The following is a 112789-nucleotide window of genomic DNA, read 5'->3' as shown; positions in this document are numbered from 1 at the left end:
ACCTAAAAGGGAGACGAATCACAGATCTCCCGCATGGCATCTTTGAAAGCCTGGTGCTTTGATGATCAACGACGATAGAAATTCTCCCGTGATGGCTTCTCTTCTGTTAAACCAATTGTGTGTGCCTATTGCCGGGGTGATTTTCTTTCTTTTTTCATTGTTTCTTCCCCCGCCCAAACTCGTCTGATCTTCAGCATGCACCAGCTGTTAAGGAGCATGGATGTCTTTTGGGCTCCAGAACAGACTCTGTCACCGTTCAGCAAACTAATTAGCTGAGCGTTGGTGTTTTGTTTCGTTGGCAGATTCCCTTTTCAGATATTCAGTCTAATTGGAGGGAGATGGTGAAAAAGGAGCCTTGTTCCCACGTTACAGTGAACACATACACATCCTGCACGTATATGTCTGTTTGTAATAAACTGTCAACCTGTGTTCACTTTACAAATTAGAGCAGGGACCTGCGCCTGGATAAATTTGGGGTTTTAATAACAACAACAACCCTTCAGGACAATTTAACACTCACTCAGCGCAGTTTACAAAGTGTGTTGTTATTATCCTCATGACAATCACCTTGTGAGGTGGGTGTTTCTGAGAGAGCTCTGAGAGAGCTGTGACTGACCCAACGTCACCCAGCTGGCTTCAAGTAGAGGAGTGGGGAATCAAACCTGGCTCTCCAGATTAGAGTCCTGCCACTCTTAACCACTAATTATGCACAGGGTAGAAAGAGTGGACAGAGAATTTTTTCCTGTCTCCCAAAATACTAGACCTCACGAGCATCTGGCAAAGTTGATGGGCAGTAATTTCAGGATGGCCAAAAAGAAATACTTCTTGATACAACCTGTGATTAAAATGTGGAATTCGCCACTCGAGGATGTAGCAATGGCCATAGGTATGGGCAGCTTTACAATGGGATGAGACGGTGTTATGGAGGAGAGGTCTAGCAGCGGGGACTAAAGGGAACTTCCACATCCAGAGGCAGTCAACCTGTGACTAATATTGCTAGGAGGCAATATCAGGAGAAAGCCGTGGCTGCTATGTTGTTGGCCTTCTAGAGTAACTGGTTGACCACTGCACGAGGCAGGAAACTGGACTAGATGGGTCACAGGTCTGATCCAGCTGCTCTAGTATGTACCCCAAACTCTATGGTTTTACAATAAAGTTTTGAGTATATGCTAGAGCATCGCCGTGATGCCCTGACATTATTCCCTGTTCTGTTTTTTAGTTCTCTGAAGGCCTTTCACGTGGAAGAGGGTGATACTCTCTTTGTTTGCTGCTTCATATTGCTGGACAACAACCAATAGGTTATAGGAAGGATGTTACAGATAGGACAAACAGAGGTTGGACACCCACCTGCCAGTGATGCTCTAGGTTTGTATCCTCTGCATTGAACAGGGGACTGGACTTGATGGCCTGTGAAGGTCTGAAACAAAATCTCTTGAAAGAAAGAAAGGTTTTCCTGGGTTAGCTTTATTTAGTGTCTATTACCATGAAAACACCAGTTAGGTATGACGGCACTGTCCCTCCCAACAGTGGTCCCTGTGTTTTTTTTCTTCTTTTTCATCGGAAAGCTCAGGATGTATCAATAGCCCTGTGTCCCATCAGGTGTGTTGTCTCCTGGGCAGTAATTCCCTCCCTTTTTTGGTGAGTGGGGACAAATTGAGAATGGCGTGGTTTTCACTGCTAGGCAGGACTGCCCTTGTCTGGATGGAAGGTGCTAGCTCGTAAATGCAAAAGAGAAAGGAAATCTGGGATGTGGTGAGACCGGAAATGTAGATGCCTTGAGACTGAGTCTGGCTGGGGAAGGGGGAAAAGAGAAAGAGAACGAGAGAGAGAAAAACCTAGAATGGCTTGAAAAGTGGGAGCAAAAAGGCTGGTTTTAGTCGTTGGTAATAGAATTTTTGATTTGACCTTCAGAGGGCTCTTTAACAAGATGGCGCTAGGCACGTTGGAGGTCTTGCAGGGCCTTCCCGCTGGGGAGATTCTCTTGGGTCCTCATCCACTTCCGTAGGGGCCTTCTGAACCGCCGAGGCGCAGCTCGCCTTCGTAGTGGGCCGACTGGATGCCGTGGTCTCGGGCAAAGGACCGTTCTTATGATTGGCTTCCATAGATCCTGGGCGGCACGCAACCAAGAGCTCGGGGGTACTGACCCCTTTGGGCTTCCCGTCCAGCGACCTGGGCCGGCTTGAAGGGGGGGTCTCAGCAGAGGTGGCTCTCCTGGGAGTGGGCTCTCGTGAGCTGGGACGGCTGAGGGCTGGTGCTTTGGGGGTTGGGGTGGTGTCTTTGAGACGGACATCCATGGAGCCCGGCTGGCGGGAGAGTGGGATTTCGCTGGCACTTCTGCGCTTCACCTCCTTGGCGTCCTCGATGTCTTGCGAAGAGTCTTCTTTGAGTCGGACATCGATACAGCCAGGTTGGCGTGAGAGGGGCCCTTCGGGGATGGCGGCTCCTCTATACTTGATCTCTCCTTGGGCAGGCATTTTGGCAGCCGAGTCGGGGCGCTGCTCACCTTTTCTGGTGGGGCGGACGGCTTTGACGGAAGTCTCTTTCGGTTCGCTCGGCTGCAGGATGCATAGACAATGGGAATGATCCAGTTTATGTTATGATTTAAGCCGTAGAAAATACTTTGCACAGAATATCTTTTTAAAAACTGCCCTGTACGGCGGCACAGAACGGAAATGTGTCTTCCTTTTCTTAAAGACACAGGCTGCTTTCATACAGCTTAGATAATGCACTTTCAATGCAACTGGATTTTCCCGTTTCACACAGGAAAATTCAGTTCAAAGTGCATTGAAAGAGCATTATGAAATGTGTGTGAAATCGCCCTAAAAAAAGTAATCACAGACCAAAGAAAGGTGGCAAGGAATGCTCCCGTAAGGGAAGCAACAAGGAAATCTAAAAAGATGCAAAGCGTCCCAAACACACGAAAGGCTCTTCCTTGGGCGAGGTGGGGGAAGTGTAATTAACACATAAACCGCCAAACAGTGCATTTTTTATGCAGACTTAGTTCAATCTAAGGCTGTTGCTTTCGATGGACTTAAATTGGAGTATCTGCACACAGAATTGCACTTAGAGTAACAATGAAATCAAACTTATTTCGTCTTCTAAAACACTCTTAAGATCTGTTAAAATCATCAGTCCCTGCCTTATTCAGAAGGGTACCGAGCAATGCTGGTGTGGTGCAGTGGTTAGAGTGCCAGGAAAGACTCTGGGAGGCCCCGGTTCGAATCCCTACTTTGCCATGGAAACTCGCTGGGTGACCTTGGACCTGTCACACACACACAGCCTAACCTACCTCCCAGGGTTGTTGTGAGGGTACAATAGATGAGAGAGGAAGGGGTAAGCTGTGTTGGGTGCCCTCTGGGGAAGAAGCTGGGGTATAAAGGAAATAATAAATGCTTCGGACATGGGAGAGACTCAGCAGCAAATAAACTGTTTTAGAGCAAGCAAATGAGCCTGGATGGTATAGTGGTTATTGTGTTGTGTTGGGCTAGGCTGTGAGAGATCTGGTTCAAATCCATACCCTGCTTCGACTTCGAGCCAGCCATTCTCTCAGCCCCGCTTATGTACTTGTGAGGATAAAAACCGAGACGGAGAGAATGATATTGTAAGCCATTTTCGGTTCCACTGAGAAAAGCAGGGTATAACTAAATAAATAAATGTATAAATAACAGTTAGTTATACAGGGTACAAATAACTAAATAAATGCAGCTCCGTGGCGCAGAGGGGATAGCTGTAGTACGGCAGCCCAAGCTCTGCTCACAACCTGAGTTTGATCCTGGCAGAAGCCGGGTTCAGGTAGCCGGCTCAAGGTTGACTCAGCCTTCCATCCTTCCGAGGTCGGTAAAATGAGTACCCAGTTTCCTGGGGGTAAAGTGTAGATGACTGAGGAAGGCAATGGCAAACCACCCCATAACAAAAAGTCTGCCAAGAAAACGTCGTGATGTGACATCCCCCATGGATCACTAATGACTCGGTGCTTGCTCAGGGGGCTACCTTTACCTTTTTACCTAAATAAATGTGGGAAGAAACCCAGTTTTCTTGTTTAAAAATAGCAGCTCCCACTTAGAAGATAGAAGTTATCTTGTATATTTTATCTTCTGTTGTAGCTTGCCCTGAGCCCGCTTGCAGGGAGGGTGGGATATTAATAATAATAATAATAATAATAATAATAATAATAATAAAGTTCTAGTTTACTCCATGTGTACACCATGAACTGTAATGATCACAGCCAGCAACAGCTTCCTCTTTGTAAGAGAATTAGCTCACTCATTATAAAACAAACACTCCCAATGAACCCATTAAATTGATTCCGTTATGTCTGTTAAGAGCTTCACAGTTTCGTACAGGAGAATTTCATAGCAGATGCCAAATGGGAGCTATGTTAGGTTGTGTATTGTGTTCCTGATGGCCATAACAGATAGCAAGAAAAAGCAAGCGATGCCATATTTGTGCAATGTGAATGTGTCTAGAAGGTGTTTTAGAATGGCTTGGCCCATCCCTTTCTCCTTTACACACATCAAGCTACTGAGTTACCACCTTGGGTTTGGCAAACTGCAGTTTGCTGTTGCAGCCAAACTCACCAACTATAGTTTGTACTTCTGCAAACCTGATTGAAAGCTATGATGTATCCCTGGCGGGGATAGGAAGCAACCCATAGTTTTTGCTTTGGTTAATTTCCTGAAAAACAGGAAGTAAATCACTGGTTCGGGTGTACAAGGACAGGAGGGATTGAGTCAATTCCCCCTCACCAGTCAATACTTGTTCCAGGTTCATGTAACACCAAACTACGGTTTGGCTTTATATCTGAACCATGATATCTCTGGAAAATAGTAAAGAGTCCAGTAGCACTTTTAAGACTAACCAACTTTATTGTAGCATAGGCTTTCGAGAACCACAGCTCTCTTCGTCAGATGCATGGGAAGAAGAGAGCTGTGGTTCTCGAAAGCTTATGCTACAATAAAGTTGGTTAGTCTTAAAGGTGCTATTGGACTCTTTACTATTTTGCAACTACAGGCTAACATGGCTAACTCCTCTGGATCGATGATATCTCTGGGAAATGGAAGTTCTCACTCAGCTAGGCTGCAGAGGGCATGAATGAATGAAGTTGTCGCTCTTTGCTGCTTCCAAATCCCTGACTGTATAATGTTTCTCTTCCCCGGTATATTTTGTTTTTAAAAACTGCGAAGGGATTATACTGCCTCCTCCAAGCACTCTTTGGGATTGCCCCAAAGGTGCCCTTCCCAATATTACTGGAGCCTCTGCGGTAATCTCCAATTTCCTGCGTGCCAGGAGTCTTGCAGAGGGCGAAAGCCTTTCTCCTTCCTACTCCATATAGAATGAGAGCCAAGCTACAAGTGACGCCTGACACAGGTTGGACACTTGTCAGGTTCCCTCAAGTTTTGATGGGAAATGTAGGCATCCTAGTCTTGCAGCTGTAATGGAGAACCAAGCTGCAACCAGGATGCCTACCTTTCCCATCAAAACTTGAGGTAGGCTGACAAGTGTCCAACCTGTGTCAGGCGTCACTTGTAGCTTGGCTCTCAGTCTCAAGTTAGTGCCCGCTTTCCTTCCTGTAGTTCCTGGTTCTTTATTCTCCAGACCAGCCCCAACTATTGACGATATTTAAACAGCACTTCGCTCCAAAATAAGCTTTGGACCACCATACATTTCTAGATGTAGAATCCAGGGCCCTAAAAGGGGACTTCAGAATGATTTGTACAAGAATTAGGCTTTGGATTGAGCGCTGCAGCATTTGAAGAGATCCAAAGAAAGAAACCAAAATAAAGAGGGGATTTTTCAGGCTGAAATAACTGGAGTAAGAAATTCGAAATTCCCGAGAGAGGGAAATGCTGAATAGGGTCAAATTGGAGGGGGGAAATGGTGAGACTTTTAGTTACGCTCCAGCACCGTCAGCAAAGAGCGACTGCTTCTTTGCTCATATTTTTATCATCGGGTCATTTCAGTTGTTTGCTATTGCTCTGAAAGAAAGGTCCTAGATTGTATCATCTGCAGACTGGCCTTCAAGAGGGGCACAGGGTCTTTGGCTGCGCTTGTTAATGTGTTCTCCTGTATGTTTCTAGAGAACGTATGCGCCTTATTGGCAAAGCATCTTGCAGGACATTTGACAGCAACATTCCGTCGGTGCTACTACAAAGTGTTGGTGGTTTTAAGTATATTCTGGTCAGCCTACCACACAATTTATAACATAGACTGACGACATATTGGGGTTTTGTTTCAGAAGATGGTAGAGTATATGCCACCATTCTACCTCCACAGGTGCTCGCAGCAAGATTGCAGCTGAGGAAAAAAATAGAATGAGTTGTTGATGTGGGTGTGGAAGGAGTCTAGGTCAGAACAGAGACTCGCACAGAGATGCAAAAGAGCAGCCTCCTTTAAAGACACAATTCTGCTTGCGATTCTCCTGTGGCCATGTTTGAGTGCACCAATCATAACATTATACAGAGACCAGAGTCACCAGCCCTCCCACTGTCCAGTGGAAGACCATTGGAAGGAGGCAAGCCAAGATCAGTGACTCATGCAGAGATGCGATTTCTCTAGTATTTGTTGTTGCTACCCATCTTGGGACCTAGCTGTGTTGGGAGAAAGGCAGGATGTATAAAGAAGACCTTCAGTAAGCCCCCTCTCAGGCCAGGGGTAGCGCTGCTGCCTCTCTGCATTGAATGCTTCACTCTCTCCCAGTACAGTGACCTGAATATCTTGTTGCGGCGGTGGTTCGACCCCAAATACAACAGTCTTCTGCAAGTGTCTGTAAATGGGTGGCAATTGCCCTGGTATGTTTCACAATTAATGTCTCTGCCCATGATGCCGCTATAGAGACTGGGCCGTGATTCCTGGACTTTGCAAAGATTCAGCGGTTGCATTGCTCTGCAGTTCCAGAGAGGGAAAGCCCTTCCTGCAGGGCTGGTTTTGGGGCCAAGCCACCTGGAAAGGGATTTCGAGGGACGCCGATTCTCCGCAAGGCTCGGCTTGCTTCCCAGTGATACGGAGCTTGATTGGCATCGCCTCCTGGGCCCCTACTGACCACCACGCAGGCCCGGGAGGTGATGGACAGGCGTCCCTTGCTTGGTGCAGCACAAGGTCAAGAACCAGCCATGTCCCCCTTCCCTGTTACCTTGCCAGTGATCTCTGGGATCAGCCCGTTGCAGGCGTCTCCCAAAGCCTTGGACTTATTGATCCACTCGGTGAGGTGATCCGCTGCAGCCACGGAACGGGACGTCAGGCTCACTTTGGCAGGAGGAATTCTCAACGGCATGTCCCAGGTGCTCATGTAAGTGCCCCACGGGGAAGCCTGTTGCAAAGACAGTGGCACACTGAGAGACCCCTCTCTCTCGTCTCTCTCGCGGGTGCTTGATTGGGGAGGGGGTAATCACAGCGGGTCCCTAACCTAGACGGGCCAGTCTAGTGAAATCTCAGAAGCTAAGCAGGGTCTGCCCTGGTTAGTAGTTGGATAGGAGACCTCCAAGGGAGTTACGAGCCGCAATGCAGGCAGTGGTGAAAACCGTCTCTTGCTTTGAGAACCCTACAAGGTCGCGTTAAGTCGGCTACAATTTGACTACAGTTTATACACACACAAAACCATGTTGAGAGGACTCGACTATAATCGGGGGACAAATTGAGTTCCTAGCACACTAACTAGTATGCAGTGTGTTCTGGTTTGGGCTTGCAATAGGAACTTAAGTGCCTGGTCCTTACGGGAGTTGAGAAAAAGCATCATAATGGAGAATCCCAAATTGCCAGAATTAAGAGTGGGAGCACGCCTTCCTATGGCACGAGGTGGATGGACTGTGTTTTAATTTTTAGTATATAATAGTAATAATAACTGCACTTATATACCACTCTTCTAGACAGATAAGTGCCTCACCCAGAACGGTGAACAAGTTAGTGTTAATAATTATCCCCACAATACAGCTGGGGAGCTGGGGCAGAGAGGAGGGGCTGACCCAAGGCCGCCTGCTGAGCTCATGGCAGTAAAAAAAATAGTCGCAAGAAATACTGAGTTGTATGATGCATAAACTGTGTGGGCTATCTTCTACGATATTAGGCGATTGATTTAGTTTATAGGCTGGAGCAATACCGTCAGTGCCTTGGGTTGTGGCTTCTGAGGATTCTTGGGGCATTGCCACAGACTTCCAGGCATATCTTTAGAACCACAGAGGACTAGAAACTTGCTTTAAAAAAAGAATCAAAATGGATTCTCAGAGAGCTGGGCTCATAGTCAAAGCCGCACTTGGTCTTCCTTTTACATTCTGGAGGTAGCGCAGCAAATGCACTCCTTTCCTGAACAGCTCCTATCCAACCCCCACTCGGGTTTAATTGCAAAAATGAAAAGAGAGAAGACTCACCTTTGAGCGTGGGACCAAAGGGAGTAGATGTCCTCTGTCATTGGCTATGAATTGAGAGTAGCCTTCTCTAGCGGAAGGGTGCTGGATGCCGAAGACGGGACCACCAGAGCATTTGGGATGAGGAGGAGAAAAAAGAACTTGAAGATTGCTGTGCCGGATCTGACCCAAGGCCCAGCCAGTTTAGTTGCGATAGTCCAACAGCAACAGGCCTCCCAAAAGCTCCTGAGATGCGTATAGCAGCAACAGGCCTCCCCTGTAGTTTGCTGCCAACATCTGGCAGTTAGTGGTATACTGCCCTTGAACCTGGAGGTTCGATTTAGCTATCATGCCTGACTTATCTTCCGTATCCTTGTATCGTTTTTCCAAGTCCAATAAGAACATACAATAATTTTTTTTAAAATGCAGAATAAAAGAATAAACAGCAGGTCCAGTCTGCCCATACTAGCGTCCCCAAAGGGGATGAGCGCATGCTGGATGCCTTTATGAGAAAAGGGGGAGGAAGGGGAGGGGGCACCCTAGCATCAAAGGGATCCATCCAGAAAAACCCACCTGCTTAAACACTCGGGGACGACTCCAGTTTTGCGAGTTCCGGGCAGCATAGGCATCCTCATACTACAAAACAAGAGAGACGGGGGGGGGGGGGGGGGTAGTGAGAGGCATAAAAATTGAGAGGCATCAGGTATGGGGAGGGGGAGCGTTTGCTAGAGAAGCATAAATTGAGTGTCAGGTGCAGAGTTCAGCTTCTGCATTAGGCAGGAAGAATCTCAACTTTTGCTTTAAAGAAAAATGAAGTTTCCAGTCTTTGTGGTCTGGAGGGAAATGTGTTAGAAGGTTTAACGTCAGGCTATGGATGACAGGCTATGGCAGATAGATCCCTGTACCATTGCTACAAGAAGTTCAGGCTCTTGGTTAAATGGCTTTATTCAGAAATCAGGTCATTTCCACAGATATGTCCACAGAATTACTCAGAAGTAAGGTAAGCATCTAAGCAGTAAGAACAGGTTGACAGGAATAGTGACCTGTGGGGAAATCCTTCCTCTTAACACACACGTTTGCTCCTTCCCCCTCCCAACAATAAAACAGGACTTTGGGCGTGAACTCATCCTGAGCACGTCTCGACATATCAAGTCGAGACACTGAGAAAGCAAGAGATCAAAGTTGAGACATAGCAGTGCATGGGAGTGAGCAGTATACAAGGTCAGAAGCACTGAAAGTTTCTACAGTCTGTTAGATAAGGCACCTGGGGCTTCAATAAGCCTGTGAAGGAAACAGTTATGGCACTGGTAATATGACATCAAGTTATAGCATGAGATAAAGGTTCAGAAACATTGGTTCAGAAATAATAGGTCGGCAAGAAACATTGGTTCAGCAGCAACAGGCCAGCATTAAGTAGTGGCATGGATGGAGCACAGACATGACAGATGTCTGGTGGGTGGGTGAATAAGGTTGCCCCCAGCTACATGGTGGGAGTTCGACTCTTTGTTCGAAAAGTAGAATAATGGTGGTACGGTAGAATAATTAAATTGATTCATTTGAAATGGGGTGCTGGAGGAGAGTTATACGGATATCACGGATGGGTGAAAAAGATAGAGGAGTTCTACAACAAAGCAAGCCTGAATCCTCCCTAGAAGCGAAAATGACAAAACTGAGGCTATGGTACTTTGGTCACGTCATGAGAAGACAAGGCTTACCGGAAAAGACAATAATTCTAGGAAAGATGGAAGGCGGCAGGAAAAGAGGAAGACCCAACATGAGATGGCTTGTCCCAATAAGCCACAGCCTCCACTGTGCAAGATCTGAGCAAGGCTGTTAGTGGTAGGACGTTTGGGAGGTCTTTCATTCATAAGCCACCATAAGTCAACTGAGGGCACAGAACACACACAAAATAATTGTGCAAAAAGAGGGGGGGGATGTGGGTGAATGTGGGTGAATGGAGACGAGAGAAACACCTGTGTGTGTGTTTCCCAGGAGTTTCCTGCCAACAGGAGCTGGTTTGGGAAGGGGGGAGTTTTCTTCCAGGGTGGAGGGGAGAAAAAAGAGGTTTTCGGAAGGCAGGGTTGGAGGTTCAGTGGTCTGGAAGCTGTGCATGACGAAGGGGGCGGGGGGGGGGGGGAGAAGGGTGCCTAACTTAAGGGGGGGGGAGGTTGCAGAATTCTATTAACAAAGGGATTTGGTTGCCCTCCTGGGGGTGGGTTAGGTGTGGGAAGCAGAGGTCTGGAAGGGGTGGGGGTGAAATGGGAAGGGGCTCTTCCTTTGCAGTGGGATACTTTGGGAAGGCGGCTTCTCTAGGGGGGATTCTCGCTCAAGGGGGAGGATTGAAAGGGAGGCTGTCGTTGGGGAACAGAAAAAGAGGTGGGGGTCCTCAAGGGGGGGATCCCTCCAAGTCTTACCTGGCCAGAACTGTAATGCGTTGCCATGCTGGCTTCTTCGATGGTTTGTTTGAGCTGGTCTCCTAGCAACGTTGGGGCGAGGGGAAAGTTCTAGCCAATGGGAGGCGGGGCGCCGAAACCACGCCCACAGCTCGCCCCTTTCTTCCCGCCCGCTTTCTTAACCGGGTTTGCTTCGCTTTTTTTTTTTAACGTAAGAGCAGAGAATCTCCGGGATCGGGATTTTGATCCTGCAGAGACGCGTGGCGCTTTGCGCAGAAGCGAGAGGCGCCCTCGCGGCCCCGATCCTGGCGCAGTGCCGTCTTTGTGTCCCGTCCCAGTTTAAACCTTAGCGGTGTAAGCTCAAGGCAGTGGTCAAGAAGGGGAGGGCGAGGGGGGGGGTCTGCATTCCTCGTGGGACGCAGGAAGAAATCAATAGCGTGTGCCTCTGAGCATGCACCGAGTTCATTAGCCTCATGCAGTCTAGGGTTGTCAACCTCCTGGCGGGGCCTAGCGATCTCCTAGAATTATTATTATTATTAAATATACAATGTTATTGTTAATAAATGAATGACAGTAATAATAATAATAATAATGTGTGCTTATATACCACTCTTCTAGACATATTAGTGCCCCACTCAAGGCAGTGAACAAGGTCAGTGTTTGCCAGTGTACGCCAGTTTGGTGTAGTGGTTAAGAGTGTGGGACTAATCTGGAGAACCGGGTTCGATTCCCCACTCCTCCACTTGAAGCCAGCTGGGTGACCTTGGGCTAGTCACGTCTCTCTGGAGCTCTTTCAGCCCCGCCCACCTCACAGGGTGTTTTGTTGTGGGGATAATAATGACATACTTTGTAAACTGCTCTGAGTAGGCATTAAGTTGTCCTGAAGGGTGGTATAGAAATTGGTTGTTGTTGTTGTTGTTATTCAGTGTTGTTATTATTCCCACAATATAGCTGGGGTTGAAAGGAGTGGTTTACCCAAGGCCACTTGAGGCAGTCGTGGGAACCGAACCTGCAGAGTGCTGATTCGCAGACCAGCCACTTAACCGTTATGCTACAGCAGCATAAGGTGCCTTCTCATTACAGAGGCCAGCTCCCCTGGAGGAAAAGTTCTCACTTATTTATAAGCTATTTATAGTCCACCTTTCTCACCGAGACTCAAGGCGGATTCCACAGCGTGAGGCAGTACAGTCCATTTCAAAGGCATTTCAATAAAGCATGTAATAGGGTTTATAAATGCAAACTTGCTAGGATTCAAACCAGCAGAAATCCAACACAACTGAAGAATGACTGTTTTGTGTGTGTGTGTGGGGGGTCCTCTGGCATTATACCTTACTGGGGTCCCTCCCCTCAACAAGGCCCTCCCCCACCCCCAATCTCCAGGAATTTCCCAACCAGGAGCTGGCAACCAATAGTGCTGCACCAGGGAGAAGAGTTTGGGGGGGGGGTCTGATTTTCTTCCTGGATCGTTATCAAGCCAATATGGGAGCTTGCCCCGACTTTGCTCCGTCTCTTCCCGCAGCTGCTGCGCGCCAGCCGCCCCCATCCGTCTCTCCCGTCGAGGTTCTGCTGGCAGTAATTCAATTGCTCGCAAGACAGATTAATTCTCGAGGATCATTAAAGTGGCCGGGCGGGAGCGGCGCAACAGCTCGGCCTGCTAAGGAGCTGCCGGGCGGCAGGTGCTTGGCGCAGGGAGGTCGCTCGCCCCATCCCTCGAACCGGGGCAGCCCGGCCAGGGCTTTGCTTGGGCCCAGTGATCCACCACTATGCCCCATGCAAACAACCGGGTCTGTAGCCTACTCCCGGAACTGCTAGAAAGCGGGAGAATTCAGGATCTTTTGCTGAAATCCGAGAATCTCCCTCCTCAGATAAACTGCTCCTGCACGGAAGGTGGTGTTCCAGAAAAAAACTTTCCAGTGTCACTCAGATCTAGATATGGTGACCCCCCCCACAGACAGACGACCCCCCCTTCCATGCTCCTTTTGAAACGGGGGGGGGGTTGTAACCACTAGGAAATAGACCTCCAGTTTCTACCCTCTCTGCCCTTTTAAAAACTTTATACCACTTTTTCTCGCCACTGGGGACCCAAAACCCCGTACATCACTCTTCTCCCCTTCATTTAATCCTCACAACATCCCTGTGAGGTAGGTCCAGCCGTGTGTGTTTGTGTGTGAGACTGGCCCAGGGTCCGCCACCAAGCTCCAGTGGCAGCGCAAGGATTTGAATTTGGGGCTCAGTTCCTAGCCCAACACTACCCACTACGTTAACAGGGCCATCTCATACTCCAGTCTAAGCCCATTGACTTCAGCGTGCTTAGACAGGAGTAACTTCGCATAAGAGTTCACTGCTGTCATGTCTGAGCCCCATCCATGCCAATGCTAATACTGAACCAGTGTTTCATACTATAACTTGATGTCCTATTGCTAATGCCATAACTGTTTCTTCCACAGGCTGCTTGCAGGGGCTTATCTAACGGACTGCAGAAACTTTCAGTGTTCATGACCTTGTAGACTTACTCACTCCCGTGCATTGCTACGTCTCGACTTTGATCTCTTGCTTTCTCGGCGTCTCAGCTTGATAGCACAGCTATGCGAGATGTTCTCAGGGCAACCTCGCATCACAAATCCTGTTTGCTTTTGGGAGGGGGGAAGGAGCAACTGTGTGTGTTAAGAGGAAGGTTTTCCCCCAAGAATTACTATTCCTGTCAATCTTACTCTTACTATGGTTGTTGGGGGTTTTCCGGGCTGTATTGCCGTGGTCTTGGCATTGTAGTTCCTGACGTTTCGCCAGCAGCTGTGGCTGGCATCTTCAGAGGTGTAGCACCAAAAGACAGAGATCTCTCAGTGTTACTCTTACTGCTTAGAAGCTTACCTTGCTTCTGAGTAATCCTATGGACATATATATGGAAATGATTTGATTTCTGAATAAAACCATTTAACCAAGAGCCTGGACTTCTTGTTGCAATGGTACAGGGATCTGTCTGCCACATCCTGTCATCCATAGCCTGACAACTGCAAATGTGCTTTGGTATGTCAGGGACAATAAGAAGCTACAACCGTGCTGCCCTGCTGCCCTGGCTAAGCCTCAGAGTGAGCTGACTCCTGGCTTTTCCTTGACCTTCTTGGCGGAAAACTGCTCATTGATTCTTTCAAGGCAATAGAAGTTTTACAGAATTGGATGTTTATTTTAAGAAGCTACCAAGAATATATATATGAGTTTCCAGTGCCCATGTTATACCTTTGTCCAGGTTGTGTATGGGGAAGATTCTACTGTCCCCTCCTCCCCTCCCGCTCACCAAGCCTCCATCGCAAAACCTCAACAGGGTGCCTTTGCGGAATATTACGACTTAACTAAAAAAAGCTACCACCCATTATAAGAAGAAAATGCCATATTTAATATTTCATTTGTCATTTCCTATTACATACCAGTACCAAAATAGCCTCCGGTAATATCCAAGCATGCCCTTAATTCTCACTGATGAAAAAGTGTCTTCTACCCTGAGAACCGGTGTGTTGTAGGGGTGACAGTGCCAAACAGTGCCATGGTATCTGAAGAAGTGAGCTGTGACTCCCGAAAGCTCATACCCTACCACAAATTTTGTTAGTCTTATTGGTGCTACTGGACTCTTTTCTGCTGCTACAGACCAACTAACACGGCTACCCATCTTGATCTAGTGCCAGACTTGGAAGACCTGGGTTCAAAATTCCCAGGTAGCTTGCTGGGAGACCTTGAACCAGTCACTCCTACTTACCTCACAAGGTTGTTGGGAGGGATAAAATGGGAGAATGAGAAGGTTAGAACAGAGATGTGTCAGGTAGATTAATCAACTCAAGTGCAGTTGACTAATCTACGGTTGCATGTAGCAAATTTTTCTGGCCTTTTTTAATGTAAATTACGCATCCTTCTAAGTTCTGTGGCTATGTCGGTGCTTTCTCTGGGGGATGTTGCATACCCAAACACCACCTCTTCAGAATCTGCCCTTCTATTTCACAGCAACTGTAAACTGCAGTCAGTGTTGCCACCAGCCAGCAATGCCCGCTGGAAAAAACACAAGAGTTTGCCATCAAAACCTCTGACAAGATCCCGCCCCCATCGCACCCCACCCTGCAAATCAGAAAAGCCAAAGGGCATGTTAGCTTGCAGCAAGGTGCAGCCAGATCGCTCTGTAGATACAAAGGAAGAGCAAGAGACCTGTAGCACCTATAAGACTAACAAAATTTATTGCAGGGTACGATCTGAAGAAGTGAGCTGTGTCTCACGTAAGCTCATACCCTACCACAAATTTTGTTAGACTTATAGGTGCTACTGGTCTCTTGCTCTTTTCTACTGCTACAGACGGCTACCTACCTTGATCTATCTCCGCAGATACAAGGGAAAGCCTTTTTCTGATGTAGCACAACACTGCCCTCGTGTGGTCAGTTGGGTCCTTACACGCTGTAGCCGATGGAATCTTTTCCCTTCAAGGAAAATAGTAAAGAGTCCAGTAGCACCTTTAAGACTAACCAACTTTACTGTAGCATAACATTTCCAGAACCACCGTTCTCTTCGTCAGTTGGTTAGTCTTAAAGGTGCTACTGGACTCTTTACTATTTTCCTTATTTTCTTTACTATTCTTTCCTTATTTTCTTTACTTTCCTTATTTTCCTTATTTTCCTTATTTTCTTTACTATTTTCCTTGAAGACTAACACGGCTAACTCCTCTGGACCTACAAGGAAAGAGGCTGTAGGTTTTGTGGGGTGGGAGAATGAGATCAGTTCATGGATTACAGATGGATTGATGGCTGTTACCCGTTATGGCTGTATGATACCTCCAACTGAAGCGATGAATACCAGGTATTGGGGGACCTAACCTTTGAGCAGAACATCCGGCACGCATGCCCCTCCGGAAAGAGATGGAGAAACATACAAGAAGTTTCCTTTAATAAGTAAAAGGGTATATCTGCCCTGAAACTGACAAAAGGGCTGGTTCTAACGGCACTTCCCGATGGGAAGAGCAGCTCCATCCCAAGCAATGTAGAAGTCTTCCACAAAGCAAATGGGAGAGGTGTCCCAGATACCCCACTCAATGATTTGTTTGTTTTTTATCAAAAAGAGTCCAGTAGCACCTTTAAGACTAACCAATTTTATTGTAGCATAAGCTTTCGAGAATCATGTTCTCTTCGTCAGATGCATGGAGGGCAGAAGGAAACTGGCCAAATATAGAGGAGGAGAGCGGGGAGAGGAGAGGGGGGATGTAAACAACTCCTTTGATATGGAGATGCAGACAGCTCCTTTTTTTTATCTGGCTTATACCCCGACCTTACTGCAAGCGGACTCAGGGTGGCTTACAACAAAAAAAATTATTAAAACATTCTGACAGTATAAAACCAATTCAACCGCTATAATCCAGGCACCTCTAAACAATACCAAGCTACTGTGAAACTGCTACAAAACCACGGGCGCTGCCATGATATAGGCCCAGGGCCTGGGCGGTTTGTTTGAGATTCCAGGATGGAGGCCAAAGAGGATGGAACAATTTACATCTGAATGAAATTATTTTATTCTGTTGTGTTTATAATCTGTTTTTTTCACTGAGACTACAGGCAGATTGCACAGCGTGAAACGAGGAGAAATCTAATAAGTGATGAATGAGGATTTAGGATTACCGACCTCTGAAACAAGCAAAAAATATTAGACATGGTTCAAAAATGTTCAGGAGGGCATAGAAAGACAGAATGGCCCGTATGGGAGTGGGGAGTGGATATTGCATTGCCTTGGACCTTTTTAACCCCACGTTCTGCATTGCTGGCACTATGCCGGCCTGGGCAGTACGCTGCTCACTGTTAGGGGAATTTTTATAATTACAAAGTCTTTAGCTATAAGTCTCTCTGAGCCTGGTTCTTTTTCTAGACCATTTTGGAAACGAGTCTCAGTTGCCTCCTTCCTAAGTCACCCTTTCCCCTACTTTTACTGTCTCTTTCTAGGTATTGCAGTGAAGATAACAAAGAGGTGTTTGGAGTTACAACAGGACATGGCATCCAAAATGTTTGCATGTTATGGCTTTCATGTGCCAGCATTCTCTTATCAAAGCACAGATGTGCCCCTCTTAAAGATAACAAGAGATGTTGGATGGGTGCTGCTAAATGACACCCTTTAGCTTATATGCCCTACCAGGGGTCATTTCGTAGAAAAAGAGCTGGAGGAACTCATTAGCGTAACTCATTAGTATAACGCATTAGCATATGCCACACCTCCTGCCATCACCGGAAGTGTGTCATTAGTATAACTGACTTGCATATGCCACACCCCCTGGCATCACCTATTCTGGCTGTTTTGGACCCAATCCTGGTCATTCAGGGCCGAAATTGGGCCCAAAATGGCAAAAAGGAGCTGAAAAGGGCCCCAAAATGGTCAGGATCGGGCCGCTGATGAGCGGGAGAGTGGTCCACCACCCGTCAGAGGCCCGATCCAGGCCGTTTCGGCCCTAATCCAGGCCGAAACAGGCCCCAAATGGCCGAGAGTCAGTTGGGCGGGGCCACCTGACATGTGACCTCTTTGGGGAACTGCCGGAACTGCGTTCCGGTGCGTTCCCCCTTGAAATGGGCCCTGTGCCCTACTAACTTTTTATAAATTACTGACTTGTTTATTTTCTGTAAACTATCTTTCTTTTGTAAACAATTTTCTGATGACTTTGTAAGAAGGCATAAGAATGGATGATTTCTTTGTGAGATATGCACTTTGTCAGATTTGCATGAAATGTGCATTGGTTTATCTGAGCCTTTTGCTCTAATAAACTTGTCTTGCTTTTGCCAGTATTGGCTGCCTTGCTTTGCTTGAGATCCAGCCGCTTGGATGGCGGTCCCCCCTCTATTGGGACGTTGGGATCTCCCCTCACACTCACATTATCATTTCATGTTGTAGTCCTAGTCCATCTGCACTGTTTATTCTGTCTTATATCGTATATATCACATTATTTATAGTTTGCCTTTTGCACTGAGACTCAAGATGGATCACACAGTGTAATTCAATATGATCAAAGGCTGGGGCATTCCATAAACAATGCCATAGGATGGGATACAGAAACTGGGAAACGAGTCTGACGTGGAGAAGAATGTTGAAACAAAACGTGAGCATTTTGACACGATGTAGTAAATGAGGGTAACAGCAGAACAATATTAGATGCTGCAACCATCCAGGAAGATATTATGGGTCTTTTTAATAAACATAGACTAACTTTATTTAGGGGAAATGCGTAAATAAACACAAGGCGTAATAGTAGTTTCTCTGACCGGCTTCCCCAGAGACATGAGTAAAATCTGGGCTGGGACTTACCTGGATTCTAGTGCCCTGGAACTAATATAAAACACGAAATGATCTATTGAATATAACACACAGTAGTATATAAGAGCCCCATGGCACAGAGTGGTAGACTGCAGTACTGCAGCCCAAGCTCTGCTCACAATGACCTGAGTTCGATTCTGGTGGAAGCCAGGTTCAGGCAGCTGGCTCAAGGTTGACTCAACCTTCCATCCTTCTGAGGTCGGTAAAATGAGTACCCAGTTTCCAGAGGGTAAAAGGTAGATGAATGGGGAAGGCAATGGCAAACCACCCCATAACAAAAAATCTGCCAAAAAAACATCGTGATGCGATGTCCCTCTATGGGTCAGTAATGACTTGGTGCTTGCCTTTACCTTTAGTATAGTCTGCAGTCCCTACCACTTTATCAAAGCATCTCTTTGAACCAGTTTCTTACAGTCTTATTACTTGTGGAAGAAAGCCTTGCTGGATAATCTGGTTTTGCACAGCTGGAGGAAAGCCAGGAGAGTGGGCGCTTTCCTGACTTCTTCCGGCAGCCCATTCCATAAAGTGGGAGCCGTCACAGAGAATGCACATGTACGGGCAACTGTTGGTTTTGTGCATTCGCAGGGTGGCACCAGCAGAAGGCCTGGTTCAGATGAGCAAAGCAGCTATGGCAAAGCACAGAGAGAGGGGCAGTCCCGCAGCTACGAGGGACCAAGACCCGGAAGGGCTTTGTACGTGATAGCCAAAACCTTGCATTGAGCCCAGAAACTGATGGAGTGACTGCAGAATGGGATAATATGCAGGGCTTTTTTTCACCTTGAACGCAGTGGAACAGAGTTCCGGCACCTCTTGAAAATGGTCACATGGCCAGTGGCCCCGCCTCCTGATCTCCAGGCAGAGGGGAGTTTAGATTGCCCTCCATGCTGCTCAGGGCAATCTAAACTCCCCTCTGCCTGGAGATCAGGAGGCGGGGCCACTGGCCATGTGACCATTTCCGCCAAGTGTGATTTAAACTTTAAAAAACTCCCCCCTTGTTCCAGATGACCCAAAGTGATGTCATTGTGTGGTTCTGTGCTGGCAAACCACTGAGTCTCACGTCCTCTTTTCCCAGAAAAAAACCCCTGATAATATGCATGCTGCATCTAGCTCCTGATAACAGTCAAGCTGCAGCATTCTGCACCAACAGGAGTCTCTAAGCTGACTTTGAGAGAAGGCCCGTGTAGGGTGCCTTACAGCAGTCAAGTCTTGATGTTACCATGCTGTGGATCCAGGTCGCTTGCATTGTTCAATTTTATCCTTATTATCATCCTTTTGCATTATTCATGTGTTGTCCTATACGATAGAATTACATTTCTCTTTCTTTCTTTCAGTACTCTGTAACCTACCTTGAATCTTAGTGAGAAAAGCAGGGTATAAATAAATAATCTAAATAAACAAACAGATTACACCATTATATGCAATGCAGACAAATGGTATTATATCAGTAGAGAACAATACAGCAAGAGCGGGTTAATGCATACAGCAAACAGATAATATGTACTGTACGCAGCGGTGTAGTCTACAGTCCCTTTCCCTTTTTTGTACCGTTCTGTTAACACATTTTATATTTTGGGAAATGGGGACCCAAACTTTATTTTGTTTACAGTTTAAGCATCCTGGGAACCTCTTTTCAGAGTCCGGGGTGATGCTTGGTTGGCAAAGCAAAAAGCAGGTTGGTGTTGCCCTTTCACATAAAACGTGTGCCTGTTGAACGGGCGCGTGGCTGCCTACCTCCACCCACAAGGAAGAAAGGTAAGAGAGCAAAGTCCAAAGGTGTGCATGGGAGAGTCAGGCAGGATGAGCTCCACACGGTATGTGGCAAAATATCTCTTTTTTTCTCTGCATATAGATTCCAGTGAAGGGATTAGGGCAGGTTTGGACAAAACTGGGGGTTCTTCAAGCCAAGGGCAGCTCTTCCCCCAAATACTTTCTCCTTTCATGCACTAAACAGTCTCCCGTCTCCTGTTTTTGCCATTCCTGAAAGGCAGGCCAAATAGGAGATTTATCCACTCCTTAGTAGGTTGCCATAAGTGTTTGGTGAGCTGCGTTTGGGTTGGTTGGGAATCAAATTGCCCAGGCCTGGATTAAGGGGAATGGTTTTAAGTGAAGAAATAAAATGGATCCGATTGAAATCTGGGGGGCAGGGGCCAGAGAAGAAATGCTGTGCTTTGGAACAAGCAGGTTTCATGTTTTCTTATGCAGGGCTTCAGGTACCTTGTCCCTCTCAGGGAGGTGAAATTTGACTCCCAGTAGCACCACCTTGGAGGGTGATGGTTGGCTCCCCATTTAGCCCCTCGGAGTCTATGAACGCACAGTTATTTGCAGCGCAACTGAATCTTCCTTGCGCTTTGCTTGACTGTGTATCCTGGGGCTGCCCCCCACCCCCCAGTGCCACCAGAGGAGTTAAAAAAAATGGCTGTTGCCATATTGTTATAAAGTCATGATGACCTATTGCCACGCTCCGTTCGTTCCCCTGAATTCCCAGTGACCACTTTAAAGTCTCTAGCCCTTGCAGGGCTAATAACGTCGCCATATTGTTAATGTTCCTTCAGCAAAAATTTCTGTTTTTGAAGTCACAGCTTCTCTGAAATATCTGTGTTTTGTATCAGTATTCAGGTCGGGAATGTAGGAAGAGGTGAAATTGCCCCTGAGCAGGTGCAGAGTTTTTTTAACTCACACCTAGGGAACTACAGAGAGGCTCCACATAACAGATGTTGCATGAGGAGGAGGTTGGTGATAACCAGTCTAGTTAAGTGGGCAACCCCCAGCATGCTTGCCAACAGGTGAACACTGGATTGTCTGTCCGTCCGTCCGGTCCGGTCCGTCTGTCCGTCCGTCTCCTGCTGTTGACCTCCCCATACAACTTGGCATTCAGGGGTATACTGCTGAACGTGAAGGTTCTATTTATGGTTTTATAGCTACTGATCATCCTCCCCTCGCCCCCATTAATTTATCTCTCATCCATTTTTAAAGCCATCCAAGCCAGGGACTTGCTTCACACCTTGTGGCCATGAGTTCCAACAGCTAATTATGCATTGCATGTCTGTCCAGAATCTACGCTCATTGCTTTGATTGCTGTGGTCACCCAACATAACAATCTTCATACGGGCAATCATATTTATGCATTATATTTTTATCCCATAGAGCCCCGTGGTGCAGAGTGGTAAGCGGCAGTACTGCAGCCCAAGCTCTGCTCACGACCTGAGTTCGATCCCGACGGAAGCCGGGTTCAGGTAGCCGGCTCAAGGTTGACTCAGCCTTCCGTCCCTCCGAGGTTGGTAAAATGAGTACGAGGTTTCCTGGGGATAAAGTGTAGATGACTGGGGAAGGCAATGGCAAACCACCCCATAACAAAAGTCTGCCAAGAGAACGTTGTGATGTGACATCCCCCCATGGGTCAGTAATGACTCGGTGCTTGCACCTTTACCTTTATTTTTATCCCACCCATTTTACAAGGAGTTCGATGGCTCTCTCTTTCTCCTTTTTTATCTTCACAACAACCTTGTGAGGAAGGCTAGTCTGAGAGAGAGACACTAGCCCACGGTCGTCCAGGAAGCTTTCAAGGCAGAGTTCAGATATCCCTCTAAAGACTGTGCTGCAAACAACGGGCTGCCGTAATCAGTCCTGACCATTTTAAAGAACTGTCCTCATGAATTTCAAACACTGGAGTTGTTTGTTAAATGAATCAAGCTGGTTGTTGCCAGGAGCAAATCTACAACTTGGTGCCGTTCATTTTTACTCAGAGGCAAGTCCTAGTTTGCTCAATGGGGCTTACTCTCAAGGAAGTGGGAACAGGCGTTGCAGCCCTCCCCGTTCATTTATTTTGTTTATGAGTTTTGATACCCGGCTTTCCTCCACAATAGGGACCCAAAACCCCTTACAACATCATTCTCCGTGCCTCCATTTTTATCATCACTACAACAACCCTTTGAGGTAGGCTAGACTGAGAAAGACAGCGGCTGACCCAAGGTCACTTAGCAAGCTGCCGTGATAGAGTGGAGATTTGACCCTCGGATCCTTGTCTGACACTCTAACCACCGCATACAACGTTGGCACCGTTGTGGTTCAGAACAAATGATCTTAAGACTGCCCTGCGAAGCCTCGTTGATCGAAAGTGAAATTACTTGGTTGAATAAACACTTTTAAAATTTCCTCCTCCAACCTCTTGTGGTCTTAGAAATGGCATCTTGGCCAGCAACAGAGGAGGCCGTCTCCTCTCGTGGTGATCGGCCTGCAAGAATCCCAGCTGGATTCTCGTTGCTGCCTAGAGAGCTGAGCGGATCAGCCTGTCTCTGGAAGGCTAGCCAAGCTGAGAAGCAGGCCGGTGATTTCCCGGCGTCCTCCCCAAGCCGAGAGTCCCTAGGAGACCAAGAGTCCGGTTGAGCTGGCCCTGGTTAGCCTTTTAGGGTGCCCTCTCTGCAAGGAGCTGTCTACTTTGTGGGAGGGGGTCTCTGTGTGCTGCCGAGGATTCTCGGGTGTGTTCTGGAGTACACAAAGCTCCATTTAATTTCAGCCACAGTTTAAGTCCATGGGAAATAGTTTCTTACGGGGCCTTGAACCAACCGGTTCCCCTAAGGACTTGTATTCACCACAAGGGACCCACAGTTCTAATGCCAAGCACACACCTTCCTCCTCCGTCCGCAGCGGGGGAGAGAGATAAGAGTCTAAAGGTGTGCACGGGAGAGTCAAGAGAGGCATGATCTCAACAGGGTGTGGGTGGCAAATGTTCCTTCCACTGCGTGAGTTCTGCCAGGCAAAGAGAACAGGTGCCGCTCTAGACAAAACTTGTGAATCCTGAAGCCAAATGCGTCTCAGCAGCCTTTATGTGGCTTTCCAGGAACATCTCTCTCTGTTTCTCTGTCTTCCTCCCTCTCGCACACACACAACATTCAGCTGTCCTAAGCAGGACCTAAAGCCAGAACTTTATATAGCTTTTATGGGTTGCCAAGCTGCACTGGCTTGGTGAGAGACAGTTTAGGCAGGCCTGGATTAGGGAAAATGCTTTCAAACTTCCCACCACTTTAGCATCAGCTTCTCTACCAAGGTAAAGGTAGTCCCCTGTGCAAGCACTGAGTCGTTACTGACCCATGGGGGACGCCGCATCACGACATTTTCTTGGCAGACTTTTTGTTATAAGGTGGTTTGCCATTGCCTTCCCCAGTCATCTACACTTTACCCCCCAGGAAACTGGGTACTCATTTTACCGACCTCAAAAGGATGGAAGGCTGAGTCAACCTTGAGCCGGCTACCTGAACCCGGCTTCCGCCAGGATCGAACTCAGGTCGTGAGCAGAGCTTGGGCTGCAGTACTGAGGCTTACCACTCTGTGCCATGGACGTCCCCACATATTGACTGGGCAGCTCTTGTGTTTTGCAGAGATTTGGGGACATGTTCTAGAGTGCACAGGTGGTTGGACAATATCCTCCAACTGTTTGTTTTACTGTTAAACCCCCAGTTCAGGATTTGTCTCCTGGGAGTTCATCATTAAAATTGTAGGATTTGAATCCAGTGGCACCTTAGAGACCAACAAGATTTCCAGGGTATAAGCTTTCAAGAGTCAAAGCTCCTGTGATGATTTCAAATGTGTGTGTGATCTAATAACCACTTTTTTGTCTTTTTGGCTGTCCATGGTATCCACAAAACTCTCCTCCAGCACCACATTTCAAATGAATCCATTTTCTTCCTGTCAGCTTTCTTCACTCTCCAACTTTCATAGCTGAACATAGTAATGGGGAATACCGTAGTGTGGATTATCTTGGTTCCCAGAGAGACATCTTTATCTTTAAAGGATCTTTTCTAGTTCCGTCATAGCTGAACTTCCAAGTCTCAATCTTCTTCTGATTTCTTCATTGCAGTCTCCCTTTTGGGTGATGATTGAGGCAAGGAATAGAAACTCTCAAAGGGTACTTTGGGAACACTAAGGGCCAAGCTACAAGTGACAAATGACACTTGAACGTCAAGTGAACAGACTCTCTGTTCACTTGCGCTCCACTTGCACTCCACTATGTGATCAAGTGGAGCACAAGTGAACAGGGAGGAATACATGTGAGTCTGTTCACTTGCCGTTCAAGTGTCATCCGTCACTTCTAGCTTAGCCCTCAGATGTTCTGTGTGAGCTTCAGGAATTCCCATTAAGCAACGGCAGACAAGCTTCCATTCTGGAATGCCGTGCTCAAATCAAAGGTCTGTGCAAACCCCCTGCTTTTAGGGGGAATCCCCCTTTGCTACTGCTTTGAGGTGACTGTCTTGGAAGGAGAGGCAATGATTTGGGTGTGGTTTCTTTTATAAAGGATGAATGGGCACCAAGCATACAGGTTTCCTAATGTGAACATCTCTCTCTTTCTCTCTTTCAGACTTCTCCTAGGGACATCATAGTTCGGGTTGCTCCAAAATGTCTGCAGGTCTGGCGACGGAAGGTAAGGCTCTGTATGTATGCATGTGTAGTTGACAAATGAGCTGATCTCACTTGGAATTGCTTATTTTTTTATTATTCATTTATTGATTAGATTTATATCCTACCTGTTGGAAGTGGAGTATTCAGCACTGTCCCTTTCCTCAGGTTTCAGAGGGGGACAAACCAAAGAGTTAGAAAGATAGAGAGGTCAGGGCACTCTGTTTACTGTTTACTGCTCTGAATATCTTTTGATATGTAGATTGTTATTCTCAGGATTTCCTCCTCCTGACTTCCTCCCTCTCACTTCTTTTCTTCTTGGCTTTGTTCCAGGCAACATCTCTCTCCTTCTTCTCCCTCCATCTTGGAAGCATGGATGCAGGGCATGTCCTAGCATCCATGTCCATCCTTAGACTAGATAGGTAGTTAGGATCTGTCTCTCCACCTTTCCTATCAGAGTATGGAGTTCCTACAATAAAGAACTCTTATTTCCTTTCTAAATATAAGCAAGTGTACACTTTTATTATTTTCTCTCCTGCACACACACAAGCCAGCAGAACCAGCTAACAACCACCTATAATTATGCCTCCTCTGCTAAACGATTGATTCTGCTAATGGTGCAAACATAGAATCTGTAACTAGGTTTCTGGGGGCCAACATATGATTTATTTATCACTACCTTAGATACATTTAGTGGTAGATCTGCACTGTGAAAGCCGATGAAAATTGGTGGAAAGGTTTGTTCTTGCTAGCTTATTCAAAATGCAACTTGATTTTTTTAAAAAAAGTTTTAATACAGAAGCATTCTCAACCTTCCAAAGTACGCATAAACAGAGAGGTTTGGAATGATACCTTCCCCCCAAAAACTTGATGGAATGGCAAGTTTTAATCTTGTTTCTAAAGGTCCCCAAAGAACTAGTTCCATGATCCTTGTAAGACAGAATGCACCATTGGTGAAGAGCTACTACCCAAAAGGCCAGGAGATAAAGCCCAGGTGAGCCTGATCTTGTCAGATCTCAGAAGGTAAACAGGGTCAGCCTTGGTTAGTAATTGGATGGGAGACCTCCGACAAAGACCAGGGTTGCAGAGGCCGGCAATGGCAAACCACCTCTGTTAGTCTCTTGCCATGAAAACCCCACTAGGGGTCGCTATAAGTCAACTCTGACTTGAGGGTCGGATTTCATTTCATCCCACCCAAATTCCTCGGAAAAGGTGGTGGTTTCAGGTAACTTACTCCAAGACAGCATCTTCTGGATTGTGGTTGTGTGAAAGGCCGCTGTCCTCTCTCTCCTCAGCGGATGTTGAAGCCTTTGAGCAATACCTGGGGAATTTCACATCTGGCCAGTTGATGAAGCTCAGCCAGCATTTCCGTCCAGAGTTCATCTACGTAACAGAGAATGACGTTCCCGCGGTGCTTCAAGAACTGACAATCAGGAAGGCCATCACACATCAGAAAGCTCAGGTAACCTTGCTTTGTTCAGGGCCCCATTCTCTGGATATAAGTATCCACAGATTTGGCCACATTGAGAATTAGATATATTGATGATGATATATATTATGGAAGGAAGGGCAGAAGATGCCTTTCCTTGCTGGGAAACTCTCTTAGATGAAAGGTTCCCTGGAAAGGATCTGCCACCGCGCAGATATCTCCTGAGAACATCTAGGCTGACCCACTAAGATGTTCTTCTTGCTTAGTTCTAACTAGATCAGTAAAGAAGAGGGTGGAAATTCTGGACGATGCCTTATAGCAAATTATGTAGCATCCATGCAGTCTACCCCGCAGGGAAGAGCTATTGAATAACTTTAATAGGAATCACCTGCCAACCACGAGCTCCACCAGGCAGTGGCCTTGCCCACATTCTTGAAACATGGGGGGTGCGTGCCACACTGGGAGATGGTCCTCACAACAGCAAGATTATGATGTTTTCTGCTTTCTCTCATGAGCAAACAGTTACAACTATGTGAATGCCTTTATTAACTTTGTTCCCTTTATTTAGATTTATGCCGATCTGGAGAAACACCATGATTCCACAAAAGCGGCGGAGACTCTGGTCGACGACATTCTGGCGGAGAGCAAAGATGCTGCGTTGGGGCTTTGGAAGTGTTTCTTTGCTCTGAGGAGCAGGTGGCCGCACCCCAACCTCCAGGGGATGGTGGAGGAAATCATCCAAAATGGTAACGTACCGTTTCCTGCTCCTTTTTTCCCTGAACAGTGAGCAAGTTGGATGAAAGAAGTTTGTCGTACCTCTGGCAGGCGAGGACCATGGTAGCTAGGACAGTGAGCAACCCATAACTGGATTTTCTGTTTGTTTGTTTGTTTTTAAACTAGTAATAGCAGCTTGGGTGGGAGAGATCAGAGCAGAGCCATAATGCAGACAGGGTTAACCGGGGGTCATTTCATAGAAAAAGAGCTGGAGGAACTCATTAGCATAGCTCATTAGCATATGCCACACCCCTTGCCATCACCGGATGTGTGTCATTAGCATGGCTGATTTGCATATGCCACACCCCCTGACATCACCTATCCTGGCTGTTTTGGACCCAATCCTGGCCATTCAGGGCTGAAATTGGGCCCAAAATGGCAAAAAGGGGCTGAAAACGGCCAAAAAGGGGCCCAAAATGATCAGGATCAGGCTGCTGCTGGGTGGGAGAGTGATCCACCACCTGTCAGAGCCCCGATCCAGGCCGTTTTGGCCCCAATCCAGGCTGAAACGGGCTCAAAATGGCCGAGAGTCAGGTGGGCGGGGGCATCTGGCATGTGACCTCTTTGGGGAACTGCCGGAACTGTGTTCCTGCGCCCCCTCGAAATGAGCTCTGGGGTTAACCCTTTCCCCCGCACTGGTCTACTGCTTAAAATCCCATGGCATAAAGTTATACAATGATGGAATGATGGTTTTACAGTGTTAGTTCGGAGGAGAAATAGAAATAGAAGCATAATATAGGCTTAGCATCCGTAATGGAAACAAGAACACAAGCCATATCTATTCTGTCCCTCCAATTCTATACCAGTGCTGCCCCATACTAAACCAAGTCCCAATATGCTACAATTCAACATTCCTTTTTTAAGAACAATTTTTATTTTATTAATGAATTTAAAATCTCATTTAAAAAGAGAAAAGAAAAGAAAAAGAAAGAAAAAACAGAAATAAAGAGAGAGAGGAAAAAAGAATAAAAAAGATAACAGAAACTAGAGAAAATGATACATATATACGAAATCATTTTCAGTTTTCTCTACAGCATCTATAATATCCTTACAAACATTATACTTGTAGTCCTAATATTTCAAAAATTTACCTTTTTTATATTACCCTCCCTTCTTATTTATTTTCCCCCAATTTCTATTCCTCTGCTTAGACCAGACTCAAACTATGTTTCAAGGCAAGACTAGTTAAATTGCCTGCTAATGTTAATTAACCTGGTGACTAAGGCCGTTTTCACTTGCCTGTTAATGCCTCCAGAAAATCACGCAAAACTCATGGTGCAACAGCATCTTCATAGCACAATTTCCGTTTAATGGTGCGATTTCTGACATCATTGTGCCATTAAACGGGAAATCGTGCTATGAAGATGCTGTCGTGCCGTGAGTTTTGCGCGACTTTCCGGGGCCTTTAACAGGCGTGTGAAAGCAGCCTAAGTTCCCTGGAGGGACTGTCCATTCTCAAGACCCCGTGACTGTAGATGGTAGAAGTTTGTATTTGAATCTAAAGTTGCTTCCGCACTGGGTGCTTAATCCAGTTTTGAATATGATGGTTTTTTTCCCCTTCTGCTTCCACACAGCTTTGTATTACATTCATGTACCTTGGTGGTCCCCCCCTGGTTTTGCTGTAATCTTCCTTAAACCTGGGATGCTTCCACAGTGGTGCTTTCCACCTAGGGACAGGACTGTGTAGTTTCCCTATTGCTGCTGTGGCTAGTCAATACAGGTTTCCATGTGGCAGATATCCCTGTAGTTTCCCTGCCCACGTTTCCTGGCAGCAGCCATTCTTCCCTCCGCTCCAGGGCTTTCTCAGTTTCTTTTTAAAAACTGGCAATTGAATATTGTTATATTCTTATAACATTCTAAAGTCTGCATATTGGCTCTCTGAATTCCCAGCTATCATTTTTTTAAAAAAATCTCTTGCTTTGGAGATATGCCTTTCTCCTTATATCTCCGCAATGAAAAGGGCTAGAGACTTACTTTTCAAAAACTGAAATGGAATTTTTAAAAATGAATGCTGGGAATTCAGAATGTTTTTAGAAAGATCCCAGAAAAACAAAATATGAGCTGTGTGGACAGGAAAGTGCACATCTTTCCTGCTCCCACCATATCAGTGCCATTTCCCCTGCCCCAGTCCCTTGTGGTTGCCATTCCTCACTCATGCCACCAGAGGGCTTTTTAAAAATTGGTCATTGACATTGGTTGGTCCAAAAAAGCCCACTGGTAGAGAGCGGCGGGGTAGGGAATGGGTGCTGTGAGGGATGGAGGAAGGAAAAATGAGGGGAAACAAAGCGCGGGGATATTCTACACTCACTGAATGCCTTTACTTTTGCACCAGCAACGTGAGATCCATTACTGTAGAACAGCGGTTAAGTGGTTTCGCTGCAAATTCTGCTGGTTCACTGCGAACTCTGCTGGTTCGAATCCTGCTCCTGCCATGAGCTCAATAGATGGCCTTGGGTCAGCCACTCTTCTCACCCCCAGCTCCGCAGCTGTATTGTGGAGATAATAACAGCACAAACTAGTTCACCACTCTGGGTGAGGCACTAATCTGTCTAGAACAGTGGTATATCAGTATATCAGTGCAGTTGTTTTGGTTTTTATTATTATTATTACTGTGTAGAAGCAACCTAGGAGTTCGAATGATTCATCTGGGGAAGGAGAAGAGAATCAGACTTTGCCAAATTTCATTACCAACTGTTGCTCTTCTTTGTTTTCTAAAGGTGATGCACTGTTAGAGGAAATTCTCCTGAATGAAGCTGGATACAATCTTGATCCAGAAGTGAAAGGTATGAGGGAGTTGGAGACTCAGCAGTGATACTTCTGATTCTGAGAGTCTCTCTACATGAGATGCTGGGGTGCGTGTCCGTCAAGCGTTGGGAGATACAATGTTAGCCGGGAAGTGTAGTTTTGAAAGACAGAGCCGACGGAGATCGCTCCAGAAGGGACGGAGTCTCCAACAGCTTTCTGCCCCCTCTAGTGGACTGTCTCCCCTTCCAGAGCTTTAACCCTGCCGCCCTCACTGCTTAAAACTTCGAACTGAGCCCAGGCAGGGCCAAGACTCCAGAAGAGAGCCAGTTTGGTGTAGTGGTTAAGAGCGCGGGTCTCTAATCTGGAGAGCCGGGTTTGATTCCTCACTCCTCCACTTGAAGCCATCTGGGTGACCTTGGGCTAGTCACAGCTCTCTCAGAGCTCTCTCAGCCCCACCCACTTCACAGGTGTTTGTTGTGGGGATAATAATAATAATACACTGTAAACTGCTCTGAGTGAGCATTAAGTTGTCCTGAAGGGTGGTATATAAATCGAATGTTATTATTATTGCTGTTGTTGTTGTTATAAGAGGAGATGGCAGAGGCTGCAGAGGGCTGTGCGAGAATCCATCCCCTCCAGAGCGATCTCCACTGGCTCTTTCTTTCAAAACTATGCTTCCCAGCTAATATTGTGTCTCCCGACACGTGAAGAACACGTGTCAAAAGTATTGTGTAGAGAGACCCTGAATGTGCTGGCCCGAGCAGCCAACAGAAAGAAATGACACATGGTACCAAAGAGATTTGAGAAGGGAGTGAGTGGCTCCCATATTCTGTGTTATGGTCTTGCTTCACTTGTGTGTCCTGTCTTTCTACTACGAATAGCAAAAAGTGACAATAAGGCATCACAACAAACACATGTGAGGCAATATTGATAGTTCTGTAGTATATTCCTATGCATTATTTTAAAAAAAACATTTATTCGATTTATATTGCACCATTCTTCCATCAGAGAACTCAAAGCAGATTTCCTAGGTGGTCCCCAACCCAATCACAGACTGGGATCCAGACCTCCTTAGCTTCAGTAAGGTTATGTGTCTTCCATCCATAATTCTGATACCCAAATTATTTTGCAGCCTAGAAGTTTGGACCTTGACAGACTAGTTCAGGATGCTTATTTTAAAAAAATAAAGATTGTCATAGGATTTAGTCATATGTTTTAGTTATGTGAGTTCACCCTCTCTCTCTGAAGCGTTGCTGTCTAGAAATTGTCGGCTGTGGTGTAATCTTCTCTTTGCCTGCGCTTGATCTAACTGGATGTTTCTTATGTTTTGTGCTCTTCTGTCCAGCTTGTCAAGAAGAACATAAAAGTATTCTAAGGGAACAAACCAGAACATTGAAAGAAAGTGGCAGTCGGGCTCAGTTGGAAGGGCAGAGTTTTCCCATCCTCAATCGCTACGTAGAGATAAAAATGATCTCGGACGTCCACTTCAGGAAACAGAGCGCTGAGGAACACGAGGCTCTAGCGGCTGCTGGCGAGCTGAACGAATATCGTCTCCGCCACAAGATGCAAGCAGAGTTGGAGCAGATCACAGCAGACCGTCTTTTCCGATGGTGCTTTCAATCTCGCCGCTTGCCCCGATCTGTGATGGTTTGCGGGGTGGCCGGAGTGGGCAAGACGACCCTCGTGCAAAAGTTCGTTTTTGACTGGGCCACAGAGAGACACTACCAGAAATTTGCTTTTGTTTTCCTCTTCAGTTTCCGAAACCTTAATGCCTTGGGGCCAACAACCAGTTTGGAAAGGCTGATCCAACAGGAGTACCCCCGGTTAAGCAACAAACTTCAGACGATTCTACAGGAACCCAAGAAACTGCTGTTCATCTTTGACGGTTTGGACGAGAGCAACAGTGACCTGGATTTGAGAAGACACTCCACCCAAGCCCTCTGCCTGCAAGTGGGAGATGTGAAACCAGTCAATGTAATCGTGGCCAGTTTGCTGAAACAGACGCTTCTCGAAGGGTGTTCCGTTCTCCTGACCAGCCGGCCAAACAAGCTTGTTCATTTGGAGACTGGCATCCTCCACAGAGTGGCGAGCATTGTGGGCTTCCTCTCCCGAGAACGAGAAAGGTACTTCCGCAACTTCTTTGGAGATGACGTGATTGCCAACAAGGCCTTGGCCTATGTGAGAGGCAGCCAGGTTCTATACACCCTCTGCTACAATCCCTCCTACTGCTGGATCACCTGCACTGCGTTGCAACCCTGCTTCACCTCCAAGATGGGGCAGCCCCTGCCCCTTCCAAAAACTGTGACCCAGCTCTTTGTAAGCTACATCAAGTATATGTTGGCCAATCACAGCAGGGAGCTCCCTGGATCCTTGGAGGTGCGGGAGGTGCTGATAAAGCTGGGCTGGTTGGCTGATTATGGCCTCAACAACCACACCTTGGTCTTTGACCAAAACTATTTGGAGGCCTTCGCTTTGGACAAATCTCCTTTCCTCACGGCCTTCCTGGTGGAAAATATCCAAGGCAGTTCGGTCTCTCAGGTCACCTATTCCTTCGTTCACCTCACCATTCAAGAGTTTTTTGCTGCTCTTGTCCATTATTTAGACTTCAAGGAGGAGAATTTCCAAGATGTCATGGCGGGAACTCGGAGAAACCAAGATGGCGAATATGAAATTTTTTCTCGTTTCCTCTGTGGCCTCTCTCACCCTGCGACGAGGGCACCCCTGCAAGAAACTCTGGGGACATTCTCTGCAGTGACCACGAAGCGAGTCATTGAATGGCTCACCAAGATGGACTGGAAAGTTTTTATAAATATGGACGCTGGTGGCAGAAAAAGAAATGTAGGAAATAAAAGGAAGGCCATGAATATTTTCAATTTGCTTTTTGAGGCTCATAATAGCCAGCTCGTGCGTCTGGTGGTGGAAGAGACTGCCCGTATGGACTTCTCAGAGCTATACCTCATGCCCGTTGATTGTATCATCCTTGCTTACATTATAAGTTGCTGTAAGCAGATTCAGCACCTCAACCTTGACTCTTGCCTCATCCAAGTGGAAGGGTTGCAGAAGCTTGGCCCGCAGTTGCACATAATCAGAGATCTGAGGTAAGAGCGTGAGGTAAAATTGGGAGGATTATGTGCCACTTTGAGGATAGATTCAATCTTCGAAACCATCTATACTAACAAAAAAAAGTAATCCAAATTTAGCATAATTTTTGGAATCTTGTCCTCTCTCTCCTCAGAAAAATGTGAAATAGTATCCCTACTTTAAAATTGACAGAACTGATCACAGGGGCCATTTCCACACGGCTTACCTTGTTCCAGAAAACAGTGAAATCTCGCGCGAAATCTCACGAGAAGACACTGTTATTGTGTCTTCTCGTGCGATAACAGCATCTTCTTGTGTGATTTCGTGTGATAACAGCATCTTCTCACAAGATTTCGTGTGAGATTTCGCTGTTTTCCGGAACAAGGTAAGCCATGTGGAAACGGCCCTGATTTAAGATCAGGCCAGGGCTTCTGTGAAGACGCGTGTTCCAAATTTCACCCGCATTTTATGCTCAGGTTTCAATATCAGGGCTAAGCCTTGAGTCCAGTAGCACCTTAAAGAGCAACGAGAATTCCAGGAGCCATTTCTACATGGCTTACCGCTGCTCGTAACAACCCGGAAGATCGTGCAAAAAACGCGGAAGATTGCGCAAATCTCGCACGAGAAAATGCGATCTTCCGCGTTTTTTGTGCAATCTTCTGGGTTGTTACGAGCAGCGGTAAGCCGTGTGGAAACGGCCAGCATATGAGCTTTCAGGAGTCAAAGCTCCCTGTGTGTGATACAAGACTGAGGCACGGGCAAGTGTATCTGGGGCCTGGGTGTTGCCAATTCAGGATTTGAGTTCACAACACATAGGTAGCTGTGAACTGTTGCCAGGAGGTTTTGCACTATGGACCAGACATGAGCACTGCCTCCTAAACACATGAGACTGCCCTATACTGAGTCAGGTGATTCTTATCAAAGTCAAGATTGTCTTCTCTGACTGGCAGCAACTCTCCAAGGTCTCTGGCAGAGGTCTATCACATGACCCTGGCTATTTTCACACATCTTACCTGCCGCTGGAACGTCGTGCAAAACACCCGGAAGACAGCGTCTTCCTGGCACGATTTCACGCAAGAAGGGTGTTTTGTCCAATGTTCCGGCGGCGGATAAGACGTGTGAAAACAGCCCTTACTGCCTTATCCTTTTAACTGGAGATGTTGCTTGGGATTGAACCTAGGGCCTTCTGCACTGAGGGCCAAACTACATGGTATGTTTTTTAATAAGTCAGCTTTCCCGAAATGGGGGAATTATTTTGCTTATAAAGAATAGAATAAATAAGATGTTGCAGTTTTATAAATTGGAATAAGATCACATACCGACTTATTGTATGTAGCTTATAAGAGGTTACAGTCTGACAAGGGGGGAAATGTATGAATATATAATCAAATATATAATTGCTAAAATAGTTTGTAGATATGGAAACATTGATAAAGTTAGGGATAAGTAGAGAGGATTGCTATATTAATCAGTTACATAAAGAGATAAGATGAAATAGTGTAGTAATAATGGAATGAGTTTTTCCTTTTTGATTATTAATTTTTTATTACTAAGTATGGGGAAGGAGGTGGGAGGTGCTAAGTATGTGTAGTATATAGCAATGGGACTTAACAGTTGCAATTTTTATTGCTATGTGGATAAATATTGAAAAAGATTAAGTTTTTGTGCACTCTGTATTCGAAGAACTCTTGTAGCGATAAGTCGCAAAAAATTTTTTTTGACCTTATTAACTTTTCCCGCCCCCTTTCTTTCTTTTTGTATCCCTGTTTTTTTACTTTGATAAAAAAGTCAGCTTTCCCTACACAGTAGCTACAGGAAATGTCATATTTAAACCCTGGCGGGGGGGCGCTCATTAGGCTTGGGACTATAGCGGGAGGAGGAGGAGATCGGGCCCGTCACCAACCTGCATTGTCCTTCTGAGATGAAATGGCCCCAAGCGGGAATTATTTGCATAACTACAGAGCTGCAGGTGCTTGGAATGCTCCACCTGCAGCTCCAGAGTGATGCAAGCCACTCCCCACCGGAAAATGGCGCTAGGAGAGTCAGGAGCCCCAGCTTCCCCTCACTGCAAACTCAAGTCAAATTGGGTCCCTGCAGGTTTTAAAAATGACATTTCCTGCAGCTGCTGTGTAGCTATGGGGAAAGTGAGTCAGGTCTGTGGACGCAACTCATTAATAAATATAATGTGTAGTTCGGTTCAATCCCCAGCATTTCAAGTTAAAAGTTGAAGCAGGTGGTGCTAGGAAGGATCTCTGCCTGCGACCCTGGAGAGCCACTGGCAGTCTGAGTAGGGAGCGAGTTTGGTGTAGTGGTTAGGAGTGGCAGGACTCTAATCTGGAGAGCCAGGTTTGATTCCCCACTCCTCCACGTGAAGCCAGCTGGGTGACTTTGGGTCGGTCGCAGCTCTCTCAGAGCTCTTTCAGCCCCACTCACCTCACAGGGTGATTGTTGTGAGGATAATAATAACACACAGTTGTCCTGAAGGCGGTATATAAATCGAACATTGATGGACAAAGGGTCTGATTCAGTACAAGACAGCCTCATTTGTTCATATTCCCATTTTAACACTAAAACTGGCCAACCCAGAAGCTCCATCCTGCTTGCCAGTCCCAGAGGTTGGTATTACACACGCTGATTATCTGAACAGGGCTTTGAAACTTCCATACCTCACCCATAGTAACTGACTAGGTTACGTCCCAGTCTCAGACCGTGAGGCAGCCATTTCAAATACTGTACTCCAGACAAGCCAAAAGAGAGTCTAAAATATAAAAGTGAGAATTGGCCAAAAGGATGCTCCTTCATGTGTTTTGATGCTCTCATTTGGTGCATTCTAGCACAGTGGCTAAGTGGTTGGGTTGCAAATCAGCACTCTGCCAGTTTGAATCCCACTACTGCCATAATGTTTTTATGGCATGTGTTTTAATTATTATGCTTCTGTTTTATTCTTTATCTGTGATCCGTTCTGAGCCTGGTTTTCAGGGAGAGTGGAATACAAATGTAATAAAATAAATAAAAATAAATATATAAGCTTATAAGCCTTGCGGAAGCCATTCCTCTCTGCCCCAGCTCCCTGGTTGTATTGCGGAGATAATAATAACACTGCATTTGTTCATTGTTCTGATTGGTGCACTAATCTGTCTAGAAGAGCAGAATATAAGTACAATCAGGGCTTTTTTTCTGAGAAAAGAGGTGGTGGAACTCAGCAGTGGAACTCAGGACCGCACAATGATGTCACTTTGGGTCAGCTGGAAGGAGGGGGGAGTTTTTAAAAATTTAAATCGCTCTTGGTGAAAATGGCCACATGGCCGGTGGTCCCGCCTCCTGATCTCCAGAAAGAGGGGAGTTTAGATTAGTTTAGTTTAGATCAGTTTAGAATCTAAACTCCCCTCTGTCTGGAGATCAGGGGGCGGGGCCACCGGCCATGTGACCATTTTCAAGAGGTTCTGGAACTCCCTTCCACCGCGTTCCAGATGAAAAAAAGCCCTGAGTACAATTATTGTAATTTTATAGGAAAGAATCTCCCCTGAATCTCTATAGCTAGGAGAAGGCAGTCCAGTTTTATTTATTTATTGATGTCATTTTGAGCACCTCAGTTGCCAAATGCTGTTGTGTCCTTTCTCTGTCCTTTGCAGTCTCAGCAACAATGACCTCAGAGATCCAGCAATCAAGGACATTGCTTGTGCCTTGAAGCATTCAGACTGTAAACTGGAAAGCCTGAGGTATGCTTGCAGCCAGCCGGCGTTATCTCTGCAAATCCTTACTGGGAGGTGAAATCGGAATGTATTCCCAAAACAATTGATTTGGAAATAGTTGATCTTGAATTCTTGGGATTTTTTTGCCAGCATATTACAAGGAATACTGGAATTATAAGGAAACCTGGAAAAGACAATAATGCTAGGAAAAGTGGGAGGCAGTAGGAAAAGAGGAAGACCCAAAAAGGGATGGCTGGATTCAATAAAGGAAGCCACATCCTCCAGTTTGCAAATTAGCAAGGCTGTTAATGAGAGGGCATTTTGGATGTCTTTCAATCATAGGGTCACCATAAGTCGGAAACAACTTTATGGCACATAACACACACACATACATTATAAGGAAAGAGTTGTTGATCAATGCTGTATCAATATAGGTTCTGCAGAAGAAGAAAGAAGTGGATGGAGGAAATGATATTTTAAGGCTAGAATCTTAGCCTTAGGATTTTGTTTTCTATGTTCGTCAAAATTAAACATTATAACTGAGTTTCAGTTTGGAGATTTCAGGGTTAATTTGTGTGACATTTTCTTTCTGCTTAAGTCTGGGTATAGATTTGTTCGGGGAGAGAGTGGGGAATAGCAAAGTAGGAACTGAAGCGAGTCATCTGGCTTACAATGTGGCCGTTGAATGGCTGTACTGGGGAGCTGTTGGCATCCTGGTGACAGAAGCCATTACGCCACCAACTGCTGCCTTCATCTCAGACCTATTTGCATGTCCAGCAACTAACAGACAAAGATTGCAATGCAGGCTTGAGAACAAGGGCGGAGAATGAATGGGGGCAACGACCAGCTCTCGCCTATCCAGTGAACTGCTGTCTATCTTTATAGTTATATTTCCATACGCATATCCTAGATCCCATCTAGGTCTTAAAGCCAATAGGCTGTTCAACCAGAAAAGGACAGCAATAGAACTAAAAAGTTAATGCTGTTCAATATTCATTAAACACAAATGGCATTTAATTGCAGGCATTTCTATATGTCTTCCCACCAATTGGTGAATACAACAGAGCCCATTGTAAAAATAAATACAACGGGCGCTAGCAGCGGGTCCAAGGCCCTGCTGCCGCCACAGAGATGGCAGGAAGGCCATGCCGGGGGGGGGCTCCTCTGCGCTGCACCTCAGTCCCCACTGGCTCCACAGCCCCTCAGCGGCAGGAAGGCTGCATGAGGGGGGGTCTCCCCTGTGCTGCGCCTCCCTGCCAGCTCTGCAGGCAGGCCTCTGAGGGGCCGAGGAGGTGGCGGGGAGGCACAGCATGGCCCTGCAGCCACTGCAGAGGTGGTGGGAAGGCCGTGGGGGTCTCTCCCATGCTGCACCTCCCCACCGGCTCCGCAGCCCCTCAGAGGTCTGCCGCTGACAACTCTCATTTTATCCTGGTGCAGGTGTAACCTGTTTTATTCAAGGGCAATATCAAATAAATAAATTTATCTAATTTGAGAACTGGGACAGTTCATGTCTATGACAGTGTGATCCCACCTTATGACACTTGCGTTTATAAAAGATTACAGTGAACAAACTTGAGGAGAAAAAGATCTTATTTGGAACAATACAATAATAAAGCATATATAACAACAATCATGTAACAAAACAGGCCTGTTTTACTCAAGTAGGCCCAGGTCTCAGTCTTTCTGACTTCTGTGTGGTGGTCAGTCCCTTGAATTGCAGCAACTTGTAGCTGTGCTCTACGTTGAGATGCCTTCTGTTCTTCACAGGAGCCCTATAACATTAATACAGAGTTCCTAGAAAGGAGTGTTTCTGAGGGGAGAGTGCTTCTCCCGGCAGCTTCAGGCCCTCCAGTCTCTCAGGGAAAACTGCGCCTTTTTTCCTTATAAGGAATACTCCAACTGTCTATCTCCCTCTAGTGGGCAAGGGTTACACAGGCGCACTGTAGGGTCCTCAGTGCGCCTGCGCCAGGATAAGAGGTGAGTCGTCGGGAATACGGCTCACCCTTTATCTTTAAGGATTATATTTATAGCTCACCTTTCTCACTGAGACTCAAAGTGGATTGCACAATGTAAGGTTTGAGTCCAGTATCACCTTAGAAACCCACAAGATTTTCAGGGTATAAGCTTTTGAGAGTCAAAGCTGTCAAAATAATTTGACAAAGGGAGTTTTGACTCTTGAAAGCTTACACCTTGGAAATCTTGTTGGTTTCTAAGGTGCCACTGGACTTGAATTCTGCATGGCCACCTACCTGAAACTATGCAATGTAAGTTGATAAAACTATACAATACTAGCACAAGATGGGTAGCATTGTCTATGCCAAGCTGTGGTGGTGGTAGAAAGTGACGTCAAGTCATAGTTGATTTAGGGCGACCCCTGCTGAGGTTTTCATGGCAAGAGACTAACAGAGGCGGTTTGCCATTGCCTGCCTCTGCAACCCTGGTCTTCGTTGGAGGTCTCCCATCCAAGTACTAACCAAGTCTTCCAAGATCTGACAAAATCGGGCTTGTCATCCGGGTCAGGGTGAGCCAAGCTGTACATACCACTGGCACCTTGTGCAGATATCTGAGGACTAGAAACATTGGGCTGTTTAATAAAATGAATTAAAATTCTCAGGGATACCAGTATAGCATTGCATTATTTGAATTGTCTTTTCTCTCACTTCCTTCTCCTGTTTCTTGCCTCCTTTCTCTAGTTTGGCAAATAATGTATTTACTGAACCATGCTGTGAAGACCTGGGTTTGGCTCTTTTGGAGAATCAAACTCTCCTAAGGCTTGATCTGACCAAAAACAAACTGCAAGAACGGGGCCTTTCCTATCTATTGAAAGCATTCAGCAGTCCACGTTGCAAGATAAAGGAACTAGTGTAAGTAGCAGTCACCCCAGCACACTTCGATGCATGCAGAAATACATTTAAACCAAATGTTACAAGACAGTACTCAATAAAACGTACAGACACAACAAAAAAACAACAAAACCAAGCTAACTAAGCAGCAGCTTGAAAATTCCATGCAATACACCAAAATTTATAGAATTGGGTGGAGAGAATAAACAGAGATGGGTTTTTTTGTTATTCATTTATTAAAAACATTTATAAGCTTGCCTTCCTCTCACCATCAATTTATAGAATAGTGTGAAGAGAATAAACAGAAGAGGGTTTTTTTCTTATTCATTTATTAAAAACATTTATAAGCTCACTGTCAATTGGAACCCGTTCATAATGCTAGAACCTGAGTGTCACCTATTGAACGTGATTGGTGGCTGGTTCAGCCTTGATAAAAAGGAAATATTTTTTTAATATATAGAACTCATTGCCAGAAGATGTGTGGATGGTCACTAGCTTTGATGGCTTTTAAAAAGTTTAGACAAATTCATGGAAGAGGACAGGTCTATCAGAAGCTATTGTCTGTGGTAGCTAAATAGAACTTCCATGTGCTGGAACAGTTTATCTGGATGTGAAGACAACCAAAAGAGGAGGGTTGTTGCCTTCATGTCCAGCTTTTTGGTTTCCAGTGGCTAGATTCAGTGGTCTTATGCTCCCCCCACCTCCCCATGGTAATATGCATGACTTCACTTGTGCAAAACACAACACGAACTTCAGCAATGCTCACTTCTTGCACTAAGGGACCTCTACCCTAAACTAAAACTAGCGAAAATAATTGGGCATTTCTAAAATGGACCATAAATAGAACACCCTGGGATTTACAATCCATTGTAAATCCTGCATGAATTCTCTGCAATCCATGCAGAGGATCATGGCTTTTTAATGTGTTGGGGACGCAATTTTACCTGGGAACTTTAGTTGAAAACAGCGTTATGTCCCTAGTGTGGGGAGGCAACGGAGGGGAAGAGTTTTTCAAAGTCAGAGCTATGCTGGATCGCTGGATGAGAGGAACTTTGCAATTGTTTTCTTGCAATCTCCAATATATATTTTATTAGTTTTCATTACAACTTAAACCAGGGCTTTTTTCTGGGAAAAGAGGGGGTAGAACTCAGTGGGTTGCCCTCGGAGAAAATGGTCACATTGCCCACGCGGAGGGCAATCTAAACTCCCCTCTGTCTGGAGATCAGGGGGCGGGGCCACCAGTCATGTGACCATTTTCAAGAGGTTCCGGAACTCCGTTCCACCGTGTTCCAGCTGAAAAAAGCCCTGACTTAAACTAATAACAGATGACTCAAGCTTTTACATACTTAATACATGTAAATACCATACTTTTCAGTCCATCTCTTCTATACAATCATAGTTATATAGTTATATTTTCTTGCAATCTCAAGGGAGAGATGAACTACCAACTTAGGGTTGCCAGGCCTCCAGGTGGTAGCTGGAGATCTCCTGGAATTAATCTCCAGGTGACAGAGATCAGTTCCCCTGGAGAAAATGGCTGCTATGAAGGGTGACTCGATGGCAGGGTACCCAGCTGAGATCCCTCCCCAAACTCCACCCCTCCAGGCTCCACCCCCAGAATCTCCAGGAATTTCCCAGCCTGGATCTGGCAACCCTATACCAACTCTTCCCTTCCCCTGCCTCCTTGCGCTGACAGGGTCCTGTATTCCTTTCTCTCTTGAGATTGCAAGAAAATCACTGAAGGAGAGGAACTTTAAAATTATTTTCAGGCAGCAGACACATAATGCCCAAATGAAGACAAGCTGGAAGCAATAAAATAGTAAGCCCGTTTTTGACTGTTCCTCAGGCTCTCTCTGTGTCAAAACTTTCTTGTTGAATTCAGTTCAGAAATTAGCATGACTGTTCTGTTTCAATAAAAGCCAACATTATGAGAGAGGCTTAGAATAATTTTGATTTTAAATTCGAATAATAAGTCAAGTCAAATAAAATAGCTTATTGTTGCTTATAACTTGCACGTATCTACTAGAATATCTGGTAGTTTGCGGTGGGCGGGGTGGGAATGAAATCCGGGGGTGGGGGCTGGAGTTAGAAAAGTCTGAGGAAAAGTGCCTTGTAAGGTCTCCATTACCAATGGAAGGGAGGAAGATAGGGGGGGAAATAGCCCTCCCCTAACGAAATATCAATTTGATTCAATTTAAAAAATGGGTTAAATATTCACGCTTGGAACGGGAGATTTTGGCACTCACTTTTTTACTCCGCTCCCACAGCTAAAGTTACCAACCTCTAGGTGGGGCCTGGAGTTAACAACTGATCTCCAGGTTACAGAAAGGAAATCTACAAAAAAGAAGGAAAGGGGCGGGTCTCATGTAAACGAGAAAACCCAGGGCGACACAAGGTCCTAAGAGACCTAGAAATTTTTAAATAATTTTTTAATAATTTTTTAATTTTTAAAGCTTTTAAAGTGCAAGTGCAAAAAGTGTAAACAAATTCATTGATTATATTTATATTGAAGATAGATAGATAGATAGATAGATAGATAGATAGATAGATAGATAGATAGATAGATAGATAGATAGATAGATAGATAGATAGATAGATAGATAGATAGATAGATAGATAGAACAGACCTTGATGGACCAAAGGTTCGATTTAATGTACAAGGCAGTTTCATATGAGTTTATGCGGCATTCCATCCCCGCAAGCTTCCTTCCCTTTCCAAACTTCACTCTTTACAGGAACTGCCCCCAAATCTCTAGGGATTTCCCGAGCCAGAGTTGGCAATCCCATTCCCATCAGATCTTCCCAGGGGGAGGCAGGGCTGAAAGGCAGTTCCGGAGACAAATGCTTGAGAAGCAGGGAGCAGCTCTTTCGTCCCTGAAAAATGCTGCCCCCAAATTCTAGAGTTGTAGCAGCTGTACTCATTGGCTGGCACCTTTGAAAAGACAATAAAGCACGTGTGCCACATATTCTTTTCGAAGCTGGCAAAGCCGCTGCATGAATTCGTGGGGTTCCTGATGAATTTCTGGGGCTGGGTCCCCAGACTTTTGCCGCAAGGTCTGGCCACCTCTGGGCTAGGCCGCTTCTGGAAGCAAAAGTCAGACTGGGTGAACCTTTTGTCTGACCCTGCAAGGTTGTAGTTGCGAGAAGCTAAAACGAAACCGCCTCCCCTGTTCATTTCAAGATTTAAGAAGGCTTGCAAAACCTGACCCTCTGCCTATCTGTTGCAGGCTCCGGGAAAATAGTTTGTCAGATGCATCCTGCAGAACACTTTGCTCTGCTCTCGCCGGAAAGTCGAGCCTCCAGCTGCTGAACTTGAACGGCAATTATTTCACAGACGGATGCTACGAAGAGATGTGTGATCTCATTTTGAGTTCCCCTGCTCTTACAGAAATCAGGTATTGATGATCAGGACTGTGGTTATTCTTGCACGTGCACACACAGACACACACAGACACACACACAGACACATAGATCCAGAGGATTGCATCTGAAGAAGAGGACTGTGATTCTCAAAAGCTTATGCTACAGTAAAGTTGGTTAGTCTTAAAGGTGCTACTGGACTACTAGTCTTAAAGGTGCTACTGGACACACACACACGCACACACACACTAACAAACCTAATAGCGATTTTTGATTTCCATATGTCTGGATTCTAGACTGGAGAGTTGGGTTTGATTTCCCACTCCTCCGCTTGAAGCCAGCTGGGTGACCTAGGCCGATTCCAGACGACTAACCTGAAGGCGCTGCATGCTGCCATGTTCCGGATCGCAACGGGGAAATATCGCGTTTTCCCCGTCGCGATCCGGAACATGGCGGCATGCAGCGCCTTCAGGTTAGTCGTCTGGAATCGGCCTTTGGGTCAGTCACAGCTCTCTCAGAGCTCTCTCAGCCTCTCCCCTCTCACAGGGAAAGGAAGGGAAAGTGATTGTACTCCATTGGGCAGTGAAGGGCAGAGTATAAAACCAACTCTTCCTCCTCCTTCATCTTCTTCTTCATATCGCTGTGGTAATTTGCCAGAGGAGGAAGCTATTAATCTATTATTTGCTATCCTTCGGAGGTTGTGGTGGCAGCACTATTACTATTACTATGAATGGCCACAGGGTGTTATTTCAGCTACCATCTGAGCAGTGTTGCGGGAAGGAACTAGCAGTGTTCTCCCTGGCCCTGTAAAACTGTCCAATCTAACTTGACTCTTCATATTTGACGGATTGGCTGTGCCCTGGATTGTGTCAGTCCTGACAATATGATTCAAATTAAGTATACTTGGATGCAGGCACTCACTTTTGTGTAACTTGGTGTGCTTCCAGGTTGAAAGCTTTCAAATATTTTGGATTTTTCAGCAGGGAAAGTAGGAATAGGAGAGTGGTGTCGAGTTTCCAGCATGAAACAAAACCACTCATATTATCTTATTTACTGTCGAAGGACCGAGCAAGATGAGATAAGACTGCCTGTAGGCTTTGAGAGAACTAACAGTGTAGTCCTAAGGAAGAGTTACACCCTTCTAAGCTCATTGACTTCAATGGACTTGGAAGGGTATAACCAGGGCTTTTTTTCAGCAGGAACGCGGTGGAATGGAGTTCCGGAACCTCTTGAAAATGGTCACATGGCTGGTGGCCCCGCCCCCTGATCGCCAGACAGAGGGGAGTTTAGATTGCCCTCTGCGCCGAGCGCGTCATGGAGGGCCATCTCAACTCCCCTCTGTCTGGAGATCAGGGGGCGGGGCCACCAGCCATGTGACCATTTTCTCCAAGGGCAACCCACTAAGTTCCACCACCTCTTTTCCCAGAAAAAAAGCCCTGGGTATAACTACGCTTAGCGTTGCTCTGTTCCTTCTATTTTGGCAGTAATGAAGTAAGTAAAAATAAAATTAAAGAAAATTTGCTGTGCCTGGCATAGAAAGGCAGATAAAAATGGGCTCAGTGATTCACTGGAACACAGAAAGCTGAATTATTCAGAATCTAGTAAGTGGTCCATCGTCTTCAGTACTGTGTGCTGAGACTGGCAGCAGCCCACCAGGGTCAAAAGTAGAAGTCTTTCATATCGCCTATGAACGGATCCTTTTTTTTTAGCTGGAAATTCTGGGGATTGAACCTGGGACCTTCTGCATGCCAAGCAGAGGACTCTTCCACTAAGCCACAACTCTTCCTCCAAGTTCCTCTAGTTCATATGCTTTGTATCCATAAGGGCCCGGGTTCAGCCCTCAATGTCTCCACTTAAAGGATTTCACACCGCAGGTATTGGACAAGGCCTTCTCCTGCTTGGGGCTCTGGAGAGGAGCTCCAATCCAAGCAGGCAATACTCAGTTAAGTGGACCAATGATATGCCTTTTTCCTACAGCAATAGGATAGGACCATGACTTGATTTACGTTTACACACAGGTGCCTCTCGTCCTGATTTGCTCTCGTTTTCGTCTGTCTTGAACCTACTGCCGCTCAATTTTGTTGGGTGATCATTTTTCCTTCTGTTCTTTTTCTTAGGCTGAGCTTAAATCAGTTCTCTCCAGAAAAAGAAGAAAGTCTGAAACAGCTTGCAAATCTCCGAGAAGGTTTTATCATTCATGTTTAGAACCCGTCAGTGGGTTTTGTCCTCCTCATAGTCTTTGATAAAAGCAAGAAAGGAATGACCTGTGTGTTTGGGGCCATCTAGATCCAAAAACGCTGAGAAGAAGAGGAGCATTGGTGTTGGCCCAGCCAAGCGGACCCAGTGACGCATTCAAACAACGTCAGAAATTGCCCACTGAATTGGATTTTCCTCTAATGGCTGCTTGGAAACATGCAATTATAGCACTGGGGTGGATCCTCCCTGTCATGTCTGTACCCCTACGTCCATGCCATTGTTCTGTGGGGAACCATTGCTAATGCTGTAACTTGATTTCATTTTGCAAATGCTCTAACCATCACTTTCGTTTCTCTCGCAGCCTGAGAACACAACTGTCTTACCTCTTTTCTTTGAAGCTTACAGAAGTGACCTTGTAATGTCTGAAAGGTTCCAGTTTACTCTCACGCATTCCCAGACCGTTTCCCACGCAAACCTGTGGTCTAACTGGGAGGGGGAAATGAGTGGGTATTTAAGAGTTGTACTTTCCTCAAGTCTCTATTCCTATCAAGGAAGGGGGTACTGCTTAGATGCTTTCTTGCCTCTGAGCAATTCTATGGACATATATATGGAAATGATTGGATTTCTGAATAAAAACCATTTAACCAAGAGCTTGGATTTCTTGTTGTAATGGGACAGAGACCTGTCTACCGTATCCTGTCATCCATAGCCTGACACTACCACTTCACTGAGCAATGTTTATTTATTGATTCATTGATTAAAATATTTATATTCCACCTTTTCTTTTGGTTGAAGGCCCACCCTCCAAAGCTGCCATTTTCTCCGGGGAAACTGATTTCTGTAGGCTGGAGATCACTTGTAATTCTGGGGGATCTTCAAGTGCCTCCTGGAGGTTGTCAGATTTTCATAAGAAAGAAGATCATGTTGTATCGCACATTCCTGCTGTGTATTTTGCACATTCCTGCTGTGTGTATTGCACATTTATGCTGAGGTCCTATTGTGTTTTGAACAATATTTTATGGCACTAATGGGAATTACTAAACTATTTGACTCAGTTTCTCAAAGTGTAATGTGTTGTGTGTTATGTGCCGTCAAGCTGCTTCTGACTTACGGTGACCTTATGAATGAAAGACCTCCAAAATATCGTATCATTAACAGACTTGCTCAGCTCCTCCAAACTGGAGGACGTGGCTTCTTTTATGGAGTCTTCCTCTTTATTAGGTCTTCCTCTTTTCTTACTGCCTTCCACTTTTCCTAGCATTATTGACTTTTCCAGGGAATCATGGCCGTCGTCACGTGGGCTTCTATTTAGCGTGAAAATGGCACAATTTCCCGGCAAACACCCACCTTATTCCAACACTGATGCGATTTTCTCTCTTCTGCTTTGTGCTTGATAGTCGCGATATTTTGCGCCTCAGTGTGAATGCCTCACATCGATGTTTTTCGCCTCACCACGCCATAGGCCCACCTTTTTTTTCTCTCCTCAATCCCAGAATCCATTTCTCCTGCGACTCCCCCCTTTTTTTGTAATAATTTCCTTATATCGCTATAACGACATCACACAATGAAAATTTTCTGCTGAAGAAAACAAGTAAAAATGACTGAATTGCCATTAGAGAAATTTTTATTTTAACCCAAAACCACACCTTGCTAAAAATCGCCGTGTTCAGTCATTTTCCGTTTTTTTTTAAATTATGATGTTATAGCGATATAATGCCTTTATTTTTTTGTGCGGGAAAATTTTAAACTCCACAACCGTTCTATCCAACTTCTGCTTTTAGTTTTGCGTTACCGAGAGGATCTTAGGTGCTGAAGACTGCAGCCTCATCCAGCTGACAACAACTTCAGTTGTGCACACGGATTTCAGATTATTCAGGAATCAGCCTTAGGCTACCGGCATGTTTATCTAATGTTATTCCATTATAGCTGAATTAAACGCCAAAAAAAAGGGGGGAGGAGCTGCTTCTGCGCCCATTAGAGAGAACGGAACAGAGCGCTTAGGTGTGGACAGCTGGGTGTGCGAAGAAACACGAGGGCCATTGTCACACGGGCTTCTATTTAGTGTGAAAATGGCGCAATTTCCCAGCAAACACCCACCTTATTCCAACACTGATGCGATTTTCTCTCTTCTGCTTTGTGCTTGATAGTCGCGATATTTTGCGCCTCAGTGTGAATGCCTCACATTGATGTTTTTCGCCTCGCTATGCCATAGGCCCACCCTTTTTTTTCTCTCCTCAATCCCAGAATCCATTTCTCCTGCGACTCCCCCCTTTTTTTGTAATAATTTCCTTATATCGCTATAACGACATCACACAATGAAAATTTTCTGCTGAAGAAAACAAGTAAAAATGACTGAATTGCCATTAAAGAAATTTTTATTTTAACCCAAAACCACACCTCACTAAAAATGGCCGTGTTCAGTCATTTTCTGTTTTTTTTAATTACAGTGTTATAGCGATATAATGCCTTTATTTTTTTTGTGCGGGAAAATTTTAAACTCCGCAACCGTTCTATCTGACTTCTGCTTTCAGTTTTGCGTTACCGAGAGGATCTTAGGTGCTGAAGACTGCAGCCTCATCCAGCTGACAACAACTTCAGTTGTGCACACGGATTTCAGATTATTCAGGAATCAGCCTTAGGCTACCGGCATGTTTATCTAATGTTATTCCGTTATAGCGGAATTAAACGCCCAAAAAAAGGGGGAGGAGCTGCTTCTGCGCCCATTAGAGAGAACGGAACAGAGCGCTTAGGTGTGGACAGCTGGGAGCGCGACAAAATGCGAGGTGACCCAAAGAAACGTTACTGTGCCGATATCAGCGATGACACTATATGCTGTAAATTTAACGGAACAGATGCCCATGTGACGACGGCCCTTGTCTTCTCATGATGTGACCAAAGTACAATATCCTCAGTTTTGTCATTTTAACTTCTAGGGAGAATTCAAACTTGATTTACGCTAGAACACTCTTATTCATCTCTTATCCACAAAACTCTCCTCCAAGCACCACATGTCAAATGAATCAACATTCTTCCAGTCAGCTTTCTTCAGCACTCACATGTGTAGTGTAACACACACATATGTTTAATAATTGCTCTAAAACATTAAAACGAACTATGCTAAGATGGCAATTTATTTCAAATATGAAGAAAAAAAAGGTTGTATTATTCTTGCAATAATATAAAGCACAGGTTACTTTCAAGATAAAAATTCATTGAAATGGCATGTAATTATTTCAGCATGACTGGTCATGTTCCGGCTGAAATTAAACAGTTTGAAGACCTCTTCAATTTAGAGGGAATGCAGTGAGTTCCACATGCAAGTGGTGTTTTCTGCTCCAGCGTGAGATGCTTCTTTCCACATAGGAGCCAGTTTGGTGTAGTGGGTGCTAAGCTGTCCTGAAGAGCGGTATATAAATCGAATGTTGTTGTTTGTTGCTGTCGCTGTTATTATAGCGACTGGCCCAAGGTCACGCCACAAGCTTCCACTGCAGTGAGGATTTGAACCTGGACTTCCCAGATCTTAGTCCAGCATTCTGGCCACTGCACTTCATTGAGTCCCGTACAATTTTTCATACATACATATAAAAAGGACAGAGGACAAACTAACACCACAGTTCATCTTTTCAGATGTGCAAAGCTGTTTGCAGAGTTCTGAAGACCAGTATCCAAATGATGAAAGGGACATGTGCACCCCCAAAGGCATCAAGTTCCTGGCTTATGAAGACCCAATGGGACCCAGTCCTTGGCGATCTCCTTCTCGCTCCTCACCACCTGCGTTCTGGTGACATTTATTAAGCACCGCAACACCCCCATTGTCAAAGCCAACAACCGTGATCTCAGTTACATTCTCCTCATCTCGCTCTCATTTGTTTTCTTTGCTCCTTAATATTCATCGGCCACCCTAGGAAAGTGACCTGCCTGCTTTGACAAACCATTTTTGGAGTCGCTTTTGTTGTGGCTGTCTCTTCTGTGTTGGCTAAAACTATAACTGTGGTCTTGGCCTTCAAGGGCACTGAGATGAGCTACCTAGGATATCCTAGGTATCTATTGTCCTTTCTGGGGCCCTCGTTAGGGTTGCCAGGTCCTTTGATTCCCCTAGCAGGAGGTTGGGAGTCCGGCACTCACCTTTCTGCTCCTGACTTGTGTGATGATGTTACTTCTGGGAAGTGACGTCATCACGTGGGTCAAAGGGCGGCCTGGGAGTGCTCCCACACTCACCTAGAGGCTGAATCAGCCCGCTGCGGGGTCGATTCAGCCCGAAACGGGCTGCTGTGGGCACAGGAGTGCGCCCCCCCTGCTGACCAAATAAGTGGGTGCGGGGGAGGGGAGTGTGGGATCAGGGGATCCCCCACCCCAGGCGGGAGAATGGCACCCCTAGCCCTTGTTCAAGTCACTCTTTGCTCTATCTGGCTGGGAATATCTCCTCCTTTTCCAGAGAATCACACCGAGTCAGAAGTCAGATTGCGTTCCCGTATAATGAAGGGTCTGTAGGTATCTTCTGTGGTAACCTGGGTTGGGTTACCTGGGTCGTTTGGCCATTATCAGCCTTACAGTTGCCTTCCTGGCCAGGAAGTTGCCAGATTCTTTTAACGAAGCCAAGCACATCACTTTCAGTAGGGTCACCTTTTGTTGTGTCTGGATCTCCTTCATCCCCACATACTTCAGCTCTCAAGGGAAGACTGCAGTTGCCGTAGAGATCTTCTCCATTTTGGTTTCCAGTGCTGAGATTCTGGCATGTATCTTTACTCCAAAGGTCTTCATTATCTTGGTGAGGCCAGACAGGAACACCAAGAAATTTCTGAGGAGGAAATAAAATCCTTTCTATGTAATCTGAGGTGCCTTTATTTTAGATGGAACTGTCAACACAAGATGATTACTTCCTATGTAATATCTGTGAGGTAAAACAGTTTGGTAAAACAACCTATCTATTTAGAATGATTTAAATAACAAGAACAAACTTCGATTTATATACTGCCCTTCAGAACAACTTAACACCCACTCAGAGTGGTTTACAAAATGTGTTATTATTATCCCCACAACAACAATCACGCTGTGAGGTAGGTGGGGCTGAAAGAGCTCTGAGAGAGCTGTGACTGACCCAAGGTCACCCAGCTGGCTTCAAGTGGAGGAGTGGGGAATCAAACCCGGCTCTCCAGATTAGAGTCCCGACACTCTTAACCACTACACCAATCTGGCTCTCAGTTTGGTGTATCTCTCAGACTAAGCTACTTCACAGGGTTGCTGTGAGGATAAAACAGAGGAAAGGAGAATGATGTAAGCCACTTTGAGTCCCTGTTGGGGCTAAGGCAGGCTATACATTTTTTATTCTATTTATTTACATTTTTTATACTTTACCTTTCTCCCTAATGGGGCTCAGAGTGACTTACGTTGGGTGCCACTTTTCCCGTTCCTGAAAGGAGCCCCCAAATACCTCCCAGTGCTGTCTTGTCTCTGAAGACAGAGTCCTCATTTAAACTCAAAAAGAGTCCAGTAGCACCTTTAAGACTAACCAATTTTATTGTAGCATAAGCTTTCGAGAATCAAGTTCTCTTCGTCAGATGCCTGATACAGAGACTGGTCAAATACAGAAGAGCAGGAGAGAGAAGAGGCAATTAGGGGGAGGAAGGGGGATGCTCATTTAAACTGTACAACATTTTTTTAAAACATGCAACCAGATACCAAATACACAATTCAGGAAAACGTGCAGTTTCAAAAGAACATTTGTGCAGTACAAAAATTTCCAAGTTATGAAAAACCTGTATGATGCTAAAGGAGCTGCTAAGCGTTGGATCAGATTTAGAAATAAGATCCCGTCATTTGCAGTATATGGATCTGGATCGACTACTTTGGACTGATCTTGTGCATGCCCTTTAAACCTGGCTCCATGGCACAAAAGAGGCATTCTGAAGCTCAAACATCACCTGCTTTCAGCTGTGAAAATCTATTCAAAGCAATTTCTCTTCTTTCCTTCCTTTCAGCTCATGTTTCTCCTAGGTCAAAGGACATGCATTTTCTGCTTTTTTTAAAAAAGGTATCTGCTTGGGAGATCAGTCTTGAATGGAAAATAACTTTCAAAATCTCTTGGCCTAATTAGACCCTCATGGCTACGCCAATGGTCTGTGCTCTGCATCAGCTTGGCTGAGAAAGGGGAGAATTTATGACCTGACACTCTTCCAAGGTTTGAGATCAAAGTGCTAGCCCCAGATTTGGCCCAAGATCCCCCAGGGCCTGAGGCAGAAACTCCAGAACATCATTCTTCCATGGTAGAAATAACAATAATCAGGGCTTGTTTTCTGGGGAAAGAGGTGGTGGAACTTCATGGGTTGCCAGCACAGGGGGCAACTCTTGGTGGGAGGTGGTGCCCCTGGTACCTCATGTGCGCGCGCAAAGTGTACGCACACTCCCAGGACCGCACAATGACATCACTTTGGGTCAGCTGGAACAAGGGGGGAGTTTTAAAAAGTTTAAATCGCCCTTGGCAAAAATGGTCACATGGCCGGTGGCCCCGCCCCCTGATCTCCAGACAGAGGGGAGTTTAGATTTCCCTCCGCACAATCTAAACTCCCCTCTGTCTGGAGATGAGGGGGTGGGGCCACCAGCCATGTGACCATTTTCAAGAGGTGCTGGAACTCCGTTCCTCTGCATTCCAGCTGAAAAAAAGCCCTGATGATAATAATAATTGAACAGCTGCCGATTGGCCAACTTTTAATCATGCCTCTTCAGAGGCAACCAACCGGAGTGCCCTTCCCCCCATATTCATATGATGATACTAATTGCACGCTCAGGTTTTCGTGAATGAGGGGAGGACATCACTAATAAAATTATAAACCAGGAGGAAGAAGCTCCCCTGCCCCATCAGGGACCTGAGGAAACAGTCATCAAAAAAGCAGCTACTTTGACAAACATGTTTTCCATCCACGAAGGGAAAAGAAGTATGTTCCTCTGTGCAAGGTAGCTTTGGAGCTGTGGCTGTTGGGATAAAGGCAAAACATTTGAGTGGCATTGTATGTACTTAGTGAGGGCCATGTGTAGGCCGGAAGCCTTGTGGAAATGGGTGATAAATCTCTCTGTGTGTTATGTGCTGTCAAGTTGCCTTGGCTAGCGTTGCCAGCCTCCAGGTGGTGGCTGGAGATCTCCCGGAATTACAACTGATCTCCAGGTGACAGAGATCAGTTCCCCTGGAGAAAATGCCTAAGGTGGACTTAGGTTTTCCATTCCTCCGCCGGCGGCGGGGAATCCCCTGCTCCCACCTCCTCGCGCCTGCCCCCCACTTACCTGGCCCCCACGCCCCACAATGGGCCCGTTTCAGGCCAAATCAGGCCCACAGAGGGGTGATTCAGCCCTTTGCCAAGTTCGGGAGCACTCCCAGGCTGCCCTTTGACCCAGAAGTTCCCAGAAGTGATGTCATCATGCATACCAGACTTCTCCCGAACGCTGGTTCGTTGGCTGTGGACAATCACGAACCGCTGGATCGCGATCTCGTGATCGCCAATTTTGTGGGTTTTTGAAGTTCATAATGCGGTTCGTGCCCATCTCTATTCATGGTTACCAGGCACAGGGCCTTTTCAGTGGTGACTTCATACAATTATAAAATGCTTTTTCTGGGAAAGTCTGTTGTGGTCCCTTCCATTCCCTCTTTCAACTTGTTAAAATATGCTTGTTCTAGAAAACTTTTGAGGTGGATTTGGGGGGTGGGTAAGGGGGAGTTGCATCTTTTTATGCTGTTGATGTTTTTATTAATTAACTTGCTGCTGACCTTGTTAGTTTCTCACAGAACGAAGTTAGATGATTATGCGTTTGTAGCTTTATGATTTTGAGGATTGCCAATGCCATGTTTTAAGGTATAACTTTAAAGAAACTTGATCATATTTCCATGCTCTGGCCAAGCGCTTAGTGGGGTTTCCCCCCTTAATATTGTGCAAAGATCTTGGCTCACAAAGCAACTCGTTTACTTCAATGTAGCTGATTCCTTTGAGCACATGGCCACTAGATGGTGCAATTGAGCAGTCAGGAATGACCGATGGGTGGTTGTTTGGAAATTAAAAGAAACATTTTTTTTTTTGCAGAACTGTCCAATTTCGTTTACATTGAGGAACTGAAAAATGAAATTAAGCAAAAAGCCCATGCTAGTAACACCATCTAATCCCCATGACATTTTTCACAATCCTGAGCCAGTTCTATCCCCACCTGATTTCTTCGAAGCCATATAATACTGGAGTCCTGTGACCAACCAAACATGCTTTCTTTCTTTTCTTTTTTTCCTCTTCAAAAAATCAACTACATCAGTGGCTGACACCGTAAGCTTGCAAACCCTGGTATCGCCTTAAAAATCTAACATAAATCAAAGCCAAAGTCCAAATGAAATTTTATTTATTTATTGTTTATGTATTTGTTGGTTCGTATCTCACTTTTCTCCTCTGGGGATCCAAAGCAGTTTGCAGTACAAAAACATAAAATATCAGCACCCCCCACTCCAAAAACCTCACCCCATAGAAACAAATGGAAGAAGAGGAAAAACAGACTTATATACAGGGTTTTTTTCTGGGAAAAGAGGTGGCGGAACTCTCAAGAGGGAAATGAGGAAGAAACACGCGGGATTCTTTGAAATCATATTATTTTCAAGCACTATTGCCGAGTATTTTCAAGAGGTGCTGGAACTCCGTTCCCCCACTTTCCCCCTGAAAAAAAGCCCTGCTTATATGAATACACACAACACTCCTCTCTCTCTCTCTCTCTTCTAGTAGATCTTCCAGATCTCTTCATGTGTCAGAGAGGGCCCCTTTTTACACAATCTAATCCCCTATAGAATGAGAGAGACTTGCTAGCTTTTATAATATGTATTTATTTTCAAAGGTACGAGTCGGATAGGTGGGGAGCCAGTGGGCAACCACAGGGACAGTGCTAGTTAATAACCTGGTTTCCCGCTAATGGAAAGAGCAGGCCCGTGAACAATCTCACCCCACGACTCTTTTCTTCTCATCCACCTGCCACGGCTACGCTTTTTATCTTCTTTGCTGGCTACATTCAGCCAGTAAAAGTGCACAAATAGGGCTTGTCAACTTTTCAGCTGGCCGCTGGATCTCTTTCGCCTTTCACATCAGCTTGGTATGCTGACCTCAATGAGCGAAAAGGACTATCTAAACACTGAGAAATGCTTTGCTTAGTAATTCTGAAATACCAAACTGCTTATGAAAACACCAGAACAGGCCAGGTCACTTTTTATTTTTTTAATGTATTTTATTTTGTTGATACCCCACCTTTCTCCCTCATGGGTTCCCAAAGCAGCTCACACTATTCTCCCTCCATTTTATCCTCACAACAACCCTGTGAGGCAGGTGACAATGAGAGAATGTGACTGGCTGAAGGTCACTCAACGTGGCAGAGTGGGGATTTGAACTTGGGTCACTCAGATCCTAGTCTGTTGCTCTAGCCACTACACCATACTAGCTCTCACTTTTTCCTGGTCTGTTGGCAATGCCAGACACAACAGTATCTAGTAGTCGTCCTATAGGATCATGGGATAGGGGAGGGAGTGAAGAAAGCCAAAATATGAAGGGCATCACAGGGATATAGAAGTCGGTTGCTGAGGTGAAAAAAAGAGATGAACTTAGATCAGTAGGAGGGGGGAAAAAGGAGAAACAGAATATTAGGCAGAAGAAAACCAAGAATCAGCAACTCAAAATACACCCTACCTTTCCACCTCATTTTAAATTTGTCTTTCCTCTGAGGCAATTTAGGGCAATGTATGTGTGTCCCCCTCTATTGTATACTCATAGCCTTGTCAGGCTGAGAGTAGGGTTGCCAGACCCCCTCAACCTCCTGGGGGGGGGGGGCTTGGAGCTTGGCACTTACCTGTTTGGGTGGGGGGTGCATGTGTGCAAAGTGTGCGCCCTTGCAAGCGTGATGACGTCACTTCTGGGAAGTGACGTCATCACACAGCCCATGGACACATGCCCACACTCCGCAGGGGCCCCAAATGCACCCGTTTTGGCCCAGACCAGGTTCATTTTGGGTCAGTTTTGGCACGGATTGGGCCCGTTTTGAGCTGCTGCAGAGCACGGGAGTGCTCCTGTGCTCCACAGCGGCCTGAAACGGGCCTGATCCAGGCAAATTGGGCACGTTTTGGGAGGGCAGCAGCTGCGCATGGGAGTGTGCAGCACGGCAGGGGAGCGCACATGGAAGGTGCGCTCCATCCCACTGGCCAGGTAAGCAGGAACGGGGTTGGTGGGGGTGGGGGATTCCCCGCCCCCATTTGGAGTCTGGCATCCCTAGCTGAGAGAGGGAATGACTGCTCCAAGTTCAACCAAGACAGGTTGGGGATTTGAACCCAGGGCACCCTATCTATTACGCCACTCTATCTTTCAGTAAACTGAGCGCCAGCCTACTCTCAATGCACTAAATCTGGGATCAGAATCTCTGATGTTTTCTCCCATTTTCCTGTTAGAATATATGTTGCAAGGTCTGACATTCAGTCATTATGGGGTTAATGTGTTTATCTAGTATTTCTATTGTTTGTGTTGACCCGGAAGAAAATCTGGCACAGAGCCAATAGTCTTATCTGATTCAAAGCCCAGAGAAACTGAGATGTGTTTGTAAACTGTTATTGGTCAATAGGTCAGGTGATTTTCTCTGGAGGTCAACAAGGAGGAGGAAGAATCTCCATTGCTCTCGTGGTCTAAGTTTGTAGCACGCTGCAGCAAGATATAGCTCATAGAGTTTTTTGTTTTGTAGGAACCCCATGTACCTTTTCCTTTGGGAGTAAATATTTTTATAGGCAAACAGGCATCTGCCTCTCTAGTGAGTCAAGATCCATTGCAACTCTGATTTTAAACTATTTGAACCCATTTTTCCCAACATTTCCCACCTGTGCAAAGGTAGCTAATGGAAGGAGAGATATATTGTCGAAGGCTTTCACAGCCGGAGAACGATGGTTGTTGTGGGTTTTCCGGGCTGTATTGCCGTGGTCTTGGCATTGTAGTTCCTGACGTTTCGCCAGCAGCTGTGGCTGGCATCTTCAGAGGTGTAGCACCAAAAGACAGAGACACTGAGAGATCTCTGTCTTTTGGTGCTACACCTCTGAAGATGCCAGCCACAGCTGCTGGCGAAACGTCAGGAACTACAAGGCCAAGACCAATACAGCCCGGAAAACCCACAACAACCATCGAAGGAGAGATAGTTAGATTAGGGGCTTGGGGTTTCATTTTCCTGATCTCGGCTATCCCTCCCTTGGAGCTCCTGAACCCCGTTTTTACCTTTTGAGAACCCTCTAAGATCTCTCGATCCCAAATCTCCTGACTAATGGCATGTTTGCCCCAAAGACTGCCATCCTGCGAAACTTACTAGGGAGCATGCCCCCATTGCATTCAATGGGACTTACTTCCCAATAAACACACTTTGGATCCTTGCAGAGCCAAGCTTTCTGTAGCCTTGCGTCAACGAGTCATAATTGCCTCTGTTGTCAATTTGCCAAAAGTTATTTTGGGGCTGGATTCATTTGTGTTTTATAGTTTCCTCATTAGTCAAAATCGTTAATTAATTGTTGGCGGATGTTGCCTGCAACAGGGTTTTTTTACGAACTGAATTAAGCGCCCGATCTGTTGAGAGATTGGTTGTCTCGGCGCCTCTCCCTTGGGCTTGTCTGCCAACCTCCTCCTGGTGTAATTGAGAAACCTTCTCCATTACACCACCTGCCATTGAGGGCCTCGAAAAAAAACACCTTTTGCTGTCAAGTGAAACGAGACACCTTGAGAGAAGATCCCTTTTTTGGCTGATCCAGAGACCGTGTTTAATTACAAAGCGATGCTCATTTGGTTTCAAAGTCAGCCGCCGCCGCCACCGCGCCTTATGGTTTCCTCTGTTTCCCTGAATAAGATTGTGAACCAGTTGTCATTCGTTCAGCCAGCAAAACTGCAATCTGTTAAAGAACCAAGATGGAGGCCTGAAGAAGTAATGCCGATCGCCACTTTGCGGTCAGGAAGCAATTTTCTCCAGGCCCGTTTGGCCAAGGATCCTGGAGGTGTTTTGCCATCTTCTGGGCATGGAGCAGGGGTCACTGGGAGTGTGCAGGGGTGGGGGAGGTAGTTGTGAATTTCCTGCATTGTGCAGGGGGTTGGACTAGATGACCCTGGAGGTATCTCCCGATTCTATGATTTTATGATTCTAAGTGCAGAAATTCGGAGTCCAACCAAGCCAACTATTTTTGGCACCTGTCCAGGCTTGAGCAACCGGATTTTCCTCCAGTGCCACTAATCCCTCTCCCCAGTGCCTCCCCTAAGCAAACCAACATGTAAAGCTGCCTAATACCATGGCAGGCCGTTGGTCCATTTGGCTCAATATGGGCAGCGTCTCTCAGCTGTAGTGGGCAGAGAAAGATCTTTTGTGCCATCTACTAGCTGAGTCCACTAAAGATGCCAGGGGCTGAACTGGGGGCCTTCTGGGATGCTCTACCTGAGAGCTATGATACTATCCCCTGAGCTCTGTCCACCCCCCACCCACTTCAGCCCTGCTCAGGGTTGCATGTGTGTGTGTGTGTGTGTGTGTATATATATATACACACACACACACACACACAAAATTGGCAGCTTTTATTGGCAGCTCCAAATGCCATCGTTTTGTTTCCCCCCCATATCCAGGAGAAAAGCTGTCCATTAACAGTCCGAAAACTTTCATCCATGTAAACAAGGCAGTTCTTCACAAAACAAAGTCCATACGCTGTCTGTTTCTCCAGCAAGGAGGCCGTCTCTTTCTTCTCCGAGAAGAACCAGCTAAGCAGGAAACGACTCATTTTCTGAAACTGTATATGACATTTGTTTCCCTGTGCAAGAAAAAAAAAAGAGATACAGTAATTATTCATCTGGGGGAGTAAGTGGCTATGTTGTCTGTATTTACAACAATTATATTGTTCTTATTAATTATTATTTATTACTAATTTTGCACCATCCGCGTGGATGATACTGTACGGAATAACAATAAAGAGACAGGCCGCTGCTCAAAGAAGCTTACGAAGCTAAAATTGAGTGCGAGGGAGAGATGACATAAGGACATAGACAAATAAAGATTGCCTTCCTAGATTGGGTGAAAGGTCTGTCTAGTCCATCATGCTGTTCGTTTTCCACAGTGGCCAACCACTCTGGTATACAAGCAGAACATGGAAACCAATCCTGCCCCCACTCCCAGCAAATGATATTCATTCAGTCAAGAAGGCTACCAGCCATTGGTGCTCCGGTTCCTATGTGAATTTGTCTAATCCCCATTTGTGTGCATGTTATGTTCCATTAAGTCGCCTCCGACCTATGGTGACCCTATGAATGAAAGACCTCCAAAGTGTCCTATCATGAACAGACTTGCTCAGATCTTGCAAACTGGAGGACGTGGCGTCTTTTATTTAGTCAAGCCATCTCATTTTAGGTTTTCCTCTTTTCCTACTGCCTTCCATTTACAGCCAACCAAACTAGAAGCCATTGCTACATCCTGTGGCAGGGAGTTCTACAGGCTAATTAGTGTTTGATTGAAGAAACACTTCCAATAATAGGAGCTGAGGGGGAAATGAAAGCTGGGAATGCATCCATTTCAGTGATATGTACTTATCACATTGCCTTTCAATGTTCAATGAACTTCCTACACATTGTCTTCTATTAATATATACAACCACCCTGTAAGGTAGACCAGTATTAATACCTCCCTATTGCGGATGGAAGAACAAAACTGTGAGAGAGAGAGCACGTGACTCCTCAGGGAGTTTGTTGCAAAGGCAAGATTTAAACCAGGTATGGGAATGGTGGTTCTTTGCTTCAGGATAACTTGCAAAAGGGGATGAAGGACTTAAGGGGTTGGCCCTAAGCTTCGCAGAAAAAGTGGGACTTGTCGGGGAGCTTTGACTCTCAGAAACTTATGCCCTGAAAATCTTGTTGGTCTTTATGGTGCTACTGGACTTGAATCGTGCAGTCCTACTGCAGACCAACACAGCTATTCACCTAACCAGGGCTTTTTTTCAGCAGGAACGCAGGGGAACGGAGTTCCAGAACCTCTTGAAAATGGTCACATGGCTGGTGGCCCCGCCCCCTGATCTCCAGACAGAGGGGAGTTTAGATTGCCCTCCACGCCGCTGAGTGGCGCGGAGGGCAATCTCAACTCCCCTCTGTCTGGAGATCAGGGGGCGGGGCCACCAGCCATGTGACCATTTTCTCCAAGGGCAACCCACTGAGTTCCACCACCTCTTTTCCCAGAAAAAAAGCCCTGCACCTAACACTATTCTAGGTCGTTCTTGGGAGAGTCCATTCCAACCTTGTGGCAAACCACTGAAAACCAGACAGTGCCAGGAATGTCAGTGGCTGGTCAAGAGACTGAAAATGGGACAGTTGTAGGTGGTAACAGAGACCTGTAGGACCTCTGAGCCAGAAGGCAGAAACCTCTCAATGGAGTCTCCTAACCAGCGGTGTTAGCAGTCAGTCCTCTCCTCTCGCTGAGGAACACTGCCTGGCCTAAAATGAAACAAAATGGATGCTGGCCAGTTAATGGCCTGGCAAAATATTTTAGAAGGGGAGTCAGAGCAGCTGATTGACTAATGGCCCCTCTATGCCCCAGAAAGATGCATAATCTGCCCTGAGCCCGTTTGCGGGGAGGGCGGAATAAAAATCTAAAGTAAATAAAAGAAATAAAATAATTTAGGCCAGTGGGTCTTCCAAGAAACTCTTGACTAATCTCACCAACGCCTGGCCTCACTTCCCCTCATCCATTTATCCCAATTAAGCAACACTTAACACTATTCACCAAACCTGGTAGCTTTTCCCATCCGATACTCACAAACTCATCAAGCATCATTTACATCTATTGTTCACCTCTGGAAAACCCATCAGGTTATTCTTTTGGAGGCAAAAACGTCCTCCCTGATTTCCTCTTAGTTAGCCTCGCATGTGTTCTGTGTATGATTGTATGTTTGCCCTTTTAATTCTCTTTTAATAAAAACCTTTCCAGATGAACATCTGGCTGGTTTCCTTCGAGAGTTCTCTTAAGGGAAAAATCCCTGTAAACATTGATGGAGAATCCCAATTACCCCCTTTTGCTTTGTCTCCTGTAAGCTAATTTCCTCCAGTTAATAAGGAGACTGCCTATTAATGAAAAAAGAGGGGGCAGTTGCCAGCCACTTCCTCCTATACAAATGCCAGGGCTTGCTGATGCTTTTCAGTCTGAATGGTGGGTGTTCCACCGCCTGCTTTCACAGGTGGAGCTGGACTTTAAAGCAATGGTATTCCCCTGGTCTCTGCAGATACCCTCTGGCTGCTCAGTTTGGAGAGGGGAGGGAGTTCAGCAGGGACGTGATGCCACAGAATCCACTACAACTCACATGCTAGGTTGCAAAACTGTTTCTACCAACCCACACCCTGGCAGGTGGGTATGACCTGCATTCCTAGCAGAGGTTACCAATGGACCAGAAATAGTAATAATAATAATTAATAATGATGAGCCAGGATGGGATTTTTTTGCTTTTGTTTTCATGGCAATTGCCAGTAATAGATCAATGCTGGTTTTCTTTCCCTCAACCCCATATATTTGGGTGTGGGGATTTTATGTTGTGTAGGGACACTAGTGACTTCCTATTTTTTCCTCTCCCCTAGGCAAATTCAAACAATTTTCTCACAAACAGTTTTCTCACAAACATCTTTCTTTTAATTTTTTTTCACAATAGACTGTTTGCATCAACTGCTTGTAAACAAAATACGAAGGTGCTAAAATGGTATGGAAGAAACCAACCGAGAGGCACCAGGGACAAAAATGGATGAAGCAAAAAGGATTGTTACGACAGAGTATGAAAATGAAAAGAAATGGGAAGAGACATCTTTGTGCATCCTTATTTTGCCAAAGCCTCTCTCTTGGACCTACCAAGAGCTTCTATGTTCCACTTCTGAAGCCAGAAGAAGCAGCTTAGTTCCCTCCAAAGCAGCCATTTTCTCCAGAGGAACCCATCTTTGTAATCTGGAGATTAGTTGGAATTCTGGGAGAATTCCAGAAACTCCCTTCCTCTTTGACAATGTTGGAAGAAGCAACGTCTGGTGTACATAGAGAAAAAGAAGGAGACCCTATAGGTAGGGTTACCAGCCTCCAGGTAGTGGCAGGAGATCTCCTGGAATTACAACTGGTCTCCAGGCCACAGAGATCAGTTCACCAGGAGAAAATGGCTACTTTGGGGGTGGACTGTATGGAATTATGCCATGCCAAGGTCCTTTCCCTCCCCAAACCCCACTTTCTCCAAGTTTCTCCAGGTTTCACCCCTCAGATCTCCAGGAATTTCCCAACTTGGAGCCAGTAACCCTACCTATAGGGCACAGCAAGGGCTAGTCAGATAGGAACGTGAGGACAGCGCTTCTCTTTCTATTGAATGTCATTTCCTTGTCCTTGTTCTATTAAGTGTCATTTCCTTGTCCATTGGTTGGTATTCTTAGGGCAATATCCTGCTTCTTCTCAGAACCTCTCTCTCTTAGTCAGCTAGATAGCTAGACGTCTATCTCTGTGTCTCCACTTTTTTATCAAGTATGTTAGTTCCTAAATAAACTTTCTTTACCTCTTTAATCAGTTCGCGTGACTATTGTTGAGCAAACACTCCGCCAACAGGCAATCCTATCTGAACTGGAGCTCCAAGCGCTCTCTGGATCCAGCACTCAAAGGTGCTTCAGGTTCTGGCACTGGCCCTGCCCACTGCAAAGACCACAACTGACCTCCCTGATACCTGCTGGTGTGGTGGTTATCATGTCAGCAGAGGCCCTGGGAGAAGCAAATCCCTACTCAGCTATGAAGTCCATCTTGAGTCAATTGCTTTCATTTGACTTAGCCTACCTCACAGAGTTGTTGTGAGGACAGAATAGTGGGTGGTTGGGGCAGAGGGGAGAACCACAAATTCCTTGGAGGAAAGGCGAGATACAAATGAATAAACATGATTTTGGCAGCTCTTGAAACATGAATGAGCCAGTTTCCAGGTGGGACTTGGAGACCTCCCAGAATTACAATTGATTTCGAGACTACAGAAGTGTTGCAAAAATAGCAAGTTCATTTGACCTGGTGTGGTTTGCCCAATAACTACAACATAGAAAGAGGAAAGCCTTTATTCCAGGAATAACGGGGTACAGAGTATAAGTACAGCAAAGTATAGGTACAGCAAAAGCTCTGAGCCTGCCCTAAAATGGTGGGATCTTTTATACCTTGCTTTTCTGAGGCAAAGCCCTCCCTCTAGTCCTTGTCTGCTTCTCAGTTCTTAGTGCAACTTCTCTACACTTGATCTTGTGATTCTAACTGGTTTTCAATGTATTGTCGAAGGCTTTCACGGCTGGAGAATGATGGTTGTTGTGGGTTTTCCGGGCTGTATTGTCGTGGTCTTGGCATTGTAGTTCCTGACGTTTCGCCAGCAGCTGTGGCTGGCATCTTCAGAGGTGTAGCACCAAAAGACAGTGATCTCTCAGTGTCACTGAGAGGTATAATGGTATATAATATAATGGCATTATACCCCACTGAGAGATCTCTGTCTTTTGGTGCTACACCTCTGAAGATGCCAGTCACAGCTGCTGGCGAAATGTCAGGAACTACAATGCCAAGACCACAGCAATACAGCCCGGAAAACCCACAACAACCATCTAACTGGTTTTGTTTACCAGCTTCTGTGGTCTTGCCGTCTCAGCTATTCTATGAGCAGCTGCACATTCAAGGCCAAGCAAGCGAAGGTACTTCGAACTGCATGCTGGTAATATGACAGCTTTCTTGCTTGTAACAGAAGCCAGTTCCCCTGGAGAAAATGGCTGCTTTGGAGGGTGGGTTATATGGCATTATACCCCATCCTCTCCAGGCTATACCCCCAAATCCCCAGGAATTCCCCATTCTGGAGTGGGTAACCATCAGGAAGTAATTCCAGAGCCTAGACAGTGGCCATTTCCACATGGCCAAAGCCTCCGGAAGATCGTGCAAAACTCACAGAACGATGCATCTTCCTTGCACAATTTCCCGGCACGATCCTGTTTAATGGCGCAATTTCTGATGTCATTGCACCATTAAAGGGGATCATGTCGGGAAATCGTGCTAGGAAGACGCTTCGTTCCATGAGTTTCGTGCGATTTTACGGGTGCGTGTGAAAATGGCCAGTGAGCCCTCCATGCCCTCATCACAATATATAACAGTATTTGTAATGTCTTCAGAAAGGGGAGGCTGCTTCCAAAGGACTGAACAAAGATTTATTGTAACTTCATGGTTAACAGGACAAACAACAACTGCAGCTGCAGAGAGAATAAGCAAAACCCCCAGAATAGAGAGAAGGCCTAGAAGAGTAAGCCTAACTGAAAGCTTAGCACCACCCCATCACCTATGGTGAGCCAAGAGGGCCAATACACTACAGTATTCACAAAATTTTTACCTGAGCGATGTTTAGTGTGCATGACCAAAATGGCTGCTGCAGACAGGAGAAAAGATGCGAGGGGCACAACAATGAGGAGGGTGCTCTTGTAATCATAGTCCGGTTCTTTAGCACCTGGGAACGGAGAACAAGGAGCATTGGGTCAGAAACGGGCACCTATCAATGTTTCCTTAAAGGGGAGATGCTAGGCAGAAGCTCACCCTTTGCCATGAAAACCACCCACCTCTCAGTCAGGATAAATGAGGAAAGGGAAATCTGTCCAATCACAGAGAAAACAAATACGCTCAACTAACGGCTGGTATTGGGAAGCATCACTTGAATTGCACTCATATGGCCTTTTTTATTTATTTATTTACTAACAAAAAAACCCATTGTAGGAAAAAATACAATGGGCTCTAGAAAGCTGGGGAGGGTGGCGGGCAGCTCGCCCTTCCTGTCCCTTGCCCCGGCTCAAGCAGGGCTGAGTAGGGCGGTGGGTGGCTTGCCCTTCCCTTGCTCAAGTGGGCTGGGGAGGGTGGCAGGCGGCTTGCCCTTCCCGTCCCTTGCCCAGCTCAAGCGGGAGGAGGGCAGGCGGCAGGCCAGCCATGAGGACTCACCTTTCATCCCTGCTAGGGGCGCACAATTGCGCCTGCGCTGTGGAATCAAGGTGAGTCATCAGAAACCCGCTTACAGAATTATATAGTAAGGTGTCATTTATAGTCCGCCTTTCTCACTGAGACTCAAGGCGGATTACACAGTATGAGATTAGTACAGTCCATTTCAAGGACATTTCCATACAGTATCAAGGACATTTTCATAAACAATGCCATACGGTAAATTGATACAAGTTTAAAAGACACAGTATGAGCAAGTATCTAATACAGAGTAGAACCAATACTGAAACAGAACATAATCAATTGTAGGACTGACATTAGACAATATGGAGCACAGGTGGTACATAGGAGTACATATTTAAAGCAACAGATAATACGTAGGGCAATATAGTGATGAAGTCTATGGTCCCCCTAACTCATTAGCGAAGCATCTGAGACCCCCTCCCTACAATACAGCCCTCCCATTTGAGTAAAAAGCCTTTTTGAATAGTTTGGTTTTGCATCATTTACAAAAGCCAAATGAATGCTCATAAACGGTCAACAGAAAGTCCCCCTCGTGACACAGGAAGCGGAGGGGAAATGCTGACGTTCCTCTATCGGCTGAAGGGGAAACCTCTGAAGGGGCAAAGAATTCATGGAAGTCCTTTGGGATTTCCATGTGGTGATTATTTGCTGATGGTGGGGGCGACCGCGACCCAGCCCCCTCAGAGAAATGCCTGGAAGGTGGCATCTTCTGCTCAGCCTCCCCACAGTTTAGACTAGAGACTGACAAGTGTTTTGAAGAGAGATGAAGATCGTACTGGGGGTGGCAGAAAGATATTTGAGCATATGAGTTATTACACAGACGTAGAAGCAGCGTTTCCTCCAGGGTGTAAGGCAAGAGGGAATACCAATTTTAAGATGGAATCAAAAGAGGCATTCCCTTCTTTGTATTAGAGAAGGAAGAATGCCTCTTTTAAACAGAAGTCAGAAGAGGCATTCCAACTTGTGTATAAGAAGCAGGAGAATGCTTCCTCTAAGATTTGTTTATCAAAACCTTTCTATTCCTCCTTTTTCATCACAAATAGAGACTCAGAGCAGTATTTTATGTGCCACCCACAACATTAATATAATAAATAATAACGGCACTGCTTCTAGACAAATTAGTGCCCTACTCAGAGCGGTGAACAAAGTCAGTGTTGTTATTATCTCCACAATACATCTGGGGAGACGGGGCTGAGAGGAGTGGCTTATCCAAGGGCATCAGCTGAGTTCACGTGGGATTCGAACCAGCAGAGTGCTGATTTGCATCCCAACCACTTAACCACTATGAGAGCCAGTTCTAATATAGCAGTTAGAGTGTCAGATGGGGAAGATCTGGGTTCAGATCATAACTCAAGCCATGTAACTCCCAGGAGGACCGTGGGCCGATCACTGCCTCTTAGCCTAACCTACCTCACAGGGTTGTTGTGAGAATAAACTAATATAAACTGTCGAGAGCTCCTTGCTGAAAGGATGGGATGAATATGATACAGATCAAAATTATTCTTAAAAATCCACTGTTCTGTGCTGTTAATTAGTCAAAAGACTTTAAGGTTGCCAACTCTGGGTTGGGAAATTCCTGGAGATTTTGGGGGTGGAGCTTGGGGCGGGCGGGGTTTGGGGAGGGCCTCAATAGGGTATAATGCCATAGAGTCCACCCTCAAAAGCTGCCATTTTCTCCAGCAGATCTTCAAGCCCCACTTGGAGGCTGGTAGCTCCAATTTAAACCCAACAATTAATGAAACACCTACATTTAAATCTTGCAGATATACCAAGAGTAGGTTTTTCATATTCGTACATTTGGAAGAGCCTTTAGAGGTCATCTAGTCCAACCCCCTGCTCAATGCAGAAAATCCAAAGTTAGGAAATTCCCACACGGGGACTGGCTTGTGTGATTTTCCCACGGCTGACGAGGCTGCTGATATAGCAACAGGGCTTCCGCATGGTAGGTTCCCCTGCAGTTTCTCTGCCCCAGTCCCACAGCAGCATCCATCTCCCCTCCCTTCTTGCTGCAAATTCCTGTCTTGTTGTGCATTTGGCTCCCCTCCCATTTGTCTTTCTCTCCTTGCTGAAATCTAAAATGGCGCCGCTGGTTGTCACAAACCTGATTGTCTCTTGCATTGTCCCTGGACATGGATGGTAACGGATTTTGTGCTGACTGCATTGGCAACGGTACAGCTGTAGCTTGCTGGCATGTCTTCTGAGAGGTCCAGTTTAGCCCACAGCACCTGGCCATTCTCCAAAGCCGAGTGCTTGTCCCTAGCCAGTGCTTTGCCATCTGTCCTTGCCCAGCGGTAGGTGACGTTGGTCCCTCTAGATGCTGCACAGGCCAGGAATAATTCACAGGATCCTGCTGGCCCGTTTGGGTTGCTCTCTTCGCTGAACACGCGGATGGTTGGTGTGGAAACCACATCTGGAAGCACAGTACAGAAGTTGGGAAAGTTCCCAGAATATCCAGCCCATGAGGTATTACTGTTCCCTATCTTGCCCTCCGTTCCTGTGCCAATTCTCCTCCAAATGTCTCCTCCAAACTATGCAAATAAACCACATTTTAGCAGTTGCAGGAAATGTCAATGAAGGGAAGTCACTGAGGTTGTGCGGAACAGGGAGATGATATTGCACAACAAAAATCCCCCACCATCTGAATACTGGAAAGATCTCACAACCCCAGCCTAGATTTTTTCATCTCTTTAAAACGTGGCCTTGAATCTATGAAAGCTAGAAGCAACGTTTCAAAAGTGGGGGCGCACTGAAATCCAAGAATCCACATCAACTAATAAACTCCAGGCATAATTGTACATGTCTAGGATCTTAGGGGGCATACTTACAAGCAGGGGTCATTTCGTAGAAAAAGAGCTGAAGGAACTCATTAGCATAACTCATTAGCGTATGCCATGCCTCTTGCCATTACCGGAGGTGTGTTATTAGCATAACTGATTTGCATATGCCACACCCCCTGGCATCACCTATTCTGGCTGTTTTGGACCCAATCCTGGCCATTCAGGGCCGAAATTGGGCCCAAAATGGCAAAAGTGGGCTGAAAATGGCTGAAAAGTGGCCCAAAATGGTCAGGATCAGGCTGCTGATGAGTGGGAGAGTGATCCACCACCCGTCAGAGGCCTGATCCAGGCCATTTCAGCCCCAATCCAGGCCGAAACGGGGCCCAAAATGGCCGAGAGTCAGGTGGGTGGGGCCACCTGACATGTGACCTCTTTAGGGAACTGCCAGAACTGCGTTCCTGTGCGTTCCCCCTCGAAATGAGCCCTGCTTACAAAACAAACTCCCTAATGGTATGTTACAGATTTTCTTCCATGAGAATTTCCTCCCTTAAAAAAAATCCCTCAGGCATCGTAGTTTAATAAAGATGCCAATTTCACGCCTCCTTGGCTGAGATTTGTATTGATTACAGTTAAACTGGTTTAAAACTGCTGTGTTGCCAGCAACACCATTGCCATGGAAGACACATGCCACAGAGGAAGGGATGGCTTGTTAAAAATCAGAGACTGGGAAAAAAACTGACCAGCCACACCCCTCTTCCTCCGGGGGACCATACCGTAGACCGCCAGGTGGAAGATCTGTTTCTCCATCTCTCCTGTTGTGTTCACCAGCAGTGCTGAGAAGGTCCCGCTGTCTCCCAAGGCCACTGGACTGATCTCCAAAGTGAAGTTAGGGTGGAGTCGGCTTCTCCCGTAGAAACGGGATTGGTACAGGATCTCCGGGGTTCCCCTGAAGGAGATAGCCACCACCTCTTCTACCGGGGTCAGGAAACTCCAGAAGGTATCCCTGATATGGAAGCCAGGAGGTACATTGGCCTTCAAGAATACGGGTTCTCCTTCAGTTCCTAAGACCTGCACTGGGGCATGGGCAAGAACTGCCTGCCCAGCTAGAAAAGAAGTTACAAGAGACATTATTATCAGAGAATGGAGGATATTGTTAATTGATATCTGGAGCTGCACGAGGACAGTTCATCCCTCTGGAATTATGCTCAGTTTGCAAAACTTCTGAAAAGTTTCAGGGGTGGAGATTTATTTGTTTATTACTTAAACATTAATATGCAACATTTCTACCCAAATAGAGTCCCCAATGCAGCAGATATCAAAGCAATTAAAACATTTAAAACGTTAAAAATATTAGATCTTTAGTAAAAAAGGGAAAGATTGCGCAGAATAAAAAAGGTAGAGCCGATTGCTGGGGAAACTCCAGGAATTAATTAGTTGCTTTGGATCTAAGTGTTAGAGAAAGACAGGTGAAAAATATAGTATGAACTTTAATCAAAATGATGAGATAAATACATGCCAGAGACAAGGAAGAAAAAATATCGTTTCTGCGAAATCAGGACAGATTTTGAGAATTTGTAACTGAGCAGTACAGCAACAAACTATTTATTTATTTATCATGTTATTTATATCCCATCTTTCTCACTGAAGAGCAAGGTGGATTACACAGTATAAGCCAATATGAACATTGGCTGGGACATTCAATAAACAATATAATTGGGTAATAAAGGACAGCAGAAAATTTGAAAACATGCAGAAAACTGATAGAGAGCAGAAAGAACAATGCTGAAGCAAAACATAGCCAGATTAATAGTATGTGTTAAACAACATGGAACTATCTAGTGGGAGCACACAAGAGGGTGGGGCAGCTGTGGGGTTTTAGGTGGCGCCGGATGGTTGACCTTAGGCCACTTGCACATTCTCAGCCTAACCTACTTCACAGGGGTGTCGTCAGGATAAAATGGAGGAGAGGAGAACAGTGTAAGCAGCTTTGGGGAGAATTAAACAAATAAACAAACAAACAAATAGATATTTGAGTACTGTGCCCCTCTTTCTGTAAAGAACCTAACGATTCTACATCCTAAGGACTAAGGCAAAAATGTAAAACCTCACCTAGAAAAGTACTTTACTGATGTTTCTTCACTTTCTACAGCAATACTTCTTCAGCCAGCAGTCTTAATGGGGATAGACTATTCGTCAGAGCTGCAGGGTAGGGATGCCAGACCCCTGGTGGGGACAGGGGATCCCCCATCCCTGCCCCCCACACCCCACCCCTTCTTACCTGGTCAGTGGGGGGAGTGCGACTTCCAAGAGCGCTCCCCTGCGGTGCTGCTCACTCCTGTGTGCTGCCGCCGCCCAGATCAGGCCCATTTTGGCCTGGATTGGGGCTGCTGCAGAGCGCGGGAGCACTCCTGCCCTCTGCAGGGGCCCAAAACGCGCCTGTTTCGGCCCAGATCAGGCTCGTTCTGGGCCCACTTTGGCACAGACCAGGCCCGTTTTGAGCTGCTGCAGTGCGTGAGAGTAGTCCTGTGCTCTGCAGCAGCCCAAAACAGGCCCATTTTTGCCTGGATTGGGCCTGTTTCGGGCCACTGTGGAGCGCAGGAGCGCAGAAGCGCTCTGCAGTGGCTCAAAACAGGCCTGATCCGTGCCAAAATGGGCCCAGAACGAGCCTGATCTGGGCCGAAACAGGCGCGTTTTGGGCCCCTGCAGAGTGTGGGCACGCGCTCACGGGCTGCGTGATGACATCACTTCCCGTGCGCACACACCTCCCACCAAAACAGGTAAGTGCCAGGCCCCAATCCCCCGCCAGGAAGTTAAGGGGGCCTGGCAACCCTACTGCAGGGTGATGGAGTCCAAATTATGGTTGCTTCATTCGGCTCAGGTCTAAAGAGACTCCTCAGGGTGGGGAGGAGCAGCAGAAAAACAGATGAAGGTGTTGCCAGTCCAGCTGACATCTATATGGGAAATGTCTCTTCAGAGTATCCAACAGAGAGTCTTTTTCAGAGCAGAAGTGCCGGGGATTGAATCAGGGACCTCCCCCTCTATCAATGGCACCACAAATAATTTTTATTTCAACCTTTCTGCACTCGTTTTAAAATAATGACTTGTAATCAAAGTACTAAACCAGATGAGAAGCTGGGAGGTGCGTGGAGGTGTTGAGTGTAGTTTTAAATGAGAGCAATCTCCGCCAGCTCTGTCTTTTAAAACTACACTTCTCAGCTAAAATTGTGTCTCCCAACACTTGATGAGCACGCACTCAGGCTTCTTGTATAAAGAGACTTGTATCCCCCATGACTACCTATCAATGGTGGTGGTACAGAGTGCCGTCAAGTCACAGCTGGTTTATGGCACGCCCTGCTGGGATTTCAAGGCAAGAAAAAAACAGAGGTGGGTTTCCATTGCCTTCTTCTACATAGCAACTGTGGTCTTCCTTGGAGGACACCCATCCAATTGCTAACCAAGGCCAACCCTGCTTAGCTTCCGAGATCTGATGAGGTCAAGCTTACTTGCATTATGCAAGGAAGGGAATGTACAGTTAATGTTTTTATTCCACTGTTCCTCTGAAAAGCTCCGCTCAATGAACATAGTTCTCCTTCATTTTATCCTCACAACAACCCTGAGAGAGGCTGAGAAAGAGCAGCTGCCTAAGATCATCCAGTGAGATGAGAGTGAGTGGAATCTGGGACTCCCCAATCCTAAAACGACTCTTGAAACTACCCTACACCACACCATTTAGCTGCTAGTTGGAAAACCTCTGAGGAGATTCATTCTGCATCTTCCAGACTGTGATCTGAGAGGACCCTAGGTTAGATGTGAATGATTTCAAAATTAAAGGGTTTAGCTTAAATATTTGGGAGGTGGTTTAAGTCAGAAGGACTTATCTTTTCCTTTGAGAGTTGGGCAAGAATCAATAGTTACTCAGAGGACAAAACATTTAAATGTAAATGTTGTGGCTCGATGGAGGGAAAGAGAGAAATGGATTTTTAAGAAGGCAACTTTCCTTACCTGTATGCAGCACCAAAGTAAGCACGATCCAACCCATCTCGCCACCTCTTCAGAGCTCAGCTGCACAAAGAGTGTGGGGAAGGTGACATGGGAGCGTTCATGTGGCGATCCGATGATGGACGAGCTTTCATTTTTCCCACAGGAAATCCCCTTGTGTATGTCGAAACTAGTGGGGGGGGGGGTGGAATCCCACACTATTTTCAGAGCCCGCCACAGAAAGCAGAAGTGATGGACCTGTTTTGCCAAAAACGATAGCATTCTGAGGGGGAATGCTGTTTGGCAGGTGGCTATTTTCAGCAACTCATAACAGCTTCCGTATGTTCAAATGCTCTTCCTGTGATTTGCTCACATTTTTACTCTTCAGCTCCTTCTCCAGCCATCTCCAGGAGTTAGATCACTCAATGAAAAATGGACACATCTTGTCTCCTGTGCGCAGACATTAACAGCGCACGCCTAAGAAGTGTGACTCTAAGCCCATTGAAATTAATGGACTTAGTCTGGAGTAACGTTTTTTAGGATTACACTGTAAGACGTGTGGTGTGCAGCCTTCTATCTTATGCTAGGAAAATTTGAAAATTCTCCATTTTGGATCATGTCCTCTCAGCCAGTCACAAACAGAGAACTGGTTTTTTGACTGCTGGCCTGTTCATCAACCTATTAGTGGGTGTAAAGTAGGCTACGTTGACTATTTCTACAACAGTACAGCACAACTGGCTTTTTGAGCATGTTCATTCTCATACAACTCAATGGTGCCCCCCCCTTCTGTTCTACTGCCTCACTTGGCAGGCAATTGTTTAAATAGTTAGTTAAATCAGTCACAAATCTTTAAAATCAGTCATAAATAAATGCTGTGTTTAAAAGATGTTTGTCTAAGCAGTCTTTAGATGTAGTGAAAGATACGGCCTGAGAAATTCCCAAACTGGATTACAGAAGTTAGAAAGCAAGTAAAAACTGGAAGCATGTAAAACAAACAGTGCCATAAGTTACAGCCATTATTCTTGTATTAAATCATCTTCCTGAATGATTTTAATTTTACTATAGCCCTAATCTGTTCATAAAAATGCCCTCTTGAACAACCTGGTTTCCCCCTTCCCTCGGTAATTCTCACAACAACCTGTTGAAGTAGATTTGGCTGAGAGAGTGAGAGAGACAGACAGGCAAAGACAAACAGAAAAGAGCAAGAGTTCAGTAGCATCTATAAGACTAACAAAATTTGTGGTAGGGTATGACCTTCCGTGAGCTATAGCTTACTTCTTCAGACACCCTCTCTATAAGGAAGCACGTACGAGATTTATTATACCCTTTCTGGAAGGTATCTCAGAACATTCGGATAAGAACAAATTAGAGAAACTGTTGTCAAACTCAGATTTCACTGCACTACATCAGATAGCGGAATTTTGTGCTCTGGTTGTTAAAGCCCATTAGAATGTAGACCTCCATTCTGGTTGCTTGCTTAGAACTATGCTGACTTCCTGGTTTTTATAAATTTTGATAGATATTAGGAAATTATGTTTTAAACTGAATATAGTCGTATGTTCCATGTTTTAATGGTTGTAAAATGTGCGCTTAAATTTTTATGGTAAATGTACTGGCTAAGTACTTCTTCAGACAGACAGAAACACAGAGGGGGCCTATGGTTGCCTTTACAGCTGAGTGGAGGTTAGAACTCAGGTCTCCCTAGTCATAGTTCACCATTTTAACCGCTATATTAAACTTGATTCACACTCCAGTGAATGTGTTGCGTCTCTTCTCCAAGTATAGAAATTCATCTTTAAGGCACTGCTGTCAGGAGTCGGACTTGTAAAGTGCCTAAGCAACACATCGTTGCCTGGGGTTAGGGGCACCTCTCATACAATTCATAGTCCCAGCACCACTTTCAAAAGTCCTCAATCCATAGGGTTGCCACGTGCCTCCTGGGGGTGGGAGATCTCCTGTCCACAGTCAGCCTTGCCCACTGGCACTCCAGGGGTCATCAGGAAAAGGAAAAAAAAATGCTATCAGCATGGCAACACACCTCTCTAGGAATTCCCAGAAACTCCATGGTAAACCCATAGAGTTTCTAGCAATGCCTAGAGAGGGACAACATCACTTCTGTCATATCCTGGCAACCCTACCAATCTGTGAGAGATCTAGGAGTGCAGCTGGGATCCTGTGTTAAAACTCACATCCCAAAGTAGGCTGTTAGATAGTCCCTTCCCCATACTTGCGGCAACCTCATTCCCTTCTATCTCCATTGGCTGCAGAAAAATTGCTCCTAAAGTTGGCAATTAGGTTGAATCTTGCAGTTTGTCACATGCAAAAAAAGAGGAAGTAAGGCTTTGTCTTCAATTGAATCACTGTAACATCACACCTCTAGAAACACATGTTACAGTCATCCTACCTGCTCATACCCCATTCACCAGTGTCGTCTCTGCTCCAATGACATAAATCTGGGAGGGACTGAAAACACTTTTGAGGACTGTCTAATAAATTCTAGGATGATCTCAAACAGGAGAGCTGAGCAGATGAAATTATTTCTGATTTGTTTACGTAAAATATTTTTGTGTTACCTCTAAGGTATTTCATTTCAGAACAGTCCAATAATTTTTTTAAAAATCTACAATGAACAGTAAATAATACGATAACCAGCAGATAAAACAAATGGCTAAAAAAATCCAATTATCCAAAGTGAAACAAACAAAACCAATGCAAACTTAGAAGCTAGATACATAAAACTTTCAGGAGCAACAAAAATTAAATAGTTTTTAAAGCAATAAAAATCAAATTGCCACAAGCGCTGGTAATTGGGACAAATTTTACTTGGTGCCTAAAAGATGGCAGAGATATTACTGGGTAACCGGTTTGGAACAGCGGACATTGCAGTGTAGTAGTTAGAGTGTGGGTCTAGGACTTGAGAGATTTCGCTTCAAATTTCCACTCAGCCATGAAGCTCACTGGATAAATTTACCTCACTGAGAGCTGTTGAGGGGACAGAGACAGAAAGAGAACCGAGTACATCACCTCAAGCTCTTTAGAGGAATTGTGGGGTTAAAAATAAGTGAATAGATCTCAGAACAGAGGGGAACAATGGAAAGTAAGAGCCAAGCTACAAGTGACGAATGACACAGATTGGACACTTGTCAGCTTCCCTCAAGTTTTGATGGGAAATGTAGGCATCCTGGTCTTGCAGCTTGGCTCTCCGACTGCTGTCCAATGGACTTTTCAACTGTCACTTGTCCAACATTCCGCCAAGCTGTCTACATCTCCCATCAAAACTAGAGGGAAGCTGACAAGTGTCCAACTTGTGTCATTCATCACTTGTAGTTTGGCCCTCACGTGTATTCCTCCCTGTTCACTTGCCATTCACTTGCGTTCCACTTGATCAAGTGGAGCGCAAGTGAATGGCAAGTGAACAGGGAGGAATACACGTGAGTCTGTTCACTTGCCAAGCAAGTGTAATTTGTCACCTGTAGCTTGGCTCTAAGTATCACACATGGGGTTGCCAACTCCAGGTTGGGAAATTTCTGGAGATTTGAATGTGGATCCTGGGAAGGGAAGAGTTTGGGTAGGGAGCTCAGCCGGTATGCGATTCCATAGAGTTTACCCCTGAAGTTGGTATTTCCTCCAGTGGAATTAATTGCTGCAGTTCGAAGCTCAGATATAATTCTGGGAAAACTCCAGGCCCCACCTGGAGGATGGCAACCTTATTATTTCAAGAATTTGTTCCTTTATTGAGTAGGAACAGAAAAACTCTTGGGAAAGGGAAAAGATGGGGATAACAATAACAATAACAATAACAATAACAATAACAATAACAATATCACTTATATACCGCTCTTCTAGACAGATTAGTGCCTCACCCAGAGCAGTAAACAAGTTAGTGTTACTATTATCCCCACAAAACAGCTGAGGAGCTGGGCTGAGAGGAATGGCTTACCCAAGGCCACCTACTGAGCTCATGGCAGTCGTGGGATTTGAACCAGTAGGGTGCTGATTCACAGCTGAACCACTTAACCACTGTGCTACAGCAGCTCCGTTTAATATATTACAAGGACGCTATATTTGAAAGAAGAGATGGGCTTGTATCCTGCGGCAAATCACTACTGATGGAAGGGATTTCTACCAGCGGAACGGGACTTCTTTGCCTCCCCATCCCCCGGAAGCATGAAATGATCCCCCAGTTGATGCTGCTGGGGGACGAAGCACCCCCCAGGGACAACATGTGGGGAAGTTGGAGATCTGCAATGGGAGGGGGAAATCGACAAAACCCACTCCTTTCAATTAGCGTAAACAGTGCCTGAGCTCCAAACCATTATTATCTTACAGTCCCGCAATGTGCTCCTTATTTCAGAGCTTTTCACCTGTCTGCCCTAAAGGGGAAGGTTTCTTTGGGCCCCGCAGAGCAAGCTGAAGAAGCAAGAATATCATAAAGGCCAGGGAGAGGGTTTTATTTCACACCTCTATGTACTGGTTGCAGCTGGAAGTGAAGGCTGCCCTTGCAGCTTCCCAAGACCCAGTGAAAGCCAGCATGGTGTAGTGGTTTGAGTGTTGGGACTGAACTGGGAAGACTTGGGTGGCAGTTCCCAGACAGCTATGAAGCTCACTAAATGCACTTTTCCTCAGCCTTACCAACTTTAGAGGATTGTTGTGTTTACTACATATAAACTGCCCTGATTCCCTCAGAATTAAGCATCTCCAATATTATAGTCTGAGTCTAAGTGTGAGGGAGTCTCCCAAACTCAGTTATTACAAGGCCTGGGAATAATTGCAAGGTTGGACAAGAAAAGTGTGCATTCACTTCCTGTCCTGCAAATGGGTAAAACAGACAGAAAGGAGTCACATCCTCTTTTTGTCAGGCAATGCTGAACATATAATGTCAGTCTTACTTGTTTGGGATTGGGGCCTACTAAGCTGGCTGGTGGGGCGGGAGGGGGATAGTGGGAAATGGGGGAGAGGGGGATGTTAGCAGGGTCTTCATGCCCTGATGTCACTTCCTGTATGCCGAGAGGTGACATCAGTGGGGCATTGCTGGGGGACACCAGGAATGCTCTGGAATTTGGAGGAATTCTATGGTTAAACTATAGAGTTTCCTCCAAATACCAGAGCTTCCTTGTGCCCCCCAGTGACACACTGACATCACTTCCAGGTGCACAAAAGTGATAGCACATCATTGGCAACATGATGTCACCAACGCCTTCCTCCCCATGACTAAGTAAGTCCCCCCTAACCCCTCTTGATTGTGACCGTATATAATGTGTTGCAGAGACTTTGGAGCCAGGATTCTTCTGGGCCAAGTCTTGCCCCAGAAAGTACCTGATGCAGTAGTCTTATAATATTAATATTAAGCTGGTCACTGTGTGGAAAGCCACTGTGTGTAAGCCAGTCAATGTGTGGATGGGTTACCCCTAGGAATACCTGTATACTTCGCCTTGTATTTCGTGATGGAACATTATCTCACCATAATTTTCTTCCCTTCTGCTCCCAGTATAGCTTCCCCATCTCTTCTTCTCTGTCTGCTCAATGGACGTACACACCCTATTTCCACCGCACCCCAACCACATGAGAAGCCACAACCACCGAGGCAAAATCTAGATCTAATGGGTTTAAGTTATAGGAGGGTAGATTTTGGTTGAATGTTAGGAGGAAGTTCATAATGCCAAGACCCGTTTGGCAATGGAATCACCTAATTAGGGGAGTGATGGGTTCTCCTTTGCTGGAAAGTCTTCAAGCAGAGGTTGGACAGCCATCTCTCTGGGATAATTAGGATTTTCTGCATCATGAAGGAGGATGGATTCGACTAGTGTTTTCCAACCTGAGGGTACCGATACAAAAGTGGGTTGCAAAGCAGGTCCCAGGCTTTTGAAATTTTAATGATTTGTGAAGGTGGTCACTGTTCTAAGTAAATTTGGATTTTTGGGTCATCAAACCAAAAATGTCGGGAATCACTGTATTAGATGCCCCATAAGATCCCTGACAACTTTAGGATTCTGTGATTATGTCCTGAATAGGAGCTTACAAAGACATCTTGCTGGCCACCATTGGTAACAGAATACTGGACTGAAGGTATCTTGGACTGATTCAGCTGAGCAATTCTTATATTCTCACATTCTTAGTTCAGTGCAATAGACATTAACTCTCCCATAGGAACACATGTAATAGCCATATACCAGTCCTGCATGTATTACCCCTCTGTGTGTTGACTGAATGCAGAGAAAGGGAGAGTGCGTGCTAGAGTGCTGGCCTTGCTCTCCACCTCTGTTTGATTCCTGTCTTGTGAGCCAGGAATGACATAGCATCACTATTGGTGGTGCAACTTGCACCCACCACTCTGTAAAGGCCTGCACTGGGGATAAGCAAGCACCAGTAATATTGCAACTTGGACCTATTAGAGAAGGAGCTGGGCCTAATGTCAGACCTCAAATGTTCAGACTGGGCCAGAACCTGGACCACCACCAGCAGGATCAGTGCAGTCTCTGTGAGTGGCAAAATGGCCCTGGGAGCAGGGACATGGGAGACACAAGAACCATCACCAGACTAGGACTATGCCATGTAATCTTGTCAGGTGACCTTGGGCCTGTCACTGTCTCGCAGTCTAACCTACCTCATGGGTGGTTGTTGTGAGGAGGGGGAAATGATGTTGTGAGCTGCTTTGGGCTCCCATTGAGGAGAAAAGCAGGGTATAAATATCTAAAATGAACGAACGAACAAACAAATGAATGAACGAACGAACATTCCTCAAATGCCACTGAATTTCACCTGAAGCGAAATTTCACTTTGCATTGGATGGCTCTTCACTGAGCAACTCTCCTGAGGAATCTGAAAGAGTTTTGGTTCTTCTCAGGTGGGATCTGCCCAATGGTCAAAAAAGGCCACCTTTAACCTTGACCGTCCTGAGCTCCAAAGAGTCACGTTTATCCCACTTCAAAATTAGCTGAGCCCGGCACTTCAAGCGAAAGGATGTTCAATTGTCATTTAACTGCTGACTAAGAATGTGACTGGCGGGGAAACTGGGCGAGGACAGGCTCATTCACCTTTTTTGAGTTGCTCAGTCAGCTCACAATTCACCCCAAAGGCATCTCCACCTGGGAGGGAGGAGCCAGGCCCGGCAGGTAAAAAGTGCTCAACTCTTCAGGGCTTCTACTCACAGCTCTCCAGCCCCCGAGGAAGGATTGAACAGTGCTGCTGTGTGGCAATACCTCTCAGACCCATGGCTGGCATGTGGGCCCTCCAGCTTCTCCTTTTGTGTCTAGCACCAGGTAAGGCTGGCTTGGCTGGGGGAAGACTAAGGTGATAAATTGCGACTACCGGCATAATGTCCTCCATGCATATATTTAGCTATCATAGGATGAAGTTTCCCCACAGTTGTGTAATGCAGTGAGGCCTTTTCAAGTCCTTCGTTTTCATGGCTGAAAAGGTTTGTGGGTAACTCCTGGCAAAATCTTGGAAGCCAAAATGGTGATTGGACTGGGAATGAGCTGAAATGGTAGCAGAAGGCCCATTTCCCAAGGGAAAGTTAGTCCGGACAATTCTCCCCCTTTCTTGACAAGCCAGACGGGAGGCCTGCCCTGGTACATAACAGGCATGGATTTATCCATTGCCTTTATTGAACAGCACCAAGCCCAACCAGGGCCAGAGCTTTTTCGGTCCTGGCATCAACCTGGTAGAATTCTCTGTCTGTTGAAGCTAGGGCCCAGCGAGATTTGCTATCCTTCCACCAGGACTGTAAGATAGAGGTGTTCCACCAGGCATATGGTTGAGGTCGGGGCGCAGGTGAGCTCCCTCGCTGGTCTCCTATTGGGAGAGATTGAAACCCCCTCAGTCCAGTTTTCCACTGGCGCTCCTAATATTGTCTATCAGTTCCGTCCCATGGGATTTACTGGCTTGGGTCGAACAATATGGGCTACCACCTTGAGTTATACGTTGCTGAATTTTATGTCTTTTAATGTAATGACTCGGTGCTTGCACAGGGGACTACCTTTACCTTTAATGTGATTTTACTGTGTTGGTACTTATACATGATGTTATCCACTCTGAGCCTGCTATAAATTTAATAAATATTACTAATAATAAAATTAGGAATGATAGCAGCATCAGCAAGAAGTAGTGGTAGTAGAAATCATAATGGTAGTACTGTTGGTAGCAGCAGCAATAATAGTAGCAAAAGTAGCAGTAAGAGTAGCAGTATTACTCATAGTAACCGCAGTAGCACTGGTAGCAGTAATGGTTGTCGTCAACATACAGCTTGGAATGGTTCACATAAAGAACCCATGTATTAAGACGAGTGAAGTACAATACCCTTTCCCTGAAATCATAACTCAATTGCAAATTACAAACAAGAACTAGAAGAAAACTCTTGTTGTTGATTAAGCGTTCTGCTAAATAGTGTTTTTCTAACTAGGACTGCAAATCATTTGAGCAGGTGCGTTCTTGCACATTCACTACGACACTGTTGGCTGTGTGCTAGGGAAGGTGTGACGTTGCCTAGGCAACTGTATGATGGTCTGTGTAGATTTAGTGATTTTTTTTTTCTGTTGGTTGGTGGCCATTGTCTAGCAGGAGGTTACAAACATGGACAGACAAAACAAAGGCTTTGTTTTTCTAACATGCTTCATGTATTTGCTTTTGTACGGCCACACATCTTGATCAGGTAAGTTCTGCCTCAACTGCAGGACGCATGCAATTTCTCCACAATTTGGTATGTTCTGGTCATGTACCAGCAGGAGCTTATTCACTGTCTACCTAAAGTGATGCTCTCTTAACTTTTGATCGTCTTATTTGCCAAGATCATAGCATTAGATAAAACTTTTTCTGGACTATACCACTTCAGGCTGCAAGTACACGCGTATTCGTGTGTGTGAGAGAAAAATGTGTGGGTGCTTCATCATAGAAAAGAATCCCTGCACTTTGAAAGCTAGTATGTCAAGAAGAAGGCAAGGCCAAGGTCTTACCACTGATATTTATTTTACTATATGTATGAGGTTTATTTGTTAAATATGAGATCCTGCTCATGAGATCCACTACAAGAGTCTGTCTGAAACAATGTAACTCACACGATCTACCGTTTGCATAAATTGGTGTCAGTTCCAAAGAAACAACCAAGATGCCTGAAATTGTAGGGTATAAACCAGTTTTAACCACCCCCTTCCTCATTCAATCCTGTTATGTCGTCCCTCTTTGGATCCACCAATTTGAATGTCTCTTTGTGGATGCTTTTTTCTATTCTTGGCACTGGATCTTCACAGGTTGTCATATGCCTCTCTCTCTTTCTCCTGCTAGCTCTGGTACCTGCTGTGAAAATCAATGCCAAAGGGCGGGAGGTGATCTACCTGGCCAAAGGTGATTCAGTCAAGCTGGGTTGTCCGTATGAGCTGGGACCAGAGGACAATGGTCCGAACAACCTGGACATTGAATGGACACAAATGAACTCTGACCCCACAAGCCTTGATAATGTGGTGAGTTGTACGGTCAGCCACTGGAGGGTCTGCCAGACTTGGACAGCCTGTTTTTTGGGGGTAGGGATTAGAATCAAGGTGGTTTGATTATAGCTTTGCAAATCTGAAAAAGGGAGTTCTGACTCTCGAAAGCTCATACCCTCAACATCTAGTTGTTCTTTAAGTGTTACTGGACCTGAATTCTGCATGGTTGACTTTTTTCTTAACTAAAATCCCTGAAGTTTCTATTCAGAGATTCCAAGGAAAGTATTAACACAGGTAGTTAATCAAGCAACATTGTGGCCATCTTCTCCGCCTGACCAGCACTGGATATCCTGTTGGGAAGGCTGCTAAAGAAATTCTTCCCTATGCAGTGGGCCAATGTAATAATGACTCGGACTAGGTCAATACAAAATCAGAACATGATTTTGGTGCTCCTTTCTTGAGCAAAGCTTCTCTGCAGAAGAGATGTTTCCACACATTCCATACAGCCCTGCTGTAAGGCCCACTCGCAATTACACAAGTCAATGCACAACCTTTCTGTGTTGATTCAACAGTGCTGTTCTTTGGTTCCTGCCCACCAGATCCTAAGCTACCAAGGCCAACAAGTTATCCGTCCCGGATACCCCTACGTACAGCAGAGACGGGGTTCTGGAGCCCAGGAATCGCGGCATTTTGGTCACCCCGGTTTACAGCAGAATGTGGTAATTGGACAACCAAACAGCCACCAACTTGGTCCTGTCGGCTCAGTCGGCGACTGCTGCTTCGGCTTGCAAGAGAGAGTGAACTTTGCTATCCCCGACCCGAGCCAGCACGACGCCTCCATCAATCTGCAGAACGTGCAGGTTACAGACTCTGCGACTTACGAGTGCAAGGTGAAGAAGACCACAGTAGCCACCCGCAAGGTGACTGTCACAGTGCTAGGTGAGTCTTGCAAAATTGCGACTGCCCAGGAAAAATATGTTGAGGTTTGGTGGGCATGAATTCGAATGTGTGGTAGAGGTGAAAAAGGCATATTGTATGAATAGGGTTGCCAGCTCCACGTTGGGAAATTCCTGGAGATCTGGGAGGTGAAACCTGGAGAAACCCGGAGAAAGTGGGGTTTGGGGAGGGAAAAGACCTTGGCATGGCATAATTCCATAGAGTCCACCCCCCAAAGTAGCCATTTGCTCCAGGTGAACTGATCTCTGTGGCCTGGAGACCAGTTGTAATTCCGGGGGATCTCCAGCCACTACCTGGAGGCTGGCAACCCAATGTATGAAACTGCCATATACCAATGATTAGTTACCAAGGTGTGAGTATTTAGACAATAAATCTGTATTTTGATCGTGGAAGGCTGCTCTTACTAGCAGCTCTCTCAGTTAGAGATCTTTCATGTCACCTACTACCGTATCCTTTTTCAGCTGGAGGTAACCAGGGATTGAATTTGGGGGTTCATTGCACACCACCGAGCCGCGGTCTCTCCCTAAACAGCATGCCAGGGAAAGGGATTATTCTGGAAGCAGCTGGGAAAGATGCTGGCTTCCAGATAGTTAACGCACTGCCTTTCTCAACCCAGATCGTAAAAGGGATCCTTACTCACAGTTTTAGCCAGTGAACGAGGCATGGTTCAAACATAAGCAAGATACATCTTTATTGGTCCAGATTTGTTGTAGACAAGCGGTAAATTCATTATAGCTGTTGCATCCTGGCTTGAGGGAAAGGGTCCGAACAAAGGGAGGAAGAGGACCATAAACTTTTAACACCTCCACAGGAAGCCTACAATAAACTTCTATATTGGAGGGGGGACTACAATTCCCATGAATACCAATTGTTAAAGGGACAGCACATAGTTCTGACTGCACAGATACGAGGCTTTCTAAGCTGTGGTTACAGTACAGGGATACAGAATTAAAATGCTCAGTATCATGACACCTTTGTCTAGATCTACAGTGCAGCCACATTTGGAATACTATGTACTATTCTAGCACCTCTTAAAAAGGCTACTGGAGAAGTGAGAAAAGTGAAACCGAAAATGATCAGAGTGAACTTGGACCTCCTTCCCAGAGAGGAAAGGCTAAGGAAAGTGTTTGGGGGCTTTTCAGTTTAGAGAAAAGATGAGTAAGGGAAGACATGAGATGGGTTCTCGGATGGTGTTGTGCATAAGTATCTTCTGCCCTTTTGCATAATTATCTTTTCTCTTTCTGCTTCTCCTTCTGCTTCTGTTCCCGTTTATTATGTATTTTATTTATTTTATTTGACTTATATCCCGTCCTCCCCACCAATGGGCTCAGGGTGGCTCACATCATAATTAAAACACAATAAGTTAATAGTAAACTTTAAAAACCTTATATTAAAATACTCTGGGGCCATTATATATAGGCTACTTTGGATACTAATAAAAGACCTGCATAGGCCATAGCTGTGGGTAAAACACATATCTGAGGGCAGTCATAGAAGAGGTAGCGATCTTAGATAGGATAAGGGGGGACACCCACTGGTCCTCAACCAAAGGCCTGGTGGAACACCTCCATTTTATAGGCCCTGCGGAACTGTAATAGGTCCCGCAGGGCCCGGATCTCCAGCAGGAGAGTGTTCCACCAGGCTGGGGCCACGGCAGAAAAAGCCCTGGCCCTGGTGGAGGCCAGCCAGATGTCCCTTAGACTGGGGACCACCAGGAGTTGTTTATCTGTGGAGCATAGCGCCCTGCGAGGGACGTAATGGGAGAGGCGGTCCCGCAATTATAAAATTGTCTTGTATTTTTTAAAGATTGTAAACCTCTGGGCAAAGTTTTGTTCCTTTTAACTTAATCCTGTCTTCCCCCCACTATACTTTTAACTTTCCTGTCTCCCCCGTCTCACTGCAGCCCACTGATTTCCATGAAGTGCAGCTCCTCCGGGGGCTGGCAACCCTAGTGTCTGCGTGAGCCCAGGTTGGCTCCGTGGAGAACTCATGAAGGAAGTAACTTTTAGAGTGACTCTGAGTAATAACAAGAGGAGAGTCTGCAGTAGGAATGCAGAACTCGTGGAAATTGCTATTAGTGGGCCACTTGTTATGGATCCAACTTAGCAACTTCATAATGCAAAGTTACCGTATGGAAGTTACTAGCATTGTGGTGAGGGCCAACAGCTTGCAAAGGGGATATTAGACTAGTTCTCTGAGGTCTGGTTCTTCAACAACCATCATAAACGTTAAATGGAAACTCCAAGTTGAAAGGTAACCTACTTTACTGGTTGACCAACATCAAGGGATGGTTTTTGTCTTCATGTTCTGCTGAAGGGTTTCCTGGAGGTGCTTGGCTGACCACCGACTGGCAAAAAGTTTGTAAACAGCCACATTGGCAAAATCTGGAAAAAGGAACAAAATCCATGTAATATTTTTTAACTGAGGCCAATGCAAAGGACGCAAAGCATCGTGCAAGGTTTTGAGTTCATCAGGGCCGATTCCAGACGGCCCTCCCCATGCCGAAACGTCGCGCGTCGTCGCGTGGAAAACACGAAATATCGCTTTTTCTCGCGCTAGTTTTGCGCGACGTTGCGCAAAACTCGTGCGAGAAAAAGCGATATTTCGCGTTTTCTGCGCGACGACACGCGACGTTTCGGCATGGGGAGGGCCGTCTGGAATCAGCCCAGGACTCTTAATCAATCTAGATGTTAAGTAATTTTTTTTAAATGAAGCGATAGAAAAAAGCAGATTTTTCCAGGTCTAGATCTTAAGACCCTGTCTTGCCAGCCTTTGATGTTAGAGGTGGGCAGGCTCATGAGATCTAGAGAGATTCCGCACACGTTGGATAATGCACTTTCAATGCACTTTATCAATCGTTTGAGGTGGATTTTTTCTTCCGCTCACGAAAAAATCCGTTCCAAATGATCTATAAAGAGGATTGGAAGTACATTATCCAACATGTGCGGAATCACTCCTAGTTAAATTGCCGTAGGTGTTAAAGCGCACCACCTGCATTCTGGCAAGAAACTGCAATTAGTGGAAGGTCATCTCGCTTGAAAAAACAAAATCTAACAAGGTCCAAATGTCAGTGTTTGAAAACGGGATATTGGATGATAGGCCTTTTAGCCGAACCATTGCTATATTCTGGAGGTACTCTTTACTCTCTTGCTCTCTGAGCTGACCGTTTCCAGCTTTCTTAACTGTTGTCCCTTCTTTCCATCAGAGAGACCGTCCGTCCCCCAGTGCTCGATAGTTGGCTATGTGTCCCGGGGCCGTGATGTCACCCTGCGCTGCTCCTCCCAGGCCGGGTCATCCCCTCTCATCTACCAGTGGAGCAGAGTGGGTAACTGGATGCCCTCATCAATCACAAAGGGTAAGAACTGGTGGCAAATGAGCGATGCCTGGCCTTAGCTCCTCTGCTGAGATCCCATCGTGAAGCATCAGCACAGAGGGCATAATTTGAAAAGAGGGTCGAAGGAAGGTGCAGGAAACAGAGACAAGAGGAAATGAAAGGCGATGATGGATTAGAAGTCCTTGAAAAGACCTAATAGAAATAATACTGAAACACAGAACTCTTGGAGAATGCGTAGCTTGTCTAGTTTATCTCATTGTAGGTTTGCCGGACTCCAGGAGTCTGGAGTTCTCCCAGAATTACAACTACAGAGATCAGTTCCCCGGGAAAAAATGGCTGCTTTGAAGGGCAAACTCTATGGCATTGTACCCCACTGAGGTCCTTCCTTTCCCCAAACTCTGATCTCCCTGGCCACCCCCCCCCCCTAAATTTCCAGAAATTACCCAATCAGAGCTGGCAACCCTATCTTATTGTGGAGCAAAAGTCAGAGCTCTGTCTGGATCTTACATCCTAGACGGACAAGTGTATTTCTTAACTGATGTTATCTTGCACCTTTCTCCTCCGAAGGTCCAAATCCTGGCGACCTAGTCATTCGGAACCTGTCCAATGACCACGTGGGCTTTTACCAGTGCAACGTGGCCAACAAAGTCGGGTCAGCCCAGTGTGTTCTGGAGATCTCTCTATCGGCAGGTAAGAGACTTGCATTCAGTATCTGGATAATGACATTGAAATTACACTGTTGTCTGGGGAAGAGGCGGTGATAGAGGCAAAGAAATGTTACATATTTGCTATGATCACATCATCTAGTTCACAACCTGCCCATCAGTTACTTGGCTCCATTCAAGGTATTGGTCTTCGCACACAAAGCCCTTCATGGGAGAGTTGCCAACTTGCCAGGTCACTCTACCCTCCCACTCTAAGGGCGCCTGCACAATGACATCACTCCCAGAAGTGACATCATTGTGCCGGACATGGGAGCACTCCCATGTTCCGCAAGGGTCCAATTTGGCCCGTTTGAGGAGTGCTCCCACAGCCAGCACAACGGCATCGCTTCCAGAAGTGACATCTTCGTGCCCCCTGGAAGTGCGCGCACTGCACGTGTTCCTGGTGTGCTGCCGGTGGCGGGTGACCTCCGGGGGCTTGCCACCTCCCACCAATCACTGGAGGATTGGCTGGCAAGGGAGTTTGTTCGCCACTGGTGGGTACCTGGGAACCCCACTTCATGGCCTCGGTCTCTCATATCCGCAGGGCTTCCTCTCTCCCTATGCTCTTCCACGACAGCTTCGCTTATCTGAGCAGGGATTTTTGCAGGTATTAACCTGCAAATGGGCTAAATCAACAGGTACCCATACAGGTGCATTGTGCTCATTGTCCCCACCAGGGCTTTTTTTTCTGTGAAAACAGGTGGTGGAACTTAGGACCGCACAATGACATCACTTTGGGTTAGCTGGAACAAGGGGGGAGTTTTTTAAAGTTTAATTCACCCTCGGCAAAAATGGTCACATGGCTGGTGGCCCCACCCCCTGATCTCCAGACAGAGGGGAGTTTAGATTGCCCTCTGCGCCACACGGCGAGGAGGGCAATCTAAACTCCCCTCTGTCTGGAGATCAGGGGGCGGGGCCACCAGCCATGTGACCATTTTCAAGAGGTGCTGGAACTCCGTTCCACCACGTTCCAGCTGAAAAAAAGCCCTGATAATGCCATAGAGTCCACTCTCCAAAGCAGGTCAATGGGGCTTACTCCCAGGAAAGTGTCCTTAGGACTGCAGCTTTGGAGGCAGAATTTTATACATATATTTCTGCTTTTGAAATCCAGCTAAATTAAGCCACACGAGTGCCTCGGTTTCCGTCTTAGATCAGCATCCTTGAAAGCATCCGTCTTCTCTCTTGCCCTGCAGGCGCCAATCAAGTGGGCGTCATCCTGGGGGCCGTCTTTGGCTCTCTGCTGTTGCTGCTTCTCCTCGTCTGTCTCATCGCGGGACTGGTCTGCTGTTGCAAGCGGAAGCGCAGTAAAGAGCAACCCAATCAACTCAGGTAACTAAACAACAGAAGGAAACTGGAGCTGTTGCAACGGGTAATCTGAACGCAAGGCCTGCCCTTTCTCAACTGTTAAAGAGTCAATCTAGGGACTGTCAAGTGAACCTCATTTCACAGGTCCTCCCTTCAATTTCCAAGCACTCGCTTGCACACACTCCAATTTACTCCCCGTGAGTACATTCATGCATTTCTTATCAGTTCCTCAACTGCTAAAAGTATCCCAGTTTTCACCATATCCATTCATTGAAATGCAGAACGTGATACTTTCTCACACCTTAGAGAAATGCAAATTGGCAAGTCAAAGGAGCCTACAGTACTTGTTCTTACAGCAAAAACAGAGCGGAACTGGCCCTTTGCCCTTTGGAATCACTTGCAGATGCAGGTTTACAAAGGGCGCTCCTGTGAAAGCTGCATTCATGTGCACAGAGCAAAAAGAGCCTGTATGTGCATTGAGAACTATATGTACAATCTTGCACTTGAACGTCCCTAGGTATTTAGTAACGTGTAGAGAGTCTCTGTATCTTGCTTGGCACATATGCATGCCGCTTTCACGGAAGCTCCCTTGGTGTGACTGCATTTGCAGAGCTCCAATTCAGCACTGTTTTCGAACCGAGAACTCTCAGGGATGGACACAGCAGAGCAAGTGCGTTAAGTTCCTCTAACTTGCCAATCTGCATTTCTTTAAGGTGTGAGAAAGTGTCAAGATCTGCATTTCAATGAATGGGTGTGGGAGGTGGCGGAAGCTGGGATTTGGGCATTTGTAAACAGCCGGAGATACTTTTAGCAGTTGATATCCCCCACGCTCCTGGCTTTCTGCAAACAATGCAAAACCGAATTATTCAAAAGGGCTTTTTACTCAGATAGGAGGGCTGTACTGTAGGGAGGGGGTCTCAGATGCTTCGCTAATGGGGACCATAGACTTCACCTTTATGTAGCCTTATGTATTTTCTGTTGGTTGTTGTGGGTTTTCCGGGCTCTATCGCCGTGGTCTTGGCATTGTAGTTCCTGACGTTTCGCCAGCAGCTGTGGCTGGCATCTTCAGAGGTGTAGCACCAAAAGACAGAGATCTCTCAGTGTCACAGATCTCTCGCTGTGACACTGAGAGATCTCTGTCTTTTGGTGCTACACCTCTGAAGATGCCAGCCACAGCTGCTGGCAAAACATCAGGAACTACAATGCCAAGACCACGGCAATACAGCCCGGAAAACCCACAACAACCATCGTTCTCCGGCCGTGAAAGCCTTCGACAATATTTTCTGTTGCTTTAAATATGTACTCCTATGTGGTATCTTTGCTTCATGTTGTCTAATGTCAGGCCTAGAATTGCTTATGTTCTGTTTCAGCATTTCTTCAACTCTGTATTGGATTCTTGCTAATGCCATGTCTTTGTAAATTTGTATTTATTTACCCTATGGCATTGTTTACGGAAATGTCCTTGATACAGACTGTACTAATCTCACACTGTGTAATCTGCCTTGAGTCTCAGTGAGAAAGGCGGACTTTAAATGACATAAATAATTTTTAAAAAAATATCCAATGCGCGAATGTACTCACACTGAGCAAATTGAAGCATTGCAGTGTGAATGTGCGAGCAAGTGCATGGGAACTTGGAGGGGGGGGGAACATGTAAAATGAGGTTCACTCGAGCGTTCCTTGGAACTTTGTACTGTGCATTGCCATCTGTAGAACTTCGTAATGTGTATTTCCACTGAAACTCTAAATCTAAGCCAGTTTCAAACGGGTTTTAACTGTCATAGTTTCTTCCAACCCATCTGTAATTTTATGCAGATGCTGAAAAGCCTTGGTTAGAAATCACCAGTCGCTTTTTATCACCTGGGAGCCTGGATAGTAAATGAGGTTGGAAGCAGGTTTAAATGTGGGGTGTAGAATAGGGTTCAGGTGCTCTGTTAATGAGAGCCAAGCTACAAGTGACGAATGACACTTGCCTGGCAAGTGAACAGACTCACGTGCATTCCTCCCTGTTCACTGATCAAGTGGAGCACAAGTGAATGGCAAGTGAACGGGGAGGAATACACGTGAGTCTGTTCACTTGCCAGGCAAGTGTCATTGGTCACTTGTAGCTTGGCTCTGAGACATTGGGCAAACAGCCTTCAAATGGAAAGGTCACTGAACTATACATGACTTCACAACTTCCGGTAGAAAGAATGTGCAGGGGTTAGTTCCGTTTATTTGCAACATAACAATTTGAGCAGTGGAGAACTCTCTAATGCAGTGTTATGGCCTGCCAAATAGACATGTCATTGAAGCCTTCTGAAGAGTTCTGTCTCCTTAACTTTCTGACTTTGCCAAACAATATTTCGTCCATCCCATCCCTGAAAAGACATGGGATATGTTCAGTAGCGCCTGTTAGCCATATAAAAACTGAGATGGCTGCCTCTTCACTTGACACCGTGCAATAACATTCCAATTATTGATATGCAATGCAATGGAGTCGTGTTTTGCAGAAAGTTGTTGTGTTTATTAGAAGCAGACCTTTGTAAGAACTGGTTGAGCCCACTGAAATGTGCAGAAACAACAGGTGGAGTAACTGCATATTTGAATACTCTTTCATGGCAACCTCCCATAGCCCTGCACATAGAAATGTAGCACATTACGAAAATGTCATAATTGATCCCTGAGATGCTAACTTTCCAAATGAATGGAGTTCTGGCTTGGGAGGAGGGAACGTTCAAATTCACAGTACCTTCTGCTATCTGCATTCTTAAGTGTGTCCTGTGGTTGCCAAATTCTAGCTAAAACTGAACCCTCTTGCCGTCTCTTCCCACTCACAGAGTTGACACAGCCCCTCCACGGACAAAATGTACAAACAGAAACAGCAGCCTGCGATCTGTCCTGGACTACATACCTCACAATCTCAGCTTCTCGCAGCGACGTAAATACGACTCGCCGAAGGAGCAGGAAGGTATCGAGATGATCACCCAAGCTAGGGAGGCAGATACCAGCTGTGCTGTGGATTCCCGAGAAGACCAAGATGGCGGCTGTTCTTCTGTGGTCACCACCAAGGCCAGGGTACACTATGCACCCACCGTCCCTTCTTCTTCTTCGCAAGTTAAAGCTGGAACCTCTTCTGCACAATCGCCCACAGGCACAAATCCTGGAAACAACAAATCCAGCTCTGACCAGGATCTGACCCACGGGAAGCGAAGCCACCCTGGAAACTATGGAGGAGTTGCTGTGATGGTGCCAGCTGTTAGCAGAGACGGTCTTGTAATATAAGCTCAGAGGATTTACCACTTGACTCCGGATTCAGTCATTTTTGAACTGTGTGCCAGGGCACCATGAACAACCTATGAAAGAACTAGTGATGTCCCTATTAATTTTAATAATAAAGGACACCTATGAGCCCAGAATACCGACCCACAAAGGAGGTTGACCACAGCCTCTCTGCACGATCTCCTGTTCTGGCCTCCCAATCAGCTTCTGCTGGGTGTGTGTGTGTTATTCCGCTGCCTCTCTGTGTCAGACATGATTGATCACTCCTGATACAGAGAAGCAGCAGGATAACCTTTGAGGAGGCTGCCAGTTGTGTCTCTCTATGAGTCCCTGCATCTTCCAGCGGTTGGAATGTCCACAGCAGTAGCTTGTACAGTAATTCCTTACACTTCCTTGTTCTAAAAGTAAACCTTATCAGTAAAGAATGACTCTGGTTTTCATTCTGAAAGAGCGCCCACCTCAGTGATCCAGCGGTTGAGACATCGTTTCTGGTTGTATTATACTTCAGTTTCACCACATGCTTCCTTTTCCTACTATGCTGCCTTCAGACTGCTAGACTGACCTCATACTTTATGTGGTACCCCGCTTGTGGAACACCCTGCCACAAGAAACCATCCATGTTTGGTACTTGTGGATTTTTTTAGGAAATGAAGGTTTGCTTTCTGCCAGGCTGGTTATGCAATTCAGTTGTACCCATGTGGTTTGAGGTGGCTTAATATGTTCTGTGTTTTATTTATATTTCAATGTAAAATAATGTACAATAATTGTTTGTCGCAACCTGCTTTTGGAAGAAAGGAAGGATATAAACCCTCTAAATAAATCAACACTTCAAAGAAACCAAGCTGAAGAGCCTTCCTCAATCAACCAGCAAAACTAGGGAACGCCAGCTGACAAACCGGCAACGTTAACACGTTGCTGGTGCCACCTCAGAAACGGGGCTTGTCAAATTCACTCCTCTCATGGCTCTTCCGCTGGAATGAGCACCTCTTATCCCCAAACAACAAGCGTTGTCGAAGTCATACCTGTCAGCAGCAACCATGTTGGCTGTACATACATCTTCCTTTCAGGAAAGGTGGTGTTTGGGGAAGTGAGGGACCTCAGAGGAGTACAATGCCTTCACTCTCCGAAGCAGCCATCTTCTCCAGGGAAACTAATCTCTGTTAATTCTGGGAGAACTTCAAGCCCTACCTGGAGAATTGCAACCCTATGAAAGTGTCTTCAAACATAATTCTCCCCTCCTCCGTTTTATCCTCTAAGAGTGGGACCACAAGTGACGCCTGACACAGGTTGTACACTAGTCAGCTTCCCTCAAGTTTTGATGGGGAATGTAGGCATCCTGGTCTTGCAGCTTGGCTCTCTGACTGCTGTCCAACGGACTTTTCAACTGTCACTTGTCCAACATTCCGCCAAGCTGCCTACATTTCCCGCCAAAACTTGAGGTAAGCTGACAAGTGTCCAACCTGTGTCAGGCGTCACTTGTGGTCCCGCTCTCAGAGTGACTAGGACCAAGGTCAGCCAGTGAGCTTCCATGCCCTTACTGGAAATTTGACCCCGGGCCTCCCGAATGCTAGTCTAGCCATACCCTTCTAGCTAATAAGGCATGCTGCAATTTTATAAGCCCCCTTTAAATTTTTTTAGTTGAAAACAACTGAACTATGGATCAGGTAACACACATAACTAACCCTTTCCCCCTTCTGCTGCCAGAGCAGCAGTTAAAAGATGCCCCCTGGAGGGTCTTTTCAAAAGGCTGTGGCTTGCAGACTTCACAAGGCAAAAGAGTGCGAGTCAAGCATTAAAACCTGCAAGTGTGGCTTTCTGAGCCCACGCTGCTTCTTACTGAGAGCCAAGCTACAAGTGACGCCTGACACAGGTTGGACACGTGTCAGCTTACTTCAAGTTTTGATGGGAAATGTAGGTGTCCTGGTCTTACAGCTTGGCTCTCCATTTAATTGAAGTTTACAGAACCCCCGCCCCACACCCAGAGCAGGGGAAGGGGGGCGCCCAGCAAGAACTCGACACCTGCACTCCCCTCCCGACCGCATGTTCTCCCTCCCATAGACTGCTGCTCTGTAAACAATTAAATGGAGAGCCAAGCTGCAAGACCAAGATGCCTACATTTCCCATCAAAACTTGAGGGGAGCTGACAAGTGCCCAACCTGTGTCAGGTGTCACTTGTAGTTTGGCTCTAAGTCATCCCAGGCAGTTCCCATTCACCTGGTGGGGCTGGGGATCCCCCACTCCCACCCTCCGTCCCCCGCCACCACTCACCTGGCCAGCACGTGGGAAAGCAAGGAAACAGGGCTCCAGGGCGTGCTCCTGGGAGGGATGTGATGATGTCACTTCCAGCAGTGATGTCATTGCACTGCCCTGGAAGCACTCCTGCTCTTCACACGGGGCTGATTTGGGCCCCAAACGAGCCGAATTGGGCCTGTTTGGGGCTCAAATTGGCCCAGCCTGGGAGCTCATGCGCACTTTATGCCTGCAAAGACAACAGAAAAGGTGCATGCTGGTTTCCCCCCCCCTTCCTTCCGGGAGAGTTAGGGGATCTTGCAACCCAAGGCACCAGGGAAGCATCCTGGAGACTCCTTTTGAGACTTTGATTCCTAGCAGCCTTTCCAGGCCAAAGCCCCTGGAGCAGTGCTGAGTTTGCCTTAAAGCAGCCAAGTCTTTCCACACAGGAAAGGGGCAGCACGCCCTTATGGTCATTTGAGAAGCTCCAGTTTGCAGGAGAAACTGGTGGGGATTTGAACCATCAGCTGTTGCTTTGCCAGTGAGCTGCCTTGGCCTACTGGTCTACTGTAGACAGTGCAAAAAGGCGCAAGAGGCTCTCCATTATCAAGACACCAAACAGGTTTACAAGGGCCGAATCCACACGGCTCAAGTTTGCCGCTATTTTCCCGCCATTTATGCGCTTCTCAGAGGGCTGTTCACATACTCTTACCTCAATCCCGCCATTCTATCGTATCTGTTGCGCTGCGCCTCAGACGAGGTTGTCACACTTTCAAACGCTTCTCTTGCCCAGTTCTCACCATGGATGTGAACAAATAGAAGCGGTTCCCAAAGAGACCGCCCCCTCTTAACCACCCCCACTTCCTTGTTTCTTGCCTTTCTGGAACACCGTCCCTCATTGCCAAGCAATTTTTATGGTCCCAACTCTGTCCGAGGCATGCCTACACCTCCATCCTGTTAATTTTTTTCTAAACAGTGGGGCATTCCTAGCGCTATTGTGCAATCCTATTCATGAAGATCACCCACAAACGGGTTGGGAAGTGGCATTGTAAAAAAGTCCATGGAGGCATCAAGGGGGGGGTTGCCATTTTTTTTACTGTAAATAATGTTTCACTGCTGAAGGAGAGCCTAGGTAATTTCTGATAAGCGGACTGTGCCTGCAAAGGTTGACTCTTTCCGTGTTTTATTTAAAAAAAATATTAAAACTATCAGTATAGTGAAAAATTGCTATCCTATAATTATAGCTGAGCGGTAATATTAACCAATCGCAGGCATCAATGGGGGTGTGGCCCCACCATTGCAATTGAGCAGAAAATCGATATAGCAAAAATCTAGCATTAAATTTTTTTAAAAAGGCTATGTGATGTCGTCATCGGTGATGGCGGATCTAAACGCACCCCATATAGTGTGATTCTCCCAGGAGTATAGTGCAACGCTGGTGCAGTAAAAGAGGGGATGTGAACACAGACTGGGATGTTGCGGGACAGCATCCAACACAATTATTGTGTATGAAAAGCAGAAGGTAGGGAAGTGTGGGTTTGGCCAAGGATTCAGACTCAAAATGGAGGATTTGCCGCCAAAGACCTCCACAAAACCCACCCAAGAACACTTGTGTGTATCCAACCATGTAGTTCCCCCATATCCCCTGCTTTTCCTGAAACACTTTTCTTATACCTGGAAAGATAATATCTGGGACTATGGGGTCCATACAGAGGGACGGCGGAGCAGCTTGGTGAGTCTGGGTAAAACTTGAAATGGACCCTTTTCCTCAGTGGAGTTGTACTTGCGGAAGAGGAAGGAGGCGAGAGTTCACCCCTTTGCCCTGCCTCAGGCCAGCACTTCTCAACCTGACTAGGGTAGCCAAGTCTGGGTTGGGAAATTCCTGGAGAATTGGGGGTGGAGCCTAGGAGGGGCCTGATCTCGGCAGGATATAATGTCAGAATCTCTCTCCAAAGCAGACTTTTTTCCCAGGAGATCTCCCGGAGTCTGGAGATCTGTTATAATTCCAGGAGATCTCCAGGCCCCCACTGGGGGAATGGTAACCCTAGCTATAGAGAGAGAGAGAGAGAGCTAACATAAGACGTTCAGTAAGCAACATCAATAGGAGTAGGATTATAGAATTAGAGAACAATGCAAACAACAACAATAACAAGTGTCTCAGCCATGCCATGCCATAATGCAGATTACAAAGGTGGAAAATGACGAGGTAAAAGCAAGGAAATACCTACAATAAACACTGCAATGGTCTACAATTAAATTAAAATTGTACTCCTGGATTATTCCATCATATTACAGTTTGGATTCCTTTATAAAAACACCCTTCTGAACATTTCTGTTTCACACCTTCAGTTTCACCTTTTCTTTTTTCCCTTCTTTTCCTTGGGTGATTTTAATGGTTTTAGAATGTGATTTTTTTATTGCGTATGTTTTAATTTGTTCACCACCTTGGTAAGTCTTGTGAGAGCAGAAAGGTAGGATACAAATTCTATCAAATACAAATAAGTTCCACAGAATGATAGACGTCCGGAGTCGAGAAGCAACAGAGTCTAGTGGCACCCTAAAGACTAGCACAGTTCTTGTGACAGAAACTTATTATTAACTGTGGTACTTTTAATAAGCCACAAGGCTTTTTGGTATTTGTTTTTATACACTGGCCTACATTAACCAGAGAGAAATTTCCACAGGAGATTACTGAACAGGTGTCTTGGCTATGACAGATAAGAGTTAAATAAACACTCAGAGATTTGAATTCATAACTGTGGTCAAGACACACGCTCCCAGGACTGCACAATGACATCACTCAGCTGGAACAAGGGAGGAGTTTTTTAAAGTTTAAATCACCCTCGGCAAAAATGGTCACATGGCTGGTGGCCCCGCCCCCTGATCTCCAGACAGAGGAGAGTTTAGATTGCCCTCCGCGCCACATGGTAGTCCCCTGTGCAAGCACCAAGTCATTGTTGACCCATGGGGGGACGTTGCATCATGACATTTTCTTGGAAGACTTTTTACGGGGTGGTTTGCCATTGCCTTCCCCAGTCATCTACACTTTACCCCCAGGAAACTGGGTACTCATTTTACTGACCTCAAAAGGATGGAAGGCTGAATCAACCTTGAGCCGCCTACTTGAACCCGGCTTCCATCAGGATTGAACTCAGATCGGGTGCAGAGCTTGGGCTGCAGTACTGGTTACATTCAAAGTAAGTTTACTAATTAAGTAGGTAACACAAACAGTTTAACTCTTTCATGACTGAAATGAAAACACTTGCTAAATCCCAACACTTACCACTCTGTGCCACGGGGCTCTTCATCTCCGTACAACTGATCTCTGTAGACTGGAGATCAGTTGTAATTTCAGGAGAACTCCAGGCGCCACCTGGACGTTGTCCATGTGAGGTGGGTTCATGGGGGCAGCTGTTCTTCTTCTTCCCCCTTCTTAGGCAGGAGTAGGGTAGGGGGTTGGGTCCCCTAACATAGGGCATGGGGCAGCTGCCCATTGTCCTTGGCTAAGACTGCCCCTGCTTTTTGTCCAAAGAGCTCAGCAGATATGGCTGTTTTAGCCTCCATGTTATCCTCACAATAGTCCTATGAGGTTGACATATGATAGGCTGAGGGAGAGAATGGCAACCCGAGGACACTTAATAAGAGTAATAACTGAGAGCCAAGCTACAAGTGACATCTTACACAGGTTGGACACTTGTCAGCTTCCCTCAAGTTTTGATGGGAATTGTAGGCATCCTGGTCTTGCAGCTGTAATGGAGAGCCAAGCTGTAAAACCAGGATGCCTACATTTCCCATCAGAACTTGAGGGAAGCTGACAAGTGTCCAACCTGTGTAAGACGTCACTTGTAGCTTGGCTCATAGTGGAGATTTGAACTCGGCTCTTTCCTATTCCTAGTCCAAGACTCAAACCATTACAACCCCATGCTGCCTCTCAGAGTACCCCATACTCTACGTCACTTCTGGCTTTTGCCAGCTGCAGCAACTTTGAACTTACAACAGCTGCTGTGAACTCACTGCTGTTTGGTTTTTAACCAGCTGCTTCCTCCCCGAGGGCTTTGAAAACCTCAAGGCAATAGAAAGACTCCCTAGAAAGATTTGCACGAGGAGTAAGGGGGAAATGAAAGAGGCCTGCTTTGGCCCTCATGCCTCGCTAGGCCCAGAACGAAAGCTTGCGAAACGGGGAGGGAGGAGAAGAGACCTACACGCGGTTGACTCCAGATAGGGCGTCCATGGCAAAAAACAGGCCTGAGATTCTACCACCGTCGGAAGGAAAGAAGACAGGCATGTGAGTGACGACCGACAGAATGACGAGAGTTACAAAACTGTGCAAATTCTGCAAAGCAGCCGAGAGATGGTAGCCCTTCCCTGTGCCAAAGAATATGGGCAATGCAACTTCTTCTTCCAGAATCACCCAGCAGATGAAAGCTCTAACAACTAAACTCTCTTGCTTTCTCCTGCCTCTCTTGTCTTTGTCACCTGGAGGAATGTTGTACAGCAACATGCTTTAAACACTCTTTCCCTGGTATTCAGAAAGCATCTTCGTCTTCGTGCGAAAGAACCCTAACGCCCCATACTTTGCGGGCTGAAATTCAGCAAGCAGAATTGGTTGGTAATGCATGTATCTTTCAAAATTATGCCGTAGGGGTAAGACGGAGTGGCTGAGATCCTCCATTGGTGCCTATTTTCTCGGCACGTAACCAGTTATTGGCATTTGTATCAAGGAAGATCCTCTGGTTCACCTCTTGGCAGCCACGTTGCTGTAGCTGAGAAGGAAAAGCAAGGAAGACCACCTCAAATCCAGTTGCTGCAGGTCCTGCTCCAGTCCACCTAGTCACCAGAACCTCTACCAAGTTCCATGTGTTGGCAGCCATTTGGTATTTCAATAGCTCTATGGGCATTTTGGGTGGTCAGTCTGGTAATTGTCATTTTTCTAAAAAGGCCCAATTAAAATGCCCTGTAAGCAGGGTTTTTTTCTAGGAAAAGAGGTGGTGGAACTCAGTGGGTTGCCAGCACAGGGGGCAACTCCTAGCAGGAGGTGGTGCCCCTGGTACCACATGCGCATGCGCAAAGTGCACGAATGTTCCCAGGACCGCATAATGATGTCACTTTGGGTCAGCTGGAACAAGGGGGGAGTTTTTAAAAGTTTAAATCGCCCTTGGTGAAAATGGTCACATTGCCGGTGGCCCTGTCCCCTGATCTCCAGACAGAGGGGAGTTTAGATCGCCCTCCATGCAGGTCAGGGGGCGGGGCCATCGGCCATGTGACCCTTTTCAAGGAGGTGCCCCAACTCCATTCCACTGTGTTCTGGCTGAAAAAAAGCCCTGCCTGTAAGTATTAGCATATGTCCTGCCCTGGCTAGCCCAGATGAGCTTGATTTCATCAGATTGCAGAAGCTAAGCAGGGTCATCCTTGGTTAGTAATTGGTTGGGAGACCTCCAAGGAAGACCAGGTTTTTAGAAGCAGGCAATAACGAACCACCTCTGATAGTCTCTTGCCATGAAAGCCTCACCCAGGGTCGTCATAAGTCAGTTATGACTTAACAGCATTTTCTACTACTAAGTATTAGCACATACAAAATAGATGGTGCTGTTGGAAAACGCTGGAACCCATGAGGCTGCCTTATCCAGAATCAGCCCACTGGTCCATCAGGGCCAACATTGTCTACTCAGACTGGCAGCAGCTCTTCGCGGTTTTAGGCAGAGGTCTTTCATGTCACCTGCTACCTGATCCCTGAGCCAGTTTGGTGTAGTGGCTAAGAGAGGCACGACTCTAATCTGGAGAGCCAGGGTTGATGCCCCCACTCCTTCGATTGAATCCAGCTGGGTGACCTTGGGTCAGTCACAGCTCTCTCAGAGCTCTCTCAGCCTCACCCACCTCACAGGGTGATTGTCGTGAGGATAATAAAACACACTTGATAAACTGCTCTGAGTGTGGCATTAAGTTGTCCTGAAGGGGAGTATATAAATCAAATGTTATTATTATTTTTATAACTGGAGAAGCTGGGGATTGAACTTGGGAACTTCTGCATGCCGACACACTACCACTGAGCCACAGTCCCTCCCATAGTTAGCATGGTGTAGTGGTTAGAGTGTCAGACTAGGATCTGGGATGTGTATGTGTTATGTGCCGTCAAGTTACCTCCAACCTATGGCGACCCTATGAATGAAAGACCTCCAGAACGTCCTATCATTAACTGACTTGCTCAGATCCTGCAAACTGGAGGACGTGGCTTCTTTTATTGAGTCAAGCCATCTCGTTTTAGGGCTTCCTCTTTTCCTACTGTCTTCTACTTTCCTTAGCATTATTGACTTTTCCAGAGAATCTTGTCTTCTCATGATGTGCCCAAGGTACGATAGCCTCAGTTTTGTCATTTTAGCTTCTAGGGAGATTTCAGGCTTGATTTGATCTAGTACCCACTTACTTGTCTTTTTGGCCATCCATGGTATCCACAAAACTCTCCTCCAGCACCACATTTCCAATGAATCAATTTTCTCCCTGTCAGCTTTCTTTATTGTCCAACTTTCACATCCATACATCGTAATGAGGAATACCATTGTTTGGATTATCTTTTGCAAAGAGGAATTCTCTTAATTTTTTTTGGCCCAGTTTCACCCTGAAATCTGACTATCCATTCATTTCCCCTTCTAAAAAAGAATTTGGAGTCTGTTTCAAATCCTATTTTGATCAAAAGAGAAAGTCAAAAAGAGGAGGGACAGGAAGGGAGATTCTGTTCTGCAGATGCTCTGAAGCGAGAGAATGTCTTCCCAAACCTTCCTGCTCTCCCGCTAGAGCCTCCTGTGGTGTGTGACATTAAAAACAACAACCCCGCAAGGCCTGAATTTACAAAAGGGAGCATAAAGTTCTAAAAGAAAACTACAAAAAGAAGTGAAAGAGAAATAATTCTTTTGAAAGAGAAAGAGAGAACAAGAGGAATCAATGGCTACATCTGAAAAAAAGGGAATTTTGGGGGGAAAAGGAAATTTAATGCTCCATAACAACATGAGGTTTGCATCCCTTCTAACCAGGACATTTACTAGTGACCTTGGGCCAGCCATACATGATCAGCCTAACCTACCTCACAGGGTTGTTGTGAACATAAAATTGAGGTAAGGAAAAAGATGTAAGCCACTTTGGGTTCTCATTGGGGAGAAAGGCGGAGTATAAATGTAAATAAATAAATTAGCCGGCAGACAGATGCACCATAAAGACAGGAGGGCTGCTTCCACACACGTTGGATAATCCACTTTCAATACTCTTTAGTGAACATTTGGAACTGCTTTTCCATGGCCATTTCCACACACGTTGAATAATGCACTTTCAATGCACTTTCGTAATCCTTTAGAAGTGGATTTTTTGTTCCACACATGGAAAATCAGTTTCAAATGTTCACTAAAGAGTATTGAAAGTGGATTATCCGACGTGTGTGGAAGCAGCCCATGTGTGAAACAAAAAATCCACTTCCAAAGGATTGCTAAAGTGCATTGAAAGTGCATTATTCAACGTGTGTGGAAATGGCTGAGAAGAACGATGCAGGATTAAACCAATGGTGGAACCATTCCAGCAACCAGTCCCCAAAGTATCTAATTAGTTGTCCCCCGGAAGGCAAGCAGAACAGAGCATGGAGGCCGAAGCCTCTTCCTGCTTTTTTTTAATAAAGAATTTTATTTAAAAAGAAGAAAATATGGTAAAGTAAGAGCATAATAAGATTATACAAGTTCTTGATTAGACATTAAATTGAGGCAGTGGCCGTTGTCACACGGCCAGGCACCCGGAAGATCGCGCGAAACTCACGCCATAAAAGTGTCTTCCTAGCGCAATTTCTCAGCACTATCCCGTTTAATGGCCCTTTTTCTGATGTCATCGGGCCATTAAAGGGGATCGTGCCAGGAGATCGCGCTAGGAAGATGCTTCATGCTGTGAGTTTGTGCGATCTCCTGGGGTGCGTGTGAAAACGGCCTTATACAATCATGAATAACCAATAAGCATGTGAACAGTACATATGGAATAGTTTTGGAAATTAAACCAGCGATACAAATAAACAAAAATCTTGTATATTTAGCATCTCTAAGCCTAGATACATTATATTTCTCTTTCCCTCTCCTTCCCTCTCCTTGACACATTTTACTTATGTGAACTTCTGTGTCATTTATTTTCTGCCTAAGTAATCAAAAATGTTCTGTTTTCCCCAGAATTCGGTTATCGATCTATTGTGTAAATAGGTAAGTCAGTTTGGCCATTGAAGTATATTCCTAAATCTTATCTCTCCACTCTGGGACCCCAGGACAAGTATCTGTTTTCCATTTTTCTGCAAATAATACTCTTGCTGCTGTCACCATGTAGCAGAAGAGATCTCCTTGTTCTTTTCTCACATTAATTGGAAAAATATTTAAAAGCATACCTTTTGAATTTAACTCAAATCTAAGTTTGAGAATCTTTTGCATGTCTTCATGTATCTCTGTCCAATATTTTCGTGTTTCTTTTACAAGTCCACCACATACGGTAAAATGTTGCATCCATGTTCTGACATTTCCAACAGTGTCCACTATAGGTAAAGGTAGTCCCCTGTGCAAGCAACTGAGAGCCAAACTACAAGTGACGAATAACACAGGTTAGACACTTGTCAGCTTCCCTCAAGTTTTGGCGGGAAATGTAGGCAGCTTGGCAGAATGTTGGACAAGTGACAGTTGAAAAGTCCATTGGACAGCAGTCGGAGAGCCAAGCTGCAAGACCAGGACGCCTACATTTCCCATCAAAACTTGAGGGAAGCTGACAAGTGTCCAACCTGTGTAATTCGTCACTTGTAGCTTGGCCCTGAGTCATTACTGACCCATGGAGGCATGTTGCATCACGTTTTCTTGGCAGACTTTTTACGGGGTAGTTTGCCATTGCCTTCCCCAGTCATCTACACTTTACCCCCTGGAAACTGGGGAGGGGGGTAAAGTGATAGTGGGGTGGGGCACTATAGCCCTTACTAATTCTAGCAAGATCTTTGGGAGTAGTGTACCATCTGAAGAACGTTTTATACCAATTTTCTCTTAATAGCTGGCAATATGTAAATTTTATATCTGTAGTCCATAGATTTTCCCAGCCTCTTCCTGCTTTTGCCCACTCCCAATAAACAATATTCAGAGACACTCTGAATAGGGAAGTTTTGCTAATAGCCACCTAGCCTCCAAGAATTTGTCGAATTCCCCTTTCCCTGCCCGAGATCCTGGAGAGTTGCTATCAGTCAGAATGCAGAATGCTGAGCTAGCCAGGCCAACGGGCTGACTCAGCATCACGTGCTCCTTGGTGACAACGAGAAACATTTCTAGGCAATGCCAGTTTAAGCTGGGAGTGATCATGTACCTGCTTTGCATGCAGCGGCTCGCAGATTTATTGGCCAATTAAAGGTCTTGGGAAAGATCTTTTTGCTATTGGAGATCTGTTGTAGGCAAGAGGAAAGCTGTTGTAGGCAAGAGGAAAATACTGATGGGCCAGCCCTGCTGATGGGGTCCAGGTATTTTCATATGTTCGGAAGTGGCATCTCAGTGTGTGACTATCACGATTATGTTGCCAACCTTTGGGCCTGCCTCATTGGGCTTCTCCTGGATCCAGTTACCTATCATGCGGGAATTCTGCGATTAGAATTTATTTATGTATTATTATACTTACATTCCGCTCTCCTTGCAGAGCAGGCTCAGAGCGGATTACATCCAAATGTAGCATAATAAAACCAGATTCAGAATCGCTGTCTTACAGGCCCAGTGAAAGGAATCTTGCCGGGCCCATGTTTCCACAGGCAGAGAGTTCCACCAAGTTGGTGCCAGGGCCGAGAAGGCCCTGGCCCTGGTCGAGGTGAGATGGACCTTCTTGGGGCCGGGAACCACCAACAGATGTTAATTTGCTGAATGACGGACCCTCCAGGGAACATATGGGCCCTTTTCACACTGCTTACCTGCTCCCGGGACGTTGTGAAATATCGCGCAAAAAACATGGAAGATAACGTCTTCTCGCGAGAGTTTTGTGCGATGTTGCACAAAACTCTCATGAGAAGACGCTATCTTCTGCATTTTTTGCGTGATATTTCGCAATGTCCCGGGAGCAGGTAAGCAGTGTGAAAAGGGCCCTGGAGAGAATTCCACATGTGTAGGCTGGCCCTTTAAAAAGCAGATTTGGGGAAACAGAATGGTTTCCAATGGGCAAAGGTGTCAGACGAGGATATATTTTACCCCCCCACCCCTCGCTATTCAGTTTATATGCAGAACATATCATAAGGAAAGCTGGATTAGATTTAGATGAAGGTGGAATGAAAATTGGTGGAACATTAACAGTTTGAGATATGCAGATAACACCACATTCCTGGAAGAAAGTTGTGGAGACTTGAAACAACTACAGATGAAGTTTAAAGGGAAAAGCACCAAGGGAGGATTAAAACTGAAGAAGACAACATAATGACTACCAAGGAATTATACAATGTTAAGGTACAATGAAGAAATTCAGGTGGTTAAAGGTGTCATTGCACCACCTCAGGAGCGCACCTGGGAGACTTATTCCCCCTCTTTCCCCCCAGCTGGCCAAATGGCAGGGGGCAGAGGGTGGGAACCGGGGATCGTCCGCCCCCACCAGAGGACCTGAGAGCTCTAAGTCATTCTCATATTACATTGAAAGCACGTACAGCGGAATGTGTGATACTTCCTCCTACGTTTATTCAAGTACTAGTCACGGGATCCAGTTGCAAAGTGAAAGCTCATTGGCTCTTTCTGACAAACCGATGTACGCATGTACATGCAGAATGCATGTGAGCTCACTGTAACATGTGAACTGGGCTTTAAGGAAGGGGAACGTGTTGCCAGGCCATCTGTGTGGGTTGAATATATTTCTGTCACTTCGGCACTTGTATGCCAATGTGACAATGGGAAAGGGGGCAGGGAGCAGTTGGACTTCCCAGGTTCCTGCTGGAGTTGGGGGATCCCCTACCCCCAGCGGGTTTTTCCCACCACTGCTCAGCCGGGGGCGGGGGCAGGAGAAAAATCATGGGGGTGGAGGTGGAGAAGACAATTGTCAATGTCCCAATGTGCTGACATCACTTCTGGCATGACCAGAAGTTATGTCAGAGTGTTGCTGGTTGTATCATTACATCATCTGTGAGGTTCCCCGCCGCACCCCTGGTGAGTCTCCCACCGGTTTCTAGCCCCGTGCTGGCAACCCATAGTGTATATGGTGGGGATAGGATGCGAGGACACCATTCCCCAGTCTGCCCACTTTGGTCCTGCCTATTATTATTTTATACCCACATCTGGAAAACTTCCTGGCCCTCACAAAATCCCACCCTCCCTGTGCAGTTTGGCCCTTGGCCACTAACTGATCTAATTTCCCCCCCACCGCTTTGCTTGGTAATCTCTGTGTCATAACAATCAGACCTTAGAGGAGAAAGATAAGTTTGGCTGCTGAGTTGCTCGGAATGCCTGGGGGTGGTGCTCCCTGTTCCCGCAGCCTCGTGGCGTGGTCAGACTTGGTTATGGGGCGGGAATGTTTGGCTTTGGCTCATGAGTTTCTTTCAGCACTAAGTGGGTTATTCTTCCTGATTTAACCGCAGTCAGTTTTGCATGTAGACTGCTTGTTAATTATGCGAATGACCCTCGCTTGCCAGCGGCACACGCCCGGCTTGTGCTCAACTCTCTCCTTTCGTTTACCTCAGTGTTTGGGCTCACCTCAAGCCTTGGCCATCCCTTCTGGTGTGTGAAACATCTGGCCAAATACATGAGGGAGGCTCTTTCACCAGACTATGACCAGAGAGACCCTGACTGAAATCCCTCCAGGGTCACTGCATGACTTTGATCAGCCTTATATTCTCTCTCTCTCTCATCCTAACCTACCTCACAGGACTATTGGGATAAAAAATGGAGGCCCATGTAGGTAGGGTTTCCAGGTCCCCTTACCCTCCTAGCAGGAGGGGGCCCCAGCACTCACCTTTTTCTCCTCCTCGCAGTGCGATGATGTCACTTTGGGAAGCGACGTCATTCTGCAGGAACTGGTAGTGCCTCTGCGCTTTGCACTGGGCCCAAAACGGTCCACGTATGGGAGTGACATCATCGCACCTTGCTGGGGGAGCACCTGGGAGGCCTTTCCCCCTGCCAGCCAGGTGAGGGGGACCTGGCAGCCATACGTGTTGGCCACCCGGAGCTCTGTTGAAGAAAGGTGGAATAAAATAATGACGACAACAACAACATTCCATTTATACATCGCCCTTCAGGAAAACTTAACCCCCACTCAAAGCGGTTTACAAAATATGTTATTATTATCCTCATGACCAGGGCTCATTTCGAGGGGGAACACACAGGAACACAGTACCCCAAAGAGGTCATGTCAGGTGGCCCTGCCCACCTGACTCTTGGCTATTTTGGGCCTGTTTTGGCCTGGATTGTGGCCGAAACAGCCTGGATCGGGCCTCTGACGGGTGGTGGATCACTCTCCTGCTCATCAGCGGCACGATCCTGACCACTTTGGGCCCCTTTTCAGCCATTTTCAGCCCCTTTTTGCCATTTTGGGCCCAATTTCGGCCCTCAATGGCCAGGATTGGGTCCAAAACAGCCAGCATAGGTGATGTCAGGGGGTGTGGCATCTGCAAATCAGTTATACTAATGACACACTTCCAGTGATGGCAAGAGGCGTGGCATATGCTAATGACTTAAGCTAATGAGTTCCTCCAGCTCTTTTTCTATGAAATGACCCCTGCTCAGGACAGTCACCCTGTGAGGTGGGTGGGGCTGAGAGAGCTCTGAGAGAGTTGTGACTGACCCAAAGTCACCCAGCTGGCTTCAAGCGGAGGAGTGGGGAATCAAACCTGGCTCTCCAGATTAGAGTCCTGCCACTCTTAATAACCACTACACAGATAGCTGAAGTAGGAAAAAGTGCAAAATGTGTTGGAGGGAGGTGAGTGTTAACTAAGCGAGTCCCCCTCTCAACACACTCACCAACATACCTGACCTTGCTGCTCAAAATATTGTTTATTTAGATATTTACATCCCGCTGCATTCTCCCTAGAAACTAAAATGACAAAACTTAGGTTATCATACATTGGTCTCATCATCATGAGAAGATGAGACACTGGTAAAGATAATTTTGTCTCCAATGGAGCTACAGGGGCTTACACCACCATTCTCTGCTCCTTTATCCTTACAATAACAGCACTGTGAAGTAGATTAGGCTGAGAGATTGTGATTGGCCAGCAAGGCTGCCCAGCAAGCAGAGGGGCTTGCAGCAGTGCTTAGTTCTTGCGGCCCCTTCTTACATGCCCAGGATAATGCCAATCGCCACCTTGGCGTCAGGTAGCAATTTTCCCCATGCCAGTTTGGCTAGGGATCCTGGAGGTGTTTTGCCATCTTCTGGGCATGGAGCAAGGGTCACTGTGTGTGTGTGTCGGGGGGGGGGGGGAAGGTATTTGTGAATTTCCTGAATTGTGCAGGGGGTTGGACTAGATGACCCTAGAGGTACTCCCTCCAGCCCTATGATTCTAAGCTTCAAGAGCAGAATGGTGACTTGAACTGGGTCTCCCAGATCCCAGCCTGACAAGCTGACTGCTACAACCAGGGCTTTTTTTCTGGGAAAAGAGGTGGTGGAACTCAGTGGGTTGCCAGCACAGGACCACACAATGATGTCCCTTTGGGTCATCTGGAACAAGGGGGATGTTTTTTAAAGTTTAAATCGCCCTCAGCGAAAATGGTCACATGGCTGGTGGCCCCGCCCCCCCCCCGATCTCCAGACAGAGGGGAGTTTAGATTGCCCTCCGGGCCGCTCCAGCAGCACAGAGGTCAATCTACACTGCCCTCTGTCTGGAGATGAGGGGCGGGGCGCCCAGCCATGTGACCAGGTGCCGGAACTCTGTTCCGCCGCGTTCCCACTGAAAAAAAGCCCTGGCTACAACTATGCACTTTTTCATCTCCATACTTTCCCCCGCTCTGCCCTGCAAAAATTTTCCCCTCTACAAGTGGAAGGTTTTCTTGTTTGCCCCCCCCCGCCTCCCTCCCCTCTCCTTCCACTCTGCCTTTACCACCTACTCAAATTTCTCCAAGCTGTCCAGATTCCCATCAAGTTTCTCACATAAAAGGAGTCTAATGGTGGCACTCCCTGAGACAACTGAGGCTGTTTATCATGTCTTCTCTTGGCCACAACAACCTTCTAAAGTAAGCCACTCTTAGGAAGCTCCTGTGGGGGGTGTGTGTGTGTGTGTGTGTGTGTGTGTGTGTGTGTGTGTGTGTGTGTGTGTGTGTGTGTGTGTGTGTGTGTGTGTGTGTGTGTGTGTGTGTGTGTCACCCCCCTCCAGTGTTTCACAGATGAAAAGAGAGACGTGCTTGGAACATGCCTCATTCCAAGCATCTCCGTCCCATATTGCTGCAGGCTCAGTTCCAACTGTTCCATTCTGGATGAGTTGACTCAGCACAGGGTGTTTATTGCTAGGGCTTAAACACCACACTTGGAAAACGTCCGTCTCCTGTGAGATATTATCGACGGGTCAAAACATATATTTGCAGTTGCAGGGTGTGTGAAAGAGCAGGATGTGCCTGGTGCATTCGAGTTCATCCCCATCTGATTCTCAACAACATATGCTGGAGAAAAAAAAAACCCCAACTCTTCCCTGCCCTCAAAGGTTGCCAACTTCCAGGTAGAGCCTGGAGTTCTCCCAGAATAATCTCCTAACTATATAGATCGCTTCGCCTGGAGGAAGTGGCAGCTTTGAAGAGTGGTTTTTATGGTATCACATCTCTGTGGAGCTTCTTCCCCTCTCCAAACGCAACCCTCCTCAGGCACCATCCCAAATGTCCAGGATTTTCCCAAACTGGAGTTGGCAACCCTTCCTAAATGATTTGACTTCTAAAGACTGTGGGGAGACAGGGGTCTGGTCCCCAACTTGAGGGGAGGGGGAAAACTGTCCTGGGGCACAGCAAGGCTGAAGGCCCCCAACATATTGGTTCATATTGCCTAAGTTTATTGGATGATTGATCGCTTGATAGACTGGATTTATTATCCGCTCTCCCTGTGAACAGGCTCAGAGCTGATGACATCAGTATATTAAAATTACAATAAAATTTGCATTAAAACCATATATAAACATACACTTTGGTAATAAAACTCTAGACTCTATGGAGTAGCAGATGAAAGGGGGACAATAGTCAACCGAATGGAAAAATAATTTCATTTACTCAGGGGTCATTTCGTAGAAAAAGAGCTGGAGGAACTCATTAGCATAATTCATTAGCATATGCCACACCTCTTGCCATCACTGGAAGTGTGTCATTAGTATAACTGATTTGCATATGCCACACCCCCTGACGTCACCGATCCTGGCTGTTTTGGACCCAATCCTGGCCATTCAGGGCCGAAATTGGGCCCAAAATGGCAAAAAGGGGCTGGAAAGGGGCCCAAAGTGGTCAGGATCGGGCCGCTGCTGAGCGGGAGAGTGATCCACCACCCATCAGAGGCCCGATCCAGGCCATTTCGGCCCCAATCCAGGCCAAAAAGGACCCAAAATGGCCGAGAGTCAGGTGGGCAAGGCCACCTGACATGTGACCTCTTTGGGGAACTGCCAGAACTGCGTTCCTATGCGTTCCCTCTCGAAATGAGCCCTGCATTTACTATCTGCCTTTCTTGCTAAGACTCATGGTGGATTATTTTTTTTAAAAAAATGCAGTCATGGTCTTTCCCGTACCAGATTTGCCAGTCGTTGCTCCCCTCCACCAAGTTTTCCCTGTCTGTTTTCAAACAATCACACAGGTAAAACTCAAAGAAAAAAATGGGAGAATGACAACAATCAAATGATATTGTGTGTATCCTTACATGGTCCTTATACAGAAGGGAGAACAGTAACTGGAAAACAATATGGTGTGTAGAGGAGGTAGGTTCTAGTTTTCCATCTATGGCCCCCTGCTTCCCACCCACCCCTGTTGGCGGGGAGGATTCTAGAGTATTCAGCAATTTCTAGAGCAGTGTGATGTCATTTTCAGGTTCCCCCCAGAAGTGACATCACAGTAGCACCGGTGGTGCCCTCCTATATACATGCCCCTGTTTCCTACTGGATGCCAACCCTTGGTGTGGAAAAACCCAATAAAGTGTAACTCATGCAACAAGCAAATCAGGTAATAAATCTGGATTACAAGTTTAAAAACAATGCAATAAAAATAGTTTCATACATCTGTACACACCTGCACGATCCAGTTCAATACAGTATAATGCAGGTTACACCTGTCCAACATTTTCACCTTTGACCTTCAGGGCAGTGATGTAAAAAGTCAACCTATTTTCCTGTCTAGTGAATCAACATCCATGGTTATTAATGAATTTATCATCATTATATTCTACTTTGCTAAAATATGTAATACCTCTAATACTTATATACACTATGTTATCTGGTGGTATGATCTGGTGTTTTTGCTGTATTTGGTGTCAATTTGTGCCAATTTGTCCCTACTGAGGCCCCATAGCTTCTGGTTTTCAACTGGGTGTTATCAGAGCCTCCAAATTGCACACCATTTCTCCATGTGCTCTAGCTAGGCTTGCCAGCCTCCAGGTGAAAGCTGGAGCTCTCCCAGAATTACAACCGATCTCCAGGCAACAGAGATCAGTTCCCCTGGAGAAAATGGCTGCTTTGAAAGGTGAACTCTATGGTCTTATACCCCACTGCGGCCCCTCCCCTCCCCAAACCCCACCCTCTTCAGGCTCTGCCCCAAAATCTCCAGGAACTTCCCAACCTGGCCCCTGGCATGCTCTCCACTCCTCCCCCCCCTCGAAAGGATCCCCCATCCCCAAGTGTGTGTGTGTGTGTGGGGGTAGCAACCCAAGTTTTGTCTCTGGTCCTGAATGGAGGGCTCCTCAAAGAATAACAGTGTTAGCAAACCTTGCTAACAAAGGCACTTTTGAAAGCCAAAAGCAGTATGGTGTAGTGGTTAGGGTGCTTGTGTGAGAGCAGAGAGGACTGACTTCAAGTCCCCAGTTGGGTATGAAGCTGCTGGGGAACAATGGGCCAGTTTTGTCTTGGCATAACCTTCCTCACAAGGCTGTTGTGAGGGTACAGTGGATGAGGGGAGAACCAAATACACCACTCTCAGCTTCTCGGAAGGAGAGTTTATTTTTAAGGGGCCAGGAAATAGTGACATTTAGTGCTTACGGTGTGTCTCTGTGTGTCAGTAGCAAACTTCAGAAACAAACCTCAGAGACAGGGCAGGTTGCTTTCTGTAAACAATATCATCAACAACAGTCTTCTAAAGTAGGTATCATTACCCTCTTACTGAGAGGGAGGTTGGCAAGGGCTTGGATAAATATAAGCATTGCAACAGCCCTGTAAGGTAGGCCAGTATCTGTTCACCATAAGGTCATGTGGTGTCTGTTGAGGCTGAAAAAGATACTGGCTTACCACGAAGCGGTGCTAAGTCATGAATGAAAGACTCCTTGGTTCCCAGCCAACTCAGTTTTACCACAGGGTATACCACATTCCTTTTCGCTATGCCAAGCAAGCACGGCCTCGGTGATTAGGTGTCAGGAAAGTATATATTTGTTTCCCTGAATTGTGGGGCGAGGACGTTTTGCTTGGTTAATGTAGCCTACACAAAGTCGGTCCCAAAAAATGTGGGGGTGTGCGCATGCTTCACCAGGCCAAAGTTGCCACTTCTTACCACAAGTATGTGGATTCATACCTGAGGACGCGTCACAGGAGGGAGGATTCCCACCTTCCCCCAGTTTCAAAGAGGGAAGATGCTGCCCTGTGTGATAGTTGGCTTCTTTGATGACAAAGGATGGCATTGCCATGGTATAAAAATGAGGCTGCCAAGCAGAATTGGCAGACCTACATCAGGCGCCCTGTTCTTTAAAGTGCAGTGATTCACCATGGGTTATGATGGCATCCTGTTGTGTGTGTGTGGCCCTAATCCTGCCAATGGGAGACAATGATGTACAGCAGGTGTGAAAAAGACCCACTGTATAAAACAGTATTCATTCATTCGTTCATTCGTTCATTTGTTTGTTTGTTTGTTTGTTTGTTCGTTCATTCATTCCCAGCTTAAAGCTGGCTTAAAGCATTGTTCTCTGCCACCTCCCTTTCTTCTTTACAGCAACAACCCTGTGAGGTAGGTTAAATTGAGAGACAGAGCGACTGGCCCAAATTCACCCAGAGATCTTCCTGGGCAGAGTGGAGGTTCAAACCGGGGTCTTCTGGATTCTTGTTCAGCGCTGTAACTACTACACAACACTGGCCTTCAGCCTTTCCAGAGACGGGGGTCCAGGAAGGAAGGAATGGCGGGCACATAGAGGGAAACAAAGGTAGAGAGAGGAAAAGGGGAATGATTTGGAGGGAAGGAAAGAAGGAAGGAAAGCACACAGAGGGAAGCAAAAGTAGAGAGAAAGAGGGGAAAGAATAATTTGGGAATAATTTTGAAGAAAGAAAGAAAGAAAGAAAGAAAGAAAGAAAGAAAGAAAGAAAGAAAGAAAGAAAGAAAGAAAGAAAGAAAGAAAGAAAGAAAGAAAGAAAGAAAGAAAGAAGCTCCATATAGCTCCGGCAGGAAGTCCCCCCCCCCCCCGCATTGCCCTTTTCTATCTGAAAAAAGCACACTGGGTGGAAAAAAGCTGGGACCCACCAAGCCCCTTTGGCTCTGTATGTGCCCCGGAGCCCATTTCCTCCCCCCCACACACCATTTTGAATGTGAGTGTGGTCACTTGTTAACAGGGCTTTTTTTCTGGAAAAAGAGGTGGTGGAACTCAGTGGTGGAACTCAGGACCGCACATTGACATCACTTTGGGTCAGCTGGAACAAGGGGGGGGAGTTTTTTTTAAAGTTTAAATTGCCCTCGGCGAAAATGGTCACATGGCCGGTGGCCCTGCCCTCTGATCTCTAGACAGAGGGGAGTTTAGACTGCCCTCCGCACCACTCGGCGCAGAGGGCAATCTAAACTCCCCTCTGTCTGGAGATCAGGGGGCGGGGCAACCAGCCATGTGACCATTTTCAAGTGGTGCCGGAACTCCGTTCCCCCGCGTTCCTGCTGAAAAAAAGCCCTGCTTGTTAAACATGAGTTGGGTGGGGGTTTTCCTTGGGCCTAGTGTTATGAGAGAGGGAGAAAAAGTTCTCTCTATCCACTTTCTCTGTCCCATGAATGATTTTATAAACCTCTATCATGTCCTTTCTTAATTGTCTCTTTTCTAAACTAAAAAATCCAATGTGCTCCAACCCCCTAATCATCCCTGGCTGCCGTCTTCTGCACTTTTTCCTCTTCTGCAATGTCCTTTTTAAGATACGGTGAGCAGAACTCGCACCGTAGTCCAAAGGAGCCTGCACCATAGAGCAATTCAAAGGCATTACAAGAGTGGCTGTTTTATTTTCAGTCCCTTTCCTAATAATTCCTTGCAGGGAGTTTGCCTTTTTCACCCCTGCTGCGCACTGCCAAAACACTTCTTAATTCATTTTTTTTCTCAAGGAAGTTCTGGTCCACCAGGGCCTCCTCCTTTTACAACTTATTCCGACATGTGCCACATTCTAAAGGCGTGAGTATTAGACAACTGGGCCAAATACCGCCCTAAATGGTGCCACTTTGGTCTCCTCCAATTTTCTTCCCCAGAGGGAGAGAGGGGCAAGGAAGGCAATGGGGCCGCGTGGCTAGGTATGACTGCCAACTCCAGGAGGGGAAATTCCTGGAGATTTGGGACAGAACCTGGAGATGTCAGGGTTTGGAGAGAGGAGGGACATCCACAGGGCATAATGCCAAAGAACCAAACTCTAAAGCTTCCATTTTCCCCATAGGAGCATATTTCTGTAGTCTGGACACCAGTTCTAATTCCAGGAGATCTCCAGACCCCACTTGGAGGTTGGCAACCCTCAAAGGTTGGCACAGCCTTAACTGCCCTTCCACTCCAGCTGTTGTAATGGCCATACATCCTGGTAAACAGTCTTGCCTTATCCTGGTGATGCTCTTGGGAACTTGGCGGGATCTGAACTGGGTTCAGAAGTGACCAATAGCAAACTATTTCTGGTGTATCAAGAAAAACTAGCTCAGTAAGATGAGTCCAATTCAAAGTGGGCCCAGGGGTGCTTGCCCATTCCTAGAGCCGACACAGGTGTGACTTGGGGGCATCGCACAGTGCCCCCGAGCATAGGTATGAGTCAAAGGAATCCTTCACTTCTTCTTTGAATCCTTCACTTCTTCGATGGCAGGGCCTGGGCCTCACTGGGGGCTCCAGCCCATTGTCCAACCTGTTTGGTTAAATTTTGGATGCTCACAGCTCTCTAGGGATTGGGGCCCCACTTACATGGACCTGTGCCCTCTGTTTCCATTGCAGCAACCTTTTTGCTGTGTCTCTTTCGACCTGACTGCTGCCAAGTCCACACCTTCTTTCTCTTGTGTGTATACCATACTTTTAACAACAACAACATTCAATTTATATACCGCCCTTCAGGACAACTTAATGCCCACTCAGAGCGGTTTACAAAGTATGCTATTATTATCCCCACAACAAATACCCTGTGAGGTGGGTGGGGCTGATGGAGCTCCAGAGAGCTGTGACTGATCCAAGGTCACCCAGCTGGCTACAAGTGGAGGAGTGGGGAATCAAACCCGGTTCTCCAGATTACAGCCCCACAATCTTAAGTTAACCACTACACCAAACTGGCCCTTGACTTCAGACATCTCCATTTTCAAAATGGTTGCAGGCTGTTTGGCTTCTGGTTTTTAGTGTCTTTTCTGGGAATGCACTTTCCCGCAGTCCCCAAAAAGGCACCAAAAAACCAAGCCAAACAGCCTGCAACCACTTTGAAAATGGAGACATCTGGAGTCAAGGGGAAAAGCTGCCAGCATTCGGTGAGTGGGTTGTCCCTTTAAGGACGTGTGGAAACAGCCTTTAACTAGACACTGATGGGGTCCAAACTGGAGAGTCACCAGGAAAGAAATCCGGGAGTCATAGGGAAAATGTGGACTTAGAGCAGAACCACAAGTGACAAAAGGCACAGATTGGACACTTGTCAGCTTCCCTCAAGTTTAGATGGGAAATGTAGGCCTCCTGGTCTTGCAGCTTGGTTCTCCGCCTGCTGTCCAGTGGACTTTTCAACTGTCACTTGTCCAACATTACGCCAAGCTGCCTACATTTCCCGCCAAAACTTGAGGGAAGCTGACAAGTGTCCAATCTGTGCCTTTTGTCACTTGTGGTTCTGCTCATAGATTCTGTCAAGGGCATTGACACAGGGAATTCCCAGTTGAAATTTAAACTGCACTTCATTTATTTATCTATTTATATCCCTCATTTCTT

General features: G+C 46.1%; 4 protein-coding genes across 8 annotated transcripts; 2 read left to right on the top strand and 2 right to left on the bottom strand.

Moving 5' to 3' along the window:
- Positions 1 to 1457: 1457 nt before the first annotated feature.
- On the bottom strand, positions 1458 to 10798 carry CFAP126 (cilia and flagella associated protein 126). Its single transcript, XM_054993836.1, has 5 exons — positions 10751 to 10798; positions 8910 to 8972; positions 8361 to 8441; positions 7130 to 7306; positions 1458 to 2555 (listed from the first exon to the last, which is right to left on the bottom strand). Exons 1-5 carry the CDS (start codon positions 10775 to 10777, stop codon positions 1920 to 1922), a joined length of 984 nt encoding a protein of 327 aa, XP_054849811.1. The 5' UTR covers positions 10778 to 10798; the 3' UTR covers positions 1458 to 1919.
- A 9031-nt stretch (positions 10799 to 19829) lies between these two features.
- LOC129337167 (NACHT, LRR and PYD domains-containing protein 3-like) lies at positions 19830 to 45498 on the top strand. Of its 3 annotated transcripts, XM_054990892.1 has the most exons (11): positions 20903 to 20923; positions 24399 to 24461; positions 25340 to 25430; positions 25732 to 25898; positions 26434 to 26611; positions 29357 to 29422; positions 30730 to 32482; positions 36098 to 36184; positions 38851 to 39021; positions 42228 to 42395; positions 44478 to 45498. In XM_054990892.1, the coding sequence occupies exons 4-11, from the start codon at positions 25785 to 25787 to the stop codon at positions 44563 to 44565; spliced, it is 2625 nt and encodes an 874-aa protein (XP_054846867.1). In that variant the 5' UTR covers positions 20903 to 20923; positions 24399 to 24461; positions 25340 to 25430; positions 25732 to 25784; the 3' UTR covers positions 44566 to 45498. The 3 variants fall into 3 exon arrangements, with proteins under 3 accessions (XP_054846781.1, XP_054846867.1, XP_054846702.1); XM_054990806.1 differs by lacking the exons at positions 20903 to 20923; positions 25340 to 25430 and adding an exon at positions 19830 to 19857; XM_054990727.1 differs by lacking the exon at positions 25340 to 25430.
- Positions 45499 to 57119: 11621 nt separating this feature from the next.
- On the bottom strand, positions 57120 to 70426 carry SLAMF8 (SLAM family member 8). 2 transcript variants are annotated; one of them, XM_054994677.1, is made up of 5 exons: positions 70344 to 70426; positions 67082 to 67444; positions 65666 to 65974; positions 62948 to 63061; positions 57120 to 57370 (listed from the first exon to the last, which is right to left on the bottom strand). In XM_054994677.1, exons 1-5 carry the CDS (start codon positions 70378 to 70380, stop codon positions 57321 to 57323), a joined length of 873 nt encoding a protein of 290 aa, XP_054850652.1. In that variant the 5' UTR covers positions 70381 to 70426; the 3' UTR covers positions 57120 to 57320. The 2 variants fall into 2 exon arrangements, with proteins under 2 accessions (XP_054850652.1, XP_054850661.1); XM_054994686.1 differs by having other exon boundaries at positions 67115 to 67444.
- Positions 70427 to 77480: 7054 nt separating this feature from the next.
- On the top strand, positions 77481 to 90136 carry VSIG8 (V-set and immunoglobulin domain containing 8). 2 transcript variants are annotated; one of them, XM_054988519.1, is made up of 7 exons: positions 77481 to 77578; positions 79599 to 79774; positions 80338 to 80677; positions 83901 to 84050; positions 84597 to 84719; positions 85927 to 86062; positions 88858 to 90136. In XM_054988519.1, exons 1-7 carry the CDS (start codon positions 77530 to 77532, stop codon positions 89300 to 89302), a joined length of 1419 nt encoding a protein of 472 aa, XP_054844494.1. In that variant the 5' UTR covers positions 77481 to 77529; the 3' UTR covers positions 89303 to 90136. The 2 variants fall into 2 exon arrangements, with proteins under 2 accessions (XP_054844494.1, XP_054844486.1); XM_054988511.1 differs by having other exon boundaries at positions 80311 to 80677.
- The last annotated feature ends 22653 nt before the right edge of the window (positions 90137 to 112789 follow it).

This window comes from Eublepharis macularius, chromosome 1, assembly GCF_028583425.1.
Source record: "Eublepharis macularius isolate TG4126 chromosome 1, MPM_Emac_v1.0, whole genome shotgun sequence".
NCBI classification, from domain to species: domain Eukaryota; kingdom Metazoa; phylum Chordata; class Lepidosauria; order Squamata; family Eublepharidae; genus Eublepharis; species Eublepharis macularius.
Note: the sequence above shows the minus strand (reverse complement) of the source record. Positions and strands in the feature narration are given on the sequence as shown.

Excerpts from the sequence above, each read along its gene's own strand:
- SLAMF8 (XM_054994677.1), bottom strand. The coding sequence starts at position 70,380 with ATGGGTTGGATCGTGCTTACTTTGGTGCTGCATACAG. Across the intron at positions 67,445-70,343 it reads TACTTTGGTGCTGCATACAG|CTGGGCAGGCAGTTCTTGCC; the intron begins GTAAGGAAAGTT and ends CTTCTTTTCTAG. Across the intron at positions 57,371-62,947 it reads GCACACTAAACATCGCTCAG|GGAAACAAATGTCATATACA; the intron begins GTAAAAATTTTG and ends TTTCTTGCACAG.
- LOC129337167 (XM_054990806.1), top strand. The coding sequence starts at position 24,437 with ATGTCTGCAGGTCTGGCGACGGAAG. Across the intron at positions 29,423-30,729 it reads TCTTGATCCAGAAGTGAAAG|CTTGTCAAGAAGAACATAAA; the intron begins GTATGAGGGAGT and ends TCTTCTGTCCAG. Across the intron at positions 32,483-36,097 it reads CACATAATCAGAGATCTGAG|TCTCAGCAACAATGACCTCA; the intron begins GTAAGAGCGTGA and ends TGTCCTTTGCAG.
- VSIG8 (XM_054988511.1), top strand. The coding sequence starts at position 77,530 with ATGGCTGGCATGTGGGCCCTCCAGCTTCTCCTTTTGTGTCTAGCACCA. Across the intron at positions 80,678-83,900 it reads GGTGACTGTCACAGTGCTAG|AGAGACCGTCCGTCCCCCAG; the intron begins GTGAGTCTTGCA and ends TCTTTCCATCAG. Across the intron at positions 84,720-85,926 it reads GGAGATCTCTCTATCGGCAG|GCGCCAATCAAGTGGGCGTC; the intron begins GTAAGAGACTTG and ends CTTGCCCTGCAG.
- CFAP126 (XM_054993836.1), bottom strand. The coding sequence starts at position 10,777 with ATGGCAACGCATTACAGTTCTGGCCAG. Across the intron at positions 8,442-8,909 it reads GTCCCCGAGTGTTTAAGCAG|CACCCTTCCGCTAGAGAAGG; the intron begins GTGGGTTTTTCT and ends TTCGGCATCCAG. Across the intron at positions 2,556-7,129 it reads TCCCAGAGATCACTGGCAAG|CCGAGCGAACCGAAAGAGAC; the intron begins GTAACAGGGAAG and ends TGCATCCTGCAG.